Source organism: Sebastes fasciatus, chromosome 9 (genome assembly GCF_043250625.1).
Source record: "Sebastes fasciatus isolate fSebFas1 chromosome 9, fSebFas1.pri, whole genome shotgun sequence".
NCBI classification, from domain to species: Eukaryota; Metazoa; Chordata; class Actinopteri; order Perciformes; family Sebastidae; genus Sebastes; species Sebastes fasciatus.
In genome coordinates, this window is record NC_133803.1 from 7,668,021 (window position 1) to 7,787,185 (window position 119,165).

The following is a 119,165-nucleotide window of genomic DNA, read 5'->3' on the forward strand; positions in this document are numbered from 1 at the left end:
TGCAGATGCCCTTATAACTAACTTCATATTGATCTGATGTGCCCATGGATAGTTCTAACATAAAGAGCACAAAAAATGAATGATGGAGGGATGAAAAAAGGAGTGATGACACATAGAAAGCTACCATTGCTGCAATGCTGTCATGCATTTTCCAACACTAGGGACATAGACCTTTAAAAAAAAAATCACTATGAGACCTGGTCCCTCCAAAGTGGCACGACCAACCCCCTGGCTCATGGACTATATACATATACCAATACAAAGCTCCATCAGACTGCAATAATCTTCCACTTTTTCTGAGATCTATTACCTCTTTCCGTTGCTTCAGGACATCTTTATTTTCTCATCTTAAAACAACCTGTTCATGTTTTTAATTTGTGTGTACTTATGATCCTCAGTTTATTTGTGCTACATATAAACTGAAGACAAACTGTTGCAATTGTTCTTTATGCTGATTTAATTGATTTGCATGTGGTCATTGTATCAAATGTTTCTTGTATAACAGCTGAGGGCTGATGGGCATCTGGGTGGGAGATGGTGAGCAAGCTGTCTGTATCTGTGTATTTGCGGTGTATGTTTGTTATGTTAATGTTGTTTTGTCTGTATGTGTTTTTGTATAGGACCCCCTCGAAAATGAGATGCTACATCTCAAGGGGCTATCCTATGGAAGTTTTTATTGGACTTTATTAGTTGTAACCCACAGAAGACATTCCACAAATGTGTACCATGATCTGCAAATATTTCACTATCCACAAACATGTATTTTTGTATTTGTGTTGTGTAAAGTCACATCCACAAAAAAACAGAGCGATTTGCAAATACGCATAACTTACTCTGTAAATACGTATTTTAAGGTTTACATGTAAAGTGATATCTACACATTTGTGCATCTATTTCGCATTTGCAGATCGCTTCCTGTGCATTTATGGGCCACATGACATTTGTAATTTTCCTCCTGTTTGTTTACAGAATTTTGTCCGTCTGGTACCGCAGCAGATCTGTAGATAATAGTTATAATCCACAGAAGACAATTCACAAATATGTAACATGATCTGCAAATAAAGTCCAATAAAAACGTCCATACTATCCTATCCTTTCAATGAATTCAATGTAATAAGTGTTGTGTGGTGGTGCCATCTAGAGGACTAGAGCCGTGTGCAGCGGTGCACCAGCAGAGGGCGCTGTGTCACACGCGTTACTCACTGAACAGACAACCGGAAGCTTCATTGACAACATGACATGAACCAGCGAGCCGGTGAGGTTGTGTAACTGCTGGGTTTGTAAGTCAATTTCTGTAATTTGTCGCTTCGCCGTTCGGTTTAATGTGACGTTAACCAGCTAGACAACACCGGTGATACTGTAGAAACGCTGACTGCCCGTCGTATGAACCGGTATCTGTCGGTAGTTTAATTCAGACCGGCTTACTGTTAGCTTAGCATGCTAACCTAGCCACGTAAACAATGAACAGCTGAGAGACTTTAATGTCTCTAACTCAGCTTTATGTGAAGGTTATAACGGTGTCACGTTACCTGACTGCTTATCACATATTGTTTGGGTTGTAGTAATATTCATTTGACCCTTTCTCCGCTTAACGTGGCTTGTTCTCAGGATAATTAGCTAGTTAATGTTAGCTTGAAGTCAGTGATGAAATCAGTGATGCTGAATGTGACACAAGCCAGCTAGTAGCTACAGGAAGGATTAGATTAAGGATAAGATCAGATCAGATAAGATAAGATATTCCTTTATTAGTCCCGCAGTGGGGACATGTGCAGTGTACAGCAGCAAAGGGGATAGTGCAGAAAACAAGATGCATCAGCTAACACAGTAAAAAAAGAGCTAAACAAAGTGTAACAAAATATGAACCATTTAAATAGAAGGAAGTATAAAAATAGGAGCAGTATATACAGTATTGACAATAAACAGACTATTAACAAAATTGCACAAGTGGAAAATGATATTGCACAGTGAGAATGAATGAATGAATGAATGAATGAAATAAATCCCACCTGAACATATCAGGTTATTGTCAGTTTTTTGGTGTGTAACGTTACCTATTTAATTAAGTTCTCAGTTAACGTGACCTTCTTTGGGTGTAGTATTAAGTTAACCCACAATAACTTCAACTTATGACATATCTTTTATTAAAGTAAAGTCAGGGCTTATAAGTATCATAACGTTAGATGTGTGTTTGACATCTGAGTGACTTACTGTGTTTGCAGCTGCATCACAATGCCTGTAGACGGTTCAGAGGACCAGGTGCCCTCCTCTCTCTCCAGCCCTGCCAGTGCTGCCCTCACCCCGGGAGGGACCGAGGACGATGGGGCTACAGGGGGCTCAGCAGTCCGCTCTCTCCCTGAAAGCAGTCAGGGCTCCGAGGCCGCTGCAGCCTATCCTGCCAACACTGGACCTGGGGAGGGCAACAGCGGTGAGCTATGCAACTCTTGCACCAAAACAGAGCAGGGATGAACATCATGAATAGCTCTGATCTGTCACACTGAGTCACTCCTGGCTATCTCATGCTTCCATGTATTGTCATCTGTGTCATGTTATAGGTAAGAGGTCTGGAGCCTTGCTGCAGATCGACCGACAGCGTATTCAAGCAGCATCTGCCAGTTCTGGAGCCGATGAACTCCAGGGCCTTGGTGTGGCTGTATATGACCAGGAAGTCCTGGAGCAAGGTGTCCTTCGGCAAGTTGACGAGGCAATCCAGGAGGCCAGTCAGGCTGCTGCTAAAGCTGAGGCTGAGAAGGAATACCACTCTGTGCTTGATGATGTCAGGTAAAGGACAATTACTGTAATAATATACTGTAGAGGCCTGAGATGGTTTTCACGAATTTTCATCTTGGCAAAATATTTGTGTTGTGTTAAAGTGTTCCTGTGAAAGTCCTTCAGTCTAAGTCTTCATAATTTGTACTGATATCAGGATCATATAATTTTGTGCTTGATGAAATGTTAAGATTGTACTGAGAAACATGTTTTTCTGTTGCCTTAAAATTAAAGATCATACTGTTTAGCAGCAGTAGTGAAATATCATTCAGTTCCTCCAAAGACTTATTTGCAGTAGCATTTTTAATCCCTGATCAGATGTAAATCGATGATGAACTAAATAGAAGTAAAAAAATAACTGTATAACAAGTGCAGTCAATTTCTCCACTCCACTATCTTCACATATGTCTTTTTGATTTAAAATAACAACAAACCTTCAAGGGGCTGATAAATATTCCTCTGTGTTTTTCATGATGTGTGTTTCAGGTCCATCACAGTATCTCTGAAACAAATCAACAAGATTATCGAGCAGCTGTCTCCCTACGCTGCCTCCAGCAAAGATATCAGTAGGAAGATTGAATCTGTCAAACGGCAGAAAGAAAATAAGGTAAAATGTTAAACATGACAATCCCTTAAATTGAAATTGTATGATATACATGATAATGTTACATTAACATAATATTGATAGTGACTCTCATGATGATGAAAACACCTTTTATTTCAGGAGAAACAGCTGAAGAAAGTCAAAGCCAAACAGAAGCGACTTCAGGCCATTCTGGGAGGAGAGGATGTCGAAAGAGTGGAAGCTGAGCTTCTGGCAGAGGATGATGAAGAGGAAGGTGAGGTGTCTTTTAACCTGTGATCCCTTTTCAATGTATTGACTAAAAAGCATTGTTCACTCATGAATACTGAGTGACATAAGGCAAAAAAAGTCTGGTTCCCTGCTCCCTATAGATAATGTAAAACCAGGGTCATGCTCAGCTCTGCCCAAAGTGTAACAAAACAAAGCAGAAATGGAAACAATGCAAAGCATTAATACCAGTTGCAGTTATGCCGGCCAAGAAGGCTATTATGTGTCATTTCGTGTTTAAGGAATTGTCAGAGAAGATTGTAAGAAAAGGCTTGAATAAATATTGGATGGTTAAAAATACACTGTATGGGGCAGTGATGGCTGTAGATGTTCATATATGTTACATCTTCAGCAGATATCAGCCCGACACACCCACCAAAATATATGTCAAAGGTTTTGAAAGGTGGGCACTATAGGTGGAAAAAAAATCATTGAACTCTTCGCTGGTGGTTTCCTTGTGACAGCTGGGTTACAGTTTAGTGTTGAAATGTTTTTTCTTCAGTTTATGTGTTGCCACTCAACATGGTTTACTGTTTTGCAATAGCCTTTGATATCTGCTTGCTCCTGTTTGGTGGGCAGGACGTGAAAACCAATATGTCTGTTGTGAAAATCCTTTATAACCGTGATGTACAACACCAAACCCTTCCAAAATACTGTCAATAGACATTTATTTTATTTTCTCTGAAAAGGACACAGTATTGCAATAATTTGCTACTGTAGTGACAATTTATACCAACTCGCTGCTGTATGATGTCTAATACATAGCCAATTCTGTTTGACATAAACATTATGTTGTCTTTTGGTAGAGCTGAACATGAACCATATAGAAACCACTCAAAATTGCAGAGGATTATCGCTATACTGTACATATCTAAAGGTTACAACCTAAAAAGTGCAGAGTTTCAGCCAAATGTGAATCTGTGTTTCTCTCCAAAGAATTCTGAACACAAGTTCATTTGTTTGTTTTTCATCAGCTTGAACAAACACATGTAAATATAGCTGGGCACATAAACGTGTACTGTGGAATTTTCTTGTAAACAAAAACGGTTATGTTTACATTCAGTGTTTCTCACCAGAATGTATTGTGTGCATCCTTGAGGGCTAACAAATGCATTTCCTTCCTCACAGAGCACAAACGTTTTTACAGCCTGCTTGCACGTAACTTTGTCCTTGTGTGTGCACGAGAGGCTAACAAAACGGGGACCTGCTAATCAAAACATTGCTCCATAATGCTACTAGTGGTTAAGAATACTCCACAGGTGTACCTTTTAAGAACTGATACTCAACAGTTCTGTATCTAACCCTGCCTGATGTGTGTGTGTGTTGTACCAGAAGCCGGGCCGTCCACACTGGGCAGCATGCTCATGCCAGTTCAGGAGACCGAATGGGAGGAGCTTATCCGGAAAGGTCACATGACTCCTTTTGGAACACGAATCCCGCAGAAGGAGGAAAAAAAGGAGCCTCGAAAAGTGATGCTTGTCGAGAACTCGGCCTTTGACCTGTACTTGGCGGACCAGGCCAAGATGGCTACCGAGAGGAAGAAAGTCCCTCTTCTAAAGAAGAAGAGGAGCTCCGGACTCAGCCCTGATAAGGCCAGGGGAAAAACCAACAAGATTGTTTCCTCTTCCAAGGACAAAAAAATGAAGAAGCGCATGCGAAAGCTCCAGATAACGGCTCTGAAGGCCCATCCTAAGGCTCGGCCTAAGGCTGAGCCAAAGCTCCCTAAACCAAAGAGGAAGCGCCACACTGAGGGAGAGGAGACGGACAGCGAGGGGTCAGAGTACCTGCCCAGTGATGAAGGCATAGATCCTGACCAAGAGGAAAGAGAAGCCATGGAGGAGGGCTTTGGGGAGGATGATGACGAAGAGTACGAGTTGAAACCATACAAGAAAAAAAGCGAAGGGAAAGGGAGGAAGAAAGTAAAGAAAAAAGAGGAGAGTGAGGAAGAATACTACCCTGAAAGTTCAGATGAAGAGGAGGATCAGAAGGGTAAAGAGAAAAAAAACAAAGATGATGGAGATGTGGAGTACTACAGACAGCGAATAAGGTATGATCATGTACTTGCTGCGATAAAATTGTAAACAGTGTTGATTATTTTGGCCCCCAGTTTTGTTATTTGTTTGCAGCTTGTGAACAGCAGATTTGTTTTTGGACTTATGGTTGGATGTAAATGTGCGATAAATTCAGCAAGTCTTCCTCTAAAGAGAATGCATACATCCGCGCCTGTAAATGACATGCTCAACAAACACCAGATTGGGCCTTTAACTTTGCATCACATTTGCAATGGCAGCGGTGCAAATGTGCTATTGTTATTCCCTTTAGTTAAGGAGAAAAGCAGTCGCTTTCTGCTGGCTCCATAGTGCAGAAGGAGAGTTAATCCCAGATGAGATTGGCAGCTGTTTCTTGACTAGGCAAATTCACTCCCTGCTCTTCTTCTCTCTCTGCTCTCACACTGCCCTAATTATCCTCCTGCACATGGTTTTATACACTCACTCACTCTAATGCTCAAATTAATGGAAGAGCAGCCCTAATGAGATTTCATATTTATAGCTGCCAAATAAATTGTGTTGGCATGTGTCCTTTTTCTACACTACAGTGATTGAATGTCAATTCAACAGCATAGACACGGCATGGATGGTGAGGCTAGCTTATATGAGGAATGATATTATTAGAGCGGGCCGTATTTGTAGTTGGGTGGAGGGTGGAGTGGGGGCAGAAAAGTGTAATTAACTGAACCAATGCTTAGTCTTGACTTAATTAGAGAGTGTGGTCTCCCAGGCCCAGCTAAAGGACCAGTTTCGTGGCAGGGTGACAGGACCAGGCCCAAATGAAGATGGATTCTTATCCTCTCCACCTCACACCTTTCTGGGGAACTCGCACTACTAATTGTCTGTATCAATCTTCATTTGCTGCGTGACGACTGTGCCTCTAACTGCCCTCTCTCCTGCACCATTAAAACTGTTCTCCTTTACATTTCCCTTTACCGCAAGGTAGATGTTCCACCGCTCAAGGGAAATACCCACAGCTCAAAACATTTGCTATCCATACACCTGTGTAGGCAAGTCTCAAAATAAATCAGTGAGTGCAAGAGGTGCAAATGGTATATCCACCCATTGGTCCATTCTCTTTACCTGCTTACGCTGCTTAGGGTTGCACGTCACTTGACCTATCCCAGACCAGTATGCATAGGGTGGTACACCTTTGACAAGTCACTGCTCTATCACAGGGCTAATGCCTATAGAGAACTCCAACATGAAACTGAATTAATTTTAAATGTCTCACTCTTTTTCAAGCTCGGATTACTACATTATTTTAATTTTGGATGTATAACACTATCAGTCATTTCAAAGTTTAGACTAAATCTTGTCAAGCAACACTGAAGCTAACAATGTCAGTTTAAAGATGAAGCAGTGCTTTGTTCTTTGACTTTTAGCTCAGCAAGTTGCCTGTGTTCACTAATATTGACTGAAGCCGCCTCAAGATCTTCACAGTATAATAGGGAAATGCATTTTACCACTAGATGTGTGCTTCATTATTATGTACTTATTCTCTTACTAGGAGATGGAGGCGACAACGTCTTCGAGAAAGGGAGGAGAAAAGAGAAAGGGGTGAGGAGCTCACAGATGACAGCGATGAAGAATTTGACGAAGGCTTCAAAGTGCCTGGTTTCCTCTGGAAAAAACTTTACAAGTAAGTTTTGATTTTATTTTATTAAGGACCCCCCATTAGTTGGTGCCATAGCAACCAGCTAATCTTCCTGGGGTCCACATTAAGCATATACAAACAGATACAAAATACAAATACAAGAATTAAAACCTCCGAAATAACTAGTTACAGATAAAACTTCAGATATGACACCTGAGATAGCATACCAAACAAAAACAAACATACAAACACCACCGCAACAAACAAATGACAGTATTAGATACAATTTGAGTTTCTTTTTAAACACTGATTTCCTAACAATGCAGCAGAGACTTTGAGGCAAATTATTCCAGTGAGAAATTGATCTATAAAAAGATAGAAGTAACACATTAGTTCTAGGATGAGGCAGTACACGGCTGTCCGTTTCTGGATCCTCTAGTGTTCCAGTCATGCACAGTATTACTACAAACACATTGATTCAACCAAAAAACAGGAATATTGCTATTAATGACTGACTTGAACATTACAAGTGTATTGAATGATTGTGTTGTGAAACGTTGAAAGTTATCTCAGATATCCACACAGTCATTTACAGATGTTGTAAAGAAGTGATAGCATTTGACTAATAGCTGTAAAACATTTAAGTGTATAAAAAAATCAGTGTTCTTTATCTTGTCTTGGTCTACAACACACCCACTGTTTCTAACAACCTTTGTCCTGAAATTATACTCATTGTTTGATCCAAACACCATAAACTTAATTCACGTACTGCTACTATAGGGCACTACTATTCATTGGTAAGACATTTTGTCAGTCTGTAGTTTTAAAACTCTTTTAAGAATAACTGTGGCAACTTTGATTTTAGCTTATTTGATAAATATAGATTTGCCAAGCCAACTTCTAATTGTGATTGCATCTGTCCAGAATTCTCTTGTGCTATTTGGCCAGCCTTGTCTTTCTCAAAATATCATGTTTGTCCCAATTTACTACAAGTGATGTGCTTTTTTTTTTTGTTGCATGGATTTGATAATAACTTATTACTGTATTAATCACTTTAAGAAAATTAACTTTTGGCTTGCAAGTACAAGTAGAATTGAACCAGAAGTACAGTGTGATTACCAGGCCACCCTGTCGTGAGTGAACTTGAATGTCCATAGTTGGCGTCATGCACGTACATGTTCTAAGTTTTTGCATACGTGTACATCACATTGTCAGGTACCAGCAGACAGGTGTGCGGTGGATGTGGGAACTCCACTGTCAGCAGGCAGGCGGCATCCTGGGAGACGAGATGGGATTGGGTAAAACCATCCAGGTCATCTGCTTCCTTGCCGGACTGAGCTACAGCAAACTGAGGACCAGAGGATCCAACTACAGGTACACACACATACACACACACACACACACACACACACACACACACACACACACACACACACAACAACAAACTGTGGCCAGAGACTGTGTGTCTGTACGGTATGAATATTTGATTAGGGGGATTTCTGCTTGAGAGTGTTCATCTGAATTATTAAACATGTTTCAATTATCAGACTCTTCACTTTCTTACTGCAGACATCAGAGAAAACACTGACACTCTGTTTGTGTGTGTGCGTGTGTGTGCGTGTGTGTGTGTGTGTCTGAGAGAGAGAGAGTGTATTAGAGTAGAGTGTCTTCATGAACACTTCAAATGAATTTTGGACTCATGAGCTGGGGGTGGAGCAGCTGTGTCACAACAAATCAACCATGGGATGCGTGGCGCAGTGGTGGTGATAATCTGGTTTTACTGCTCAAGCGACACTCGTGCATTTAGGAGGTGGAGCTCCCCTGACGGTCAATACTCTGTCTACTACAGACGCCCACAAATTGATTGCTTGCAAACTCAATTATGGCCAAGTATCAATAGCTTCCACCAGGCAGAGGTTCATACCAGCCCATTAGTGTGTCTTTATGCGTGTCTGTGTATGTGTTCGTCTGACAAAGCTCTTGTAAATCTCCACAGAGGAGCTGAGCATGTGTCCATGCACCTTCACAGAGGGTGTATGGAGCAGTAGACTTTGTAGTACGATCATCCTGCTGCATTATTGTACCTGGACACTCAACTTCCTCTATTTCCCTCATGCCTGAATGCATCACACATTGTACATGCAAGCAAAGCTCATTTTCACTTATTGGGGAAATAGCCTTTATTTTCTATAATTTGGTGTAAAAATTATGACTGTAATTTGCTAATAAAATTTGCTGAGGTTATCCAAAGTTAAATGAACCCCGGGTTCCCTTGTTACCCATCGTAATCGCAGGTTTGCAAGTAAACATCTCTGTACTGTGTGTGTTTGGTTGCAGGTATGCTGGTCTGGGCCCGACGGTTATCGTGTGCCCAGCTACAGTGATGCACCAGTGGGTAAAGGAGTTTCACACCTGGTGGCCTCCTTTCAGAGTGGCTGTTCTACATGAAACCGGCTCGTTCACCAGCAACAAGGTAATTGTGTGTTTTGATTTTCATATTCATAATTTAGTTAGAAAGTTTTCTACAGGGTCTTTCTTTCCTCTGGGGGGCACTAGAGGTCTGTTTATGCAAGCATCATCTCCTAACCTTCTCCCCTCTTCACCTCTCTCCTCCTCCACATTAAAGTAGATGCCCTAGTTTGATGCTCAAGCTACCAGAGATGGTTAGGAATTGCACTGATGAAAACCTGTACTGATCTATGTGCTTTCTCTGTTGCAGGAAAAGCTTATTCCAGAGATAGCATCATGTCATGGTATCCTGATAACCTCATATTCGGCTGTGAGGAATCTGCAAGACGCCTTGCAGCGCTACGATTGGCACTACATTATACTAGACGAGGGCCATAAGATCAGGAATCCAAATGCTGGAGTCACAACTGCCAGCAAACAGGTATGGTTTCAAACACAGACGCTTACATGAACACACACATTCTCAGCACAACACTTTAAGCATACAGTAGTAATGATATTTACTTGTGAATACATTTAAACTTTGCTGAGTTGAAAAAGTAATACATGCCTTTTTGTGTCAGTTATTTAGATTGTCCCTCTCCACGTTCTTACCTATTTACTTCCATTTATTCTTGTACAGCAATATCAAACGTGCTCGGACATCACGTCGATCTTTAGGAATGTATAAATTGTCTCTTCCCTCTCTCTAGTTTCGCACTCCCCATAGGTTCATCCTGTCAGGATCTCCCATGCAGAACAATTTGAAGGAGCTGTGGTCTCTGTTTGACTTTGTCTTCCCCGGCAAACTGGGTACATTGGCTGTCTTCATGGAGCAGTTCTCTGTGCCGATCACCATGGGAGGATATAGCAACGCCTCACCTGTACAGGTACTGGAACACACACAAATGCACAATTAGGATTGGTTTGATTTTTCTGAATCCTTATCCTCATGTTTGAACTACGAAGGCTACAATAAATCCATCAAGAAATGTCACCCCATTTGAGACTTGGGACAGATTTTCAGAAGATAAGGGCAAAGCAGAAACCAGGTTTAAAGACTCAGCATATGGAAGTCATTGTGCTTTTTCTTGTATTTTGGATTGTACAGTTTGATTGAAATTGACTTTTTTTCATTTAAAATTAGAACAAAGTTACATTAAGAAATAGAATATGATAACACAAATAACCATAATGCTTATTTCCATTGTGGACCAAAGTTAATGAGAAGGGAAGAAAAAGGTTGCATAGCATTTAAACAGTACAGAATGTCACTGTTTTACATTCAAAGCCTCTCTTGAGGTTTTCATATCTTATGTCGTCATCACCCGTGATTTGACGCTATACAAAAATAAATTGATTTGATTTGATTTGACCCTAAAACAAAATCCTCAATTGGAATAAAGTGATTAATTGGATTAAAGGTGTTTTATTAAATCAGCTTTCTTTAATGAATATTTGTGTGTGCGGTAAGCGGGAGAGCAAATAGTTTTTGACCGCAGTGAAAATGTATTTTGCTAAAAACCAACAAATATGATTTGAAGCAGAATATTTTGTTAGATAAAAACATGTTGAGAATTTGGGAAATGATTACATATATCTTCTTTCAATACGTTTTTGACTTTTGGACTTTACAACGCTCTGGAGTTATTAGAAATGTTCGGATCACACAAGTTGGAAACAATCCTGCGCAGCCACCACTGGAATCTAATTCTACAAATAGTATAATACTATTCGATACTGAGCCTGTTTGTAACCGGTACTGATAAGTTAACGTTCCTTCACTTCACTTGTCTGTCCTCTGCTCCTCTCTGTGTGTGTGTGTGGAGAGGCTAAGCCCCGCACTCGGTGAAACACGGGAGCAAAGGATATTAATAATTGTGTGAAATTTTAGCAGCGATGCTCATAATTCTGCAGTGGCGAATCACTGATTAGTGTAGCCTAATCTGTATCTGCAACTGTGCAGAAATACCGGGTTTAAACAGAATGAATAGACATGAAAAAAAAGAAGCTGTGCAGCATTTGAATGTTGATTTAGAATTTGAATGTCAACGTTGTGAATGAAGCTTGAAAGCTTTGAACTATTCGGTACAGGCCTATCTTTAAGTAAACCTATAACTGTAGCATAAGGAGAAGGAATCGGCCAAGGGCTGAACTGTCACTTGACAATGGGGATGCACCGATCTGACTTTTTCAGTCCCGAATTAATAAGCTGTATTCCACTGGGAACAATCTTTTAAGGCAACATCAGGCTTGACTTAAACATTGCTTTCTCATTTTTTGTAAAACAAAATGTGACCAATAAATTCATAGATATAAATGTATTTAATTGTTCTTTATTATTAAAATAATAAATCGTACACCAGCAACTTGGTAAAAAAATCGTCAAAATTAACAGGAATTACAATTAAAGTGTATAATGTATATAGTATTTAAACATAAAATTGAATTGAATAGATCAGTCCCATTGTCATGATATCCGATGCAGCTATTTGAGTCAGTATCGGCCCAATATCCAATCCGGTATCGGTATCAGTGCATCCCTACTTGACAACACTAGTCACACACATGTGCGTAGGTACAATTTTGGAGAGCTAGATGGAAGCGAGTCAGAAGGAGAGATAGTGGCGCAACAGAGCCATAAAGTGCAGTGCAGGATAATGTAGGCCCATGCAAAGGAACTTCAGTATATCCCTAGTGTGTGTGAGAGAGGGAGAGGCTAAAGTGGAGAGCCAGTGAGCTAAATTGTAGCCCTTTGTCATTAGTGCTCAATCGTTAATAACCCACTGACTGTATGGATTTAATTATTTAAGCCGGCTATTGATGCTTCTTCCGCTGTCGATAATAAAAACCTTTACTAATTATTAATGTTATTAAATGGTCAGAGAGGGCTAAGCCCTGCTGCCTTATCCTCTTCTCGAAATTCTCAGAACAGCAAAGCAGGCCCTCGGCTGCTGTTCATGTGTATGTACACGAGATGCATGTAAAAACGTATGTAGATGGGGTGGGGCTGGATTCGGGATCCATTACTGAAACATGCGTTTGCATCCCCCTGTGAATCCACTCAGCAGCTTGTGCAGAGATCACTGGATCATCTGCTGCCCTCCACTTCTTCTTTTCCACTCTGACCTCCACTGAGCCCTAAATCCCACCATGTTATTGTCCCCTCCAGCTTTGCAGTGTGTCTTTGATCCCTCTGTGGACCCCCAGTGAGTTAACGTTTAAAAGGCTAACTGGCCTTTAGCACTGACTCTGGAGGAGGCGTAGCAGGACATTTGCCGTGGGACTCCTAGTGTAAGGTGGGACAGAAGCTCCCCTTCTGTTTCCAATGGAGCTGGCCAGTAGTAGTGATGAAAGAAGAGGGCTTCGTCCCTCGAGACCAACAGCACTCTGATCAATGTTTAATGGCTTGTGCTGCTGGGAGGGACAGCAACATGAGGGAGGTGATGAGAGAGGGCAGAGGAGGGGCTAAACGACGATCATGCCTCAGGAAACATCCACACTGACAGGTGTGAGTGTTGAAGTGGTCGTTTGACACACTGAACATCCACCGATCCAACTCTTTCAGTCTCGATAGCGATAGCGATAAATAAGCTGCGTGCCTCACTGTGTGGAAGTGACTGGGATCATTCTGTTATGTGTAAGGCAACATCAGGCTTGACTTAAACATTGCTCTCCTAACTTTTTAAAACAAAATGTTACAAATAAATATAAAGATATGAATTTACTGAATTGTTATTTATTATTAAAATAATAAATCGTACTCCAGCAACTTGGTAAAAACTCTTAAAAATGAACAGGAATTAGAATTCAAGTGTAAACCTTTTTAATGCAGCAACAACTTGGTCAAAACTTAAACAGGAATTCTTTTTTTATTAATTCTAGTATACGTATATTGTATTTACTAAATAAACATCGCTCCATTGTCACCGTCACCGATACCCGATCCAGCTATTTGAGTCAGTATTGGCCCGATGTTGATCCAGTATCGGTATCGGTGCATCCCTGCACTGAACAGAATGTTTTAAGCAGTTTATTTGTGTTGTTTTTCAGGTCCAGACGGCATTTAAGTGCGCATGCGTGCTGAGGGACACCATAAATCCTTACCTGCTCAGAAGAATGAAGGCAGACGTCAAGGCCAATCTCTCCCTACCTGACAAAAATGAACAGGTATTCATCAAACTCTTAAGACGTTTGACCCTGTTCTATCTAAGTATTGAACAGCCTCTCACGCTTAGTTCTCTTAACTGGGGAGGTGTTTATCTGATTGGATGTGACTGTATGTGCCACGTCTAAGGAGTTTTTGATGAATGTGCATGGCCCTTGTCAGGTGAAGCCAGCTAATAAAGTCCTAGTAAAGTAAAAGGAGCAGGTATTCATTAAGGTGGCTGGTCCCTGGTCTGTCCGCGCGGCTGACGCTGGTTGACTCCTCAGTCCACTTCAGCTCATTAAGTCAGTCCCTCGGGACAACCAGTGGTTCCAAAAACACGTTGCTTCCCTCTAATTTCTCTTCTCACACACTGCACTTCATCAAGGGGCTTTAAAGCGGTGCCTCACTGCTTATTACACACGTTTTACACTGTTGTGTGTGTCTGTGTGTTTGTCTGTATGTGTAGGTTCTGTTCTGCAGATTAACAGACGACCAGCGGCAGGTTTATCAGAGCTTCTTAGATTCCAAAGAGGTCTACCAGATACTTAACGGGGACATGCAGGTAAGCCTCGCTTTCCTAGTTAAAGCTGGTTCGCTGTGTTTGTTTTACGCCTCTTCCATTTGGGCTCTTTGTGTTGACCCACACTGCATTATAAGGACAACAAGAGCAAAACTCTCGGTCAAGGGGAAGACTTCCAGGAACAAGACTTGCCTTATTCATTATTTAACCTCCTAACCGATGAATATCAGTTCACCTCGCTCGCTCACAGGCATTGTGTATTTTTATGCGCTCTTGTACACTTAAAGAATAACACCTTGAAGTGGCATCAGTGGAATTAATTTTTTTTTTGCCAGGTACATTTTGTTAAACCCCTAATAGCTTGACTTTAGTATTCTTTAAGATGCTCTCTTTAAGGAAGCCGTGTAGTTGTTCTTCTCACATTAGCTAGACCCTGGAGAGAGAGAGACTCGACCATTTATCACCACTGACCAAATGGACGTGGTTGGAGAGCCAGGGGTGACCACTGCAGATTGTGCATACACACGCACACACACATATGCTCTTATAGACATATTCAGTGGTCACTCTCAGTCCATTAACCACCATTACTAATGCAGTGGCCGTTGGGCCTTCATCAAGAAACACGGCCTTTATTGTCCGTAAATAAATGATGTAACTAATTCCTGTAGACTAAAGTAAATTTGTTTGTTTAAAGGTGCAACGCCATAAAATGCTGTGAAATCTACCAAGCCACCAATTTCTATTTGAAAACTGTCAAAGTTAAGGCAATAATAGCGCGTTAACGCAAATTTGTTTTAACGCCACTAATTAATTTCTTTAACGCATTAATGCAATTTGCAATTTTTGATTAACCTCTTAAAAATCTGACGGGCCCCTGTCAGCCCGACCATTATTTAATCTTTCGGAGGTTGTAGCGGGCTCAGTTTTATAGCTAGAGTGAAGATACTGGCATCATGAAACTAGAAAACCTAAGGAATCCATCGTCACCAACCATGTCATACTAGCTTGTCACAAAGAATGCTAAATAATACTCCAAACGTACGCTAAATCTTTGCGAGAAAAAACTGGCATGGCCATTTTCAAAGGGGTCCCTTGACCTCTGACCGCAATGAAAATCTGACACTGACAGCTGTTTGCCATGTTATGATTTCAGCACATTTGTTTTTATGCTAAATGCAATGTGAGGGTTTCTGGACAATATTTGTCATTGTTTTGTTTTGTTAATTCATTTCCAGTAACAAATATATACCTTTGCATAAAGCAGCATATTTGCCCACTCCCATGTTGATAAGAGTATTAAATACTTGACAGATCTCCCTTTAAGGTACATTTTGAACAGATAAAAAATGTGCAATTAATTTGCGATTAATCACGATTAAATGTCTGTCGATTGACAGCCCTATTAAAAACCTTCGTTCCTTTTTCTTTTCTGTGTGCTCTTTAGGTATTCTCAGGTTTGATCGCGCTACGTAAGATCTGTAACCACCCGGACCTTTTCTCGGGCGGGCCCCGGATATTGAGGGGAATCCCAGAGGACCAGCTAACTAAGGAGGAGCACTTTGGCTTTTGGAAACGCTCAGGGAAGCTGATAGTGGTAGAGTCACTGCTGCGACTGTGGTTCAAGCAGGGCCACAGGGTCCTGCTCTTCAGTCAGTCTAGACAGGTGAGGAACACGTTGCTCTGACTTTCTGATTTACCTTTCAATCACTTTGCTAAAATAACAGTTAATATATATGATATATTTTTTAGAACGGTTTGTGTTAATGCACTTTTTGCATGGATTTTTGAATTGGCAAATGCGTCAAATTTAAAATGATTTATCTTAAATTGTAAATGTTGTCTCTGTATTTGCTGCTGGCCACCTGCACCTTATGTGCCTGTAAAACTGTGTGTGTGTGTGAGAGAGAGAGAGCGTGTAAGTGAGCGAGGCCCCAGCTGTTGCAGTCAATACCAATGAGATTATACCTCAGAGGGAACCTGAGACCCTCCCTGTCGGTATCTCTGTCCATGTAATATTAATCTGCTCTAATCCTTTTAGAGATAATCCAAACCTCAGCCGCTCTTTTCCGCTCTAGGTTTCTCTCCCCGTCTTCCTTCTTCTCACTGTCTCTCTGCTGTCTTTATCGTCTCCCTCCTCTCCAGATGTTGCACATCTTGGAGGTATTTTTGATGGAGAATAACTACACGTACCTGAAAATGGACGGCACTACCGCAATAGCTTCCCGACAGCCCCTCATCGCTCGCTACAACGGGGTAAGGATTATTCATCCCTAATGGCTTTAAGTGTTTCCCATGAAAATCCCGTCCTGAGGGACCAAATGCTTCGGAGGAACCCTGCACACCCCGAGGTGGAAACACTAATTGATGACAATCTGTTGTTCAAACTGGGTGTACCTTTTTGTCTCTGTCTTCAGAAGAAAGCTTTTAAAGTTATAACTGATAAATAATGATAAAAACCCTTTGATTCTGTTAAACTGCATGGCAAAATGTTTCATTAATTTAGCGTTTAATGTGTTAATATCTAATGCAAGTCTGACTTTTTTTCACCTCTGTGGGGAGAATCAAGTTACCAAAAGTTTAGATTTATCTATTCTCTTTAAATAGGGTTCAATTAATAACATGATATTGTCATCTTACAATTTATTTTTAAGAATTAACTAATGTAATTTATTTATATGATTATGAAAAGGAGTATAAAACTGTGCACATGATGATCATTAATCACTTGGCATTTTTTTCCTGCAGGACAAATCCATTTTTATCTTCTTGTTGACCACTAAAGTCGGAGGTCTGGGAGTCAATCTGACTGGAGCCAACAGAGTCATCATCTATGACCCAGACTGGAACCCCAGTACCGACACACAGGTTAGACCGATGCACACACTCAATAGTTCAAATAAAACATTTACGAGGTGCATTATTTCTCATGGATTTTATTTGATTTAATTCTACTTATGTACTTGAATTATTTGCAGCTTAAAATTACCTACATTTCCAGTTCCGGCTTTTCCTTATTTATTTTAAGCCTAAAAATACATTGAGTGTGTGTTTCAGATAATGTACTATAGTCGTTTATTCAAATGTATTGTGTTGTTCACAGGCACGGGAGCGAGCATGGAGGATCGGCCAGACGCAGCAAGTGACGGTCTACAGACTGCTGACTGCAGGAACCATCGAGGAGAAAATCTACCACAGGTCAGAGTGCAGTTGTTCTTTTTATGTTTGGCCATAAACACTTCACACACACACACTGTGGTATTCAATCACAGAAGTCAATTAAAAAGGGGTTTAAAAAAGTCCCGCACTGGCTTTTGTGCTTTCTCTAATGCAGTCTTGTATTTTAGTATCTTTCCATTGACTTCACTCGTTCGTGAATATTGGTAATGACATGACTAATTGCTCACATCACTGCTGTATTACTACTTGCACTATCCCAGTTCTCCGTAATTGAAAAGCTTTCCTGCATTATTAAATGGCCAATCTAGGACTTGTAAACTGTTGCTCTGTTTGGTTTGGGTCTGTAAAGTGCCTTCAAAAAACAAGTTGAAAGAACTGCAGGGATTCTATTTTGATACCTACAGTTGTGCGGTTAACTAATTTTCTCATCCATCAGCCAAACTACTCTGTGGTGACAGATGATCAGGGTTGCCTGCTGAGGTAAAATAACAAATTGCACACCAGTATCTAATTGTAATCTAATTCTGTATTTTATCTGTTGTAATTCAGGCAAATCTTCAAACAGTTTCTGACCAACCGCGTTCTGAAGGACCCCAAACAAAGACGGTTCTTCAAAACCAACGACATGTACGAGCTTTTCACGCTGTCTGACCCTGATGGAGCTCAGGGAACAGAGACCAGTGCCCTATTTGCAGGTCTGCAGACTTTTCTTGTTTGTTTATTTTGTTCTTACCAGAGAAAAATTTTTTTGTCCAATTATTAGATTATATGAATTTTTTGACTGCGTTTGGAAGAATTCACCTAGCAGGTTTTGTTTTGATTGTCATACAGGTACAGGCTCTGATGTCAAAGCACCCAAGAAACCTCAGAGGCCAAGGCCATCACACACAGTAAATAGTATACATAAACACTCCTCAGCAAACCAGAATGAAACTGGTGCAGGCAGCAGACAGTCTGCAACAAACATTCCTGCATTGGTAGATGGAAACTCTTCTCAGTGCAGTAAAAACTCTCCGGGTAAACAGACAGACAGTCAAAGCACCAACCAAAATGGCTTGGATGTAGAGCCAAATATTTCAGCAAATACACAGCATGCAGGACAAAATAACAGAGACTGGGACGCAGCCAAGCCAGCAGTTAAAAACTCATCCAGCTCTCACCACAAAGACTCTGCGCTGACTAGCCCACAGAAACACAGGGAAAAGAGGAAGCACTGCGACTCAGCAGACTCGGACAAACGCAAACATAAGAAGCGCAAACACTCCAAGGATTCTCGGTGTGAAGGCCACCGCATTTCTCACTTGGTGAAGAAAAGAGCCTTTGAGAAAGCGGAGAGTGAAGACAAAGAGACGGAGAAGAAATCAGACGATTACGTCTTGGCGAAGCTTTTCAGGAAATCTGGTAGGCTTTTTTGTGCCCAAACCCCATCAGCCACATCAGACATGGTTTATTTAGTAAGTCTTGCGAAACAATAATCTTCTATGTTTTCTTCTTCAGGTATCCACAGTGTGATGCAGCACGACACCATCATGGAGTCCTCCAACCCTGACTATGTTCTTGTGGAGGCAGAAGCCAACCGGGTGGCCAAAGATGCCCTGAAAGCGCTGAAGGTTTCTCGCCAGAAGTGCAGGCTGTCCTTCAGTAGACCCCCTCCTCCACCTGCGAGGTACACAGTCTCACACTGACACACTGTTTCGAGCTCCACTAATCTCATGTATAAAACAAACATCTTAGTTTTTCCCTCGTTTGTTCTCTCAGGAAACGGTTTGGACAAAAGAATAATTCTCTCCTGGTTGCACCTTCTGTTCAATCGAGCCCCATTCCGAGCAAATGCAAGGTAACAGCAGTGTTATGATGAAGATATACAGTATAGTTATGGCACTTATTTTGCTTTTGCGATGCCATGTTGTGTTAATGAATCTGTTTCTCTCTTTAGGATGCTGCTATTGTAAAGAAGTCTGTGTCAAAGAAGCCTGGTTCAGGAGCTCATTTCAGTGGGGAGGGCGTTGAAAGTGACGTAAACTCCACCCCGCTCTCCTCCTCCTCCCTGTTGGCCAAGATGAAAGCCCGAAATCACCTCAGCATACCCTCCAGCCAAAGAGAAGAAGAAGAGGAGGAGGAGGACGGCGGCTCTGGTGCAACAACGAGCTCCCCCCCAGCGCTGCCCACCGAGCATGACGAGCTCTTGGTGGATGTGCGCAACTTCGTAGCCTTCCAGGCAAATGTGGACGGAGAGGCCACCACCCACGAAGTGCTGGAGTATTTCAAACCGAGACTGACCGAGAAACAGGCGCCTGTGTTCAGAGAGCTGCTCAGAAGCATCTGCGACTTCCACAGGACTGCTGGTCAGGAGGGCATGTGGAGACTGAAGGAGGGCTTCCGCTGAGTGAAGCACAGATGAAAGCAGAGGAAAGACTGAACTGTGATGCATATTAGAGTGCTCGAGTCTGGGAAGCTCAAGACCAGAATATCTTTTTGTTCATTTGTTTATCATCACATTCTGTCAAATTGAGATGTTTTAACAAAAATACACGGATCACACTACATTAAATTGGGTTTGTTATGAAAGGACCATATTGTAGGAAAGACATGTTACTCTATCATTATCACTTGAAGGGAAAATCTGTTGCAATGTGAGTCGGTTTGCGATTTGTGCTTGTTCATAGTTATTGCTTCTATTGCTGTTCATTGTTCCTGGTTATACTTGAATTCACTTGTTTTATATCTGCCTGTAAGTTAAAACTGTCTTACCTTGAGTAATGATTTACTCAGAGATATGTGTTGTTCACTTCCGTATTCTTTGTCGAGCCTCACGTGTGTCTGATTTTGTAATATGCGTCTATGAGATATAATAGGGGAGCAGTGTGTCATTTTGTAAATAGGACCAAGTCACCATAGATTTTGGGAGATTTTGTAATGACCAACTTTTCTTACTGACTTCAGTAATATTCAAATGAGCTACCTCTAATTATTTGTGGACAAATTGGCAAAAAGCAGAGTAACTTAGCGGCCATGTTTGATAAAAAAAATAAAAGGCTATGGTGCACTGTTTTGCATTTATTGTATGTAATAAACCTCTAACTGCTTGTTTATCCCTGTTTGATTATATCAACAGAATTAGAGTAAATGAAGACCTATTTGAACAAAATAATTTAAGAAATAATTGTATTTCAAAGTAGATGATCAAGCTAAAAAATTTACATATTGGGTTAAATCCATATACACCACAATAATGATTTTATTATTGAATTTGATATATCAAAAATGAATATGATTCAAGTTCACTGTCCTAGAAAGACCATTCCTGTGTTACATTTGTGTGTGTGGATATGTGGAGCTGACCAAGGTCCTGAAATACAGTTTAGAAATCCTGTAAACATGGCACTCAACCATAGTTAAAGTTAACTTGTAAAATTGTTTCTAACCAATGAAGATGAGAGTGTAATTTCATTTAGCCACTTAAGCAACCTTCAGAGGAGAGATGGAGAGGAAAGCCGCTGACAGGAAGCAGACACACACACACTTCAGGCCTGCTGCTCTCTTGTCAGAGTTGTCTAGACCAAATATTGGGATAAAGTTATCAACCGTTATTTGATTTCAATTTTCTCCACGCACCTCACCGAGGTCATAATAACAACTTTATTTTCAGTGGTGCATAAATTAATTACGCGCATTTAATAACTAAAATATCATTATATTCCCCCTTTAATAACATAAACGCTGCACGCCAGGGAAAGCCTTAATAGCGCGGGGCCCTGTAACTGGCCATTATCCGCCTGTAATGATATTACAGAACCAATTACGCGCCATTAGAAGGGATTTTCTGCACTTTATGTGGTTTAGTCCAATCCCGCACTCCTCTTCTAAATTTCAGCTGCTTCTCGCAGCCTCATTTTGCCTCCACCTCAGAGACGCGTGGCGTCTGCGCTCCGGCGTCCCAGATGCGCTTTAAAACTAATTGAAAGGGTCCCGCAGCAGATCATTTATCTGAGGAAGCGAAATAAATCGCGGGACCCCTTGCTGTGAACAAAATCAAAAATTTGGCCTTGTGAGTGCTCTACATGCGCAACCCCTTGTAAAGTGGAGCCCCTAACACACCCTGACGAGCCATTAACCGAGCCAACAGTCAATCTAAAACCCAAAAGCAGTCATCCTCCTTTTTTTAATATATGAAAGAACCAAATAAAAAAGTGCAGCGGGTATGTGTGCATGTTTATGGTTAGGGAATATGCTTGACTCTGGAATAACAATCACTTGTGATGAATTTTTTTGGCACCAGAGCAGAGCTGCAGTTTGCCACCCTGGGTATCTCCTCTCTCTCTCTCCATCTCTCTCCATCTTTCTCTCTTTCTCTCTCTCTCTCTGTCCTCTTCTGACTCACACACACACACACACACACACCAGGGGTTGTGGGTGAGAGAGACAAAGCCGTGATAATCCGATTAGGACCAATTAGGCGTGAGATTCTGCGACACTAGCTGAAAGCCTTAACACTCTGTAGACAGTTATACAGTTATAGAGACATCTGGACACTCCCAGAGAGAGACACACAGAGAGAGATGTGAGTGTGTGTGTAGGAGAGGGAGAGAGAGAGAGAGTGTGTGTGTGTGTGAGAGAGCGAGAGAGATGTGGACACTCCCAGACAGAGAGAGTCAGTGGAAGTGCAGCAGCCACTTCTTCTCTCCAGAGCTGGAAGTCACTCACATCAGCATCCTCTCTCTCGCTCTCTCTCTCTCTCTCTACATGGAGGAGGATGCTCTCTTGCACATCAACTTTCAATCTTTCCAAGTCCACCTCCTCTTCTTATAGGATGATTTGATGTGGTCATTTTTTTTTCAAAACCACAGATCTGAATCGCAGAGTATAGCGGCTGTTGCCGATCCGAAGCTTTCGGGCTGAAACTTTTGTCTCTTGTTCCAGGTTCAGTTTGGCAGCTCGTGAAACGCGCGAGGATGTTCTACTTCCACTGTCCTCCGCAGCTGGACGGAGAGTGCTGTCGCTCCAACACATGTGAGTTTATTCTCTCATGCAGCATCGTTTTTAGTTGATTTCATATACTGATACAAGTTATTTTTTAAGTCTCTCTTTAAAGCCAGGAAAGTTTCTGTGATGTTCAGGCTGCGTAATTACGCGCAAAAGTGTGTGTGTGTGTGTGTGGTGGACCGAGAATATAGGCCTGAGCAGATGTTTTATTTTTTCTTATTTTATTATCATCTTCAATTAATAATGAAAATGACACAAGCCTATTAAAGATTTCACGCAGTGATGAATTAAAATGTGTTCATTCTAATTGGCAGTTAGTGATCACCATAAAGAAAATGTTTCCATCTTTCAAAATTCAAAACTGAAATGCTTAATGCGAGTATTTCCTCTTTCAGAGGTGGATGTAAAGGGTTAAGTGTGCTGTGTCAGTCTGCTGGCTGTTTGGGTGAAGAGGGCTGGTGGTTTGGCCCCGAGGCAGAGGGGGTGTTTTGTCCCGGTCCCGGTCACAGATGTTGGGTGTCATGGCTCTTATAGTCCGTCATGGTTCCCATCACACACCCAACATCAATGTTTCATGCAACTAATGGAAATACAAAATGTGCCAGAGATCTTGTCTGCTTTGGGCCAATATTTATTGTTTTTGTTTTATTATTATTCATGTCTCTCTTTAGATGGAAGTTTTCTTTTTAAACTAATTTACTGAATTAATTTAAATACAAATGTATGCAATTGTAAACCTCATTTTATTAAGTGACTGAATTCTCTCCAATAAACTTTTTTGTTTCCAGTGAATTCCAGCAGCTTTGGCAACCACGCCCCGGCGGATTTTGATGATGGATTTCTTCGGAGGAAACAGCGCAGAAACAGAACAACATTCACTTTGCAACAGGTACATTATTTTGCAGGAAGAAAAAAAAATATCCCGGATAAGAGAAATATATGGAACTTCACTTAAACCGAAACAGGCATAGTTCTATACTAAAGCAAAGTAAGAAAATAATAAAACACTTTGAGGCAAAGTTTTCAAAACGAAGAGCGGTGCTCTCCAGATAACTATCAATAGACACAAAAATAAAGATTTTTTTTATAATTGATTTAATGCCATAACAACCTAAAAGAAAATATGAAAATAAAAATACAAGATTAGGAAACATCTAGAAATTAATATCTGTCCTTTTGAAGATCATGCGTAATTGTAAATCGCCCTCTTGCCGCATGCAGGTGATCTGATGTTAGGCCAATATTTAAGCCAATTTTAGGCCACATTACTTTTTGATCAAATAGCCTGTTAACTCTCATATATGTATATAAATGAGTACATTTCAGTACATTCATAGTATATTTGTGTAGGTATATAGAGCCTATATTGAATACCCTTTTCCTGCCTTTTAGTAAGAGATGTTGTTAATGAGGAAATAGAGTGATTTAATATGACATTTGTCAATCCATATGATGGGGATACTATTAAGGAAGAGAAAGAAAGAAGAAAATAAAAGCCTAAATAAATAGAAAAGTCCAAATACACCAATAGAAAATCAACTTATTTAGAGTGTAACTGGTGTTTTTTTTGTGTCCATCCATGCAGTTGGAGGCTCTGGAGGCCGTGTTCGCCCAGACTCACTACCCGGACGTGTTCACCCGAGAGGAGCTGGCCATGAAGATCAACCTGACCGAGGCCAGAGTGCAGGTAGGCATCAATGTGACCTAGGCCAGGGTGCAGGTAGGCGGCAGCAGCAGCTCAATGTGTCCGAGGCCAGGGTGCAGGTAGGCGGCAGCAGCAGCTCAATGTGACCTAGGCCAGGGTGCAGGTAGGCGGCAGCAGCAGCTCAATGTGTCCGAGGCCAGGGTGCAGGTAGGCGGCAGCAGCAGCTCAATGTGTCCGAGGCCAGGGTGCAGGTAGGCGGCAGCAGCAGCCCAATGTGTCCTGGATCACGTTTGACCATGCGAGAGAGAGGCTAAATTAAGCCACTCTGTCATTCCGGCGATGCACTTTAATAACATCAACATAATGGTGAATATTAGATTAGCTTGATTAATCGGTCATTCATAATTAACCAGCGATAATGTTCCTCGCTAATTTGTCCGCGTCTCAAAGGTAGAAATACATCATCCATGCAGATCCCTTATTCCAGTTACGGAGACACACATGTGCTTTAAAAAAGAGGGCAAAACTCTCTCTCTCTTTCTCTCTCTCTCTGTCACACACACACACACACACACACACACACACACACGTTAAATTTGCCACTTTATATTCCGCTCCTGCCCTGCACATATGCGCGGTTATAAACTTGGCCAGATGTAATTAAGTTATGTGTCCTGTATGTAATTTCCGCGCATTCCAGATTTGCTTTTGGGTTTTTGTTGTGCGCACAGATCTAATTGTGGGAAATATAATAGTTTGCCTTTTGTTCCCCAGGGTCATCTTACTATCGCTTAAACCCAATGGCTGGGTTGATAATGGAATCCAGCGCTGTAAATTAGGGATTGTAAACAAATTATTTCCCCTCCTAATCCGATTACCACATTCCTATTATTAAATCTGAACATGAATCCACCGCAGTATGCAGGGGATATTAAACTTACATTATTATTAGAAAATAAATTTCCTATCTGTTGTAGTGTTATTGCCCCCCTTTTTGTAAAGTGTCAATGGGCCTCCCCCGCATTAAGAGCACGCTGCAAATTGAGATTAATGGAGCAATTATAGCCCATTCAGAGAGGGTGTGTGTGTGTGTGTGTGTGGTGGGGGGGGGGGGCGCGACTTCTAGCTGGAAGGTGCAGGGGTGAGATAAGTCCATTGGATGCATTGTTGTCCTGCCACCAAAAATGTTGTCCTTTCTTTATGCCGAATGAATGCATGTGTTTTGTTTGGCTGTTGACATCATTTATACCTCTGGTACAATGGGAGGGATGCAGAGCACATGCACGCCGACTCTAACCTCCATTCACACATCATGATTAATGCCTGCTAGGACCAAGTCCTAATCGAATCTGATGTTGTCAAACAATCACTAAATAGGGAAATAAACGACTTCATCATAGCTGCCTCTCTCTCGGGCAGCACAACTGTCAGTGGGAAGTCATTAAAATATGATAATGAAAAATTGCTCAATTAAATGTTGTTATAGGCAGTGACCTTCATTCGATTAAGATAGCAGAACTTGGCTATATGTTCTCAGCTGTGTGGATGGGGAAGTTTTTGGGGATAAGTCGTTGGACTGTGGGAAATTAGAGCACTGGTGTGACACCTTCAAACACCTCTTGAAAATGTGTTTAAACTTTGCCTGTTAAGATATAAAAAACATATTTTTTTGTCTGTGTGATGTGCCAAAAGATAAAAGAAATTAAGAACTTGCTAAGAATCAATTTGCTATGGATATAAAGCTGCATTCAATAATAAAATAAATGGGTGCAAACTGCTAATGTGTCAGGAAATGTATTTTCCAGTTTTAATTGGTGATTTAATTTAATTGTCTTCCCTTTCGTTTTTTTTTTTTTTTTAAATTCAGGTTTGGTTTCAGAACCGCAGAGCAAAGTGGAGAAAGACGGAGCGAGGGAGTGCAGACCCTGATGGAGGGAAAGAGCAGATGAGTGACGGCACTCCTCCATCTCGCAGCATCAATTCTCAGTCTCCAGTGGACCACAGCAGGAAGCAGAAAGAACCGCTGGAGATGCAGCAGAGGTGAGAAAAGACAGATAAAGGATTGTTGTATAGCTGTTATTGTTGTTGTGAAACAGTGTTCTATTGGTAGCAGAAAGGTAACTGGTCCAGATTTGCAGACTGGTGGAACTGGGTGATGGAAATAAATCAGTCAAGAACTCTTACAGCCATCTAGATTCTGTGGATTACACGGCGTCCTTTATAAACTCTTTCAATGACTGATTATTAAATAATCAAAGCTGCAGAGAAAAGCAGCTCTGCAGTGCAGATTGTAGTTAGAAAAAGCTGAAAAATATTTGTAGATATTTCTAGAAATGTATGTGTATTAATAGAATAAATTGTCAGTTTAAACTTTCCACTAGATAATTAGATACAGTTTGTCTGTTTTCTCCAGTATGAACCGGACGGTGGGTCCAAGTGGTCCATTCTTCCCATCTTGTATACCAGGCACACTCCTCAACTCTGCCACCTACGCCCAAGCCCTCTCACAGGTCGCCACACTTAAAGGTAAACATCTCATTAATGGGCAAATAGAGATGGTGATAATGACGATGTGATGATGAAAATCTGGTTTTCAGTAGTCTCACCGCAAGTCCCACTTTTATTATTTTTCAGGTAATGGTTTGTGCTCCTGCTGCGTCTCTGACCCCATGGGCTTGTCCTTCCTGCCGCCCTACGGTTGCCAGGGCAACCGCACAGCCAGCGTGGCCGCCCTGCGCATGAAGGCCCGCGAGCACTCGGAGGCCGTGCTGCAGTCTGCCAACCTGCTCGGTGCGGCGTCCGGGCCTGGCTCCGGCGTGGGAGTCCTGTCTGGAGTCGGCATGGGCGCAGCTGGGGTGGTGAGGCCCACGTTGGGACCCGCCATCGAGTTGCCCGTCACCGTGGGAAGAGGAGGAGACAGCTCCAGTCCCAGCCCGCTCACCAAGGTCCCTCTCCTTGGCGGCAGTCCCGACAAACACCCTCACTGCTCCAAGGAGTCACTGGAGAAAAAGTGAAGCTCCGGACATGAACGTGGATGTACTGATACTCTAAATCTGTGTGATCGTGCCTGTTATTACTACTCTACTCTACTCTGGTCCTACGAGCAACTAAGCACAACTACTGACTGACTCCAGAAACAGCCTGGGAAAAGACTTTACTGATATCACAATGTATGGATGCAAACATTAAAATATTTATTTGACAGTAAAGTATTATTGTTTGTGAGAAATGCTGAATATTTGGGGCCTTGTTATCCCCATAGAAGCACAAGTGTGGTTTTGGATCTATATCTGTCTTCACACACTCTTGGACTCTATTTCATGGACTAAGATAGATACAACATGTGTGAAACAAAAAGACCTGTTTGATAATGTGAATTTAAGTAACCCAGATACAGTTCCTCTGGTTTTCATAAAGAGGACAGATGCTTACAACGTGAATGTTAATGCATGTAAACTGTAAGTGTAGAACTGATGGCAGGGCAGTGAGGATTTTGGAGGATTTTGGCAATATAATGTTTATGCCATCAGGTCATTAATGGGCTCAAACAATCTCTCATTCTTTTGATTTTTAAAGTGAAAGTGCACTTTAATATTAATCAGCCATTTTTTTTTAGTGTAAATGTGTACATGTGCCAGATTACAGTATGTTCATGTGTGAACCCCAGGCGGGCTGAAGCAGACCCAGTGACAGAGCGGCGGTTGTCCCTTCTACTCTGTTAGCACATCTGTAGCGCCAGCAGACAGGGAACACACCAGTCCTGTTGTGACATGTTCTTTAAAACAATTAAAGATGTAGTCGCTCATGTTCCTCTCCTGTTGCCTCGCGCTCCAGCCATCTGTTCTGATACATTATTTATCAGTTTCCCTTAAAGCCGGGAGAGGAGAGCAATCGTGACTCTTATTATTTATTTACTTTTAGGAACGCTCACCCCTCTTCTTCCTCCTCTCTCTCTCTCTCTCTGAGCATTTTCTTAATAAACCCCATTAAACATGATATTTATTAATGTTGCATTTACATTTTTAAAACTATCATCTCCCATCACCTCAGGGCTCATCACACAGTAGTTTATCACAGGCAATACAATGTGTTGATTTATTATTCCTAAATATCTCTCCTCACCAGGATGACTCTTGAATAAAGGACCAGCTGATCAGATTGAGAATACTTAACCGCAGAGCACACAACCAGTAGTTGGGCTGATTCAATTTGCGTCCTTGAGGATTTTCAGGAAATTACTTTTGATAGTCAATAACACAATTAAGTAAACTACACACACATTATCATGAATTATTGATAAGAAATTATGTATTACCATGAAGTACTGGTTCAATAATTGATGAGGCGACACCCTGGTGACACAGAAGAGGGAGATAATGTCAGAAGTCGTGCCAGGTTGTAAACAGAGTACAGAGTACTCACATCCTCTTTTTTTTAACACCATTATGTGTGCATGTTGTAAGTACCCTACAAATGTTCCAATAAAGTGACGCTTTCACCGACTATGAGTCACCGTCTTGTGACATTAACAATTTTTAAAATTTGATTTTTATTTTATTGGGGCACCATATTAAATAATAATTTTAAAAAAAACACACACCATCCATACAAATAAAATGTCACTTTTGAGACAGAAATGTCAAAAATAAAGTTTAAAAATCAGAACCTACTATGGCCTATTTTTTTTATATAGTTGGTATTATAATATTATATAGCAGGTGTTCTGTTCATGCCACAAATAATATTACCAAAAACATTATGTCCTAATATAATGATTTTGCTTTAAGAGAGCTCCAGAGCAAAGATGTTAAGCCCCCTGACATGGCAGCTAATGATAACACAATATCCTTATACAAATCAGCTCTTTTTTCCAAGAATGTACCAACATGGGCGACGGAATCCAGCCCAACTCACACAAAAGACGTGAAAAACACATTCAATCTCTCCAAAATTGAATACGGTAGTTGTGGAATTTAATCATTAGCCAAAACAAAGGATGCTGAAGTTATAATGACTCCGATCATCATTAAGTTCTGCATGGTGCCCATAATTCACTGCTTTAATATTTCATAAACAAGTCAAGTTGGTGTTGACATTCAGCTGTGCATGTGGCATCATTGATAATTTTCTGTCACCTAAAAAAAGTCCCGAGGCGGTTTTGTGGAGCATTGTTATATCAAATTAGCTGGAGAGCGGCCAGAAAAGCAGACAAACATGGTGAATATGGGGGACAGCAGTTGAACTCTGTTCTTACAGTGCAGTTAATGGGCTTCTTTTGTTGCAGTAATGAAATATTTTTTTGTAGGGATGTGGGGAAATATGTCCTGAAACACGGAGACGTTGTGCACATGCACCCATCCACAGACAATATAAGGCACACAGAAAGAGACAGCATGCTTAAGAAAGACTGGCGCATACATACAATGCTTTGGCTTGACATTGGGTGCATCACCTAAATTTTACTATTCAAGGACCCAGCTTCCAAAATCAGACATAAAGTGCATTCAGGGCCGGTCCACTGAAGGGCCAAAAACACCCCACTACAAGTATCATCTCTGCTTTTCATTCCCGCAAACAGACCTGATCAATAACTCAATCAATTAGAATCAATTAAGCTCATTTCTGAATGGATATAATACAAACAAAGCATATCTTAATGCAGCAAATAATGTGCCTGTCTGCTGTCTGCCACATAACCACAGCTCCACTCCTTCCTTACTCAGCACAGGGAAGAGCATCCTCAGCGTTTGTGATCAATGCTTACAGTCTTCAGTAGCTTCACAATACAACTATGTTGAAGCAAAGTTGGAGAGTCTTCACTGTGCAAAAACAAGAGATATGGATGAAAACATCACAGACCAAATGGAATTGGACACCTGTTCTTAGTTTGTCCACTAGAGGAACGTAGTGAGCAGGAAACTCGTCCAGACTCCACAACAGCCTTCATTTCAAACTTCAGTGGGAAATTTGAGCATTTTGGATAAACACACATATTATGCACAATTTTCTGCACAACATTTGCTGAGTGGCGTTTTTTTAAATTTAATTTTTTAATCAAAACCATTAACAAGTGTTAACAAGAATTGAAGACCCAAAAGTAAGCAGCAAAACAAGATGATATACTGTTTATGAGGATGTTTCAGATCTGTGAAGCTGATTTTCTAACCCATTAAAATAGGGTCAAAAGTATTGTAGGTGTGCATCACCATATCTGAATGTGTGAAAACAGTTTGTATGAATAGTTCAGTGTTTCAAATTAAAATGTTTGACCGTGTAAAAAATATCTGAACAAATTTCATTTTTGAATCCGAAAGGAGATCTGTAGCTCTGCGTAACATTTTGTGAACAAATTAAAAAGATTTCCAAGATAATTTCCAATGTGTGAGTGCATAAAGAAGATATGCACAAAGGATTTCAGTATACTGTGACTTTTTTCGATATGCTATACTATGACTTTTTCAGATTTTTTTCAACATACTATACTATGACCTTTTTCGACATGCTATACTATGACGTTTTTATGACTTTTTTGACATACTATAGTGTGACTTTTTATGATTTTGTTGGTCAAACTATACTATGACTTTTTTCGACATACTGTAATATGACTTGTTCAACATACTATACTGTGACTTTTTTATGACCTTTTTGACAGGCTATATGTGAGACATTTTTATGACTTTTTCGACATACAATACTATGACTTTTTTATGACTTTTTTCGACATACTATATTATGACTTTTTTCGACATGCTATACTATGACATTTTCATGACTTTTCGACTTACTATACTATTACTATATTAACTTTTTTCGACATACTATACTATGACGATATTAACTTTTTTCGACATGATATAGTATGGCTTTTTTGTGACTTTGTTCAACATACTATACTATGACTTTTTTGACATACTATATTATGTCTTTTTTCGACTACTATACTATGACTTTTTCGACATGCTATATTATGGCGTTTTCATGACTTTTTGGACTAACTATACTATAACTTCTTATGATTTTTTTCAACATGCTATACTATGACTTTTTTCGACTTACTATACTATAACATTTTATGATTTTTTCAACATACTATACTATGACTTTTTTCGACATGCTATACTATGACGTCTTTATGACTTTTTTGACATACTATAGTGTGACTTTTTATGATTTTGTTGGACATACTATACTATGGCTTTTTTTGACATACTATACTATGACTATATTAACTTTTTTCGACCTGATATAGTATGATGTTTTTATGACTATTTTCGACATACTACACTATGGCTTTTTGTGACTTTTTATGATTTTTTTCGACATGCTTTACTGTGACTTTTTATGATTGTTTTCGACTTACTATACTATGACATTTTATGGCTTTTTTCGACATGCCATACAAGGACGTTTTTATGACTATTTTCGACATAATAATAATAATAATAATATCTTGGATTTATATAGCGCCTTTCATGAAACCCAAGGACGCTTAACAAAGACATAAATAAATACAACAAATGTAACAGTAGCTAGAGGCCATAGGCCTTGGTGAAGAGGTGGGTTTTGAGGAGTCTTTTGAAGGTGTCCAGAGATGGTGCGTTGCGGAGCTCTATGGGGAGAGAGTTCCAAAGTGTGGGGGCTGTCACACTGAAGGCTCTGTCCCCAAAAGTTCTCATTCTTGTGTGAGGGACGGAGAGCTGACCCGTGCCTGAGGATCTAAGGTTCCGGGGCTGTGTGTAAGGGTGGAGGAGGTCAGATAGGTACTGAGGAGCCAGGGCGTTGAGGGATTTGTAGGTGAGGAGGAGGATTTTATAGGTGATGCGGGACTTGACCGGGAGCCAGTGGAGGTGGATGATATGGCTTTTTCGACGCGCTAAACGGTGACTTTTTTATGACCTTTTTGACAGGCTGTAATGAGACATTTTTATGACTTTTTTTGAGATACTATACTATGTCTTTTTTCGACTTACTATACTATGACGTTTTTATGACTTTTCAACTTACTATACTATGACCTTTTATGACTTTTTTCGAGATAATATAGGCCTACTATGGCTTTTTTGACATACTTTATAATGACATTTTATGATATTTTTTTTGGACGTATTATACTTTGGTTTTTATGCCTTTTTTGACATACTATACTATGATTTTTTTTACATCCTATGCTATGACTTTTTTTACATCCTATGCTATGACTTTTTTGACCTACTATACTATGACTTTTTAGACATACTTTATGACTTTTTTTTATATACTACACTATGACTTTTTTATGACTTACTATACTATGACTTTTTTCAACATGCCTTTTTCGACATACAATACTATGACTTTTTTATGACTTTTTTCAAAACACTGTGCTATGGCTTTTTATGACTGTTTTTTTACATAGCCTTCTATGCTATGACTCTTTTATTACTTTTTTCAACATGCTATTTTTGGCTATTGTTTTGGCTTTCAAAGGGAATGGGAGATGACACTCTAATTGGTTTAATTCATGTTACGCCCAAAACACACCTATGATTAATTAAGAGACTAAATATAACCCCTTTGCCCCTTGTGCCTTTTTTTGCGCCTCGATTATGCGCCTTTTAACTTGCAAGAGTGGAGTTAATGCACACGCCCTAAATGCGCTTGCGCCATGCAGTTTAGACCATGCGCTGTAGATTGTTTAAATAGGGCCCTATGACTTTTTAAACATACTATACTACGACTTTTTCATTTTTGTCGACATATTATACTATGACCTTTTATGACTTTTTTCGACATACTGTACTATGACTGTATAACGAAAGCGATATCAAACACCATGTTCCTTTCTCAAAATAATCTTTAATTTCTGTATCTTTTGGGTGAATTGAACCACTGGGTCATTTGTTTATTCGCCCTAAACAATGGAAGACGTTCGCATAAATTAGCTGTAAGCTGTTTGTGTTTGTTTGTGTGGCCGTTCAGCCTCTGACTGACCTCATATTTCACAAGAAACTCCAGTTCTTTCTGCTGTTTTCCTCCAGCCTCTCTCCTTTTACATCTTGTCCTCCATACGTCTTTATGAAGCAGGTATATGGGGCAGCTGTTCCTGCTGAGTTACAGACACAATAAATGATTTCCAAAAAAAACAAAACTTGAGTTGAAGAGGCACAGTGGTGGACTGACTGTGATTGTTTGAAATAACAGCAATGAACAATGCCATTTTCTATGGCAAGCTAACAAGACGTTAACAAAAAGTGGAGGGGTCCAATACTGCCTTCTGAAAAAGTGAAAGTAATTACATCCTTGGGAGCATGTGAAAGTACGTTGACAATTCTGTATATGTCATTGACATTTATCAGTGGTAGATCTTTCGGGCATCACAAAAAATAGAGAAACATGCCATTGTTGATAGCATACAGCCACAAACCGGAAATTGGTACGACTGACAACGTTCATGTTTGGGGTCGTGTCTAGAAGGTAACCCCCAAGATGTGAAAACTCTTGCGAGACCTGCTGCCTGACTTCCTACTCTAACCCTAACCATTCAAGGTCAATACCTAACCTTAACCATCTTGCTCGAGTTTCACAACTTGGGGATTACTTTCTAGACACGAGCCATGTTTGGTTGCAGCCGGTTGCAGTAGGGAGTCCCACTGCACAGACGGCCCGCCCCCTGGCTCCGTGATTGGACAGTCAAATGATATGTTAATCTGAGCTTCCCCATTGGCTATTCAGGGTCAACTGCAAACAGTTTTTGTAACTGAAAACCTTTGTGCAAATCTTTTTCATTTGTTCACAAAATGTCATGCACAGCTACGGATCTCCTTTCGGATTAAAAAGTTAAATCTGTTTGTTCAGATATTTTTTTTTTGTATTCATACACAGTATTTTCACATGTTCAGATATGGTGATACACAGCTACAATACTTTTGACCCTATTTTGTTTACATAGAAATCTAGACATGGATGTTACTGATTGACATTGGTCCAGTGTGGAGAGAAAAATGGTGGAGATTGATGCGTGGGTGGAGGTTGTTTAGAGGGGAGATTAGGTAAAAAGGGATTACCTCAGCCTTTCCCAAAGTTTAGTGAGCTGCATGTAAAACCATCTGTGTGTATGTGTGTGTTGGTGTGGACATACGTGGAGGAGTGCGTCTCCATTAAGGCCCATGTGTGTGTGTCCATCATCCCGCCAGGCCAGCCCTGTACCCGCCAAGAATCCCAGGAAACTATCTGCTACAGCAATCTCCTATTATAGCAGCGGGCTGTAGGAGTGGAGGGAGGAGGGGGTGGGGGGGGGGTACAGGGCCTCCACTTCCTCTGCCTCCTTATGCCTTATGGCCTTTTCTGCTTGGGGGTAAGTGAGGCTGTAGCCAGGGAGATTAGACTTCCATAATGTAATAAGTGAGTGTAAAATGCATGTTGAAATTAACATCTCAGGCATCTGCCATTAAATGAAAAAACTTCTGTCAAAGGAAATTATATAAAAAACTCTGCTTCTGTCATATGATCAACAGAAGGCTTAGTTGAATGGTGATGATAGCAGGTGGGGGGGCGACCAGGAGCCACTTGTTGACACTCCATATAGTACTTGTCAGACCTTTTCAACGAAGAGGGTGGCACTCTAGTGTGAGGCGAATGAGTTATTTATATCTCCCAGAGGGGCACCCAAACAGCCCCGTTCCACCCCCACCCACTAACACCCATAATAATAACACACCTTCAGGAAATTAGGTTTTTCTCCTGGTTTAGACCCCACCACCTCCTCAGCCAGTTGTAACACTTCTCCACTTTGTTACAGTTATTTCTATAGCTGCTAATAGCCAACGGTTAGCTGTCCAGAATTATAAATAGTTGAGAGGCTGTTTGTTTCATCCGTCTGACACTCGACACCAAAGGATCTCACAGAACCGCATGCTAGCTCAAGCTCTCATTCTGTCCCCCCTCGGTGGACACTCTCTCTGGGACAACTCCTCTATTTCTGTCTGGTCTCCGGCCCCGGGTCCCGCTGCCTGCCTCTGGTCAGATGCTCAAAGACCTGACTGTGGACTACATAGAGTTTTTTTTGCTTTGGATTGTTGTCAATAGAAATAGCCAGAGCTGCCCTGCCAGAGAGGGCCTGAGTGAGGTGAGAGGGCAGATCAGATCAGATCAGCAAGCCTTTTGAGGAGTTTACAATAAAGCCCAAATTATGGATTATAAAACTGGAAGGTAAGGCAAGAGCTTACTCTACATTCTTGTTCATGTTGAAGGAGGGACACTTTAAAAAAAACAATATGTAAAAAGCTTCAGAGAAAAGTTAAAACAATAGATATACTCAACCTTCCACACATGTATGCGTTGTCATATTCAGTGAATTTAAGTTTAAGAGTGGGCATTTTCATGCAGATAAATAAATGATAACATATTTTAAAATCCCTGCTTTGATCTGCTAAATAAAATACACATATTAAAGGTATTGACTGGCAGGACTTTAATTAATTCCTCTGACAGTTGCTAACATTTATAAACATTTAGTCATATCTTTTCTGCTCTCAGATTTGACAGATTCGCTTCTGTTCAGTTTTGGTTTGGACCACAGTCCCTCTGGAGATGAGGCCTCTTTGGTGTCAGGTTTTTGAGCTAGAGGCCCATCACTGGACAAAAATAAACCTGCCACATGCAAGAAATAACAGAAATCACCCTGATAGTTTGATATAAGATTATTGTTGCAAAAAAAGAGTTCAAATTAGGGACTATTACCATAATTGTGCCTGATTTTTAAAGCTACTTTCTGATGTTTGGAGATTCTTTTTTTCTCCACCGAACAGAATTAGTCATTTTGGTAGAGATAGAGAGACTAAATTAAAAGTCAGAGTTTTTGTGTCCTCAATGTTTTATTAATGCTTACCATGTATTGAAAGAGAATGCTTAAAGTGAGTATAACTATAAAAGGCATGCCCTTGCATAAGTTGCTGTTGTTTTTTGCTTCAGGAGAAAGGAGTTGCATGACATTTTTAAACTTTCTTTGCACCAGTTTTATTTGACAGTAGGCGGTACGGCAGTGCGATGTAGCTGTTCTGTAGATGCATATGAGATGGATGGCCCCCAGGTCAGAAGATATTAATGAACTTCTGGTTATTCTGAGCAAGGTGACGGCTGCCTGGCAGCAGCAGTAAATTTAACCAGACCCATGACGTTATCTTGTTGCATTTAAATGTGCGAACATTTTATTCCAATAGCACAGCACAACAGAGGGAATATGCAAGAAGAAGGCTATAAAAGGGCACCAGATTGGAAGAAAGAAATGATTTCATTACTGAGATGTTGAGCATTGTTTTTAACCATGAGGCATATGTTTTAAGTATGTTTTGTATTATATATTTGTTACAGCCAGCTTACTGGTAATGTGTGAGAGTAACATGGCTCGGAAAAGCCATTGCATCAACAGATACAAATATGTCACCACACTCACCCATGGCCTTGGCTGTTTCAGATTTACAGATCAGATTTTATTTATGAAAATAAGATTTGCTCAGAAATCACCACTAACTACCTTCCCTTATTAATTAACTTCACTAATTGTTGTATGCTTTATACACTTTTCATTTCGTAAATTGATAATTTTGGTAATGTTAATGTTTTTAAGTAATGCAAACACAGGTTTTTAATAACTTAAATACCACATTGAAACATTTTAGATGACAAATTATGTATCATAAACTTTCTAATTTTGCCTCTGAAATCTCAATTTAGCAGCACTTCTGTGTAAGGATATTCTAATCAGTTTTCCACCTGCTCTCCGAACTATAGTAAAACCAAATGGGTTTCACTACAAGATAGTTTTCAATGTAATCTTACAGTTGACTGGTCCTAACCAGACTTTTTGACTCTTTCACTCAAAGAGAAACAGCTTGATGGAAGTCTAACCAGCTCAACTAACTTGTCTAACCTCTTATCAATATTAACACATTGGTAATGTGACTTTTAGTTAGTTAGTTCCAAATTTTGATTATTGTTAAACCAAGGTCAATGTCTAGCTTTTAATCCAAAGGTGATCAAAATCACCCAGAAAAGAAATGTGTGTGTGTGTGTGTGTGTGTGTGTGTGTGTGTGTGTGTGTGTGCGGTCATCTAAGTTTGTACGGCTGCGTCCTGCTCTCCCAAAATATCTCACGTGAGGCTGTCTTTACTGTGCCTAGCAACAGTGTAGTTTTATTCACAACATGTCTCTGAAGGTCATAATGATTGAGTGGAAGGATTTACAGGGCTGTTTTGAGAACCACATACTGTACATTGCTGCTTAATGCAAAGGGAAAAGCTTCTTATCAAGGCCAGCTATCATCAAATAAGCACCGCGATAAGTGAGTTAGAGCTTTTAAAATGTTCTCACATAAGAGAAGACATTGTGTATATCTCAGGCTTTAGATCAAGGTTGAGATACATCACACACATTGTGCAAATACTATTATAAAACTCTTTCTTTTAACATGATATGTTCAGGTCCAGGCTAATTCTCCTTTCTTTTCTCCTCTAGGAAAAGAAAAATTCCACAAATTCCACGATTGTTCTGGACAGAGGCCAACTAAAAGGCACAATGCCTTAGGAGCTACTTGCTGTAGAAAATCCTGACAAAAGGCCCCAAACTCTGGGTCCTGTAGCTCCAGCAGCAGGCAGAGTGCATCGTTTTGAGGTCTGCGTTTGCATGAATGACTGAACAACTGAGAACAGAGCTCTTTGCTAGCTACCCTGCATCATGACCTCAGTTGAGAAGCGCCGCTCAGGCCGAAGGAGTGGCGGGCACCGAAAGCACAGCGATGGAGGCTACAGCGACACCTCCAGCGGTGGATCCTTTCCGGATGAGACGGACCGCGAGGTCAGCAATCTGACGGATCGAGCGTTCAGGAGTCTCTGCATTGGAGATGAGGCTGTTTATAATGACTCAGACCTCTGTTCGTCTTCTCCTTGCATCCAGAGAGACAGACAGATGGCTTTTAGCCAGAGTGGCCAGGATGGAGACAGAGAGGACAGAGAGGGGGCGGAACTCAAGAGAGCTGGACACGAGAGCTTCAGCCTCAGGATGCAGCAGTACGGACAGGACTGGACCCATGGAGGAATGTATGGGGCTGAGATACAGAGAGATCCACAGTGGGAGGTGTATGGGGAGAGGACACAGGGGCGGGTTTCTGCCACATTCCAGCACTCCTTTGTGGGAACCTCTCAACAGGAGGAATCTCTGGGGGAAGAACAGCTGTCCTTCCTCAGCAACGGAGCTACAGAGTCGAGTTCGCAACAACGCAGAAGCCGCTCCAGAGTTTCCTCTCTGATCAGAGCTTTTAACTCTGAGGGACAAAGGGAGGAACCAGGGATGGATGGTAAACCCAGAGAGTGGAACGATGAGACAAGCTGGGACAAATCGGCTCTGATGAGTATCCAAAGGGAACTTTCTGAGTTCTCTACATCTTACCAGCAAAACTACAACAACAGCGGTCACTTCCCCTCAGCTGGCTCGTTCTCATCACGAGACACCAACTTCTACTCCTCTGAAGTAGCTCAAATGAATTCTGCATCCTCTTTTATGAGATCTTCCCACAGTAAACACAGCATGTCAACGCAGGTCAACTGTAACTCTAACTTCTTTATACACAGTGAGTTTAGTCCCTTCAAGGTATGGAGGGACCATAACAGGTTTCCCTTCCAACAAGGAGAAGTCTCAGGGTTTATGCACTGTTCAGAGTTCCCTAAATGGTATGAGACACCAATGTACAGGGAGCTTTCACTGGAGGCCCAACCACAGGGTCCTTATAGGTTTGAGGAGAGGGGTATCAGATACCCAAGCAATAACTCGGCGCCTGTGGTCCCTCCAACTCTTCCACGCTCCACCTCAACATCCTCAATGCAGCAGAAAGCTTCAGCTGTGGAGAAACGCTGCGAGTCAGAGTTGACTGGTCAATACCCCCACAGAAAGCGGACACAGAGCCTGGGAACTAACAGGCTCCCATCGCAACGACCATCAACCGCATCACCTACCAGTGAGATGTCTCGACGTGTCCGGGACACCATCAGCTCCGTCAAAGCCCTCCAGCAAAAAATCAAAATGATGACAGAGCAAAATATCACAACTGGGATGACAGCAAATCAACAAGGAGTACTTTGTAGCAATGATAATTGCATTCCCTTTAGCAATGATGCAAAAACAGTGGCACCAAATGTTGTCAGCAGCAACACAAGCACGACTCCCTTCAACATCAGCCAGCAGCTAACACCTTTAGTTCATGCACATCATGAAGCAGAGACATCAGAGGTCCGGCAGGACGCAGTTTCCCCTCAACCTGTGGAACATCCTCCAGTGCGAGCAGAAAGCAGGGGAGCCACTCCGGACGCTAGGATGTCCAGCTACAAATCCCGAGCCACGAGCCTGCTCTTCAATCTCAAAGACAACAGGAAAAGAGTAAAAAGCACCTACAGTCCTGCCAAATTTAAAGGCTTGGAGACACTGGAGAAAAACAAACAGACCTCGATCCAGGAGCCTAGAGACACTGTGATAGACATCCCTGATTTTCCAGATCCAGACATACAGTTTCTTCAAGCAGAGGAATCCAGCAGGACAAATGCTGCCTCACATCAATATGGAAACCAGTACCATAGCCCTGGATTGTCACTTACAACAGGCCAATATTCACAATACACTTCAAGTGATTACCAGACAGCTCAGATGCAAAGTGAGATGGTTCATCACCCTGGGTTCACTGGCTTCATACATGAAAATTACACAGGCAATCAGCCGGCTAATGGACAGAATCTCCGTGCAGACTTACCGTCATTTAATCCCTATAACCAAGCCATGATAGATAATGTAGAAACTCTGGGAGGAGATGTCTACAGGCTTAAACCATCTTATACAGCTACAGAAACACCTAGGCTAAATGCTGACAACAATAAACCCAGAGAATATTTAATAAGTAAGGCAAATGCTGAGCAACATTTTAATGAAACAGTGGAAAGGGAATTCACAAAGGCGGATAGATATCAGCAGCTCAAAAACAACAAACATGATTACAGTAATGTGTCCTCACAGGATGGGTGGAGACAGACAAACAGTCAAGACATTGAAAATCTCAGTCTGAAAGCTGTCTCTCCATGGAAACAAGAGATAAATGCTTTAATGGAAAAAGACCAACATGCACAGGCTTACCAAAGAGCAGCCCCGATAAAGGAACTAAATTCACCAAGAGACAAATACAGAGAAAGTCCGCAAAGTATAAATAAAGAACTTGAGAAAATAGAGTTGAGGGACAGTTTTGGTGTTGGTGCTGGGTTGGTCAATCCGAACATTTCAAACCAACTGCCACAAAATGCTCCATTCAGTAATGATACTATAGAAAATCCAGCATATTATGGACAACAGCAACCCGGAGCTTTTGTGGACAAACATGTACTTCAAAAGTATTATGGACACAATACAGAAAATGAAATGAAAGATAATTATTTGACACAGAATTATAACAGATATACTGATCAGGAATACAGAAACCAACACACATTGTATTCTAATATAGACAAAAGTATACAAGAAACAGGTCAGAGAAAACAATATACGCCAATTCCAAAGGGGTATGAAATGCAAAGTCTCCAGCCAATAGAAGCTAAACCACTGCATTATATGCAGAAAAATCCATTATCTAACCCTGACAATGTATCTGCCCCTGCAATGGCAAACCAGGTAAAAGAAAAACAGTTTGCGGAGGTCAAGGCTGAACAGGCCATGGCCGAGCATATTAAAGTACAACACGCCCAAGCAGAGCTGGCAAAGGCTCAGCACTGGGCTCAAGTGGAGCAGCCCAGAGCGGCGTCGGGTGGGTTAATTTTAGCAGGGCAGACTGGTTCGGAGAAAGTCAGAGCAGAACAGGCCAAAGAAGAACTAACAAAGCCCGAGAGAGCAAACCAGGCTAAAGCAAAACATAATAAAGAGGAGAAGAGAAAAGAGGAATGGACAAAACAGTCCAGAGAAAAGCCAGCAGAGCAAACCAGAGTCCAGAAGGTAACAGAAGAGCCTAGACAAGCTGAAGCAGAGAGGCTAAAAGAAGAACGCATAAAAACTGAACTGGCAAAGGCAGAGCAGGCAAGATTAGAGCAAGCAAGATCAGAGCAAGCTAAAACTGACCTGGCCAGAAGAGAAAGGGTCAAAGCCGAGCAAATTGAGGAAGAACGGGTTAGGGCAGAACAAATTGAAAGGCAGCGGATGGAAGCAGATCAAATCAGAATTGAAAAGGTTAAAGCAGAACAGGCTGATGCAGAGCGTAGAAGAGCAGAACAAGCAAAACTAGAGCAGATACAAGAGCAACAAGCTAAAGCAGAACAAGAGAAGACTAAGTTAGTTGAAGTGGGAAAGGTAGAAGCACACTATGTGCAAGTTGAGGATGTTAAACAAGAGAAAGCTGAGAAAGATTCAATTCAAGCGGGTCGAGTAAATGCAGAGCAACATACAACACAGATAGCCAAAGAGAGAGAGGCAGAGCAGGCAAAGTTGGAACAAACCAAAGTGGAGCTGGCTAAAGCAGAGCTAACAAAAAAAGAGCACATGCAGGATAGGTCAGCTAAACCTGCAGCAGTGACACAACCGGTCAAACGTGAGCCAGATAAAATTGAGCAAGTTAAAATAGAGTTGGCTAAAGCTAAAGCAGAGTTGGCTAAAATAAAGGAGAAAATGAGAGGAGAGCAAAAAGAGAAAGTCAGAAATACAGTTCTCACAAAAGAAGATGGGATTAAAACAGATGTTCCTTTAAAGCTAAATATCCATAAAAATGAAGAGTACAAAGATCAAAACCAGGCAACACAAATGCTTCAACACAGGGAAGAGTCATATTCAGATCAAGCTAATAGAGGGCTTGATGAGTATAGACGTCTTAGAGAGAAATATGGTTTTAATGATACGACTTCACTAAACAGAAACAAAGCGTCAGCTGCTGGAAATGTTTCTTCAAATGATGCCAATGAAACACCAGCTTTAGCTCTTGATAAAGTCGAAACAAAGAATAATGAGAAATCAAAAGACAAATCTAGTCCTACAAGCAGAGTTGCCACAGCAAACACAGAAAGTAAGGAGGAAGTAGGCAGCTTTAAACCCACTGAGTCGACAGAAAGTCAGTATGTTTACAGTGAGTCATCCAAAGAATTCAAATTATCCGGTGGTAATTATTTACCTATCGATGCAGATAAAAGAGTAAATAGTGACACTGTTACTGATAAAGTGAAGGATGGCAGTGATGAAAAGTTGGAAAAACGTCTCGCTCCGAAACATACTGATATTTCACAGCAAAGAGATTCTGATTTGGCCAGACCCCTCCCCCTTGAAAGAATACCCAAGTCAACTGAGTCCAATGTAGGTCCAGGTAAAGATCAGCATATTACCCTTCCCAGAGTATTGTCCCTTAAAGAGAGAGCTCAGACCAAGCAGGAGATCTTGACTTCCAAGATAAAAGCTCATGCTGAAAAAGAGATTTCAGCTATCAAAGAAAAGGGATTTGCTGTACGAGATGGGTTTATATCCAAAAATGCTATCAAGCAATTCACAGGTATTCAGAGTATTAATATAAGACAGAGGCCACCATCACAGGAAGTATCTATTAAGCATGAAAGCACAATGTCCAGTAATATTACACCAAAGCACCCGATGGAGCCTTCAGGAATACAGATGGAACCAGTCAAGTCTGTTTCACCTCCCAGCTCCGCTACAATACCAGTTAAGTCTGCAGTAACCACCAGTCAGGTAGTAGACCATTCACAGAAACAAGTTCCCAAAGAACCAATGAAGAGCAATGACAACTTGCCAAAACAACCCAGAGAAGCAAAACAGATGGGAAGTTATACCATGAGCAAAGATGAAGGCTTGGTAGAAAATCAAAAGAAAGAGAATCAATCTCAAATTAAATCAATAATAAAAAGTAAAGAGCAAGCACCTGAGAACAAGCAAGGAAAACAGGAAGCAAATCAAGAAGAAAACTCTGGAAAATCGAAAGAGGGACTTAAAGACAATCCTGCCGTAAGCACTGACCATCTCAACAAGGAGGAAACGGATCCATCACTACAAGCTACAGCTTTGGCCCAAGCTGAAAGCTCCAAACCTATGACGACAGAAAAGGCTGAGAGTAAACACAAAGCAGTTCTTGAGGACTCAGCAGCACTTTCACCAAGTCTTGTCTTTGGTCAGAACAAGACCCCAGTGGCTGATGACAGCTTGCAGATCACGGGAATAATGGTAACTGTACGAGAAAGAAAGCCATCTATAGACAATGGTGAGAGGAATAACAGCACTCTAGAACAAATGAACGTAAAAGACAAAGAGTGCAGAAATTCAGCGATAGATAAATGTCCTCCCAGCTCAGGTTTGGAAGTAAGTAAAGGAAATACATCTTCAAAGGAAGTTAGTGTAGTAAAGCCAAAGGATGGAGTTGTACAGAACACTCAACCTACAGTGAAGGAAGATCAATCTAAAGTCGTTATTAATAATCATCCTGAAAACGTGCAAGAAAATTCAACCCTAGAGACGATACAGAACAATGTGTCTGAGAATGCCACTGTGAAAAGGACTAATCTTCAACAGGAGGGTTCTTCTATAAATGAAAGACCCCAAAGGGTAACACAACTCCAAGACCCAGTGGCTGAAAAGGGTGTACCCTCCACAGTCACTGTACTTGCTAAAAATAAAGTGTTGGCTGAAACTCAACCCCTTCTCTACAAACAAGACGCTATTGCAAGTGAAAGGAAAGACTACACGAATGAAAGGCCAAAAGAGACCTCAGCGAAGAGCACGAGAAAAGATGAAGTAAAGACTACCGAAGAGAACAGTCCACAAAAAATGCAAACAGCACATACCAATGAAAACTTTATGGCCAAAGTGGCGAACACAGCAAACAGCTACTCGAATGGTTCAAACAGAGCTGATGCTGAAACTCTGATAAACCATGATATACAGCCATCAGTGAAGGAAGATATGACAACTGGCATAAATCCATCCAAAAGCAGGAACATAGATGACAAGAGTGCACCCCTAGTGGAAGAAAATAAATGTGACTCAACACCACCAAAGCCATTCAACAAGACCAATCCATCTAATCATTTAACTGAAAATCAAAACACACATGTATCTCCAAAAGATCAGTATAAAGAAGCACCCATTGGAGAAAATAATCAAGTGGATGATGGTGTGCATATAGGCAGCATTGCCATCAGAGTTGTGCCAGCAGTAACTGATAAGGACAACCTACAGATGGTGGGAAAACATCATGTCACCACTGTCCCTTCTGATGTGGTTGCAGCTAATGAACAACAACAAGTTGCATCATCTAGTCTTAACGAAAAAGTGAACACTTTAAACAACGAAGACAGAACCAACAAAGACCTCACCCCAGCAAGCAGTGAGAAGCAAATGAAAGATAGTTTGGAAGACGAATTGAGAGTACAATGCGTGTTGTCCAGTGTGTCAGATTCACGAAAAAACAACAATCAACCGAACAGCATGAATGCAACCAGTGAGAATACTCAAGCTGAAAATGGAAAGCCTGAAAAAGTAAATCAAAGCGTGAAATCAGTGGATGAATCAAAGATACGGCCAATGGTGGAAGACTACTTTCAAGTGCAAGGGGTCGAAGAAACAGATGATGAACAGCGCAGTCATACAAACGTTGGAGATACGTCAGATGCTGTTTCAAAGAGAAGGGAACTTCCAGGATTACTACCAAACAAGGCAGCTATCAGCAATGAATCATGCAACGAAGGAAAAAATGAAGTCTTTGTGTTTGATCAAAGTAAAAGAAAAACAGTGGAATCAAGTCCAGTAAGAGTTCAAGATGAGAACATGAAAAGGAAAAACAGGGAAACAGAAGATAACCAGGCTTCAAAACAGAGTGATGGTCCCGCAGAGAGACAGAGTAATAAAAATGAGAAGACAGAGGCAGGTCAAGCTATTCCTATCAGAAAACATCACACAGAGAACCAGTCCAGTTTATCAGCAAGGGACAGACAGAGCTCAAGAAATTCACACCCAACAAAGGAAAATACGGGTAAAGAAAAACCTGAAGTTAAACCAAAACCAAAGGAAAGGGTATCTACAATACCGGAGATATCAGCACTTGCAGACTATGCCAGGTTAAAAGTAATTGTTTCAGAAGATGAGGCAAACCCAATTCAGGAATTCCCACCCAACAAAAAGGAGGGATTCTTTCCACTTATACAGACTCGTCATAGCAGACGTCCAGTGTTCACTGCTGACCCACAAGACCTCTCTGTGAAAGAGAAAAAATTGCCAACTAAGAAAGAAGTCAGCTCCAAAGTTAACAAAGAGCCCAAACCCTTAGTATTTCCCATTACGGAGAAAAAACACCAAAGGACGGGCATGTTCAAACTGGGAGACAAAGAAAGACAAGAGAAAATGCTTTTAGATGCCAGAGCCAATGAAGGTGTATTAGACACTGGGGCAAAACATACAAAACATCTCAAAGAACGAAACAAGTCACCAACAACTCATCTTAAGAACCAAGGAAGCGAAGAACAAGTGTCTGGAACTGATACCCAAAGAGTTCGTCAAGTCGAACAAAGTATTCATCATCCAAACAATCCTCCCTCGCAAGCAACAACCTCATCTTCTACAGTCAACAGGCCAAGAAGCAAGTCTGTGTCACGACACCTAAAGCAGCTTGATAACTCCAATCCACATGAAAATGCGCTGGCTAAGAATGCGGAAGAGAGAACAGAAAAAATGAGACAAGAAAGGCTTGCAATTCAGCATGAAGAAACCAAAACACAACAGCAGAGTAGCGCAAAACCAGCTTCTAGGATAGAAGAGGACAAAAGAGCAGAAGACATGAGAGTAAAACATATGATAGAGGAGACGAGAGCTTCTCTGGCTGAAGAAGAGAGGAGAGCCGCTCAGAGAGAAGACGAGAGGAGAGCAAGAGAGCGGGAGGCCATTGCTATTAAGATCAAGGAGAGGCGGGAACAACAGAGAGAAGCAGAAAGAAGAGCAGAGGAAGAAAGAACTGCCAAAAAAGAAGAGGAGATGAGAGAAAAGCAAAGAGAAGAAAGGAGAATGAAAGAACTTGAGGAGAAAAGGAGAATAAAGATCGAGCAGAAGTGTAGAGCAAAATTGAGAGAGGAGGAAGTGCGGATAAAAGAGAATGGGGAGAAGAGGAGGGTGAAACAACGAGAGGAGGAGAGAGCTGCTCAAGAAGAGCAGCAAAGGAGAGCTGCACAAGTGGAGCATCAGAGAAGAGCTGCACAAGACGAGGAGCATAGAAGAGCTGCACAAGAGGAGCAGCAGAGGAGAGCTGCACAAGAGGAGCATCAGAGGAGAGCTGCACAAGAGGAGCATCAGAGGAGAGCTGCACAGGAAGAGCAACAAAGGAGAGCTGCGCAAGAGGAGCAGCAGAGAAAAGCTGTACAAGAGGAGCAGCAGAGGAGAGCTGTTCTGATTGAGGAGCAAAGGCGAGCGAAACAGATTGAGGAGAAAATATTCACTGATATGGAGGAGAAAAAGTTAAGAAAACAGAGAGAGGAGGAGAAAGCTGCTCAAATTTCCGAGGAGGAGAGAATTAAACAGATCCAGGAGCAGAAGGTTGAAGAGGAGAGGGGAGAAAGACAGAAAAAGGAAGAATGGATGATAACTCAAAGAGAGGAGGATGAGAGGAGAGCTATTGAAAAAGAGAAAACAATTATAAAACAAAGAGAAGAAAAGCAAGCCAAAGAGGAGAGGACCAGCCTCCTTGAGAAGGGTCAAGCAGCACAGAAAGAGGAGACGAGAGTTGCCCCAGAACAGATGCTAGCTCAAAGAGAGGATGAGATCAGGGCTAAAGAAGAAGAAAAGTTAATCACAGATCACAGAGAAAAGGAGAGAGACGCTCAGATGGAGGAGCAGAAACGAGCAACACAGAGGATGGATGCTCTCCAGTACTATGCCATCACCTCAACAGAATCAGACAGGATACCCAGAGAAAGACAACTATGCTCCCCTTTACCTTCCCAACAAAGACACAATCCAGCAGGGCTTGGGTCAACCGAGGACTCAGGATCCCACACTAGGCCTCATAGGCCACATGCTCCTGCATCTCCAGCTCCATCTCTGCCCCGCTCCAACACCTCCTCTCCTGCTCTGGGAGGCAAGCCCACCATGTTCAGGGTGAAGGATAACACCATCAGAGGTTCCTCTTTCACCAAGTCAGTCAAACCACGCTTCCATAAGAACTTTGGAGAGGACTTCCGGGTGGGTTCACCCATGGAGAGGTGGTCAGCGAGAGGAGAGGAGGAGCAAGAGGTAATGAGACGCAGTGCTGGAACTCCCGTCTATCCTGATGCAGGGTTAAACAGACTGTCAAAAGAATCCTCCACTTTTCGGCCAGCATATTCATCACAAGATCACTCAGCCCTTCTCCCACAACACAGGCCTTACTCCAGGAGGAGCGTCGTTCTGGATGAAGATGACTCCCGCTCCATCGTCAGCAACATGTCAGAGGATGTGGAGAGTTTTGCCACCAGTGCAACAGACCTAGCAGATATACGAGGCCTGTATGACGACGAGAGGCCAGAATCGGCCTGTAGCTTCAGCAGCGATGTCTCCCGCTCTTTGGGCAAGCCACCAACTGTTCCCCCAAAGAGTGAGAAAGCCTTACGCAGAGCACAAAGGTTGACTACTCGGAGAATCAAGAAGGAGTTGTCCAAAGTGGCACCAGACCGCCCTGCTAGAGTTGAGAAATCTCCTCAAGATGTCTCCAGTATTCCTTCCTCCTCCATTGAGGTACGCTCCTTCAGCCGCCAATCTGTGGCTTCCCCCCATTTTTCCTCACCCGTCTCCCTCGCTCATGCTCCAACACTGGGGTCTAGCTTGCCTTCTTCACACACAGAGCAACAATCCTCTCACAGCTCTTTCTATGCTTCCCCTCATGCCACTGGTCCTATCTCCCTCCCAGTTGCTTCACCTCATGCTACTGCCCCCGTCTCCCTCCCTGTTGCCTCGCCTAATGCTGCTGCCCCTGCTTCCCACACTGCTGCTCCTACAACAGTTGCTCATGTTCTCTCTTCTCCCACTCTCCATCATGCCACCCACCCAGCTCCAGTGACACAGTACCACGTAGAGTCAAGCTATCCCCATTCCTACCCACTGACCCAGCGCAAGGTGCTGCAAGACCTCGGCTCTGGTCAGTATTTCGTGGTGGATGTGCCTGTTCAAGTGAAAACAAAGACTTTCTTTGACCCAGAGACGGGAAAGTATGTCCAGCTGAATGTGCGCGAGTCTGGCCAGAGTACCTCCGGACCCCAGATCCAGCAGACGTACCCACAACCTCAGCTCCAGCCCCAAGTGCAGGTCAAGCTTCAACAACAGCCCCAGGCCTCTCCAGCTGGCAAGCCCTTTGTGCTTTATCAAGGCAACCATGGTTATCCCCAAAACTACCAACCTCCGGCTATCAACCACATGTCCTCAGCTCCTTCGACTCTCCACCAGGACCAACAGCCTGTCAGGGAGAGCCACGGCTATGGATATCCAGCCCCTGAAGTGGGACAGATCTCTGAAGGGCATCGCTACAGCCCAGAGAAGACTCCATACATGGACACAGTTAATGACAAAGACAAAACATATAACCCAGTTTACAACACACATGGCACATATGGGTCGGAGTGTGACACAAACAGCCAGCTTGCAGGAAGCTCAGTCTGTGAAAATGATAACTCAGCCCCCTCACAATGCCAGCCCCTTAATATAATAACCATGGGTGAACTGGAGGACTTTATGGAGGTGTCTGACTGGTAGCTTTTACGTTGATACTGTAAAACAGACAAAGTATTTGATAGACTAAAGATATCCCAAAGCACAGTTTGAATGGGTCATGCAGTATTTTAAGTGTTTGTAAATGACTTTTCAAGTGAAAATAGTCTCAGAATGTTTTTGGTTTGTAGTTTTATTAAAAAAGTCCCCGTGACATGCTGTTAAATTGCTGCTGTTGATTTTGGAGATTCACTGTCGAGCTATTTAATGTGTCACGGAGAAGTTCACCATTCCATATGACTTTTGAATGTGAGAAGCTAAGATATGTTTCTTGTGTGTATACATGATCAGTATCCCGTTGCCTCCTAAACCTAGAAGTATCTTATCATACATCGAATAGCAACAGTGTGTCAATAGGGTTTAGTAGTTTGTAGAAACATTGGTTTCTGGCATTTTGTGATGCATGAAATATTGTTAAACCCACAGCGTCAATCAAATATCTGCAGATGGCGTAAAGCATAGTGTGTGTATACAACCACTGTTTCAAAGTGAAAACATGGTGATGTGATTATTGCGGTTTTTAAGGTTTAATTTCATACAGTAGTCCATCTTTAAAGTTGGAAGTTTTGTGAGAATGCGCCTGTGTTGCTGTGAAACAGAGTAGTGTGACATGGACTTATTCAGGCAATAAAAACACACTTCATTCAGCCAAATCATTTCTCACCACAATGACTGTCTTTCAAAATCGCATTGTCAAGGTTATAAATAAACAACAAGGAAATATAAAAGATTGCTGCTACATGTTGATTTCATTTTACTACTCAGAAGGCTGTAATAACAATATAATATTACTGCCACTGCCATCCTGTTCTCACTCTTGAAAATGTACCCTGGGTCTAAATGACTCAAAATGAAAAGTCCTTTTAGTGCATAAAAAAGTCCATAAGGCAATTACAAAGTGTTATTGAGAGAGCACAATAATATGTCCTTAGAGAGTTGATAAACAACATTTTGTTAATGACATTTGCGGGTATGCCTTTGCCTAGTATACCTATGGGATCTAATGATAGAATGAAAATGTCCTGTCTTTGATTTACCCCGATTCACCAACTCAGATTAGATGTACATGACAGTGGTGAGAATGCCTGCATACGCTCCACATGCAGCTTCATAGTAACCTAAATATTGTTGATCCCCTGAGAAGCAGTAACCTGCTTTGACCACTGCGGGGCAGAGGAGAGCGATTCCTCCACTGGAGCAAAGACTTGAATTTAAGACTTATGTAAAGGAAAACTTGAGGGAAACCCCAAGTAAGATGTTGTTAAGAAGACATAATATTTCTCCAAAGTCACCAGAACTATCATTTTGGCACTTTTAAACATCACCCTTAATTGATGAAACTTATGTATGATTGCTATTTTTTCAAAACAAAAGATTTTGTCAAGGTCAGAAACCACCTTATCAACCCAGCCAGTCCAAACTGAATCCATGCTTTTCAAGAGAATCCTATGCATATAATCTGAAGGGTTAAATCTGTTGTGTAATTCCATTTGGCTTTGGCAGAGCTCGAAGCGCCAGCAGAAGCCCTGCCTCAGCAGTTTAGCCTGCCCAATAAAGCAGCAGGCTTCATACCACTGGGACAGTCTGACAACCGCAGCCAGAGACAAGCCCATGCCACTCTGTCCAGCAGCCAGACAGGGAGAGGTCCCGGCACACACATGACACACGCACGTCCACATAAATGCATGAAGACACAAAGCTCACCCACATGAACATCAACATTTGTGCACTTTATCTGGGAGATGTCAGAGGAGGATTACCCCTAGACGTTGAGAGTATCTTTGGTGATGGAAATGCATGTTCAGCGCTTTACTGTATTTTCCGAATGACACACAATATGTCAGACGCATGCACACACACACACACACACACACAAACCACGATACTTGACCATCGCTTTAGAGTTCTGGGGTTTTGGGCTTCAGTCCAAGACTCCTCACAGGAACACAGGAAATGACATTTCCTACGTTTTGCAGGACACACAGAGAAAGAGAGGGAGGGAGGGAGAGACAGTCAGAGAGAGAGAGAGAGAGAGAGAGAGAGAGAGAGGGAGAGGGAGGGAGAGAGAGTACTGGGAGAGTGAGTGGGAGTTTCTAAGTGGGAACAGAGCATTTACTGTTTCATATTACACACAGAAAAGAGGAGAAAGAGGAGAAGAGTTAATGGTGGGTAAGGGCTCTGGTGGGTTGTCCAGTCAGGCTCTGTTTTGAGTGTAGCTGCTCGTCTAAGGGCTGTGCAGTTGTGTCTGGGTTTATGGATTCGCTGACTGTGGAAAATGTACTTCTCTATAGTGGTCCTTGTCCTGACTAAGGCTCTGGTCACAGGTAAGTTTACCTTGTTTACAGCAATAACCGGTGAGAAAGCGAGGGAGAAAGAAAGAGAATGTGTCTAAAGTAGTAACTTGATCCGTCATCTAGCACACACTGTGAAACCATACATTCTGAGTTTATTATGGAGCATGAAAACAATGTCAAACATACAAGAAAAACACATCCTAACAGTAAATGTCTCTACAACAACCAAAAGTTTGCAAGTGCATTCATTATTATTGCATTATTGGCAGTACTGAAGAAGCAGAAGGTCTTTTGCAAACTGGGAAATTATGGTTTTGTTTAAAAACAAACCAGTTGTGGAGTTCGGAGCAAGTTTGTTCCCTGTGATCAGAGAAAACCTCAGTGTAATTTGCATTCTATAAACGGCCATAAAGTGGACTTACGACTCATATTTCCTGCCCTATAATTTTTTAGTTATGTTCAGTTTTGTGTTTGGTTTGAGTCCCTGTTGCTGCTTTTGTTGTCACATCAAATAGTGTAGGACAGACCCTGAGGGAGATTCCAACTAACACAGCAACAAAACAACAACAAGGCAGCCCAGATGTTCCCTGTTATCTTGTCGTGGTTCTCTTTGTTTCAGGCCGTACCGTACTGAAGATGAATGCTTCCCACCTGTAGATTCTCTTTGCCTGTCTGCTCACACATATTGTGTCCAGACTCCAGACCTGACTCAGCTGGCAGCAGTATAAAAGTACCTCCAGGGAATTAAAATAGGGGCACGCAAAGTATGTTTTAGTTTCCAAGCTTTCTAGCTGATACAGACTGAATTCCCATCCAGTGATGGAACGACATCTATAAGTAGATCCAGTGATAGTGTGAGCTCTGAAAACCATAAATCCACTGGGGTGTGCATCTAAATGCACTTTGTCTAAATGCTACAATTATATTTAATTGGCAGGAAATCAAACATCTTACAAAAATGAACTCAGACTTTTCCCATGTGGGGCTCATTAGCAACTCTAGTTAATTACTAATTTAGCTAGCAGGGAGGGGTCACACTGTGATCTGAACACTGTGATCTGGAGGCTCGACCAGATCACAGTGTTCTTATGTTGGGAAAAGCATATTTTTTATGGTTCGGGTTCATTTTATTCGGTCATAAAACAGAACAAAAATATTAAAACAACCACACATCAAAAAAAGTCCACATAGTCAATAGAGTATGGGATATGTGTGTATGCAAAAACAAAAAATATAACAAAAAATGCTTGTGTCTTTTATCAACAGAGGTATGTCACGGCCTGAATGTGACAGTGACCCCTGGGCCTGTTGTCATGGCAACAGAGAAAGACAACGTGACACTCTCCTGCCTGGTATCTCAGAGGAAGAGGAGCGGCAGCGTCCTCATCCTACGCTGGTTCTTTTCCCCTCTCGCTGCTCCCACTCTCGCGCCCCCTCCCTCCTCCTCTCCATCCCCAACTCCTCCTGCCCTCGAGACCTCTCAGTTCCTCATTGTGAAGATGGGCATAAAGAAAATGAAAATGTATGGGAACTACACCCGTCGTTTCCCCCAGCTTAAGTTCCGCCTGTATGAGGAGACGGAGGGAGAGGAGTACCGGTTGCGGATTCACAATGTGACAGCTGGGATGGATCAGGGTTTCTACACCTGCAAAGTTCAGGAGATACGCAAACACAGAAACACGTGGAGGGCATCGTCCAATGGTACCAGCACCACACAGCTGACAGGTAACTAAAGGTGTACTTTAACACACTCTGCTCTCCATGTCACATTTGTCTATTGAAAGGGCCCCATGTTGGCTGATAATAGGTGCAGATTTTCTATATTTTCTTTAATTAAAGTGGCAGTAGGCAGAATGTTTTTGGCATCAGTGGGCAAAAATAACCTTTCAGCATATTGTAATTCAAGTGTTCTGAGAGAAAACTAGACTTCTGCACCTCCTCATGGCTCTGTTTTCAGGCTTTAAAAAAATCTAGCCCTTGACGGGAGACTTTGGCCAATCACAGGTCATTTCAGAGAGAGAGCGTTCCTATTGGCTGTTCATTGAACGGAGGCAGCTGTAAATCACTCGCGAACTCCAATCAAACGGTCAAACTAGGCAACGCTGATCAAATATTACAGCTAAACAGTACACTACAAGATGTTTCTGAAAACATTTGAGGCGAGAAATAGACATTACAGTAACAGAATATTGATTCACATTTGATCAGCGCTGCCTAGTTTGACCGTTTGATCGGTGTTCGTGAGTGATTGACAGCTGCTCTGAAACAGCAGGCTCCAGCTCGGCTCTGATTGGTTGTTTCCCTCCAGTCTGTGAAATCTTGCAGATGCCGGAGGACATAGAGGAACATGATTTTTTTTTCAGATAACCTGTTTCATGCAGTACTGTCCGGATATAGTGACTATAGTGAATAACTTTTTTAAATCATATTTGCTACAATTATACCTACTGCTGCTTTAATGTTAGCCAAGTGGTAAGGGGGTTGAGACTCTTTCTCAGCCAGCATCCTCCCTGTCTAGGTGTTAAAGCCCTGCAGCATTTGGGTGGTAGAGGGCAAGCCAAAATTGAATAAGGCAGTGAAACAAAAGAAGAAAAAAATCACGTGTTGCACTATTTCTAGCAAAATAGGGAGTCATTTGCATCTACTTCTTGGCCTTCTGTCAAAAAACCTAATCTATCCCTTATGAGCACCATGCAAAAGAGATAAACTGTGCCTTGTGTCGTCGACCTTTGACTAGAAATATAGAAAGTGTTTTCCATTTTTTTTATACCTTTTGCGCAACCCTGGTTACTGGCAAAAGAGGATCAAACGCAATGGGGACGCAATTTGGTGTTATTGCTCTGAAAATGTTTTCCATGGAATATTCCTTTCCGAGGAATTCCCTCACAGCCGCACAGACTCAGCTGAGACATGCTGTCCGTGTTATCTGGCAATGGAAATAACGGAATAAAGGAGGAGCAACATTTTTTTTTATTTAAGGACAAAGGCCAAATAGAAATGTGTACTGTAGCATGTCTTTTCTGACTCTCGCTGCGCTCTGCTGCAAGTAGCGCCTATGTACTGTATGTTTGAGTGTGACCCCAATCCTCTGGCATTTCCATCTCAAAACAATGAGCTCACACAGCCAAAACCACACTCAACAATATCACTCTCTGTGTACGAGTGTGAGGAGTAAAAAAAGGTAGAGTGTTGCTGAGCTGGCTACGTTCAAAAACTTTGAAACACATGACGTCAGCATTCTGGGTTTACTTTTATGCAAGCCTAAGGAGAAAGTGTACCGGAGAACTCGGTTGCAGTGGAACGTATTTAGTCTGTGCCACATATGTAATAAACAAGTTGAACAAATCAGGTTATGAACTAATTTAAATCACATGCAGTGATAAATATTTCTTCATACGGTAGGATCCTTCCTTTGATTTAACTGGATTGATCGGCAGGGAAGCCATCTGTCATTCACTGGATAAAGGGCTTCAATGGAGATGTGCTTAGTGTGGCTACTACACCTGACATAGTTTACCTTTCACTAGTTTTATGCCAGAAAAGCGTAGAGGTTTGAGTCAGACGGAGCCATCTGACAACGCCCTGCCCTATATTCAGGGCAATGTCCCACTAAGGAAGCCACACGACCTCAGGCATCTCCGACATGCATCGACCACAGAACCAGAAACACAAGAGCTGACATTATAAGGGTAAACAAAGAGAAAACTAAGTCATAACTGTAATCCAGGGAACCCCTCAGTCTGCAGATTTAAGTCTGCAGACTCTCAGAGCAAAAGGCCACACCCCACTGAGATAATTGGACTAGTCTTATTCAAAAGAGGGGAGAAGTTCGTCCTCTCCCGCATCTCTAAATCCCAACTTGAGTAAACTGGAAAAATGAGCAGACAAATCTGCATGGTTAAATTAAAACCTTATTAGAAACTGTTCTGTGACTTCAGGTTTCTAACTCTGCCAGTTTCAGCAGATGATTCATTTTTTCTGCGTCCCGTCTTCACAGCTGGACTAATGGGATGGGGGGAGGGAAGGGGGGGGGGGGGAGCAGATGAGCCTAAATCTGTATACCTGATGGTTTTCAGCTTTTCATGAAAACCCGTGCAGTATATTTTCTTTGCATAAACTTGAGCTTGTGTAAACACATCTGTAGAGAGTGTGCACTTTAATAGCTCCCTAACAGCCAACCTGTTAACCTGCTGGTGCACTGATCAGATGTGGGGTTTAACATGTGGTTAACCACAGTGTTAAAGTTCACATATGTGGTTTACTTAAACATTAACTCACATTGTCAAGAGATGCCTGTTACATGTAGCCCGTTACCTCATCAGATGAGTTAGACTAACAAAAACAGTGGGTGGACAAAATAACAGTAATGCCATACAACTTAATGCAGTCTGATAAAACATCATAGATAGGCCCTCCATAATTAGCAAGTCTCAACAAAAAAATATTTTTAAGATCTAAATAAAACAGCCTATTGCATCCTCAAATGTCTTGTTTTGTCCACAACTCAAAGACATTCAGTTTACTGTCACAAAGGAGTAAAGAAACCAGAAAATATTCACATTTAAGAAGCTGGAATCAGAGAATTTAGATTATTTTTTTCTCTAAAAAAAATGTCTCTTGCAGCCTATTGCAAGGCTCTTGTATTACATTGCATTGTTATAAAGCCTCCCTATTATGTCTATAATCAAACTTATTTTTTTAAGTTTTGGACTGAGTACATATTTTAGAAAACAAAATGAGGTGTGTAAAGATCTAATTGAAGACAGCAGTATTTGAAGAACACTTGTGTTGTGTTATCTATAAAGTGTATCTTCTCCTTTACTGCCTGTAAAACTGATCACTAATCAAAAGCCATCGTGTTGCTCCCTGACATTAATTAACGTGATATCCAGACTGAGCGGCCGAGACCACATTTGACAATTTTGCAGGCAGCTCGGCGGTCTAGAAATGGGCTAGAAGTCAATTAGAGTTAATATCTTATCATTTCTTATTAATATGTTTATCAACCTGTGTTTAAAAGACATATTAAAAACTCATTACGGAGGGACTAAGTAATTTATGTACATAGCCTCTGTTCACTCTCTCCTCAACCTCTTGCTAAATACCCCTGACCTACATACAACCCATCATTCATTGACACACACTGACAACAACTTCCTTATTCGTCCTCTTTTCACACTAATAAGCGCACGCAAGACACTTTCAACATGAAACGACCAACAAAAGGAAGTGGAGATGCAGAGCAATGGGGAACCCCCAAACAATGTCCAAGAACAGCAATACAGACAGGCCTGTGTATGTGTGTGTGTGTGTGTGTGTGTGTGTGTGTGTGGTGGGTTTGGCTGATGCCGCAGCAGTAGAATCTCCCTTCATGTGCAGTTTTGATATTTCTGGAAACCGCTGAGGAGGTCTGCTGTGTTGGGTCAGAGCCCTCAGACAACAGCAATTTTCAAAGATACTTAGTCTGGGCTCAGTTTTATACCCTTGCTGACTTTTTTTTTTAAACATTTTTCCTCCAGTGCACTTCACTCTGGAGGATGGTAGCAGCAAGGGACTGTGGCGTTTGTTGGCAGGTACTGTTTTCATCTCTAGCCCTTCTTCTGTTTCACGTCACTGTATACAAGTCTTACTTTGATAATGCAACTGGTCTGAAGTCTTTATATTATTATTATTATTAAAGGATTATATGTTTGTGTTCTAGATGTGTATCTGTGCGCTGTGCTCATTTGCTCACTGGGCCTGCTGTCCATCTTCCTGTTCACTCTGGTTCTCACCTGCCAGTACTTTCACAGGAGACACAGGCTCAAAGGTAAAACCCTCATTAGTTTTTCCGACTTCACATTTAGAACTTTATGTTTCAGTTTTCTTTTTCAAAACAATAACGGGAGTATTTTGCTGTTAAATCAACACCATTGTTTTTCTGCTACTTTCTCCACAGCCAGTTACCTTCTAGTCAAGTGTCCAGAAAGCAGGTACAGTTGTTAATTAAAACTAGTGCTGAAACAATTCATTGATTAATCCGTCAGTCGATTGAGAGAAAAATGATCAGTTACTATTTTGATGATTGAATCTTTAAAGTTATTGCAAACATTTGCTGGTTCTGGTTTCTCAAACGTGAGGATTTGCTACTTTTCTCCGTTTCATATAATTGTTAAAAGTTATATCTTGATTACTGATTGGAAAAAAATAAGCTATTTTTAATAAGTTATCAGTTGATCAATTGCAAACATAATTGACTCTAAATAATCATTGGTGTAATTACAACTTTAAAATCTCTCCTCTGTTCCATGCAGCTCAGGAGAGACTGTGACCAGCTCCAGTAGTTCCTCCAATTCACCCCCAAGAGTCCAAAGGAAAGTCACAAGACAGAAACCCCCCAGAAGAAATGTAACAGTATCGCCACCTAAACTACCCGAGGAGCCACCGCCACACATACCAGCCAAAGGTAAAGTGACATTTTGAGAGCAGGGTGTATCCTCTGGGAGAAATTAAATTCTTTTGCTTGTGACCTTTTAAAGTAAAGTAAAGCAAAGTCTACTTGTGACCCCACGTCACAGCTTATATATAGTCTCAAGAGTTATGAGCAGTTTAACCAAAGAGTAATTCTCCTTCTCAGAATATTTCATTTAAAGGTTTTTTTATCGACCTGGAGAGGTAAAAGTGCATTTCGATACATCTTACGCAGTGAACTTTGTTCTGATTTGAACCACCAAAACCAGATGTTTTCTTTGGGTCAAAGGGGGGACTCCATGGTTAATCGGGTCACCTCACAGAAAAGTTAAATTCCCAGCTCTCATCTTTCTGTGTGGAGTTTCCTCTCAAATTCCCAACACACTGGAGACATTAGAGTCACAGGAGGGCTGAAAGGCTCCAGCCACAAGAAAAGGAATAAAGATAACAGTAAATGAAGGTATCCAGCAAGTAGAAAAAGCAGAAAATGATATAACAGCATGGTTCAATTTCTATGACAAAAATGGTTTATAGCAGAAAACGGCAGAGAATGAAACTTTATACTGTATTTGGGTAAAATCCTGCTGAGTGTATTGTCTGAGGTTAAATCAACATTGATGCTGAAAATGACAGTATGAAGCTCTCACTTCTGTAATAAACTACACCTCGACCAGGTTTAATAGAAAGTGGTTGTGAAGGATGATTCCTTTTTCAGCAACACAGTCGGGATATTTGTGAGTTCATTCCTCTCGGCTGTTGCTTTGAACCAATTAAGGTTGTCTCTGTTTTTCAGTGCCTGTTGCTGCAAAGAGACCTCAGAAGCCCAGAAGGTTAAAGCCTCATCTCAGGAGTTCTGCCGCTGTACGTCTCCTCCGTTCCCACCCGTCACGCAAACACCAATGTCCCCTCCTTCCATACAATCATTAATGAAACACTTAATAGATATGTTAAAATGTATTTATTAACATTTTGAAAAGCTGTTTTTTTTTTTGTTTCATGCGCAGAGTTGTTATTGAGGCGCATGCAAGAGGGAATTTGTCTCGCGACTGCGTGATTGTCTACAAGAGTTTATTGCCGTCTCTTCATTCAGTTATGAGCTTGATAATTCTATTTGGCTTTATTGCTTCTCAAACACAATTATTTATTTAGAGTGCTTCATTGGTTTTATATCTACAATAAAAATGTCAAACAAGTATATATAGAAGAAAACTACTCAAACTAAGGATGATCAGTATTTCTACTGATGCCGCTCTTGTGATTGTGAAGTGGAAAAAAGCTCTCCGGAGATGTGAGCATTTCTCTTTTGCACGAACATACTGATTGGATTAGTGTTGGATAGGACTCCTATTGTACCAAATGTTTTTAGAGTAAACCCGATGTTCCAAGAGGTCCTGTAAACACATACTTTCTGCAGCTGAAAAGCACTACGGCAATGTTTACCATAGAAAGTGGAAGAATACTACTGTTTGCTGAAAAAGATTAAGTGCAGACAGGATGCATACACTCCCTATATGCATCTTTTTTTTCCTGAAATGCCAATGCTCACTATATATGTTTCCTCTTTTGCTTTATCTCTGGGTTACATTCCTTCAAGTTCCTCACTCTCTTTCCCTCCCTCTTCCAGCCTCGAGTATCACAGGAGGATAGTCTGACATATGCAGAGCTGGAGCTGGTCAGACCGAGGCCAGAGCCCCCAGCCTCCTCCAGCCCCGACCCCGATCCCTCCAGCCCAGACACTGTGTACGCTCAGATCCTCTTCCAGGAAAAACAGCTGTAAACACAGCCGCTCTGGACACATGGCTGTCATGGTACCCCCCTTGTGAGGGTGGCTGAACTGAGTGGCAACCAAAGGACTATATTTATGAACTATCAGTATGGCATTTAGCATTTGTTTTTTTGGCTGTAAGTACGCTACGACTGTTGGTAAATGAGGGTTTTTGTGTTTCCTCGGCGCAGTTCCATTCCAGCACAGCAGTTTTTCTGGGGTCTTTATAATTCTGTTGTTTTGTTTGTTGGCACCGCTGGCCTGCGAGCCAGATGTTTATAGAACGCTCTTACTGTTAACTATTCTGTATAAACTCAGGAGACCGTGTGGAAATAAAACTGTTGTCCAGGCTCTCTTACTGCAGCATCATAAAGGCACTGTAACACTTTTCAAATGCATTTATAATTACAGTACTAATACACCAAATTAATAAATATATGCCTGGGTCTGACAGTCTTTGAGTCATATAAATACTTTTTTAAATTATCTCTTTAGAGTGGATTGGATTGCACTTTGTCCTCGTCTGTAAATGGTAAATGGACTTGCATTTATATAGCAGCTTTCTAGTCTTCCGACCACTCAAAGTGCTTTACACTACATGTCAGCATTCACACACTCATTCATACACTGATGGCAGAGGTAGGCAGAGAAACCATGCATCAGGATCTAATCTAAATACTCATTCACACAGCGATGGCACAGCCTTCGGGAGCCATTTGGGGTTAAGTATCTTGCTCAAAGACAGTTCGACATGTGGAGTGTAGGAGCTGGGGATAGAACCACCGACCCGCTCTATCTCTGAGCCACAGCCGCCCAATAGTTTGTCTGGGGTCACAAGCAAATTATGTTTCACACAATAAACCACAAACAATTATTTTCATTGTCGATTCATCTGTTGATTATTTTTTCAATTAATCAATTAGTTGTTTGCTCTATGAAATGTCAAAAAATGGTGAAAAACGTCCATCAGTGTTTCACAAAGCCAAGATGACGTCCTGAAATGTCTTGTTTCGTTCACAGCTCAAAGATATTCAGTTTACTGTCATAGAGGACGAAAGAAACCAGAATCACAGTTAAGAAGCTGGAATCAGAGAATTTTTGTTTTCTTAAAAAAATACTCATATCGATTAATCGATTATCAAAATAGTTGGCAATTAATTTAATAGTTGACTTCTAATTGGTTAATCGATTCATCGTTGCAGCTCTAACACCAATTCTAAATTACATACAAAACAGCTGCAGTGCATTAACTGGTGCTGGAAGGTGGATTTTGTTCAACAGCAGATATGAATCCTGGAAGCAGCACGCATTACGCTCAAGTACCCAAGAAAGGTGAAGGGTGTGGGCCATTCTGTGAAGGTCAGTGTGTGAAAAATGGGATGAAGATGCAGGAGGTGCACAGAGAAAGAGAATGATGCACATCCACACCGTTCTCTCTGTGAGTGGGAGAGATGGAGAGAGAGAGAGGCCATCATCCCCCCACAGTTCAGACTCACTGACTGGGATGAACCCGCTAATGACTACATTTATTCAAATTAGACTAATTGTAATCATGGTTAATAATTAGCTTTACAGTGCATTATAATTGGGTTAGGCTACAAGATGGTTCTGCCTAGGTGCAATAATTTATTTGATTTAATTATTCTGAGGAACCCAATGGTTTGACATTTCATATCATAAAACCAGCGGTGTAGAGAGAATGGAGATGGCCGTTAGCTTTAGAGAAGGTCATTGCTCGCTCTCTGGGAAAATTATGAGGACTATTTTCCACTCTATTAAGCCACTCCACTTAGCACAATTAGCCACACACACAAAGGTTAAAGAGAGAGACCTCTCCCTTTATGATAGAGAGGAGTGGTGCATGTGCGTGAGAGAGCGGCAGACGCAGAAAGAGAGCAAGCCTCAACAGTCTTGACAATCTACATGCATCGATGTAGGAGTGTCAGTATTGTACTTTTCCACCGAAAGATTAATATCAACGTCAGATTTACCCAGGAGTGTGTTTGTCCGGGCCAGTCTGAGGTGGTTAAAAAAAGCATTTGTGCTTGGTTAACCATAAACATACACAAAAAGCTGTGACAAACAGAAAGGATGCCTCATCAAGGCCCAGATACATCTGACATCATTCCTAACAAATTGAAAGCAGTCCAATGCTCAAATACTCATAAATACCACATTACAAAGCAGATTGAAAACACATCGTGAAAACGACAAAGAAAGATCAGTAAATTCTTCACAACTAACTAACCATCCTGAATTGTTCACACCACAAGCATTTACCAAAGCAAAACAATACAACCCCCCCATAGCACAAAATGCTGACGTGTGCATGCCGTACTTTTTATGATCATGGATGCTTGTTGTGCAGTTCGTGAGAAGCGAACTGCTCCGGCTCTGCAATACTATTAAAAAAAGCTCTATTTCTCAGGGAACGTTGGCTGAGCACGCACGCTCATGTTCATCATTCACACTATTCCTCCCGCTTGAAGCTTGAAGCTGCCCAGTTCAACCACAAGCTTCTGCTGTGGCCCCAAGTTAGCTCTGCTGGAGGGTTCATTTAAATGATTGTTTTGAAGGGAGTTTTTAAATGCTTGTTTTCCACATCACATTCCTCGTGCAAATTCACCCAGCTGCTCTGGAGAGTTTCGGTTTCACCTTATGCAACGCACTTTATTCTGGTATCACAACATCCAAAGACTGCAGTTGATGCAAAACGCTGCTGCCAGGCTTTTAACACGTACTAAGAGAAGCGACCACATCACACCGATCCTTGCTGCGCTTCAATTGATTTTAAGATTTTACTGCTCGTTTTTAAAGCCTTGAATGTTCCGGCTCAGGCCTATATCTGTGATTTGCTGACTCCCCATGAGCCTGATAGATGCTTGAGATCGTCTAGCAGGGCCCTACTAATGGTTCCGAGATCTCCTCAGCTGTGGAGCTCTCTACCTGAGGATCTCAGGCAGGCAAACTCAGTATCTTCCTTTAAATCTCTTCTTAAGACTCACTTTTATATTATGGCTTTTTCTTAACTGATGGTGCGTTTTGTAACTATTTATGTGATTTTATCTTGTTTAGATCTTTAGTTGGATGTTAATTACTTTTATCATGCTTTAATTGTAAAGCACTTAGTAACCTTGTTTTGAAAGGTGCTATATAAATATAGTTATTATTTATGAATCCCAGTTGAAATAAAATTAAATTAAATAAAATAAAATAAAATAATGGCCAACCCAGATTTCAGTCATAATCAAAATCCCAGAGACTCACAGGATAATATTTTATGATAATGTCTGTCAATAGTTTTATTCAAATCAGTATTTACAAAGGAAAAACACAGAATTAAATATCTATGTGGAAGATAAAAATATTCTATATTGTCTTGAGGCTTGAATGTACCAAATATTGTAACAGTTCCCGCTGAATGCACACACTGAGCAGAACAGAAATACAGCAGGTCTCAGTGCTCGGCTGGTGTCAGACCTGAGACACTGATGGATTTTATGTGTCAGTCTCTCGGAGAGGAAAAAGGCTTTGTAGAAATGGTGGCTGGAGGCAGGATTGTGTTCAAACCCTGCCACCTCTCACTCGCAGGTCCAGGTGAAAACTCTGCCCCAGGCATCGCCTGCCAACAGAGTAGCATGGCTCCTACACAGAAAGAGAGTGTGCTTTAATAATATGAGGTTATGTAAATGTATTCTGAAGCAATAACACACATACAATGTTAGTAAAGAGTTGGTGAGAGTAGTTTCCAATCAGTTAGTGTATTAGTTTTTAAATATAATTAAAATGAAATGGTTTTCTTCAGAACGAAGAGCTAAATGCCTCTTCACTTTGCTGTGAGCAGGTGCATGATATTTACTGTACCTGGATATGGCCAGCGCTGTGATGGCCGGACTTTTCTTGCTGCGGCGCTGCGACGCAGCCTGACTTCTGCTCAGCTCTTGACATAATACCAGATGTCTCTCCCAGCCTTTAACCTGGCGTGAGCTGCTCACTGTGGATACACCATGAGAATGCATCATTAACCCTCATTTACTACTAAATCACAGGGCAGGTGTCCACCCTGTCTGTAACCCTGACCCAGCGGTCCCCACAAAAAAAATTAAAATGTGCATTAAACACAGTGTTTTATCTGCGGTCAGCGGGCCGTTAAAGGGAGAAAAAATCCCTCGAATATAAATGCTTCAGTGTTACGTAAAGACTTGCCTCAATGTAATTTGCCAGGCATAATACTCCTATGAGGTGACGGGAGGCTGTAACCAACGTATGCCAAATTGGATCTGGGTATTATTGCTTTCTAAATTATACACGCACACACACGTCAGCAGAATTACTCATCAGTGTTTACTGCCTCTATGTTTAATAACTTTATAACAACATAATTCCTGCTAGCCCTAATGCTAGTGAGGGATGGGGCGAGCATTACAAGCTCTCATCTGGAACAGCGCTGTCTAGCTCGGAGATGAGCGGTTAAAAATAATCATCTCACACTTAAGGATTTATCTAATTAGATAGCGATGGGTTTCTTTTTGAAAACACAAAACACACAAGAATCATTCCCTTTTGTGCAGTTTTGCAATAGTCAGTCTCAGTGTTTCGCTACTGTCAGCCACTCCCATCATCTGTGCTGTTATAAATAAAATACCTATATGCATATCCCATCCTACTGCCAGTAACATTACCGTCTCTCTCCGTTCGGTCTTGCCCTGGGGACACAGGCTCTTCTGGAGGGCCAGGTAATTGTGTTCTGGTGTACTCTGTCTTCCATATCTGTATGAGAGACACATAACGAGTAGCAAAATCAGACATAATTCAACATAATAACAAACACACTCACATAAGCACCAGCACGCGCACACACACCCCATAACTCAAGGTAATAATAAAGTAATAATACCATTTGTGTGTGTGTGTGTGTGTTGTGCATGTGGCATGGGCACCCACTCCCAAGTGAAGCCCAATTTAGAGTTTGCAGCTTTGATTGCAGAGAGGCAGTATGTGCTTATATTAATCCTACACAAAAGCAGTCACACACACACAACCCATATGCTGTTATTAATACATTGATGGACATCCAAGCTGCTACCTGTGAGGCTAATACCAAAGTAATGACTGCCATATTTAAAATACAGTATGCTGTATAAAAACAAAGCAACCTCTCCTGCTGATCTATTAGTCCTACAAAGAGCTGCCAGACAGTGACTTTAAGGACAGACGCTCTCTCTCTCATACACACAGGAACACCACACGCATACAAAAAAACCAAACTCACCCGTATGATGCCGTCTGCACAGCCAGTGACGACGACGTTCTTGGCATCCCACTCGTGTCGCTGTGTGAAGCTGACACACAGGACGTCTGGCCGAGGCCCGCAGGAAGTGTCGGTGCAGGTCAACAGCTGACCCTTCATGGTCCACAGGTAGAGCAGAGGTCCCGCACATGACGCAATCTCACCCTTGGAAAGAGCAATTGAGTGTTGACGCCCATGTGCGCAAAAATACACAGAGAGATGCACACAAAAGCAAAAAAACACACGCAAAGAGGATATGCTTGCTGTCAACAATGAGGAGCCTTTCTTCCTCACGCTGTGAGCTGAGTAAAGGGAAACAACATGCGAGCCGAGCAGCGAGCCAAAAAATGACAAAGAACAGAAGAAAGAGAGGAAAAAGAGAGAATTTCAGAGGAGTATGTAGAGAATTACAAAGAATGAGATCGAGAAGGTGGACTTTACTTCATTCATTTATTTATTTTAATGTATTTATATTTCTTTATTATTATTATTATTATTATTTCAAATTGTAATTTATTTTTAATTTATGTTGTTATTAGTATTATTATTAGCAGAAGTAGTAGTAGTATTATTGTCTTATTATTACCTTTTTTTCTCCTCCTTTGTTTTTCAATACTTTGTTTTTCAATTTACAGTTACTATCCGTTATTATATGTACATATTATTTTATTTGTTATGGTTTAGGTTGATGTAGAAAATTTTCTTAAGGAAACAATAAAAAGCATGATTAAAAAAAAAAAAAAAGAAGGTAGACTTACGGTGAGCTCATTGATAGCCAGTGCAGAGATGCTGGTCTTGTGTCCTGCTAACTGGGTTATGTAGCTCAGCTCCTCCATATCCCACAGGATACAGGTGAGATCCCGGGAGCCACTCACGATCATGCTGTGTACCTCAGACACAGCCAGGCATGTCACTGAATCTGTGTGGCCGTATAGCGGCTGTGAAGACAAATTGGGTCAGTGTTATTCTGAGTGTGAAAGTACATTCTGAATGTTAAGGTCACGACAGACTTGCAGACAAACTAACCTGTCGGAGTTTCATGTGAGCCAGTTTGTCCTTGTTGACAGCTACATCCCACACACACACCACGGTGCTGGTTCCTGCAGTGACGATGGTTGTCGGGTTGGGACAGGCGGCGCACAACGTCTCGCCCCAGTCACACAGACTCTCACACACAGCAAAGGTCTAGAGATGGACATACATACGAAGACCATTATTACTTTATGTGTTATACTGTATATTAAATAAATATGATGGAGTGAGTTTATGGATATGTTTTAGCCGTTTAGCATATTTAAAAGGTCCAGTGTGTAGGATCTGGAGGTATCTAACAGTGAGGTGAGGAGATTGCAAACAACGGAAGCCTCTCCCGTGTGCCAAGCGTGTTGGAGAGCTATAGTGGTGGACGCAACTGGCCCTCTCTATAGCCATTTGGAGCAGAGCCAGTGTGTAGAAAGACACTGGTCCTTTAATACTTTCATTAGATCATGTGAAGCAGATTTGTAGTTGTCAAGTAGCCTTGATGGTAGTTAAAAAATACTATTATTACTCCCCAACGTATCTTACAGCATTGTATATACGGAGAGTTGTAAACCCCTCAAAGGCCCTAAAACAGACACCGAGACATTGCTGAGATATCAGATACACAGTGTAGGGCGAGAGATGGCATTGCCAGGTACTGTATGGTACAGTAAATAAGTAGAGCTATTTAAATAGCTGTCAAGAAATCAGTTGACAGAGCTAACACAGCAGTGTGTAGCACTCTGAAGTGAGCTAAAGCTTGGCAGATCATAAAGATCGCCTCACTGTTTTGATTGAGCGTGACTGGTGATGTCAGAGACAGCTGACTCTGATTAGCTGACGGTGTGTGTGGCTTGACACACATGCTTCACATGTATGTTGGGTAAAATTCAGTTTGTAGTGGAGCTGGAAGGTTGTGCGATAATACAAACGATGTAATACTTATCTACTGTGTGGGCTGACAAACGTACCTTTTCTGTGGCAGAGTTTCCAAAGGCACAGCTGTAGTCGGGGAAGCCCCAGTTGAAGAAGCAGCCCAACAGAGGCGACAGGAGGAGACGGTTTCTCTCCAGGACCGCGACCTCTTTTTCCAGACACAGTATCTGACCCACAGGGCCTCTCGGCAGCTCTGCAGAAAGGTTTACAGTGTTACTGAGAGTGGGGCACCATCAGCGAGAAGTTGTGGAAGAAAGTAAGGGGCTGTTTTTAAAAAAAAAAAATCAATATCAGTTGAACCATAAAAAGTTATGCGGTAAAAAATAGACAAAATGACCTCATTCTGCCTTCTGTGTACCTGAGTAAACTTGCCCGGCCAAATAAAGGTAATGGCTCTTCAAAAACATCACATTAAAGAGTTTGGTGGCTCAGTAAACTTGTAAAGAATTTCATTAAATTGACCACAGAAAACTGGGCAATTAAAACAGCTATTCCCAGGTTAAAGGAAGGTGAGGCTCTGTCCTGGGGGGACACCTGCATCCTGGACAGCACAAGTTGTGTGTGTTTGTGTGTGTGTGAGGCAGTGAGAGAGTGGCTGTAATTGTGCCTGTAATTGACCTATTCATGCAGGAACAGGCTGAAATCATTATATCCCATCGCCAGTTCTGCTTCTTAAATCCCCAGAAAGAAGTTGTGTCTGCGTCAGTTTTAGCATTCCTCCTCCTATTCATCTCTATCTGCTTATTGATCAGATCAGACACTCTGAGATTTAATATGAAATGTAATATGCAGGAATCTCTCCCTGAGCATTCGCAGATTCATCTCCTCTCCCTCAGTGGGCCTGTAGGGATATTCAGATTATTAAGTAGGGCTCAGCGGAAGAGTCATCTCCATATTGTAGCTCTAACAGATAGCTCCTGCTACCCTTCCATAGTGTAAATTAATCTATGGACATTCTCGCTCTGTTTCAACGATCCCCTTGAGACCTGGGCACATCTTGTATGTAATAATTGACATCAAACGGTGTGAAATAAAATACTAGAGGAACACCATACAAAATAGTGACGAATGCAGATGAATATAGCTGATTGAATTTAGTTTACTCAGCAGAAAATAGCTATGTTAATTCAGTTGTTTGGAAATATCTGTTGTTTATAAGGCTATGTTATGAAATATCTTTAAGAGATCTTTTATTCCATCCTCTGTCATCTTACTTAACAAATGATTTTATTAGATATCATTGACTAACGCTGTTTTTTTTATGATGTCTATTTAAGATATGTATTAATTTTAGCACTTTCATCCCAACTGTTTGGACGACTTAGGTTATTACTTAATTTTGTTTTTCTTTATCTCCTGCATTTTAGCCCATGGCAAAGGAAGCTTTTAAGTGTCTGCGAAGCCACACAGAACATGTCTATTCTATTCTATTTAATTCTATACCTTCATTTAAAGGAATATATAGTTTGTGTAGTCTGAATAATCTATACAGCCAGCAGCCGAGTAGGTGGAAACAGATAGTTTGGCTCTGTCCAAAGGTTAAAACAACTCACGAATTAACACTTTATATCTTATTTGTTTGATATGTACAAAAACCAAAGTGTTAAAACAAGCTTTAGAGGTGCTGGTAGCCAGATTTTTTACCTTTGGATAGAGACGGGCTACGTGTTTCCCCCTGCTTTCAGTCTTTGTGCTAAGGTAAGCTAGGCCGCAGGCTATAGCTTCATATTTAGTGCACAGACATGAGAGTGGTATCTATCTTTTCATCCAACTTTTGGCAATAAAGCAAAAAAGCGTATTTCTCAAAATGTCTAACAATTCCTTTAAGATTAAGGTATCTTATTTGCTGTCTGAACTCCTCTTTTATTGTGTCGCTGTACCTCTGAATGGCTGCACGGTGGTCTTCAGTTTGTCCAGTTTGAAGAAGAATGGTGTTGGATGGGGTGGGGATGATCCTTCTTTCTTAGTGCCACTGCGTGGTGTGTGTGGCTTAGTGAAGAGCTAAGGGAAAGACATGATACACAAAGAAAGATAATTTTTACAAACAATATGATACACTTTTTGCACCTCCCATACTAAGCTGATTCGTTTTACCTGTTTGGGAACCTGGCCAAAGTTGCTGACATATCCCAAGATTGTGCTCTTGACGAGGGGGTCCTTAGCGTCCTGCCGGCCTCTCTTAGCATAGAAGTAAGGGTGGAACGTGTTCACACTTTCTACGGCAGCAGGGCCTTGTTGCCGGTACCCAAAAATCAGGTCGATCCACAGGTGGAGGTGGGCACTCACATAGTCGCTTTCCAAGGCCTGAGGGAAACAGTTTGCACAAAGACCACCTAGTCAAGTAATATTACAAAACTACTATACATGCACTGTGCGTTCTTAAAATACAGCAGTGTGCAGTGCTTATTGTTATTACAGTGGGACCGAAACCATCAGTCAAACTGTTAATATGAGAGTTTAGAAACACAAGAAACTTCTACAAGAACGCCCAACCAATCAAATTATTCAGGTACACTATGATTTCTTCCAAAAGTCAATTTAGAAGTGTGGATCAGCAGGAAGCTGCACAGCTGCGTTATGAGCATATCTTCATGTTTGAATTAAAGAAGGATTTGGGTGAAATTAGCCAGAGATTGGTTTTGAAGAGTTAATAAGGAAAAGAGGGCATTATGACCAGCATGTGTATCCTTGCACCCAATCTTAATAAAGCCATCCTGGAATAACAGAAAAAAAACCACCATCATAACAAGGATATATTGTCCTGAGTTAATTTGTCTATGGAAGAAGAAAAAAAAAAAAAAAAAATCTTCTAAAGTCACTAATTTTATGAGAATGGTGGGCAATATGAGTAGTTCAGTAGATTACAGAGTGATAACCATCATAGATGCCCCAGGAATGGAAAAAGGGAGGGTCACACTGGAGAGAAAACAAACAGAGATATACAATAACCCCACACAGGGAAAGAGAAGAAAGAGTTGAGAACATAATCAGCCCATAAACAGCTGGCAGATATGAAAAATAGAGTATTGTTCCCGCCCTGAATAGTGTTAAATAGGCTTGTTGTCCTTCACTGTCTGTCATCTAAACTTCAGATACATGCCTCTTCATAGATTTTCTTGATAAGAAAAAACAACTGGTCATTATATTAGAAAACAGTCGGTACTAAAAGAATGTAACTGAACCAAACTCAATGAGACAAGATGGCCTTTAGAGAATATAATGAATACGACAGTGGCTGCTGTGAATAAGGTCTGTCTCTTATACTGTGGTAGAAAGAATGACTGCAACCAACACTATTACAGTGGACACTTGTTTTAGATTGTAAAACAGTGCATCTTCTGTGCACTTGCATCAGCTAGTATTGACAAACATTATTAGGTCTCATGGGAAACGTTCTTGTATGTAATAGGCCAGACTGGCCAATTGTAACAGACAGGCCTGGTGAGGTCGGGGGTCACTGACCTCTCGATGGATTCTAATGAACTCCTGGGGGTCACCTTTCGCCCATGAAGGCAGCTCCACATCTCCCAGAGCGGTACCGTCCTCCATACAGCCTGTAGAGATATGGATACACAGTACGTACATCACGCTGGGTCACATCACATCACTGCGTGTCATCCTCGAAAACGAGTTTAAAGATATCACGTGAACTTTTTTTTTGCCACTGGTGACATTATAGAGCAATGTTTTGATGAGTGGTTCCCTGTTTTGTTTGTGTCGCATGCACGAGGACACATGCACGTGCATTAGCACCGGTTTAATGCAATCCACATCCCTGCTCGTCAACGTAAACAATGCTGGTTCACACATTTTCTATCCTTTCAAAATTGTCTTTCCAAATGATTTATGGAAGGAAATGCATTGCACACATTCCTAAGGCTTCAAGGATAAATACAACGTGTTTTGATGATTTAAAAACCACTTAATGTTTACAGATCTGTGTTTGTTTACAAGAAAACTCAATGGGGAACCTTTAAATCAAAAGGTCTGGTGTTACTGTGTTTTTTTATTGCCATCAAAGTCCATGGAAAGCCCAAAACCAAAATAAATTGATTGTACTAGTGGGTATTTGCTATGTAGCCAGAGACCAATAGAACTTATTCCTCTGTGCCACACACTTCTCTATTGTTGTCCAAAAACTATTAAAAACAAATCAATGAGCCAAACTGTTGCACTGGGTGATGTGTTCCCTCGTTACAATGAACAGCAGGTTTTGAAGATGAAAGCCACAGACGGAGTAGGGAAGTCAGAAAGTACTGAGAGACGGACTAACACATTGTTGGTTTTGGTCTTTTCATGGGATTTGTTGACAATATGAAAAAAACAATAGAATAATGATAATCCTTTGAGCACATAACTAACAACGGTGCTTGTACAAAGCAAATGTCTTAACAGGAATTTCATACTTCCAGTAATTCATTTAGATACAGGATGATTTTAATGACTGACCCAGCTGGATGTGGTTGGAGTTGAGCAGGAAGTCGGACAGGTAGAAGAACTCTGGGATCAGCTCTCTGACGTCCCCCGTGTTGTCTCTGGAGGCCGACTCCCACTCCTTCTTTACGCTGTAAAACATCCGCTCTGGGATATCAAACCCTCCCTGTGGGGAGACGAGGCACAACGCTGTCAGACCCGCGGCACTGTTGAACCAAACTTTGCAACCGGCGTTATTAATAAAGTAGTCTGCTTGATTCAATGGAGTGAACCATATTTTATATCCTTCATTGTATTATGTAAGCAGGAAATATTTACTACTATTTGAAGGAAGCTTTTCATCTTTCTGTAAAATTCCATAATCTGTGATGGAAATCTCATGAGAGAGAATGTAATTTAGAGTAAAACAATTACCTCAATGAATGAAAATAGCATATATACTGGTAAACTCGGTTAGAGATGTAAATCCAGTTATGGATATTACCACACACCCGTTATGTGCTTCAGAAGACAAAAAGGCACCGTAATTCAGCAGACTAGCATCTTTATTGCTTTATTCTGACTATCAAATATGCATGCCTTTTCATTATAATCAATTGGATGCTGTATTGTAAATTGGTTACATCATCTGGGGCTATTTGCATTGGCTTCTTTTAGATGCTTTCTATAATTATTTGCATATATATTGAAATCTCCCTATAATCTGCTTTCATACCAAAAACAGCATTGAAACAGGATCTGGAGTGTCTTAGAGACAGATTATTAGCAAGATGTGTGTTTGAAAGTAAAAAACTGACAAAGAAGGGCCTGTGGATTAGTAGAACCAGACACATACACTAGAAACTGAACTTTGTTCCTTTTCTTAAAATACAGCAGTGTTCAAGACCATACCTGTAGTGATCAGCAATGATTACATTCAGAATTTGACCTTCATTATACCTTCACACATTATATAATATACATGTATCATTTACTGTAACATGTTTGCATGTGTAGATTTGTATGTGAGACTCAAATCTACAAGATGAGCTTTGCATTCACGCCAAAAAGACACAGTAAGTGAAAATCGTAATTGTTTAGTATTATACTTTTGCTTCTGATGGATGTATTTGATTTTCATGGCACAAATCGATAGTGTGTTCACACAGAAACAACAAATTCCATTTTCTATTCTATGCTATTATGAACAAAAGAAGTAGATTTTTTCACGTTTTGTAGAAATGGGTCAGTAAGCCAACAAATCATGCACATTTTTCTTACCTACCTCCCGACTGTGGGAACTGAGCCACCACATTTGATCGAATACCAGTTTATTCTTTTTAAGGTCATACAAATGACCAACAATGAGTGTCCAAGGCCTCACCTGCAGTGTCTGGAAGGTGTGTGAAAACGGCTCCATCCTGACGAGGAAGGAGGCTACGATGATGGCTGAGGAGTAGTGAGTACAGTAGTGGCACTGTGCCAAATTTCCTTTAGAGTAAAAAGAATAATGTTGAATACAAAGTACAGTGAATAGCATGAGAACAGAATAATGAAAAGTAAAGAGCTGAATACATACCATCAACCTCAATGTCCTCCACTTCTTCATATCTTTGGATGAACATCTGTCTCCTTTTCTCTGTCTGAGCTCCCATTGGTTTAGAGAGGTCACGGAAAGTTGCAGGATTTGACAGATCGAGCGTCTATCAAGGACAGAGATAAATAAAACACCTTCATTAACCCCCATCCCTACAATGTGAATGTTCAAGACAAAGATGTCACTGTGTGTGATCTAACCTCTGACTGGTAGTCAGCTAGGACCCAGGGGAAGACTGGATACTGCATCAGGTCATTGTATGTCCTCCCAGCGAGGGTGTTCAGGTGCATCAAGTACTCAAAGTTACTGATTTCCCCTCTCTGGAGGACAGACAAGAGTAATATGAGGTAGAAGGCCACCTTATATTACATAACACAGCAATATAGTTATAAACAATGGCTGAGTAAAAGTACTAATACCACACTGTACAAATACTCTGTTACAAGTTAAATGACAGAATTGAAAATATTACTTAAATAAAAGTATTTAGGTATTATCAGGAAAATGTACTTAGATTATTATTAGAAGTATTTTTTAACTATTTTGTATTGACTACAACTGATTATTACTTGCATTATGGATTCATGTGCTGTGCTTTTCTCCATTAATAAATTGATTGGGTAATTATTTCTCATAATTTTCACCCAAACGATGCTTGTTTTTTGTCCTACCAATAACACAAATCTCAATTATATATAAAAAATAATAATTATAATCATTGAAATAAATAAAAGGAAAAGCAACTAATCATCACATGTGTGAACCTGGAATCATGAAATGTTTTTGCATGAAAACTAACTGAAAAATGTCTTTAATTATCTTAATTAGCTAATTGATTAATCAACTAATTATTTCAGCTGTACCTATACTAGTGGTTAGTTTAATTTATAAAAAAAACCATAATATTTTTTAAGCTCTTTGTATGTTTTCTATGCAAACATCTTAATTTGTAGAGTAACAAAAGCTGTCAGAAAAATGTAGTGGAGCAAAACGTACAATATTTCCCTCTGAATTGTAAAGGAGTAGAAGTAGAAAGTGGCATGAGTATCACAAGTAGCCTACTTAAAATGTGTACTTAAGTACAGTGCTTGAGTAAATGTACTTAGTTACATTACACCACTGGTTATAAACAAGCGTACCTGCGCTGGGCTACTGTTATTGTCCTATCTGTTCAACATTGTGGGAGTCTCTACTGATGTCAACGGAGTAAGAAGTTAATCTGTAAACAATTCTGACAAAAGGGCTGTTTGTTGATTTATTGCATTACCTGCCATTTAACGAGGGCTGCCTTTTCAACCACAGGAGTCTTCCTAAAGCACAATAAAAATAAAAAGAATACGTTGAATTAGCATCAGAGGCTGATCACTGAGCAGTGCCTACCTACACAAAGTTTTTTGCTAGCTCTGTTGCCTAGCAACACATGTTGAAAAAGAGTTGTGAAGCAGCGGAGTGGAGGTGAGCGAGGGAAACTGAAATCATGTGTACACAGCTGTAGGAACAGTTCAGCGACTGGGATGAGCTACACTTTGTAGCATAAACAGTGAATAGAGATGTGAAGGATGTAGCACATGTTGCCCTCTGTAGGCTGTGAGGAAATATGACTTTAAGTTACACTGTAACTTGTCTGAATAACCTCCATCAGCAAAGTGAGCTATTTGAAAGAGGAAGTAATATTTTACTTGTGCAGTGAGTTTTTTAAATGGCACGCAGAAGGATAATGATTACAGGTTAAACAAGGAACAACACAGAGCAGTTCACTGATTTACAAGAAAAAAATCAGACTTCCTGCTTAGACAAGTTTAGCTAAGACAAACAGTCTCTTCTCCAGCTGTTTTTTCATTTAGTAGGGTTAGGTGTTTGTTCGGAGAACGTTGTAAGGTGATCCTTTAATAGGCATTCACTCAAATAGAGGCACAGACTTCTCGTTAAACTGCTGAGTACAAAAACTGCTCAATCAAAATACCTTGTTTCCAATTTATCCACCAGAATGTGTGTTTGGCTTAACAAAACATCTATGCTAGATAAATGACAATGTTTCATTACGTATTTCTCTCATGTGTCACCTATCTAAACTTGTTTAATCTAAATTAGTAAAGCATTCAACTGCTCCTGAAATCTCTTTTCCCTCTGTGGCCAGTAACATGGCAATAAAGTCCTGGCGCCAAGCACCCCAGTTGCTAAGTAACGATATTAAACAAGAAGAACCTTGACTTCCCCTGTTTGGTGTAGGGAGGCTCAGGAAATGGTGCATCCCTGATCTTTCCTCCTGACTTCGCCGCCTAATAGATTATCAAGTATTATTAACACAACTTCTATATGCTGACCAAATCAGAAATGTACTTTTAGGGTGTTTTATGTTTTGTTGCTGTGCTGTGACATTACGACTTCAGGTTTTATTCGGTACAAGGGTGAGAGGCTTCGAGCTTCAGGCCGGTTCACAGGAGCTAAAGCTGTCGGTGTGTCTCTAAAACTGAAGACAATCTCATCCCTCGATTAAGAAAACAAAAAGATAACATATGGTGAGTACATATCTTCATTTATGTTTTAAATGTAGATAGTTGTTTTAAACAAAAACACAGTTGGATAACAACTGAAAAAATAAATGAGGATGCAAACAGTAAATGGGTTTAGACAGCGAGGGGCTACTTGAAGTGTATCCAATAACTCCTCCCCTCGTCCAATAACTCCTGACCAAATTATTTTGTAAAACTACACTAAATCAATCATTGCATTTGGCCCAGTATGTGTTATCTAATTGCAGGCAATAATTTCATGCAATAGTTTTCTATAGGAGGTTATAATGGGAACAAGCACCAGTGGATAACCTCTCTCATCCTGAGGATGATGAATGAGGCGAGAGAGGGCCTTGGGGTGTAACACAGACACAAACAGACACACACCTTGCTCTTTTAGACAGGGAGGGGAGAAGAGCGAAGCCCTCATCACACTCCCAACACTCCCCAACTATCATTTATCAAAGTCCTGATTTGACTCTTTGTGCACGCGCACATGTACTGTGGTACAGTACATCCATGTCTGTCAATACACTTGCATGTGGATGTCACACACACACACACACACACACACACACACACCTTCCTTGCCTGAAAAGAGCCAAACAGCTCAATCAGTTGAATGGTGAGGGAGCATCAGCACTCATTTGTTTTTGCTGTATTACCCAGTGTCGCCTCTCTCCTATTGTTCCCCTGCATTAGCCTTAATTAGAGAGTCGTGCTCTTAAATACCCCCATGGGCAACACTAGGTGAGCACGCACTAGTGCAGACATAACACTGCAGACACACACACACACGCGCGCACACTCACAGAGACACACACACACACGGCTCAGGCTCTCATACCTCAGAGAGCATGCTTTCCCTACTGCCCCGGGCCATACATAAGCCCTTGTATCTGAATAAATCACATCAGCCTTACACACACACATACTTCCACGTAAACATACACACAACACATTTATTTGCTATAGTACTATGTGGTGGTGTAGATTAGATGGATTATTGGAAATCAGCCTCTTGGGGGCAAAAGTGAGGCTGAGCTGACATTTTAAAATTGTCCTGTTCAGTAATTCTCTCTGTGTGCGTTGCAGTACCATGCCTAAAAGGAAGGGAGCAAAAGGGACAACGGTGACCCTCAAGGCTGCCAAAAAGGCAATACGGATGACCCCGGATGGACGGCGCAGACTCACCCTTAGCAACATGGGCATAACCATCTTCCCAAAGTGTCTCCTAAAACTGAAAAATGTGGACGAGTTGGACCTCAGCCGCAACCTGATACAGAAACTCCCAGATAAAATCGGGAACTTCTCGTCACTGAGATGGCTGGATCTACACACCAACAAGCTGGAGTCGGTGCCGGAGTCCATCGGCAACCTGGTGGGTCTGACCCACCTCAACCTCGCCAACAACTGCCTAATCTCTGACGGTTTACCCTCCACATTGGGTCTTCTCACCAGCCTGAGGAGTCTCAATCTGGGAATGAACAAGTTGGACACCCTGCCTCCCACTATGGAGGCTCTAGATAGTCTCCAAGAGATAGGTCTGTTTGATAACCTCTTCATCAGTCTACCAGAGTTTGTGAAAGGCCTATGCAACCTCACGAAGGTGAACATGAAGCAAAATCCTCTATCGAATGATCAGGAAATATCAGAGCCAAAGGAAGATGAGTATCTAGTCCATGAGAGCAGCCTGTGTAGGACATGCCTTAAGAGATGTAAAGGAGAACACGTGCTTAAGGAGAAAAGGATAAGGACTTATCCAGGACTGATGGTGCAAAACTCAGTGGCTAGAGTCAATCAAGATGTGTGGAGAATAGAGGGGTGGAACACAAGTCAATCAAATGACCAAACATCTTAACAATGTTTTGAAATAAAAAGATTGATTACATGCAACTATCTTGAAATATTGCTGTCCAACTCATTGAACCTGTTACACTGCAGTTTCAGCTGTAACAACCAGTGTTGCATCTTTGAGCCTTTGAATGGTGGATGCTTTCTAGGGATGACAATGTTGGAACATCTCAATGGTTTATGACCAAATACCTGTGTTTATGTTAAAATTAAAAAAAGGAATATCGGCTGATAAATCATCACCATTACCAGATGTTCAAACTACTTATTGATACTTGTATCTGCCTCAAACATGCAGTAATCGTCATGTTTTAAAGTCAATAATAAAACTGTGGACACTTACCTGGCATTAGCAATGACTTCAGCAACTCCTCTGCCTTTTAATGCTGACACTACGGTGCACAACCTGCAGGGAGAGAGAGAGAGAGAGGAAAGAATGAGGATCAGAGTCATAAAGCTGAAAATAAAAATATATTTTTTTAACTTCCAGTCCATATAAATGTGGTACCTTTTATATGCACAGACATGGTCTTTATTCAGGAATACCAGGAAGGCTGAAAGTCCATTTTTCATGAAGACCTCGATAGCATTGTCCTGATAGCAACAGAGAGGCACAGTGGCTCTTTTGTAACTCAGACTCAGTGACATTTGTGCCAAGTAGATACTTTTATCTATCCCTTTTAAACCTCAATAATTTAACATGCATCTTGACTGACCCACACGCAGAGACAACAAATGGAAAACAACTGCAGGAGCAAGTGAAATGTACAACAAATCTCATTTCTATGAGTGCTCAGAGACAAACTTTTACATCTAAGATTGTTGTGAATGTACAGTATTCCAACTAAATCCTGTATAAACACAATCTCAAAATAAGTAAATTTTATATCGGGATTAGGATGTCTGACCTCTAAAAGGAAACGCATGAAGCGGGCATCCTTGATATCCTCATAGAGCCAGCGTCTGCAGCGGGCTGGTGGTGGCTCTTTACTCAGCATGGTGGAAATAAAGGAATCCCTCACACTGGCAAAGAAAGAAAAGGGACACAGAGGACGATAGATGACTGATTGAGACGAGCTAATGTATGCTCATTATATGTTTTGCTGTAACTGCGCACACAGCTGTACCTGCTGGGGAGGTGTTTCCTGCAACAAACGTCTCCAGCAGGACTAAGAGTGAATCCCTCACACAAGAGCAGGCTCTCCTTCCCGAACAGCAGCACTCCCTCGATCACTCTGAGGCCGCTCACCGTCACTACACACATCTTACCCTTTACCTACAGAGAGACAGGAGAGAGAGAGACAGAGAGATGCATTAAGCCCCCGTGTGAGAGGCACAATACACATCAGCACACCTCTCTCCCGGGACATGACATGGCAGCAACGCAGGCACTTCAGGCTTTACTTGATTGATCATTTTAATCACATATTCTAATCATTATTAAAAAGACACAGTTGAACACTTCATTATCAGAGCTGATTGATGGGGAGCAGTGTGACTGTGCGTTTCATCCAGCGCCAAAGTGGACCCACATGCTGCTTTCAGCGCTGGCTGTAGCTAATGCTAACTGCATTGTGATAATGTGTGGCTAATTCTATTGTCTCCCCTCATTTCACAGTGAGTGTGTGCACCTGGCTGTCTCCCTGTGTTGGCCCCTCTGCGGGCCCTCTGGGACGCAGCGCCCAAAAACCATATGGGGCCCCCCAACATACCCGCAGGCCCCTCACAATTTATACTAATCAAATCAGACTCCCTACCCCCAGACACAGAGTCACACACTTGGTGGAGGAGGAGGAGGCACTGCCTGGCCATTATTAGGAGAATTAATCACTGCCAAACACACAATAGGAAACCCGCTAAGTGATCAGAACCTCTTGTCTGAATGCACGCATGGAGACAAGCTATGATGGATAATATCACTTGTCACGTGAAAGCGTTTAAGAAGAGTCAAGGTCTCAGCTACATGGCACAGGAATCTTGCATTGAGCTATATCATGGTCAGATTGTATGGCGGTATTCATCAGTGAATACAAACTGGCATCAGGACTTCTGTCCATAACAATGACTAGATTTCAGAAAACTAGTTACATTTAGTGTTATCAAAGATTAAATACGTAACAATAAACTTGTTTCCTTATCTCCTTACTGGGCTCTGGACAGATATGCGTTATCAGTCTGTGGGTGATTTAGCTGATGATGGGAAGAAGAAGAGAAAAGGAGGACTTTTATTGACTGAGAGCCTAATGTCAGACCATTGATTTCTCCCCACACACATTACTGTCATAATCACACTATTGGCGCTGGCAAGCTAATTATGAGTGGGTCTCCCTTTGTGTGTTACTATGTGTGTGCGTGAGTCCATGTGTGTGTGTGTGTGCGCATTTTTCAGAGCTAATGACTGTGTTCATTTGACAGGAAGCTCAGCAGGACTCACACACTGAACCACTGCAAGACAACAGGACACACTTGCACACATCACACACTTACTAAGCGGATGAAAGACAGCTTGCATCACCTCCTACTGTTTTTATTAATACTTCTGTCAGAAACATTAAAAGCCGCGGCTGGTTGCCGGAGTGATGAGAGTCCCCGTCAACATGTGCCTTGGTTTCTAACTCGCTGGAAGAATGAGAAGAGCTGAGCTGGGCCTCGACATTAAAACATTACACTAATGAGGAAAGATGAAATTCTGATAGCAGCGCTGGGCTATTGGAATCCCTTAGTCTACATCAGATAATTATGATTGTGAATATTAACAGGGTGGGAAGGAGGCATGTTGTTTTTAAACCCGGCATACCGACACACCCTCCTCCTGTGCTACAGTACCTCCTCTCCGGGGCGCAGCTCCTGCAGGATGACGCGTATGTCGGGGCAGTCTTGTGTGTGGGAGCAGGGTTCGATGGTGGAGGGGTCGGGTGCGACAGCAGGTGCCTCGTTCAGAACAGGGAAGAAGGTCAGACGGTCAAAGTCCTGTCCTCCCTCCTCTTCATCCTCTTTAACCTCCGCTCCAACTTCACACAGGATCTTGGGCTCTGTGACAGAGGAAACATTTGTCCCCACTGAGCTCACATCCAACATCCACATTCTGGTAAAAGTAAATAAAAAAAAACAACAATAGGAAACACTTTTCTTTACCCGTGTCACCTTCTGGTCCATTTTTGTTCTCCCCAGAAATGCCAGTCCTTAAACCCAGACACAGTGTTCCTAGCACCTGTTGTAACAACATATGGCACTGTTAAAGGTTGCCTGCTCCACAGATCCCGCTCTCAGTGTTGTAGTACTCGAGATCGGTCTTGGTCTCCTGTCTCGGTCTCAGACAAAGAGGACTCAGGATTTTATTTCAAGACCGGTCAAGACCACAACTGCGGGGATATCACTAAATTGCCTGTGCATTGTCTGATTTATTTGTCAACATCATTAATGTGATTGCTCATAGAAAACAAGGAAAATTCCCACACATAAAATTCACCTCTGCAATGCCGTTGGATTATTTTATCAAGACATTTCTCATGTTGCACTTACACAAATACACATATACAGTATGTATGGTAATAAAAGAGGTGAATGAAGAGGAATCTTGATTTGTTTTCTGTGGGTGATTTTATGGGAATGCAGATCTTTCAGATCAATTTGAGGAGTGCCTCTGGTTTGCATGTTTCACATTTTATCGTGTGGGACTCGGACTCGTCTGGTCTTGACTCAGTCGCGCCCTGCCTTGGTTTACGTGGTTTTGACTACAACACTGCTTGCTCTAAACTGAGAGGCTATACCCGTTTGGATCGTCTCAGAGCTTTTCTGCGGATGCGTGATCTGGTCCGGTTGGGTCCTTCAGCAGCATTTTGCACCCAGTCTCGGCTCAGCAGCACCCCTGGGCCGGGGCCGAACACAGCTCTCTCCCTCAGCAGTTCGGCCTCCACATGCAGCCACTTGGAGCTGACTCGCTCCCACTCACTGGCTCTTAACTGGGACGGATAGAGGGAATTAGATGAGACAAGAGATAAACATTATTACAGATCCAATTTAGGCTTTTTAATTACATTCATTTCAGCACATTCATGGTCACATTTCTGTCAAACCTGCAAGTGGTTTGTCCTCATATTGTCAAACATGCCGTGGCCTCTCTGTCGATGTGACTCCATGTAGGCCAGGAACTCCTGCAAAGAAAGGGGGAGAGGAACCTGATGGGTGCAAATGAAAAGAGCGGGCAGCGCGATCGCTCTTCCTCTAGCTCATATTGTAAACACATAACACACATCATGTTCACAGAGATTGTATATTCATAATGGTATTGTTGTTTCCTTATGCAATTACAATGCATTCATACAATTACATCTGTTCTAAATTGCATTCACTGGGCAAAATAAGCTAGTGGCTACAGTCTTACAATAACCCTGTCTGGAAATGTAATCATTTGTTGGTGTGATCTAATTAACATAAACATTAATATCACTGAGCCACGCCACAGTCAAGGGCAAGGCAAGTGTGTGTGTGTGTGTGCGCCTTTACTGTGTGTCGATTAAAAGAGCAAAGAAAAGAAAAAATAGAAAAACCCAAAACAGAGCCGTGTTGACACTGCAGGATGCTCATGTTCAGCAGACACACTGGGATCATATTCTGACTGTTAACTGCTTCATTAAGCCCATCATCACAGCAGTGCTCGCTGAGAGACTAGTGAAACAACATGTGTCCATCCTCACAGCTGACCCAGGAAAGCCATTTAATTGACTGAATGAACATGCAGTAACTCTTTATATCTAGTCTTATTTACAGATGCTAATTCTGCATTTTGCGGAATAACCCCATTAATGCAATAATTGATTTCAAGTACAATAAAAAAAACAAAAAAACAACTACGTCTGTAATACAAGAGATGCAAAAAATTCCGACATCATTTCAGAATAAACCCATGCGTAAAAGTTGACAACAAACTTTGACAAGCCCTCTGGAAATGAAAACTGTTTCTCTAAATGACTGACTGCCTATCCAAATGAGAAGTTGTGCAGAGAAAGAAATAAAAGGAGTAATTTGAGGGGAGATTATAGAAATATTACAGACACAAAAAAAGAGTGTAATAATGAAGTTTGCGAACTAGAGCCGTGTTGCGACAGATAAACAGCAAGTCATCATCTCCTAATTTCATTCCTTCATTTGGACAAACATAAGTAATATATAGCATTAATTACCCTATTTAGCAGATAGGAACCTCATTGGCTTTTTAAATGCTGCATTAAATACATAACTCATCTCTTCCCTCTGCAATTAACATCAGAACATCACACTCATTTCCATTTTAATGACTTCCCAACAATACGCCACCTTTGATGATAAGGCAACATAATGTCAACTTCATTCTGGGCTGGCAGTGAATGTGTAATGAACTTAACGTGATCATTAGTGCTGTTAATTATCTTTCTAATATGAGGACACAGATATGATTACGGAAACTGCATTCGCTGATGAAATAAATCTCTAGAAGAATTGCACTGAAGCTTGACTTAGGACACAGTCTGTCTATCAGTCTCTGTATTCTCATTCATTACCTACAGTCGGCTTTAACACTCTTCTTTCTGTTTAATAAAAGTAGATATCTGAGACTTGGGAACTGCTCAGTGCTCTGTAGAAATACATCACTATGGATCCAGTGACTGAGAAGAGACTCCCCATAAGCTCATGACTCGTCAACTAAAGGTCATAAGTTGATGATCCAGAAATTAATTAATGACGCACTTGTTTCTTCATGAAGACGAATTGAAAATTAACAGACTGGCTGACCACTACTGATGATTTCAATATCATTTTTTTAACGCTGCAACCGACTCGGAGCGAAGTGGTGCAACACACGGCAAAGAGGGTGAAGGCAAACATCCCTCCCTCTTCTTCCCTGCCTCTCAGACGGAAAAACAATTCATCACCCTCTCTGATAGCCTGTCAAAAACTGATATGATAAAGAATAACATCAAATGAATAATGTTTTCATCAGATTGGTACCACTATAATTGCCAACCCGATTTCTGTCGGCGAGAGAAGCGCACAAACAAGAACACACACGCTTTGTGGGGGTGAGACAGACACACAGACGCGGTAATTTCATGCCTGTGTGCCTGAGTAATATGTCCCCGCTCCCTGCTCCAGATGGCTCGACGTCTTAAGCGTTGTGGGGGAACTAATGATGTGGGCCACGTGTTTTGGGGGAAAAAACAACAATAAGCGCGTCTTTAACCTTCAGCAGCCAACAGTGTGTTGTAGCGAGTGTTCCCATGGATAGGCCTAACAGATATCAATTACTATGCCCACTCAGGGGCAATCAGCTGTGATAATCCAAATCCATTTAAAGAAATAATCAAACACCCCCACAGGGCTGGACGGCCCACAGCACAAACACAGCAGTGACTTTGGGATGAGTGTTTGGGCACGGCGCTCTGGGATGCTGGGGCACCTGGGAAAAGGTAACGACCTCACACTCCTCAAAGGGGACAACAGTCACAAGCATGTAATCTCTCTCTATCCTGTGCCGTGCCAAAGGACCAAACACTGAGGGAACGTTGGTGTGTATTTACCTCGACTGTTACGGACTCTTTGCCCTTACTGCCCAAAGCTGAGCGAACGGCGCTGCTGATCATATCAAACGTGTTCTGAGAGATGATGGCCACCTTCTTCTTCTGAGACTCTGAGAAGGCAAACAAAATTTGGATGTTTTTTCAGGAGCTAACATTTAAGACGTCTGCAGTTATTAGTATAGTGAGAGCTAACCTGTGTGCAGCAGCCAGGCTTTGTGTGCCATCTCCTCCCACAGAGGGCTGATGTCAGTCATGCTGACAGGACCCGTCTCTGCCGTGTGGCTCGCTGAGACCTCCATCTTGGAGGCTTCTTCAAGCGTGTGCTGCCTCTCCGCCATGACCTTTGACCAGCAGGTCTTTGCTAAGGACACTAGTTCTCCGTCATCTGGAACACACACACACACACACACACACACACACACATTATTTATTAACTCTCTAGTGACCCAGTAAACCTCCACGGACTTTTTCAAATCTACAAAAATGTCAGGCTAAAGTGAAGAATGTAAATAAACCTTCACATACTGGCCTTCATACCTGTGGTAATGTCTGCTCCGTTGCTGAGGCGTGCAGAAGGTCTGGTTCTGGTAGCAAACAGACGGGGCAAAGCTTTCCTGTTACACACTTTTTGAGCCACACATCCAAAACCTTCGGGGTAGCTACAAAAAGAAAAGAAAAGTGTGAATGTTTGAATCACCAGTGAATCCTACATGTTTGTGTGTTTCTGAATGTATGTTATGTTTTAGTTCACCTGCCAGATCGTATCAGTAACAGACAATGAAGAAGGCACGTAATGAAGTTCACATTTGCATTGTACGTCGCCATGCAAACATCCCAGCGTTCAATGAAGGTCTGTAATGCCCTGATGACCCCGTCCTTTTCTTCTCGGGAACGTCGCGGTTGAGACAAGAGATGAAGCAGGACTTTATTGGTGCAAGAGTAGAGGGCCGACACAGTCTTCTCCTTCTGAGTACTGCCTTTCTCCAGAGCCTAGAAGTATACAGCAGTGTGTCTGTTATCAGTTAGTATAAAGCTGGAAATAAATATTTGTGACCTGTGGACAGATTTTCTAAATCATGTGTTCGGATTGCTTTCCACATTGACAATTAACAGATTACTTTTAACTTGCAGATTGACAGAAGTTAGCATGTTTATTGATTGATTATAAATAAATAAAATCAATCAGACAGAGAAACCCAAAAGAAAAACGAACATGTTACAGTGAAAACACTTATTTCCAACATGGTCCCAAGATGTTAGAAGACAAAGAAAACACGTACAAGTACAAGATATTCAACATAAAAACTAAACAAAAACAATCTGAAATCCAAAAAACACTTCATCACAATTTAAGAAAAATACAAAATAACTCCCACAACAAAAAAAAGGACAGCTAAATTGCAAATTTCCCCTCTAAATCTGTCACCCTGTTCCAAAGAAAAGCCTTAACCCTGACTTCTATAAGCCCCGCTAATATTGAAAGACTTGATGTGAACTTGTGGCTACAGAATTACAAATGTCAGATTTATGGTGAACATTTTTTTTTCCATATTAAGTATCTATATGAGGTGCGTATAAACTATATGTACGTGTGTCTAAATGTCTTTGTCTCACCACCACAATCTGATCTGCGAGGAAGTCGATCAAACTCTCGCAGTCTCCCAGGAATGTTCCGCTGTAGAGTTTCTGCTGCAGCATCTTGCTGAAGAGCACCACATTCTCCATCAACGTGCCCATCTGTCCTTCAGGCGTCTGACTATTGCAGTCTGACAGATAAAATAAAAAGCAGCCCATGCAGATGAGTTTTTTTTTGTTGTTGTTGCATGGACATGGTCAGGTCAGTTTTTGCTATGAGCAAATGACACGTTGTAATTCTACCTTGTGAGTTGAGATGAGTGTTGTTTTCTTCCTCATGGCTCAGCATGTGGATGATGTCCATGGTCAACTCCAGCAGCTCAGTCTGGAAACTCTGACTCTGTTCCAGCGATGCACCATCAGGGGAAAACTATGACATTTAAGCATTTTATTAGTTAAAAAAAATGACTGAAAAAAAATAGATGGACATTTTGATATGTGACAGCTCTTACTTCTATTATGCTTGATTGACATCTTGTCTAATGTTGTCTCAGGTGTAGGTGTAGGTGTTGTGTGTGCATGCATGCAGGTTAAACTTGTGTCACACCTCTACATAAAATCTATAGTTCTATAGGCCTACTGGTGCCCTCTCCCTCCTAGTGGTGAAGGATTTTATCAACAGTGCCTCGGCTCTGCCTTATTTAGTAGCTGAGCAAAGAGTGGCACCTTCTGGAGAAATGAGAGTTTTACAGTTATATACTAAATTGAAAAAGCTTTTTTTTTTAGTGGAGAAGGCATTTTGGTAATAATGTGTGTTGCATGTATGGAAATATTTGAGTGTGATCTGTGAACTAACAGAATACAATTATTGTTTGTATTTATGTGTGTGTGCATTCACCTCCAGCAGCAGAATGAGGGGATGTGTGTTGGTGTTGGCAGACACATTAAGAAGACTGTCCATTAGCAGAATACGGATGAAGTCGCACACCGGCTTCCTTCTGTTTAGATGACTCTTGGATGTGTTCTCATCTTCACTCGTTACGCAAGGCTCAATCGCACCCTGAAAGAAGTGAACAAACCAGTGAATAAGACCAGAGATGTGAGAACTGTTCTGGTTTCATAAATCCAGAGTAAAACACAAACCTCTGGAACGTCCAGAGGGTACACAACTCCAGCGAGTGCGTGGAGGAACTCTGGTGATGCCCACAGAGGGTCTCTGGGCCGGAGGTTATGGAGAAGACAAAGGAATTGCATCACACTTGCTGGGAGCTGCAACTCCCATGATGCATCAGTGCCTGACATGCGCTTTGTTGGAGGAACAGGCTGTTAAAATGTAAAAAATAATAATAGGTATTATACATTATCAATTTGTGGTGAAAAGTACTGAAGGCGTAAGGTTATTACGTTCTTACCCGAGTGATGATGACTTTGACTAATTCCAGCAGCATCATCGCAGCTTCAATACCGAGCGTCTTAGCAGGACAGTCTGCTTGGCTGTCAATCAGTGACTGTAGAATATCATCCAAATGCCCCTGTGGATTATATATAATAAGAGCATTGATGATGATGATAGGGATGATGACAAAGATGATTTACAAGATGAAAGATTACCCACCTTTCCCTCTGCAGTGTGACTGGCCTTCCTCTCCAGCAGCAGAGCAGCCAGGGCTTCAACCACCGGAGGCAGGTGAGAGTGTCTAGTCAGCAGCCCCTGGAGAACATCAAAGCCTGGACACGTGGTGCTGAGGCACTCAAAAGACCAAGAATGGGCTCGAAGGTTGTCTGGTGACAAGGCAAGAAATCAATGATAGAAGACACAAAATATTCTTCAATCTTAAATGACTGAGTTTAAGATGTTTAATGCATCTAACATCAGTATCACTTTAATAAAACTACAATTCCCATTTGAATATTCATTTTCATATTCAAGTCATGATGAGGTTTATGTATGCAAAACCATGTTAACTGATAATCTAAAAGTAAAATTGATTTCGTTTTCTATTTAGTCTGGTTCACAGTTCATAAAGTAAGCATAATAATTTGCTGAGGGAGGGCGTGTACGAAGGAGCTTTTTCATCTCAAGAGCTGCCACTTCTATACATGGAATCGCAGACTTTGAAATATTGCTGTTGAAGTTTTTTCACTTTGATTCGGCACTGATCTACTGTGCACACAAATCCCTTTAGAAACATCACTAATTTCGTGGACTTTATTTAGTATATTCTTTATGTTCTCTTGGGCCGAGATGTCAAGCAAATATCGGACTTCTGCAGAAGTCCAGGTCAGTCCTTTCCTATTCATGTTAAACTGTCGTTAAACTGTGTTCATCTCAACAAATGCCCACACAGGCAGCCCACGTTTTGGTTCACTTGGAAACGGTCCGAGACCACCTCTCGCAAGCGGTCTCAGACTGGTTGTTTTGGTCTGCACCAGAGTACGAATACTGCGTTGAAAACTGCACAAATGAACCGCACCAGAGTTCGATTAAAACAGACTAATTGTTGGCTGTGAAAGCTCCCTTTAAAATACCTTATTTTGTCAGAAATGAAATACAATATAACACCCCTTTGTCTAGTTTAATCAAGTTACACATGTCCTCAATATGATTCCAGTGAAACAGGGAAAATGGCAACATTGAATTATTTCCTTGCTTCACTGTGATAAAGTATTAAACTTTATCTACCCAAGACAGCAAAGGGTTCCTCCATGCCCTCTATGAGTGTAGCTGGGAGTACCCCCTCTCTGAACCAGTTCTGCTGGCTGGGACTCGACAGAAAGTGTGTGAGCAGGACGAGACCCAGTTTCAAGGTGGAAGAGTGAAGGTGGGGCTGAAGGAAGAGCAGGAACCAATCGCTGCCCAGGGCTTCGAAAAAGGCCTTCTGTCGACTAGTGGGGAATAAGAACATGTTGGACTAATCCAGTTAATGAAATGCACACATGAAATACTGGGAAATATGTTTTTGCTTCAGTTTGGGTTTGGCTAAGTAGTAACAGATGCCACTCACTCATTGATGAGAAGGCTGTCTGAGTTGAGGATTTCGCAAAGAGAGAGTAAGAGCTGGTTGCGTATCCAGATGGGGCTGGCTGGATCAGAGCTCTGAGCTAGAGCACAGACAAGACAACTCTGGGTCAGTACCAGTAACAACTTGTGTCACCCATGAGACATGTAATGTACTGCATAAGATGTGGTTGTGTGTTATATGGTGTACCTGGCATATCCTGTGAAAGATCTCCATCAGGTATCCCGTCGCCTTCATTCATGTTACTTAGACGAGGGAGTGTGTAGACCAGGAAGAGCCCAAGCCTGATAAAATAAAAAGACATATTTTAAATACAGAGCTATTCCTAAAAACTGAATTGGTCGAAGTGAAAACTGTATAACAGGAGCACTTTGTTGTGGCTGATGTATTACCAGACTGTACCTGCTTATGTCCAGAGGGTTGAAGGGAGCATTTAGGAGGGATGTGATGACGCAAGAAATGATCTTAACCTTCTGAACGGTGACAGCAGCATCAGAAAGCTCGAATAGCAGCTTTGGCAACAGGCCCATACTGTGCATGACCGCTGCATTCCTGCTGTCACTGCTGAGGATACAGAGAGAGAAACAGGGATAGCATTCATATCAATCACAATCTGTTCCCACCGACAGAAAATCTAATCCAGCAATCCATGCACACGTTCAGTCATGCTCTTCTCTCGTCTCCCCTCTGTTGAACATTCCCTCGACTATTCCGGTTATACATTTCCGTGATATTGATGACAGGCTGCTGCAGATGTTGACAGAACAGCCGATAGAGTCTGTCGTCAATCCTGAACAAGACCCTCTTTGTTGCGTAATCTAACTTGTTGGCCATGTGGCTTAATAATGAATTAGATTTAAGGTACAACCTGTTCTCTGGTCACACGCTGATAGCTGTGGATATTACCTGGAGGATTTCAGGATTTCAACAAAGTGCTTCAGAACTGAAAGGTCCAGATTATCTGAGGTCTTCTGCCACACCTGAAAATATGAGAGAACCACAAAAGGTTAGCAATTAACTTCCAAATGCACTTACAAAAAAAACAATGAATAAATAAATACTTTGAGGATATAAAAAAAAAAGGATCCATTCTCTACATCCGCTGCACTTTTATGATAACATTTGGATGCTTACCTCCAGGTCACACAGCAGGGCCTGGAAAGCAGGTGTGCTCTGCAGGCAATCCGACCCAGAGATCGGCTCCACTGACTTCGAGAGATAAAGAACTAACTGAAAGGTTCTGTTGCTGACCAGACTGCGCTTCATCTTCAGCAGGAACGCTAGCAGCTACAAGGAGAGCAAATTATATATAAGGAGAGATCACAACAGTAACGTAGCAGATTTTGATGTCCGTTTCTACATAATGCCTAGCTACTCCAGTGATTTTACAAGGCCCGACATACCTTGTATCCGTTGATGCGGTTCATTTCCTGCTGCATGGCAGAGTTGGTCTCCAGCACAGAAAGAAGAACTTTGACAGCTGCATACAGAGAGCTATCATCTGGCGCCATTGCAACGAGACTGAGAACAACTGCAGGCCCACCGACGTACAGGAAACCATTGGATGCACTGCTGGGGGTGAACGTACGCACACCTAGAAAGGAAGAGGACCAGGAGCTCACCAGATGCGCCTGCAAGAATCAACTAAAGCGCAAACAAACTTTTCCAAATAATAATTTATTTACCAAAATGCCCAATCAGGGCTGCTCCTATGGTGCGAGCTGTACCGCTCAGGTGCTGGCTGATGTTCTGAGCTAGGAACACAGGGGTTGAGTGGTCCCGAGATGTTATCCCCATCTGTAATTACACACAATGATTGCTACTCTGTATCAAAACAACAAACACACAGGTTCAAGATGGACTCATCTTACCTCTTTAGCAATTAGTCTGCAGTCCACCTCATTGTAATCCTCTCTGATCTGCACGACAGTTGTTAATGTAGAAATTGCTGGGTTGATGCCAAATGAGATCCTCTCCTCAGGGACCAGCCTGAGAGGGACAGACTCAGCATCTGGATCATGGCCTAAACATAAACAGAGAGGAGGGACAACACAGGTAGGTAAACCAGAGCTACCTTACAAAAGTCAAATGTAATGTATAACCATAAATCATCACCATCTAAACATGTTGTGCAATTGCATTAAATTGGTGTATTAATTACAAAATATTTCTATGTCAACATTGTCCTCACATAACACACAAGTATAGTTGTACTGCATCAGTATATAAGGTCCCGTATATCAAAGCAAACCATCTGTTCTGTAGAGAAACTCATGCACGCACGCAATGAGCACCATGACAACATGATTTACCGCATGCCATGGCATGGTGGAATGAATAACACAAAAAAGATAACCAAAACATTGACTAATCAAAACTACATTCTTAACACATCTAGAAACAACCTTGTGTTATTCTAGGATCATATTTTACTCATAAATCACAACGAAATATATTTACAGAGTTGACATGTATCACGTGTTAGTTCAATAACTCCAACGACAACTTTGCATAATCAGACTTTACTCAAACTTGAGCTCGACATCAACAACAGCGGCTACAGCCAGCACATCAATAAAACCGAAAGCAAGACCCTTAACACATGCGCAGTAGGTAACCAAGCACTTAACAATATGATCTCATCCAGGATGACTTACTGCCAGTAAACAAAAGACATACTGTAGAAATTCTTGCACAAGATCTTGTGACTCACCTGGGTTGCGCAGTGCCAGGAAGTTGCCCTGGTAGGCGGTGCCTTGTGTGTACATGACAGCCACAGCCTCAGGGCTCAAAGCTTCTTCAAACAGGTAAGATGGACCCACTCGCCACACTAGAGCAGCGTGCTCCTTCCAGAGAGGTGGCGTTCCTATCAGTCCATACACATCGATCACAGCTGCGGGGTCCATGGAGACATACTGACCAGGGAATGGCTGAATATACTTCATCTGAGAGAAAATGCAGATGCTATGATCCATGAATACATAAATGCCACATTAGATCTAGAATCAGTTACTCAGTTTCTCTTCTCTTGTCGTACCTTTCCTGTCCCCACTGGCTTGCCGTTGAGGTAGGCTGAAGCCACACAACTCTTCTTCACATCTTTGGCCAAGACCACAGCCAGATGGTGCCACTGACCTGGAACCAACATGCCGGAGCAGCGGAACCTCAGTGATGTAGGCAAGGAAGTGGGAGAGCAAACTTCTGGCTCCATCATATCTGTTAAACAAACATAGAGAAAGACACTCCGTCGATCTCTGCAGTATAAACTCATGATGTAACTATTGTCTAGTCCCACTTTAAATATAATTGATAAGGAATAGCTGACAGCTTTGAAAGCTAGAAAGAAAACTAGAACGCTAAACTAATTCTCCTACTTTCTTCAATCAATTTTGTCAATCAATAAGTGTTTTGTAAAGTTCACCGAGGGCAAATATTGACCGAACTTTTAGCACTCATACCCAGGTATGTAAATGCTTCCTCCTCTGTGGAGATGACCAGACAGCCATCATAGGCTGAGAAGGAGATGGACAGACAGATGTACTGTTGTTCAGTCCGGGACATGTGGCGAACCACTGACAGTAGACGGATTGGGTGGGAATCACAGGCTGAACTAAACCGGTTGATCTGGAACCAGCAGGAAAATGAGAGACCAGCTACAGGGGGAAAACTCCGGCAGTCTAAAATATGAGAGAGATGATTAGACATTTTATTCAGATTTAATAAACATTATGTGAGTATTAAACATTTAGAGTCATCACTTGCCTCCTCCAATTCCACCTGTTGATATTGAATCAGCAGTCACTCCTTTCACTGTTGCCAGAGATGGTAGGAAAAGGCAGCTGCAGAGCAAACCGTCACATGTCAAGAAATTAGTGAATGAAGGTTAAATATGGCAGTAATGATAGATAGATGATAGTATCTCATGGTGTCAAGTATATTATGCAGTGACTCATGGTAAAAGGTGATCTAAGAAGTATTAAGTAATCTTATATGTGGCACTAGGCATGATATACTTCCATTCTGAATGGTATTGGCCTTTCAACAGAGTGTGTTTGAGCTCCGATGGTGAATAATCTAGGACGGGGATGCAGATCTTGTGAAATTAGCCTTCATTATCCCCAAGGACGGCCCTTATCCTTTCATGAGGCAAATCGCTGAAAATCTCCCTGTACCAGAATGTTACTGTGGGTGGAGTATCTTTAACCCATTTAAACAGGATGTATTTAGGAAGGAGAAGCGGAAGTTTGTCCAGCATTTGTAGTGATTATGGGAAATAGCTACGCCTTTAGAGGGCAAACCTAGTATGAATAGCCCTGGATACTGGATTAAAGATACCGCTCAGTCCGATTGCACCCAAAAAAGTAGACCCAAGGTCTGATTTACACTTACGGAAAATGGGAGAGATGGTTCGAGATATTTTGTGGAGGGTAACAGGGGCTATATGGAGCCTATATAATATTTCATATTGATTTTCTGCAAGCCTGTTGCAAGTGAAAGTTGATTGGATGGATTTGACCCCATCTGTCATCGTGTATTCAGAGATCTCCTGCCACACTTTAATAGAGTTGATAATCAATGGGTTATTCTTAATGTTATTTACATTTTTTCAGGCCTACGTCACTGAGCTCCACAGTGATTCTGGAGAGCATGCCCAGGAGTCCACACTATTTCAAGCCAAATTTAATGAGCGTAACCAAGTCCTAAGAGTACAAATGTGACAGGCCCAGTTATAAAAAAAGCATATTGGAACTGCTGCTAGACCGCCTTTGTCTTTAGGCAACTGCAGAGAAGTAAGCCTTTGTCTCAGTCTTTTACTATGCCAGATACATTTTGAGAAGGATCTCTCCAAGTCCTTGTTAATCTTAATTATTTATTTTTACATGTTTTTTTAACATTACAGAGTGATTTCCTCACAAGCCAAACCTCACTAAGGTCATTTTTGCGGCACATACATTACATGATTACTTTATGTAGAGCAAGTTCCATCTAGTCTATTTGATAATGCAGGACTACACAGACACCCAGTACAACAAGGACTCACCCATATCCACTCTCGCTCATGTCGAACTCTACAAAGGCAGGTGAGGAGGAGACTCGGTGTGGCCTGAAGGTGCGCGGTGACGTCATGGACACCAGACTGATGATCTGGTGCACAGGGACTGCCAAACCAAAAGAGGATTCACTGCGAGTTGTAGACTTTAACAAGCTGAAGGCCCGCTTCAGCGTCTTCACTGAAGGTTCCGATGAGGCATCGGTCTCTGTGCTGTGACCTGGTTTAGACAACACAAACAAAATCAAATGTGTGACCTGCTTCACGTCTGTGTCTGAAAGACCAAATTAAACTTTGAAAAGATTAAATCTAACATGCATCAGTAAAGAGCAGACATAAAACAACAGAAAGTTATTAGAACGCAACACATCTGTACCATTTGAAACAGGAGCTTTGACTTGTGGGTGACGTTCTAGTTGCAATTGCGTGGCCGTTTTGTCTGCCAAGCACATGAGTGGGTCCCCTAAACACAGGAACTTTCTGAGGAGGAAAAAGTACCATATAAATGTCCCATACAGAATATTGTAGCAAAAACATTGAAAAACAAATCCATCTTTGGTACAAAAAAGAAATGCATGTGTCTGAACCTCAGAGACGGTTTTACCTGAAGTCTGAGTGTGTGACGGCCTGGGAGGAGAGCTTCTCCAAGATACGAGTAACAGGTAGATGTAACGGGTGGTTTGGAGCCAGCAACATGCTCTGACAGTAGGCCAGGAGAGTGGAGACCAGCCCCCCCTCGCACACTATCTGGCGGTTTCGCTCAGATTTAACCAAGGCCTGGATGTGGTTCGACAGTGAGAACTGAACGTCCATAGAGAGCTGGGAAAGAGAGAAAGAAATTTGTCATATTCTGGGTCCTATTGTGTAACATTAGGGACTATAACATGTTCAGTCTAGAAAGGTACCTGTGGGTCCTTGGGAGTAAATATGGATGGAAGGAGAGTCATTATAACTCGGATCGCTCCTGGATGAAGAATAATGTGATCGCAGGTGAACCTACTGTAAGCCAAGCAAAAACACAAAACAAAGAAAAACATGAGTTATGAAATCATATATAGATCCCATTCATTGAATACAATTTAGATAGGAATGTAGAGGAAATTCATCTTATAGGAATATGGCTTCCACCACCTACAAAATGGTTAGAAATATCCACCTGTACTGAGACTCTGTGCAGACTGTGGAAATACTGGGCGCTGTGTTTCTGGATCTTCCCTGTGTGTCCTCAACGGATTGCAGGCCTGATCCCAAGTGGACAGGAGGGGACCTCGAATACACTCCTTCATGCCCTGCTGCTCCATTTGGTTTCTCTTTATCTTCGTCACACCCAACCTCAGGCTCTTGTCCCAAGTTTAACTCCAGAGGAGAGTAAGTCCCTGTGGCGAACTGGTCGAGATAGGAGAGCAGCCTTATACATGTCCGAAGAGTGACAGGCAGATTGGGCTGCGGTGTGACGGAGGGAGAGGAGGGAGCCTCCGGGGCCTCTGCTAACTCAACAAACTGGTGGAAGCTCTTTCCAGGAGACTGGTCGTCCTCTGCAGTCTTGAGACCGGAGCCCTCCTCTCCATCGAACTTCTCTTTCTCAGGGCCTTCTGTGTGGAAACAGCCCAGCTGGAGTAGAGCCTCTGCCAGCCTTTCATAAAAGCCACCAGTCTCAAAATGGTGCGCATTTACTGTGTGGAGATGCACAGCCAAGGCCAGGATGTGGAGAGTGCGGAGGAGGAGGTCCAGCAGCGGTTGGTGCCCCAGGGACTTCCACACTTCTCCCTGGGGAGGGTCGGACAGAGCTCCTTCCATGTCGATCACCAGAGACAGCAGTCCGGTGAAGCCTCCTGCTCTCCTGAAGGCGTCCCAGCTGTTGGGGCTCTCCAGCACCTTCAGCACAGACTGAAATACAGACGTGAGGAGTCAGTGAGCATGTGGAACCACCAAACACACGAAAGCCTAATCACACATGTGACGAAGCAGATTGTATACTTTAGAGATAGACACTAAGCTTTGCTCAAAGTCTCAGCTTTATCTCCCTGGTCAATTAAAACAATGTCGTGAAAAATAGATGAAACGTATAGATATATCATAAATCATTTCTGGTAACTAGTTTTTGGAGGTGAACAAAATCACATTAGCTTTATTCAATTTAGAGACCTAATCCATCAGGTAGGTAATGTGTGAAGCAGAACGCAGAGGGAAATGTGATTAACTGAAACTGGAGTAATCACAATGGCTCTTAACACTTGCCAACCCAGGTCGTACCCAATCTGATTGCCACCTGCTTTAACCACGTTAGTACAGAGAACACACACACAAAAACAAGCTGCATGCATTCACAAACAAGCACAAGCGCACACACACTCACACGCATTGAATACACACAATATCTGCAAGTGCTCTTCTCGCTGCCATCTATAAAAACGGACACATACAGTGGGTGTATAACTTAGTTAGGCTTAATCAGATCTCTGTCCCATTCACTGATCTGATAGAGGTGGTAATCTTCAGAGTGCCACAGCACAAGGCTGCTGGCCTAATCGAATCGGTCCAGAGTTAACAGCTAAACCTGTTTTAGCAAATCAATCTGCATTTGTCTATAATGTAATCAGGGTCCCACATGCTAAGAAAATAAATTCACTAGCTTATTATGTTTTAAGTGCATTACAATTTGTTATGATTTGATGTACAGTGGAGACTACGTTTACAGTTCAGCTGAGATCACTGCACAGACTGAGTTGTCTGGGACTGTGGGCGTGTGTAAAATGTAAGTACCTGCAAAAGGTCCCGCTTCAAACCGAGTTCCTGCTGTGTAGAGGAGCAGAGGGCTCCTATGGCTGTGCTCATAAACTCCTCAGGGTTAATTTCAGCTAGCTGCTCCAAAATGTTCAGAGTGGGACCTCGATATTGATCCTCATCCAAGAAGATCTTTATGTAGGGAACCATACCAAGCTCTCGCACTGAAACTGCAATACACGTGCACAAATTAAGTATACAACAGCAGTTTCTAACATAAATAAAAGAAACAAAAAATGATTGCAGATGGCAAAAGAGTAAGGAATTTAATAGAAAATAGGACATGAAAAGAAGTGAATGTGTATACCTGTGTTTTTGATTGAACGCAAAGTAAGGGTTGACACAAGTTGAAGCATACAGGTAGTGAGCTGTCTCTCACTGTCCTCCACACTTGGCAGCTGCTGAGGATCTAAAGAGCACAAGAACTTCAGATGCAAACTACAGAGTAAACATACAAGATTGAAATCTGGCTGCTGGTCCATACTTGCAGGCCTAAGGACAAAGGTCCACATCAATTTTATGTCAAAATCGCTCACTTTGAAAGCACTGAATCATGACTGGGTGTGTTACTCAATGCCAAATTCGCTGTAATGACGTTTGTTATGTCAAACAATCACTCTCTGTCTGAGAGAGTATTTGTACAATCATGATAACATCAGAAGTTGAGGAAACAATATGTTGGTTCATACTTATTGAAGGTGAAGAGACAACTCCAGCCTTCCTGAGGATTTTAGCTCTCCTACGTATTTCACTGAGCAGCAGCTCCAGCAGGCCCCAGTCACTCAGCACCTCAGCAAGCATACCACTGTGCACTGTCACCCTACAGAGCAGAACAAAACAATGGAAACTTTATCCTGTCTTACCTGTTCGGATAAGACTAACCAAGCTGTTGCAGTGCCATTTGGAGAAGGTTATATTTTTGTCTATTTCTTATTTAAACTATCTTTATGACTGTGCTTGTCAATAGAGTGCTACAGGGAAGACCTATTTTTGTAGGACAACCAGGAAGTTAGCATCGCCCTGGTTCCCTCGACTATAAAGACAATGGGATTTTTACATTGGGTTTTGGATTATTGCAGAAAATAAGCTCTGTGGCAAACACATGTTTATGATCTTTGCATGTTTTGTTCATCAAGATGATCTTCACAAAGGAACACCATTTTTATGATTTTTGAAGTGAGAATGCAATCGGCACAGATAAAACACTAACGTTTGGCTATAAATGAACCACACCACGGTCGCATGAGCGTGAGACAACACAACGAGGCTGTAAAGGCAGACGATTCAGCGTGATGACGTTTAGTAGTCTCATTTAGCCACTTGTTAGCAACTGCCTTTTTTAAGACACGTAAAAGCTTCAAAATTCACTAGTGGGGTATTTATTTATGTATTTTATGTCGTAGAACAAAACTTTAAAATCTTTTCAGCTTGTGTGAACCACAGACCTTATTTCAGGCATCTAACTAAAAACCCATTCAAAAAACCTATTGACTTCGAGGAGAGAGAACCAGAAGCACTAAAATGCTAACTCATTTCTTGGTTTTAGGACTCATTCATGCACCACTCTATTGAGAGGAGAACAACAAATTATGACTAGCATCAGATCAATTTAGGATTAAATATTTCTAGCAGGAGTATCCTGAACAATTCTGAGTAATATGTGTACCAACTAGCACTGTTCACCTGTGAAAACACTTGAGAGCCACCACTCCAAACTCTATCCCTGCCACTCCTCCTGCCAGCGTCCCAGCCCAGTTCTGCTTTAGCACACCCAGCAGTGGCCGCAAGGTCTCATGGGGGATGTAGTTCATCTTAAAGATCACCTGTAGGAAAGCATTTAATCAAAGCTCAAATGCATGTTGTATCAAAGAAAAAAGTATGTACAGGGACTGCTGTCAACATCAGAAGTCATACCATCTCTAGCAGTGAAAAGAATAGTTTTTGGACAGGCGCTGGTTTATGCCACACACATGCAGCTAGCTGGGCCATCGACTGGACAGTCCACTCCAAGAGGAAGAAATTGGCTGGGTCCCTTTCCCATATTGTCTGTAGGGTTCGAAGAAGCTGGCAGCACAGCAGAGAGTCCTGAGAACGCAGCAAGGAGGCCTGCAGCAGGTGGAAGGCGGGCAGGTTTTTTACTGCTAAACCTGGAGAAAAAAGGTACATTAGGAAATGAAGAATCAAAAAGTGTCAGTGCACTTAACTTGTCAAGGGAGGTTTCAGCCCTTTAAAATGGATTATATTGAATAGAACATGTTTGTTTATCCAAGTTTTTGAATTGGGAGATAATGTATTCTTTTACTAGTCTATGACATACAGCAATGGTTCCCAACCTATTTTCCTTGAAGCCCTCCCCCTACTTGTACCTACAAAAAGCTGAGACACCCCCCACCCCATATTTTCTGACGCCATCACCCTAAAAAAAATTACAAATCCTCAAACAAAACCCTCAATTTGAATAGAGTGATGCAGTGTATTAAATGAGTTTGTCATTTGTTTATAAATCAACTTTCTTTAATAAAAATAACTTGTCAATGTGTGAGCAAACTGTTTTGAAAGGCTAAACGCCAACAAATATGAATTGAAGCAGAATATTTCGTTAGATAAAAACATGTTGTGAATTTTTGAAAAGACTATCTGAATCTTTTTGACAATTTGACTTGGATTTTACAACACTCTGGAGTAATTGTAAATGTTTGGATCATGCGAGTCAGAAACAATCCAGCCACCACTGGAATCTAATTCTACTAATAGCATAATACTAATAATATTAGTGTAGTCTAATCTTTATCTGGCACTGACCACAAATACTGTGTTTAAACATAATGTGGCCTACTCAGTAGCAAAAAAACTATCTTTAAATAATTGTATAAACAGACTTTTGTAGAAATTATTCAGTAAGTGTTTATTATGATTTTAGTTATACATGTGCAAATCTAATTTTGACAACTTCAGAGCAGACAAATCCTTGCACACACCCTGTGATCTCTGGCGCCCACCTGAGGGGGGCCCGGACCCCAGGTTGGGAACCACTAACATACAGTACTGCAAAACAATATCAGACTGAGGTCAATTTGCCAAAAGATGTTTTGAATTTAAAGCTCAATTTATCAGATTTTGCTCTTGCAAGGTCAGACAATTTCATAGAAAAAGGAAAACCAATAAATTACAAACAACATTTAACATAGAGCACATGCTGAATCCCATAAGCCAATTCAGTTATACATACATAGATAGATTGAAAACAAACAACACAACATGCATGAAGGCAAAAGAAAAGTAGCATAATCTGCCTTGATAGAGTTTGTTTGCTGCATTGTCAACATATTAAGAAGAGGTCTTAGATTTTGGAGCCAAAACACGCTGGTGTTTGTTGCGAATAAATATCTACCTGGTTAGTAATAGGATTCATTTTCACACTTAATCAAAATTGTATCAAAACCAAATAAGATCAGCAGAAAACAGTCCCTGGTCCCTCTGCTGGAAAGAGATCAACTCCTTGATGTGATGGATGGCTGCTGAGTGTGTGTGTCTGTGTGTATAATTGGATGGGTGTGTGTGTGTGTTTATTATGGACACTCTATTTATGAGTGTTGGATGGAGGTGTGTGTGCATTTATGATAGATGGCTGGTTGCTGTAGGCCAGTGGTGAATGGATGTGGAGCATCCTAACAGAGTTAGAGGGGAAGCCTCCACTTCATCATCCCAGACATAATCACCTCAGCTTCCTGTTAACCTGAGGAGTGTTGTGCACTGCAGCGGGGTACCAGTGGGGGAATGGGAAGTCGGGGTGTGTGGGAAATCAGCGAAAGGGAGCGGAGCAGTTTGGGCGGGTTATATGAGGGCAAAAGTGCAAAGAAGGGATGAACTGTGTGGCCATTTGGGGGGCATTCCCCTCCCTCTTTGCTGAGTCATGCATGTGGTGATAATTAGATGGTTTGGAGTATGATTATGGAGGGGATGGTTCAGGTACCTCATGGTACAATCAACTGTTAGAGATAATTAGGGAAGGGTGGCCAGAGAAATAACAATGCAGAACTTTCAGCGAAGAAGACTTGACCTACCTTTGGCGAGTGGCAGGTCAAACTTAAAGGCAGGAGGTTGGGGGTTGGTGACACAAAGAGCCACTTTCAGCTCATTTTTTCCAAGGAGGGTGAAAGACGCAATGAGAGCCAGCAACTCCTCCACAGGCTGGAACTGATCCACAGAAACACCTGTCTCACAGCTTATGATGGTATAATAATGAGAAACAAAAGATAAAGTTAGATGAATAGCAGAGAGAAATAAAGCCGTCTCTGTACTGACTAAGAGCAGCAAATTACATATATACGAAGAACTGCACCCTTTCAAGGAGCTGTATATTTACACCATGAAATTCCACTTAAAGGGATGGTTTGGGTGTTTTAAAGTAGGGTTGTATGAGATTCTTATCTATAGTCAGTGTATTACATACAGTAGATGACGGTCGGTACGCCTCCAGCTTGGAGAAACAGACAGGAATTACATACGGAACAAAAGCAATGTACTGCTGTGGACGGGGCCGGCAGGAAAATGTAGTTTAGCCACCTGAATTAAAGGCCAACCTAAAAAAAAATCAGTATCAGTTTAAGTGTACGCTATATTTAGAATATTTTCGCCACTTTACCTTGCTGTCAGACTGCCCTTCCCGATAGGGAACTGAAGCCATTGTACCCCTCTATGCTGTCGCCAATGTAGTCTGGTTGCTTTCGCGAGAGCATGGATAACGGTTCCACTTCCCTATCGGAAACATAGACTTTATAGCTGTCGGATGGCAAGATAAATATATTTTAATATATATATATATATATATATGTATATAATATATTCTAAATAAAACATACACTGAAGCAAATAGATTTTTTTAGGTGGCTAAAATACGTTTTGCTGATGGCGCCGTCCAAAGCAGTACATTGCTTTGGTTCCATGTGGTAACTCCTGTCTGCTTCTCCAAACTGGAGGCGTACCGACCGTCATCTACTGTAGGTAATACACTGACTGTGGATAAGTACCTCATACAACCCTACTTCAAAACACCTGAATTATCCCTTTAATTTCTAAAAATGTCTTTTGACTCTTACCTTAAAAAAGACCAAAGAAGACAAAAATCGAATTATTTTGATGCCTTTTCATTTGTTTAAACAAGTATGTCGTATCTAAGCGCGAGTCTCGTTTAATTTGTTTCATTCTTCTATACATGTCCTTTTATCTCACCGTTTCAGGATGTCCTCAAGGGCCTTGTAGCCGTCGTTGTTGTCAAACTCCACGAAGAGGGCTGGATTGAGAGGATAGGTGTCTCTAATGAAGCTGAACACAGCCACAGCCACCTCAGCTAGCAGAGGCCCAGAGACATCAGCACTGATGTGCAGCAGGTTCTGGATGCAGATACGCACACAGTTCTTGCCTAATGAGGAGAAGACAGTGTTTTTGGTTAGTGAAGTTGCTCAGAGATATACAGTAATCCAGAACAATAGTGTCAACACACTCAGTTTCATATATCATCACAAACAAGTACTGCTTCAAGTACACTTCTCTTAAGACAGTTTTTCTGCGATACAGTACATGTTACAATAAACTCCTTCACTCCCATCTTCACCCAGGTTTAACAAACTGCTTTAGATTTATGATTCTATAGTAAAGAGCAAAAATATCATGCTGGAAAATGCTGATAACTTCTTGGTGTCCAAAACAAATCAAAGTCAGCTTCTGTGCACCAGAACCAAGTGAATTATCTGTGCTGATGGAGGCATCATGTGAAACGCATTTGCGGTATGTCTCTCTGCTGGGATGTGTGGTCATGTGTTTCTGTATAATCCACCCATTACCGGAATAAAAATATCTGTCTGCACAAATAACTTTCCCCAATAAAATCCAATTATTCCATTTCTATGCAGCCTGTTTATCGCCTATTCTAAATAGGAAGCAGAACAATTAAATGCCTATAAGATAGACAGAAATGTTACTCATCCCAATCATTTTGAGTGACCTCACCTTGCAAGCTCGGGATAGTGTTGCTTGTTGCTACAGCAGAGACTGCTTTGAGGACGCGAGAGGCCTGATGTCTCCATGTAGTGCTGGTCTGGTCCCATAGTGACGTGAGGCCAATAATAAGACACTGCAACTCCTGAGTTTCCACCAGTCCCTCCACATTGACTGGCTGCCTACAGAGCTGAAGGAGAACCTGGAAAAGAGCAAGGGAAGAAGTTTAGAGAAATCAAAAGCGGCACCGAGGCTAGGCATGTGGAGCTAGCATGATGAGGAGGCAAAAAATACAAATGCCAGTGAATGAAAATGTAAATCGATGCTATTGCCTCAACTGACCTGCGTCAGCGGCTCCTGAAACGTCTCTTCTATAGCCAAGTCCTCCTTTTTGGCTGGGAGGCACACTAGCAGGTACAGACATTTCACCAACGCAGCAGGGAGCCCTGGGTTTATACAGGACAATATATCCTACAAACACAAACACAAACACAAACACAAACACACAAATCAGTGTTAACATTTTGATTAAAAACAATACCTTTAATCTAAAAAAGAATTTTAGAGAAAAAAAATTCCAGATCTTCAAAATATCTTTGAATACCACTTATAATAATTCATATTATCCTAGTTTTGGGAAGTTTAATACATTGTGGAGATTTGTGTTGTCCAACGTCCAATATCAGTCAAGGGCTTCACATAATAAGTTTCCCCATGAATGAGCGACTCCCATCAAATGTAAAAAACTTTTGATAACATTGATCAACTGAGAGTATGGAGACTTGATGTCACTTCACTTTAAAACTTAATTTTCACTCACTGAGCTGTCAGCTGTCAGCAGCAGCAGAGACTTTAACAGCAGCCATCCTTGATTGTCTCTCGACTCACAGTTTGTCTCCTTAGTATCATGCCTCTGGAAGAACCGCACCACCTCACCACGAGCCTCCTCTGTAAACAAAACAACACTCAACATGACTCAACATGTGCTGAACAATAATCACAAAGACTAACGTAACATCAGGAAGGAGCCAAAGACAGTCTGACTGTAATACTGTCGTGGTTTCTCTTCACAGTCTCCGGTCTCAGAAATCAGTAAAATCGAAATCCACATTCCAGTCAAGTGCACCGGTGTTCAAATAGAAAGCGAAAAGGCATATCTAGAAAGTATTTGGGTGGTTCAGTGGTCTCAGAAAAGTTTCGTTTCTATTTTGAGAGAGAAAATTTGCATTGTTTCTATATTTGCCAAATGTCAAGTTCTTGTGCTACGCAAGAGTTCCTGGGAAACTATTTGATTATGAAAGGGGCCCCCCAAAAAGACCAACCGTGCCGGAGAAGGAAAAGTCACACTTTTGTTGTATAATAGTTAATAAAATAAATAAATGTTGTACTTTTTGTTAATTTTTGCAGGGACATCCACAGTTAAAAGTAATTGTACCAGAGTTAGCTAGAAGCTAATTTGCATCTGTTGTCCCAGGGCAGGTAGACAAAAAAAAAACCACATGATAACAAATACACTACGTACATAAAACAGCACAATACATCTAAATGCAACAGTGTGAGATAATAAATAGAATCAGAATGATAAATACAATAAATACAAGGCAATCACTTCTGTGCTGACTGTAGCCAAAGCTTGATGCTGGTTTTAAACACTGCTAAGCTTCCTGAGTCTCTAATGTCTGTGGGTATGGAATTCAACTTCCCCACCACTTTAACCGTGAATAGCTACTACATGCACCATGTTAGCGCCTTACTTGATACCAGAGCTGCACTAAAAACCAGAAGCGTCCACTTCCCTAAAAACAAAAAAGCTTCTCCTTCATACTTCCAGAAAAATACAAAAACAACCAGCGACAGAGGGACAGGGAGTAGGACAGGGGAGACACAGAGAGAGAAAACTGACTGAATATCAGTAAATCAATCTAACACCAGAGAAAGTATCTCAACATCAAGAAAGGAACTACATATTAAGCGTTTCCACATTTTTCTTAACAGATTGTATGTGCTTTAGCGTTCCATATTCAACTATTTTTAATCATTTAACATTATAAACTATTAAAAAATAGTCTCATTAATTTTACAATACGAGAAAAAAAGAAACTACTGGGAAAGAAACGCAGCACACTGAAAATGCAGAAGTAGACAGAGGAGGTAGAAAGTTTCTCCACCTGCAAAAAAACCCCTGTTGTATTTGCTATGATATGAGCAGCTGTTAGTACCTGCAGGTCTTTCTGCTAGTCTGCTGTGGATGTTGTGGATGACAGTATCAGCAGTGAGGGCTGCAAGCCCCTTTATGTTCAAACCTTCAAGTCTGCCACCATCCTCACAGACCTGGGAACAGAGAGGAGAGAGTCCATCATACAAAGACACTGGAGAGCAAAAAAAAAACCTGTAGTGATATCCTGAAAAATGAAACATGAGATTATGTCTACTGCAAAAGGCATTTTGGGGTGAAAATGGTATCTAAACCTGTCTGTAATATTAATTTTAAACTGTTTTGGTGTGGAATTATTAGCATAAAATGACATGTTGTGCTCAATGGATTGTACATGCCTTGTACTGTACAGTACGTACACATGTATGACATACTTGCTCTACAACATTTGGTGCATTATGAGATGCGGTAAAACAATGTAACCATGTTATAGTTGAATATCAGCTCCTTCTGGTAATGCACTACACTATAAATAATAGAAGCCTGTGTGTACCACTATATGCTCCTTTCACTTCCATAAGAGGATATCGCATTTCACTGAGTTTGCTGTTCTTAAGTGAGGCCCTACGTTCTGGTCATGAGGCAGTAACACACAAACACACACACACACACACAGAACCACACGCAAACCAAAGAGTGATTACGCCTGCAGCTGTGAACCCAATCAATGGTGGTACACACACACAGATCTGTGGTGGAATTTACACCGAGTGTGTGATGCAATTCAGGCATGGAGAATGAGAAATCCCTCTTCTTCCAATTAATCAAAGCGAGGCCTGAACCTATGGATCTGAAGCGCTTTTATATTTCACGTGACAGTTCAGTAAACTGTATAGATTTACTGAGAGACCACGTACACATTCGTTCAAGAGATGGTGATGGGATCAGCTGAGAGCCAAACATCTGACTGCCATCTCATGTTGTTTCATTCGAGTAGTGTGGAGCGGTTTTGGAAACCACAAAGTCTTGCGGCACCCACTTAACCTTTTCAAAGTTGGGTATTAATTTGAACTGCGGCTCCACTTTAAATTCTCCTGCCATGGTCGATTCATGATTCCACAGTTATTTATTTCAGGATAGAAAAAAATAACTCACTTGGTTGACTGATGAACTGCAAAATGTAACCCTGAAAATGATGCTTGGATGAACAATGAGAGCTAAAAAGGCACACAGTGGTCCATACCTGTATGTAGAGAGGCAGGACTTTGACTAGATGCTCCTCTCTCTGCTCTAAAGGAACATGGTCAGTGCTTTGGTCGGGGCTCGAGTATGCGTCAACTCCCAGCTCCTGTAGTTGTTCTTTGAGCACTTGGAGTTGGGGGTTCCTACAAGAGCCCTCCACTTTCTCCACCTTCAGCTCCACAGAGACAGCTAACTCCCCTGAAGCACTCAGCTCTCCAGTTTCCTTATTGATCCTTTCCCCTTTAGCAGTCTGGTCCTGGAGGGAAAAAGAGCCAATAGTGAGAAATTCTCAGATTGTTCTATCATTTTTTTAGATACCCAGAGTTTACATAATATCCTGAATGTATTTTAATCACATTTCCCTGAGTTGTCTGTCTCACTTCCTCAAATAAATGTGTCCCAAATTAAACCTTCAGCCCTCCTCCCCTACCCCACACATCACACTGTCTGCATGAATAAATCACCAGATAAAAGAGCAGACCACTGGCAGTCATGTGCCATATTCATCAACTAGTTCTCAACCTCTGTGAAGGATCCGCATGGTATGATTGATGCCCAATTTCCAGTAACTGAAAGCCCATAATGTCAGTAAATATTAAAAGCTTTTCAAGCTTCAAACTCATCTCTGCATGGGCAAATTACTGCAGATTGTTTTATACCACGTTTGTATTCTTTCCTTTTCTCCCGTTTAGTCAACAGTAATTGTGCAGCAGTTTGGGAATACCTAATCAGCAGGGCTGTGTATTGGCAAGAATCTGGCGATACGATACGTATCATGATACAGGCGCGTTACGATTCAATATATTGCGATACTGTAAGCAAGGCGATATATTGACATTTTTTTAAATCTAATTTTAGGAAACCTGTCATAGTATAAAGAACACACCGCTATACATAATACATAAAATCTGAGTACAAAAAAGCTGACCTTTTATATGCAATGAGAACAGTGGGATCTACATTAGCATTTATTACAGTCCCTGTACCATCCAACATCATAGTACTACTTTGAGGGGGCACATGCATTGAAAGGGCGCATATCTTTGCAAATTTAATAAAGTATTGACTGAGTTAATCTGTACATGTAAACTATTGATACAGCAGTTTTGAGAATCGATACAGTATCGCAAAATAATGTTTTGCGATACTGTATCGATATTTGACATTTCTTACACCCCTACTAATCAGTCCTGTCACTTACTGTACAAGTGAAATTAATTTGACTATTTGAAGTGAACATATGCAAAAGATTGCAAATTGGGACCTTATATTATTGCGATATCTAATTAATGTGACACTGATATAACCCTAAGATGCTCTGTCCCTCTCAGTTGCCCCTAATATTGCCAAAGTTATTGATCTGAGCTGATTCTGATCATGTGAAACAAAATTCCTCTGCAGTTTGAATTTCCTCACACGAAGCTGCTAAACTGCGTTACACTTGTATGTCACGCCAAGTGTGAATAAGGAGTCCTGCTCCCAAGCAGACATGTTATGATGACTGAGGTTTTGACTAGAGCATTGTTTCCTCATTACACTGATAGTATTTTGGGGGATTTCTGTTTAGAGTTACTCACTCATGAACAATGTGGGACATTGGTAGGAGCGGACTGCTAAACTGATAAGCCAGAGCCGGTAAAATGAGATGGTAAGTAAAGGGAAAGGCAGTTCACATTCCAGAGAAACTAATTAATACTTTGATGTTTTCTCATGTGAGAGTGTGTGAGAGAGGCCGATAGCAAGATGGCGCAAAACCATCCGAAGTCGCCCCTGGCTTGTGAAATGGGAAAGCACATATCCCTATTGACAACAACATACAACCGAGTATGTCAATGTGAAAGACATGATCACGGGTACAGTAACACTTCTGCCACCTTCAATTTAAATTTCAAAAGGAAAAGGAAAACATGGGTTAAGTCCACTTACCTGTACTTGCGTGAGAGCCATCTGGGATTTTCTAGCTCTAAGAGGAAGCGGTCATCTGTGTTGTGTTATTCCAACTGAGTTGTCTGTCTGTGTTTCCATGTCAGGAGGAAAGACAAGCAGAGACCTGCTCAGACAAGACTAGTGCCTACTATGCTGACCCCCTCTGTAAAACCACCCGCCCCCTACTAATCTGCACCAAGCAGACTGAACTTTGAACAAGCCCAGCAACTCAAATCAGCTGGCCCAGGTCATGTGCCTTCTAACTTCCTTAGAGAAGCAGAAGTGAAAAAGTGTGGTTGAGCTGGTTGGATGGGGCCCTCCCACCACGGCTCAAAGAAGAGTGCCTAGCTTTTTATAGACGTGGTATGATATATTAATCACTGTGACAGGATCCAATGATTCACCAAATAAGCCGGTAAACACAGCTTGTAATGACGGGTTTATGTGGAAGGATTGAAGGCTTAGACTTGTAGGGGAAACAATAAAAAAAACATTTGTGTTATCTTGTTATAAAAGACTAATCCATTCAAAAGGAACATAATGTATTGTTTGATATTTCACTTAATGGTCCTGTAACTCATATTGAGTTGGTCAATGTGAAGTGTAACTGCACTGAGACTGGGACACTACTGTGACTGTATTTATTGGTGGTGACATGGGATATTATATCAGTGCAAACATAACTTAGCCAGCTAAACGGCGCCATCTGGTGGGTTTTAATGACATAGAAATATGCCCCCCTTTTGATTTTCTATTAACTTATTTGTTGATTTAATTTATTATACTCTCGTATTTTTGTATTATTATTATTGTTGTTTGTTTTGTTTTGTGTGTTTGTTTTTTAAACTCTATTCTTTCTTTTTATCATTATTATCATTATTATTATTATCATTATTATTATTATTATTATTATTTATTTTCTTAATTTTATTTCAATTTTGAATATTGAAGTTGTTTTCTCTAGTGTACTTAATGATTTTGTCTATAAGCTCATCCACTTAAAAATTGGTTTATAAACTATTGTTAATAAGAACTGTAAATTGCATATATGAAAACCTTGAAAAAAGGGAAAAAATAAAGTATACATAAAAAAAAAAGAAATATGCGGACAGCAGCCAGATAAAGAAAAAACTGTCCCAAAAAATAAATGAATAAACTTAAAACCTGCTCAATCATGTACCATAGACCTTTTGTTGACTCGAGTTATTTTAGCAGGAACACTACAGGTGTAATCTATTACATTAATGATGCTAACTCAGTGGTTTATTGAACGCAGCCACTATTCAAATTATTAAATTACACCTTCTTCACCTATTATGAAAAGCCAAAATGTCTAAGAAAGGACTCATTTGAAAAAAGAAAACATAAATGAGCACAGTCCTGATGTTTTCACTGATTAACTAGCTAGCTAGACTCCTCCATCAGTCCCAGGACTCACCTGCTGCAGGTGAAGCCTCTCTCAGCTCCATGGTCGTTATCCTCCATGTTCACGACATTTATCTCTTCTCTGCAGGTCTCTTCAGCTTCGCCTCGGACTGATAACGTTACTACACACTTCAGTGCTTTGACACAGCGTTGTCCTCGCATTGTTACCGCAGTGTTAACTAACTTTTATAAGCTGACAGCACGTAGAGACTACACACACTACAGAGACGCCTCCGAGGCGCAGAGCCAACAACACGCATTTACGCCAGTGTCGCAAACGCAAAGCAGTCTCTGAACACTGCTTCAGTATCGTGCGTTGCAGTCTCCATGGTTGCAGTATGCAATTAAACTTTGGCACAATTAAATAAATGCATTTCTTGCCTATGAGGAGTTAACATTAGAAATATTTATTTTAAGCTAAAAAAGTTATATAAAAAATCTGTGTTTCCAAATTTCTGCCCCAATAACTCCTCGTTCAGCCTGACACATCGCTAATTAACTTTTAAAGGTCCCATATTATGCTCATTTTCAGGTTCATACCTGTATTTTGTGTTTCTACTAGAACATTTTTACATGCTGTAATGGTCAAAAAACACACTATTTACCTCATACTGTCGGTCTGAATATGTCTGTATATACCCTCTGTCTGAAACGCTCTGTTTTAGTGCATTTTGACAGAATTGCAACTGAATTGCAACAGAATTGTGTTGCTGGGAAACAGCTTGGGTCCATGTGTACGTCCTGTCAGCTGATGACATTCACATACACTGCAACCAGGAATAAACTGGAACACATTCAGAATATTTACGTTTAAAACTGCGTAAAGGGTCTAAATATTGTATATTCGTTACATCACGAACGGGCAGAAATCCTGACAGCTTGTTTCAAATGCAGAGTTTCTGAATACGGGCCGTGTGTATTTCCCTGTGGATTGAGTGTTTCGATACTTTCACAGTATTTATATAGGACTTAAGCCTGCTTTATAATAAATAAAAAAAACATGAAAATCTCACTTTTTTATAATATGTCCCCTTTAAAGAGAAAAAATAATGTCTTCATAATCGCAAACATTTTGAGAAGATTTTTGTGGATTTTATTTGTTTACACATACTGTATAAAAAAGGTACAAGTAGAGATTTCATAAACAACAACAAATGTGATGGAGAGGTGCAATAAACCCTAGATTGGGCTTGATCAGGGCACTCTCCAATGCATACCTTAATCAATTTTAAAAAGAGGATAAAGTATTAAAAAGGATGGTAAAGAGAGAGAGAAGAAAAAGAGAAGATTACACACACTAGCAAACATCTATATACATTCCTGCTTTATAATTTAAAAAAAATGAAAATCTCACTTTTTTATAATATGGGACCTTTAAGGTGTTATGTCAAAGATCTCTGGTGTTATTTTATTTATAGGGACCACGTGTTATATTGACGCATGTGACATCACAAGTCACGTGTCCTACTGCAGCCAACCAGGTGTCCAGGGCGTGGTCTGCCTCAATCAGTTTAGCACACAATGAAAGATCCCCGTTATTTCTGCAGCGGAAAATGATCTCCCTTCTCTCTTTACATCATCATGTTGTAGCGCTTCGTCCGAAGAGCTGATTTTTTGTTTCCGTTTTGCAGTTTGTGTCGGTGGAAGTGACAGCAGGCCGCCTCTGTGCAGACATCATCATGCATCCGATGCCTGTGTGCTCCGATAGCGGTGGAGACATATATGACTGTATACAGAGAGGAGATATTGAACTGTGTATACAGTTCGTTCAAAATGACCGATCAGTTCTCAAGCATAAAGGTAAGGTGGAATAAGATGCAATGAAATCTTAATCTGATCAGTGTGGTCTTTTATTTACAGCATATTTGTGAGACTACAGGCCACTACTTCCTACTGTGTTTCTGTCTGAAGCATAGCTATACATACATGTAGGAGCTTGTCACTGATGGTATTTGCTCATTATAAAGCCAGGAAACTGCTGATTAACAATGTTTTCCAAGAGAATAAACCTGTTATACCTATGTCATATGTCTGTAATTCACACTTTGTCTTTTGCAATCTGTATAATTTGCAAATATTTCAGCATTGGACAAGTATAATTTTACATTATGCTATTTTCAAAGCAACCCATTTAAACGTGATCGTTCTCCAGTGTCTCCTGATGTGATTTTGTCTCAAATGATGCCAAGAAGGGAAACCTAACCCTGCTGCAGCTCCTCTGTGAGCCGGTCTGGCACAGCTCTAGATGGACAGATCCTGTGACAACACAGCACAAAGTCACATTGTGCCAAAGGAAACCTTAACCCCCAAACTCCAACAATCAACAGGCTGACAGGCCGTGCATTTATGTCAGGCCTTTAGTCACAGAGACTGCAGATCTGACTGTAACGTGCATGTGTTTGTCTCCATCCAGGCTGGGGTGGTTTCACCCCGCTCCACTACGCTGCCCTCCATGGTAACCGCGCCCTGGTTGACTTTTTCCTCAGCAATGGAGCTGACCCTAACGTGACATGTGATGCAGGACAGACATCCTTTCACTTTGCCTGCAGGTGAGCAGTAGTCGCACATTTAGGTCTCTAGTGTTAAACAAACATGCCTGGATTCTCGAGGTGACAGTGTCATGATGTGAGCAGCGTGCATTTTGTTCTGGATGTGATCCTGTGTAATAACAGTTTGTGCTTTTGACCCCATCAGGCAAGGGAACATCTATATCATACACCAAATGATGCAGTACGGAGCTGATTTGCGCCTCATAGATCTGCAGAGAAAAACATCCCTGCATCATGCAGTTACTGGGGGCAGCATGTGAGTAGAGGAAACAGAACATCACAAAATGTGTTGTTTAGGTTTTATATTTGTTTGGCTACACAGTCACACACACAATATATATATCATGCATGCACTAACTGTTAGTTATGTTTCCCAGTGTTGCAATACACTATTTGTGGGAGACAGGAATGTTCCGGTTCTCAGACACCGACATGTACCATGTGACACCGCTTCACCTGGCTGCATCCACGGGCAACACAGAGGTGGTCCGGTATTTGCTCAGAGACCAGGTAGGATACTTTACTCAGTATAGTCACTCTCATTAACCACTCATATAAAACTGTAGGCAGCCATTTCCAGCAAATAAGCTCAGTACACAACCTAGCACAACATTTGCAATTACAAAAATGTACATCCATACTTGGACATGTGACAAAGATCAGTTAAATGTTAAGATGCATTTGTGAAACTGAGCGCAGTGCAGCTCTTTTAGCAGTAGATGTGCACCTCAACCCTCTTGTTTGTGTTTCAGAGATGTGCTGTGGATGCAGTCGACCAGCAGGGAGCGACCGCGCTTCATGTCGCAGCAGAGAGGGGTGGAGTGGAGGTGGGCTGGACGCTGCTGCAGAGGACAGGCTGCAGGATGCTCTATCAGAAGACCTACAGCGGCCTCACGCCACTGGACCTCAGCAAACAGGGGAAAACATTTAGGTGAATCTGCTGTCTTTACAAATCTCTGGAAAAACACTGACCACTGCATGGGATAGTAACACCCCTCAGTACCTTTAGACATCCTGTATGTTCACATTCACAGATTTCTCTTGGGATCCTGATGCTGATTAATTCATTGCTTTACTGTGTATTTTTCTCCAGACATCAGCAACTCACCAAGCTACTGAATCGGTACATTCATGAGCCATTACACCACAAGCCCACAGAATCTCATGGTGAATATTACTCTGTCGTTTTGATCATTCACCTAGCAACGAAAACATGATGATAATAATGGCACTGTGACAAGTGCTGTGTGTGCATTCACGTGTTTTATGTTTGTATCATGTGTCTTTCCTCACCAGTTTTGTATTACTGGACACTGTTGTTTCCAAGCCTGAGTGGAGCTGCCATCCTGCTGATAGCAGCCATGTTGGGAGGCTACGGGGGGCTGACCTGCGGTTTGCTCTTCCCCTGGCTGGCCAGAAGCATCTTCACACAGTTCCACCGCATGACCACATACCAAAGGTTTGATCAAAAATGTTGCACACGTAAAATGTTTATCAGCAAGTCAACATAATTCACTGTGTGTTATATCTCTCCGTTAATTTAGCGTCCGTCTTCCTTCCAGGTTACCCAACCCGATCTACCTGGGAACCCTCTTAGCTGGCTTGTTCCATTCGCTTCTCTGCTTCTATGGAAAGATAATGCCTAATATCCTTTACAAATGTAGGACATGTTAAGTCTCATACCCGTGCATATGTTTGTATTGAAAAAAAGACTTTATAATCTTAAATTAGATTATTATTGCCTTGTTTGGGAGTATCAGTTGACTGGACCATAGGACTTCTAGCTGGTATGCACATTAAAACACCAGGATCCGAAAGCCATTTAAGCATTTATTGAGGGAGAATAATGGGTGGAGGTTGAAGGATGGATAATGGATGACGATGTTGATGATTTTTCTGTACAAAACACAAATGAAATCAATATATTGGCATGCTTACCACAATTAGAAATAATGAACTAGAGGTACATAGGTTATCTTACATTATTAATGCATCAACCTCTTAAGGATGAAATACTTTAACATTCTCCATCTGGATCCAAATTATAACAAACACAAGTCAATACCAATTAACACCATATACAACCATTTTCTTCTAAAATTAACTGATTGCCTTACTTACTGGGTTTGACTGTAGCTCACAGGTAGGTGGCCTATATCACACAGCTTCAGGACAATACCATGATCTATTAAGGAGTTGAATTCAAACATTAAATTAAGATAGAGCACATGTAGAAATAACTCAAAGAATATAAACTGTATGTTGTCTAAAACAAATGATCAGAATCACTGTGATCAAACTTATTGGTGTGGCAGCATGGTCTCAAACAAAAGGATCTGAATAGAACACACCCAGCCTTTATATAACCTCACCTTCTCTATGCTCCTGCACCCACTACTACCTGGTCTCACACAAGGCCTATTAAAGGAGGGAGGGACACGGGCGGACACGGATCTTGGGTTATGGGGTATGACCATGTGTATGACACATGCGCAGTGTAACTGAAGCTACGGTCGTTGCGATTGACTCAATTTCGGCGAGGGCAGACCATATTTTACTGCGCATGTGTTATACCTCAAAGATATGACGCGTTGATGACGCATGACCCAGCCTCCTTCAATAGGCCTTGGTCTCACAGAATTGACTGGAGGCTTGAGATTTTGAACATGTATCATGTGGCTTCTTTTTGCCCTGCTAGCAGTAATGACATCTCAATGTTGGTCCCGTCCAACACTTTGGTTCAGAGACGAATATCTCAACCGAAGACCATAATTATCACGCTACTCTAAATATTATGGCGCCACCCTCAGGTCAACCAACATTGTGACCAACATTTTGGTCTATGACAAGATATTCTAAAAGTAATAGTTGGATGTTCACAAAATTACCTGTGAATAGTCTTCAGAGGATGAATCCCAATATTTTTCATTAACCTCTGACCTTTCATCCAGTGCCACCATTGAGTCACTCAATGAATATTTGAAGGGCATAATGCATTTGTTAAGCATATTTGTGCTTCCCAAAGAATACATTTTTATTGTGGACAGTCCACAAGCTTTCTTGTGAAAATTGTCACCTAAATATACACAGTGAGGCAAATGTAATCTAGGATTTTGTATATTAAAATGGCATGGGTTCATCCTTAACCTTTTGAATGTGTGTGGCCAACCAGCGCTCTGGTCCAGGTGTCAATGTTCCACTTCTCCCTAGTCCTCGGTTTGTTCTGTAAGGTTCTGACTCAGGATCCTGGGACCCTGGAAAGAGCGGACGCAGATCCTCGGTTCTCCTGCATCGCTGACCTGGTGGAGAGCAGCGAGAGCCCCCACAGGTTCTGTCCATACTGTGAGGTAAGACATGGTCCACGGTCCTTCCCTTACAAAAAGCTCAGATGTCATAATGAATTAATGATGTGACAATTAAATGCGATGGAGTATTTATGGCGATCAAGTCTCTGCCAGTTGATTTTCATCCCATAGTGAAATTAAAAAGCAGTAATCAAAAGCAGTATATGTCTGAAAGGTAGGAAACAATGCACAAAAGGTTGCTGGTAAAGTTAAAGATGCACTAGTTCCTGGGCTCCATCCTATAATAAGTATGTTGCTCTCCTCCCCACCCCGTCTCTGCTCTCCTCATAGCTGTTTCCGCCCGACTACACGAAGCACTGCAAGCTGTGTGACGTGTGCGTCAAAGACTATGACCACCACTGCCTTTTCCTCAACCGGTGCGTCGGCCGGGGCAACCACCGCCTTTTCCTCTTCTTCATCCTCTCCATGCTGATCGCCCACTTCCTTTTCGTTGCCACGGCAACAAGTTACCTGTACGACAAGATGCCCGTGATGGGTCGCAGCTTCTCAACGTGGCTCACATTGTTAGGGGAGGAGTTCTGGGTTGTGGTCATGATGGTCATGAACGCACTGACGCTGCTTTGGGAGGTGTGGCTACTGATTGAGCAGTTTGACGCCGTTGCCACGGGAACGACCACCTACTTCAGACAGTGCGAAAGCTCGGTGCGGCAGAGGTCAATGGGTCAGCGCTGGGTTATAGTGCTGTCGTATCTGCTGGAGGGTCGACGGCGGGTGGGCAGCAGCCTAGCGAAAGAGGACACGACTTCCATAGACATTTAAAACTGTCAGTTTGTCTTGTATCTCGAAACTGTTTCATCGCTCACTTGCTTCTCAGTTTACAGTCTTTGGTGTGCACTAAACCTAGTGATAATGTCCTCATTAGATTCAATAACTCCCTAATGCCATATAACATGTTGTACTTGAATGTAAAATTTGGTTACATCTCAATATTCTATTTTAATATACAGTCGGCTATATAGCAGATTTGTCTGGCTAACAGGATAACTACCACTAAGAGTTTAGATGTTCAGCTAGTTTTTAGAGACCTCACTGAATACTTTTAAAACAACAGTGTCCTAATGAACGTGTTGGTTTACATTGTTCTGTGTGAAGTACTTGATATTTCCAAAACTGTGTTTTAGCAGGATACGCCTCTGAATGAATGCTCACATTCACACCTGTTTTTAAAATCCACATAAGCATCCTTTTTAACGTCATTGATATTTGTGTGTGTCATCACGGTGTGTAAAGCATTGTTCAAAGTCGTGAAGATGTGTGTACTACTCATAACATTAGCAGGTCCTGTGATTAGCTATAGTGATAATGGTTAATAGCAGGTGCACTGAAAGCCTTTGTTCCTGACATAATACCATTACCACTCTGACCTGCTCCTAGTCATTGGAGCCATGACACTTCCTCTACCTGCTCTCACTAATGACACATGGCTCTTTTCATGGCTTCAATTAAACACACTCATTTCCTTTGTGTCCCCCAGGACCATATTTCTAGATTATAGATGATGTTCCCCACACCCCCTCGGAGGCCGGTGTGTCTGGACTTCGTCATGTGACATTATTTAGTGTCTACTGTACTGCCTGTTGTGCATATGGAGTGGTGAAGATGAGCGCATGTAAGCCTGTGAGTGCTTCTACTGTATTTCTCTGTCCCCGGATCAGTGTTATTGTATTCAACTGGCTGCCACTTGTCGATATCCCAATATATTTTATATGTACTAATGTATTTTATCTGTGGTTGCACAGTTCATTTGGGTTTCCAAGATGATACCTCATTTGTGCCATGATGTTTTCTTATGCTGTAGGAAAATGATGCTGAATGAAAATAACACATATCACTGAAATCTATAAATAAATAATAAGAATAATCTTTCTTTCTTTATCTCACACTGTGTGCAGGGATGGAAGAAGTACTGAGATACTTTACTTAATTTGCCTTAACGTGATAATAACGCGTTGACGCTAATTCGTTTTAACAGCACTAATTTCTTTTATGCATTAACGCAACATGTGATTTTTAATTAACACCTTAAAAATTCAACGGGTCTTTCAGAGGTTGTAGCTGGCTTCGTTTTAAAGCTAGAGTAAAGATACTGGTATATGAAACTAGAACCTAACCTAAACCTAAGGAATCCATTGGTACCAACCATGTCATACTATCTTGTCGAGAAGGAGGCTAAATAACGCTCCAAACTTGTGGTAAATTTTAGCGAGGAAAAACTGTCATGGCCATTTTCAAAGGGGTTCCTTGACCTCCGACCTCAAGATATGTGAATGAAAATTGGTTCTATGGGTACCCACGTGTCTCCCCTTTACAGACATGCCCACTTAATGATAATCACATGCAGTTTGGGGCAAGTCATAGTCAAGTCAGCACACTGACACACTGACAGCTGTATATAATATATACATTTGCATAAAGCAGCATATTTGGCACACCCCCATGTTGATAAGAGTATTAAATACTTGACAAATCTCCCTTTAAGTATTTTGAACGGATAAAAAATGTGTGATTAATTTGTGATTAATCGCTATTAACTGTGGACAATCATGTGTTTAATCGCGATTAAATATTTTAATCGCTTGACAGCTCTACTAAAAATAATTGATTACAAATAAAAGTGCTGAACTCACAATGTCAGTTAACTAAAATTACAGAAGTATTATCAGCAAAATGTACTTAAAGTATCAAAAGCAGAAGTACTCAGAATGGCTCCTTTTTCCTTTTATATTATTATATTATTCAGTTTTTATTACAAATAAATACACATAAGATCATTTTAATGTTGTAGTGTGGAGCCAAGTTTAGATACTTTGTATACTAATATAGTATAGGTATATTAGTAGTATAGCACCGCATCGTGTCCATCCATCCATCCATCTTCAACCGCTTATCCGGGATCGGGTCGCGGGGGCAACAGCTCCAGCAGGGGACCCCAAACTTCCCTTTCCCGGGCCACATTAACCAGCTCTGACTGGGGGATCCCGAGGCGTTCCCAGGCCAGAGTAGAGATATAATCTCTCCATCTAGTCCTGGGTCTTCCCCGTGGTCTCCTCCCAGCTGGTCGTGCCTGGAACACCTCCCAAGGGAGGCGTCCAGGAGGCATCCGTGCTAGATGCCCGAACCACCTCAACTGGCTCCTTTCGACGCAAAGGAGCAAGGACTCTACTCCGAGTCCCTCACGGATGACTGAGCTTCTTACCCTATCTCTAAGGGAGACGCCAGCCACCCTCCTGAGGAAACCCATTTCGGCCGCTTGCACCCGCGACCTCGTTCTTTCGGTCATGACCCAACCCTCATGACCATAGGTGAGAGTAGGAACGAAGATTGAACGGTAGATCGAGAGCTTTGCCTTCCGGCTCAGCTCTCTTTTCGTCACAACGGTGCGGTAAAGCGAATGCAATACCGCCCCTGCTGCTCCGATTCTCCGACCAATCTCACGTTCCATCGTCCCCTCACTCGCGAACAAGACCCCGAGATACTTAAACTCCTTCACTTGGGGTAAGGACTCATTCCCTACCCGGAGTAGGCAAACCACCGGTTTCCTGCTGAGAACCATGGCCTCAGATTTAGAGGTGCTGATTCTCATCCCGACTGCGTCACACTCGGCTGCGAACCGATCCAGTGAGTGCTGGAGGTCGCAGACCGATGATGCCAACAGGACCACATCATCTGCAAAAAGCAGCGATGAGATCCTCAGCACACCGATCTGCAAACCCTCCTCCACCCGACTACGCCTCGATATCCTGCCCATGAATATCACGAACAGGATTGGTGACAAAGCGCAGCCCTGGCGGAGGCCAACCCCCACCGGAAACGAGTCCGACTTATTGCCGAGGATCCGAACACAGCTCTCGCTTTGGGCGTACAGGGATTGGATGGCCCTGAGAAGTGCCCCCCTCACCCCATACTCCCGCAGCACCCCCCACAGTATCTCCCGGGGGACCCGGTCATATGCCTTCTCCAAGTCCACAAAACACATGTAGACTGGATGGGCATACTCCCAGGCCCCCTCCAGGATCCTTGCGAGAGTGAAAAGCTGGTCCGTTGTTCCACGGCCAGGACGGAATCCGCATTGTTCCTCTTCGATCTGAGGTTCGACTATCGGCCGAACCCTCCTTTCCAGCACCTTGGAGTAGACTTTACCAGGGAGGCTGAGCAGTGTGATACCCCTGTAATTGGCACACACTCTCTGGTCCCCCTTTTTGAAAAGGGGAACCACCACCCCGGTCTGCCACTCCTTAGGCACTGTCACCGACTTCCACGCGGTGTTGAAGAGACGTGTCATCCAAGACAGCCCCTCCCCACCCAGAGCCTTCAGCATTTCTGGGCGGATCTCATCAACCCCCGGGGCTTTGCCACTGTGGAGTTGTTTGACTACCTCAGTGACTTCCACCAGGGTAATTGATGATGGTCCCCCATCAGCTTCCAGCTCT

At 41.6% G+C, this 119,165-nt stretch overlaps 7 protein-coding genes across 13 annotated transcripts; 6 read left to right on the forward strand and 1 right to left on the reverse strand.

Annotated features, from left to right (window-relative positions):
* The first annotated feature begins 1,156 nt into the window (after window positions 1-1,156).
* On the forward strand, window positions 1,157-20,605 carry ercc6 (excision repair cross-complementation group 6). Of its 2 annotated transcripts, none has more exons than XM_074645707.1 (22): window positions 1,157-1,280; window positions 2,220-2,425; window positions 2,553-2,778; window positions 3,253-3,373; window positions 3,491-3,605; window positions 4,949-5,663; window positions 7,175-7,306; window positions 8,477-8,635; window positions 9,599-9,734; window positions 9,981-10,151; window positions 10,423-10,599; window positions 13,763-13,879; window positions 14,326-14,421; window positions 15,827-16,045; window positions 16,525-16,635; window positions 17,128-17,247; window positions 17,483-17,577; window positions 18,109-18,254; window positions 18,391-18,960; window positions 19,057-19,225; window positions 19,318-19,396; window positions 19,496-20,605. In XM_074645707.1, exons 2-22 carry the CDS (start codon window positions 2,230-2,232, stop codon window positions 19,943-19,945), a joined length of 4,320 nt encoding a protein of 1,439 aa, XP_074501808.1. In that variant the 5' UTR covers window positions 1,157-1,280; window positions 2,220-2,229; the 3' UTR covers window positions 19,946-20,605. The 2 variants fall into 2 exon arrangements, with proteins under 2 accessions (XP_074501808.1, XP_074501809.1); XM_074645708.1 differs by having other exon boundaries at window positions 4,952-5,663.
* A 1,462-nt stretch (window positions 20,606-22,067) lies between these two features.
* Window positions 22,068-28,554, forward strand: drgx (dorsal root ganglia homeobox). Of its 2 annotated transcripts, none has more exons than XM_074645351.1 (6): window positions 22,068-22,569; window positions 23,331-23,431; window positions 24,128-24,229; window positions 26,055-26,227; window positions 26,583-26,713; window positions 26,822-28,554. In XM_074645351.1, exons 1-6 carry the CDS (start codon window positions 22,512-22,514, stop codon window positions 27,199-27,201), a joined length of 945 nt encoding a protein of 314 aa, XP_074501452.1. In that variant the 5' UTR covers window positions 22,068-22,511; the 3' UTR covers window positions 27,202-28,554. The 2 variants fall into 2 exon arrangements, with proteins under 2 accessions (XP_074501452.1, XP_074501453.1); XM_074645352.1 differs by having other exon boundaries at window positions 22,071-22,569; window positions 26,601-26,713.
* A 6,385-nt stretch (window positions 28,555-34,939) lies between these two features.
* c9h10orf71 (chromosome 9 C10orf71 homolog) lies at window positions 34,940-49,191 on the forward strand. Its single transcript, XM_074645415.1, has 3 exons — window positions 34,940-35,377; window positions 37,682-46,756; window positions 46,817-49,191. Exons 2-3 carry the CDS (start codon window positions 37,901-37,903, stop codon window positions 48,941-48,943), a joined length of 10,983 nt encoding a protein of 3,660 aa, XP_074501516.1. The 5' UTR covers window positions 34,940-35,377; window positions 37,682-37,900; the 3' UTR covers window positions 48,944-49,191.
* A 1,892-nt stretch (window positions 49,192-51,083) lies between these two features.
* vstm4a (V-set and transmembrane domain containing 4a) lies at window positions 51,084-59,920 on the forward strand. The gene is made up of 8 exons (XM_074645713.1): window positions 51,084-51,282; window positions 52,519-52,977; window positions 56,772-56,825; window positions 56,954-57,061; window positions 57,191-57,224; window positions 57,546-57,697; window positions 58,496-58,563; window positions 59,327-59,920. Exons 1-8 carry the CDS (start codon window positions 51,234-51,236, stop codon window positions 59,477-59,479), a joined length of 1,077 nt encoding a protein of 358 aa, XP_074501814.1. The 5' UTR covers window positions 51,084-51,233; the 3' UTR covers window positions 59,480-59,920.
* A 2,823-nt stretch (window positions 59,921-62,743) lies between these two features.
* On the reverse strand, window positions 62,744-108,974 carry wdfy4 (WDFY family member 4). Of its 4 annotated transcripts, XM_074645710.1 has the most exons (65): window positions 108,835-108,974; window positions 107,397-107,483; window positions 105,472-105,726; window positions 104,293-104,404; window positions 102,894-103,021; window positions 102,416-102,544; window positions 102,086-102,275; window positions 101,309-101,498; window positions 100,141-100,301; window positions 97,991-98,223; window positions 97,760-97,899; window positions 96,766-96,896; window positions 96,384-96,485; window positions 96,056-96,246; window positions 94,449-95,179; window positions 94,198-94,291; window positions 93,897-94,111; window positions 93,669-93,772; window positions 93,284-93,512; window positions 92,005-92,081; window positions 91,701-91,919; window positions 91,280-91,458; window positions 90,956-91,187; window positions 90,114-90,265; window positions 89,928-90,039; window positions 89,646-89,836; window positions 89,377-89,529; window positions 89,149-89,222; window positions 88,645-88,806; window positions 88,432-88,526; window positions 88,228-88,324; window positions 87,906-88,108; window positions 86,838-87,004; window positions 86,635-86,754; window positions 86,366-86,545; window positions 86,121-86,282; window positions 85,526-85,652; window positions 85,262-85,413; window positions 84,399-84,637; window positions 84,185-84,306; window positions 83,841-84,032; window positions 83,648-83,757; window positions 81,167-81,244; window positions 80,861-81,052; window positions 80,226-80,301; window positions 79,917-80,122; window positions 78,218-78,366; window positions 77,999-78,113; window positions 77,599-77,684; window positions 77,434-77,496; window positions 73,991-74,033; window positions 72,924-73,043; window positions 72,706-72,829; window positions 72,511-72,617; window positions 71,163-71,313; window positions 70,176-70,267; window positions 68,808-69,017; window positions 68,594-68,714; window positions 66,749-66,906; window positions 65,784-65,942; window positions 65,516-65,695; window positions 64,740-64,922; window positions 64,150-64,237; window positions 63,332-63,461; window positions 62,744-63,112 (listed from the first exon to the last, which is right to left on the reverse strand). In XM_074645710.1, exons 2-65 carry the CDS (start codon window positions 107,415-107,417, stop codon window positions 63,049-63,051), a joined length of 9,768 nt encoding a protein of 3,255 aa, XP_074501811.1. In that variant the 5' UTR covers window positions 107,418-107,483; window positions 108,835-108,974; the 3' UTR covers window positions 62,744-63,048. The 4 variants fall into 4 exon arrangements, with proteins under 4 accessions (XP_074501811.1, XP_074501813.1, XP_074501812.1 ...); XM_074645712.1 differs by lacking the exon at window positions 108,835-108,974 and having other exon boundaries at window positions 94,198-94,288; window positions 107,397-107,667; XM_074645711.1 differs by lacking the exon at window positions 108,835-108,974 and having other exon boundaries at window positions 88,645-88,803; window positions 107,397-107,667.
* lrrc18a (leucine rich repeat containing 18a) lies at window positions 74,878-77,135 on the forward strand. The gene is made up of 3 exons (XM_074645714.1): window positions 74,878-75,017; window positions 75,114-75,242; window positions 76,332-77,135. Exon 3 carries the CDS (start codon window positions 76,336-76,338, stop codon window positions 77,095-77,097), a length of 762 nt encoding a protein of 253 aa, XP_074501815.1. The 5' UTR covers window positions 74,878-75,017; window positions 75,114-75,242; window positions 76,332-76,335; the 3' UTR covers window positions 77,098-77,135.
* A 1,326-nt stretch (window positions 108,975-110,300) lies between the features above and the next one.
* On the forward strand, window positions 110,301-116,596 carry LOC141773736 (uncharacterized). Of its 2 annotated transcripts, none has more exons than XM_074645716.1 (10): window positions 110,301-110,621; window positions 111,235-111,370; window positions 111,516-111,626; window positions 111,748-111,880; window positions 112,123-112,301; window positions 112,464-112,537; window positions 112,667-112,829; window positions 112,915-113,015; window positions 114,527-114,717; window positions 115,006-116,596. In XM_074645716.1, exons 1-10 carry the CDS (start codon window positions 110,501-110,503, stop codon window positions 115,492-115,494), a joined length of 1,698 nt encoding a protein of 565 aa, XP_074501817.1. In that variant the 5' UTR covers window positions 110,301-110,500; the 3' UTR covers window positions 115,495-116,596. The 2 variants fall into 2 exon arrangements, with proteins under 2 accessions (XP_074501817.1, XP_074501818.1); XM_074645717.1 differs by having other exon boundaries at window positions 112,933-113,015.
* The last annotated feature ends 2,569 nt before the right edge of the window (window positions 116,597-119,165 follow it).

What these genes read in the sequence shown, in the direction of transcription:
- vstm4a (XM_074645713.1), top strand. Translation starts at nt 51,234, where the DNA reads ATGTACTTCTCTATAGTGGTCCTTGTCCTGACTAAGGCTCTGGTCACA. An exon ending in GTCAAGTGTCCAGAAAGCAG is followed by an intron (nt 57,225 to 57,545) that starts GTACAGTTGTTA and finishes TGTTCCATGCAG; the next exon opens with CTCAGGAGAGACTGTGACCA. An exon ending in ATCTCAGGAGTTCTGCCGCT is followed by an intron (nt 58,564 to 59,326) that starts GTACGTCTCCTC and finishes TCCCTCTTCCAG; the next exon opens with CCTCGAGTATCACAGGAGGA.
- LOC141773736 (XM_074645716.1), top strand. Translation starts at nt 110,501, where the DNA reads ATGCATCCGATGCCTGTGTGCTCCGATAGCGGTGGAGACATATATGAC. An exon ending in GGTATTTGCTCAGAGACCAG is followed by an intron (nt 111,881 to 112,122) that starts GTAGGATACTTT and finishes TTTGTGTTTCAG; the next exon opens with AGATGTGCTGTGGATGCAGT. An exon ending in CTATGGAAAGATAATGCCTA is followed by an intron (nt 113,016 to 114,526) that starts ATATCCTTTACA and finishes AACCTTTTGAAT; the next exon opens with GTGTGTGGCCAACCAGCGCT.
- ercc6 (XM_074645707.1), top strand. Translation starts at nt 2,230, where the DNA reads ATGCCTGTAGACGGTTCAGAGGACCAGGTGCCCTCCTCTCTCTCCAGC. An exon ending in TACTACAGACAGCGAATAAG is followed by an intron (nt 5,664 to 7,174) that starts GTATGATCATGT and finishes TTCTCTTACTAG; the next exon opens with GAGATGGAGGCGACAACGTC. An exon ending in GCTCGTTCACCAGCAACAAG is followed by an intron (nt 9,735 to 9,980) that starts GTAATTGTGTGT and finishes TCTCTGTTGCAG; the next exon opens with GAAAAGCTTATTCCAGAGAT.
- drgx (XM_074645351.1), top strand. Translation starts at nt 22,512, where the DNA reads ATGTTCTACTTCCACTGTCCTCCGCAGCTGGACGGAGAGTGCTGTCGC. An exon ending in GTGCTGTCGCTCCAACACAT is followed by an intron (nt 22,570 to 23,330) that starts GTGAGTTTATTC and finishes TTTTGTTTCCAG; the next exon opens with TGAATTCCAGCAGCTTTGGC. An exon ending in ACAGGTCGCCACACTTAAAG is followed by an intron (nt 26,714 to 26,821) that starts GTAAACATCTCA and finishes ATTATTTTTCAG; the next exon opens with GTAATGGTTTGTGCTCCTGC.
- lrrc18a (XM_074645714.1), top strand. Translation starts at nt 76,336, where the DNA reads ATGCCTAAAAGGAAGGGAGCAAAAGGGACAACGGTGACCCTCAAGGCT.
- c9h10orf71 (XM_074645415.1), top strand. Translation starts at nt 37,901, where the DNA reads ATGACCTCAGTTGAGAAGCGCCGCTCAGGCCGAAGGAGTGGCGGGCAC. An exon ending in AACAGATCCAGGAGCAGAAG is followed by an intron (nt 46,757 to 46,816) that starts GTTGAAGAGGAG and finishes ACTCAAAGAGAG; the next exon opens with GAGGATGAGAGGAGAGCTAT.
- wdfy4 (XM_074645710.1), bottom strand. Translation starts at nt 107,417, where the DNA reads ATGGCTCTCACGCAAGTACAG. An exon ending in GCGTTCAATCAAAAACACAG is followed by an intron (nt 96,247 to 96,383) that starts GTATACACATTC and finishes CGTGTATTGCAG; the next exon opens with TTTCAGTGCGAGAGCTTGGT. An exon ending in CTCACATGAAACTCCGACAG is followed by an intron (nt 65,696 to 65,783) that starts GTTAGTTTGTCT and finishes TTGTCTTCACAG; the next exon opens with CCGCTATACGGCCACACAGA.